General features: G+C 37.0%; 1 protein-coding gene across 1 annotated transcript; it reads right to left on the bottom strand.

Moving 5' to 3' along the window:
- Nucleotides 1-58,412: 58,412 nt before the first annotated feature.
- Nucleotides 58,413-111,716, bottom strand: LOC131073909 (potassium transporter 7). Its single transcript, XM_058010416.2, has 9 exons — nucleotides 111,151-111,716; nucleotides 105,843-106,086; nucleotides 105,495-105,743; nucleotides 105,225-105,275; nucleotides 60,681-60,941; nucleotides 60,475-60,527; nucleotides 60,277-60,385; nucleotides 59,902-60,156; nucleotides 58,413-59,661 (listed from the first exon to the last, which is right to left on the bottom strand). Exons 1-9 carry the CDS (start codon nucleotides 111,196-111,198, stop codon nucleotides 58,583-58,585), a joined length of 2,349 nt encoding a protein of 782 aa, XP_057866399.1. The 5' UTR covers nucleotides 111,199-111,716; the 3' UTR covers nucleotides 58,413-58,582.
- Nucleotides 111,717-144,179: the final 32,463 nt, after the last annotated feature.

Here is a 144,179-nt window from a genome sequence, read left to right as displayed (position 1 = left end):
CGTTCTGTTACAATAGCGCTAGTCTACGTTTGAACAGAGATGCTATTTAACACAAACGCACTAAAAGAAAGGGAAAGACAGAGAAGGGAAAAGCGCTGAAACAAGGTGAATAGCACCAAAACAATGTCAAACGCGCCAAAACAATGTCAAAAGTGCAACCTGTGTGACATTTTCAACATTCAAACATGTTATTGGTTAAAAAAAAAAAAGTTGATCTTTGTGGTGTTTGGATTCACGTCGGGTTCACCAAATGATGCTCTGCAAAAAGGATTAGAAAATTTGTTTGATGGCAACACACACAAGAGCACAAGAAACAAACGTTAGTGTTAGCAACAAAAGATTATCCTAAACAGGCATATCAAGAGAGATATTAAGCATGAAATAGAAAGCATATAAACATAGAATAAAATAGCTAATCAAGATGCTCATAGTTGCTCCTCCCTTGTTCCTCTCCTCTCCAAGTCCCAAATGAGTGTAGCTCTCAGCTTTTAGCACTAGCCATGGATGCCATATGGAGATTCAAGATAGTTGAATATGATAAGCAAATGCTATGCAAGTGTAGATAGTGATGCTATGAGAAAGCTCTATGCTAATGCCAGTATAACAACAATACTCTAATGCTTCTCCCTTCTTTGCTTGAGGAGAAGGGTTCTATTTATAGAAGAAATGGGGAAATGAAGGGTTAAGATTGAATGGTTTAATCAAGGGCCAAGTTTGAAAGTTGGGGATCCATGTGCACAATTGGCACCAATAAAATGGTGACAAGTGTCAACATAGGATTGGGTTGAGAGAAGAGGTTGGAGTCATTAAAGGCCTGAGAAGACCTCATGGTTATCTAGAGGCTAAGGGTCAAGTCCAAATTAAGATTACCCACTGGATTAAGAGTTAATCCAAGGATAAACCTTTGTGCAAATGTTTAAGAGATAATCATGCTCAAATCATTAATGGCCTGATGAGACCTTTGAGTTGGGTAGAGGTTGAGTCAAAACAAATGTTTTAACCATGTGGGAGGGTTTGAGGTAACCATTAATGATTATTGGAGACTTTGGGGATTAAGTGGTTGAAGGTTGAAAGCCTTCAATGGTTATCAAAGACTTTGAGCCATTTAGTGGTTGAAGGTTGAAAGCCTTTAATGGTTATCAAAGACTTTGAGGGTTTGAGAAGTGACTTCCCTTTTGCTTAGGAATGTGACAAAGTTTAGAGAAGGGGTTAGGTTATTTAGAAGTGACTAGAAAATTCTAGAAGGGGTTTAGGCATGCAAGTGGATTTTGTAGGAAAATGCAAGTGGGAGAAATTTTGGTATTTTCAATTAAAATAAAATCATTTATTTCAATTAAATGGTGTAATTTGCATTTGGATAAATATTCAAATAAATATTAATTTATTTAAATGAGAAAAATGAAGATAAAGCATTAAAATGCTTGAAGACTTTCAGGGAAACCATTAAAGGCTTGAAGACTTTAATGGAAGCAATTAAAGTCTTAAGAAGACTTTAAGGGAAGCCATCAAGTTTGAATACTTTAAGGGAAACCATTAAAGGTTTCAAGTGGGTGAGGATAAATAGGATTTTAAACAAATAATTTATTTAAAATAGTTGTGCAACTTGCATTTGTAGGAAAATGCAAGTGGGTGAGGATAAATAGGATTTTAAATAAATAATTTATTTAAAATAGTTGTGCAACTTGCATTTGTAGGAAAATGCAAGTGGGTGGAGGATAAAGGTGATTTAAATAAATGATTTATTTAAAATAGTTGTGCAACTTGCATTTGTAGGAAAATGCAAGTGGGTAGAGGATAAAGGTGATTTAAATAAATTATTTATTTAAAACAATTGTGCAACTTGCATTTGTAGGAAAATACAAGTGGATAGAGAATAAAGGTGATTTAAATAAATGTTAATTTATTTAAATGTGAGAGGTGGGATTTTGGGGGATTTAAATAAATATTAATTTATTTAAATGTGAGAGAAGATTTAATTAAACAAATATGATTTATTTATTTAATTAATGGTCTGAATTTGGTTAAGTGAATTAAATCAAATAAATTGAATAATTTATTTAATTAATAGGAGAAGAGGGTTAAGATGAATTAATTAAATATTAATTTAATTAATTATTAATTGATGGTTAAATAATCAAATAAATACTAAGTATTCATTTAATTAAGTGGACAGATTTATGTGACTACATTTGCCCCTCTTTGAGACGGTGCAGTTTATCGCGTCGTTTCAAAGAAAGAAAAATAGGTGTGAAGAAATGCCCCATAAAATGTAAATTTAATGGGTGGTATGCCCCCTCGAGAGATGGGCCAAATTTTTTTTTTGAAAAATCGGATGATCTCTCGAAAAAGAATGAAAAGTGGAGGGGAGGTAGAATAGAAGAATTTAGAACTAATGATGAAAGAATGGGAGAAAATGGAGTGAATATGAAGAAATAACAAGCCAGCGAGTACCCTGAGGTCATGCAAGAGATACATAGCAGATGTAGTGTGGGGTTTGGATTGATGCTATACAATTGATCAAAATTGGTTGGACAATCTGGTGCAATCGGTTTAATTGCCCCAGTCAAGTCAAAGCGTGACAGTTGATGTCAGTTGGTCGCTTGGACATGATAAAGTCTAAGTAAGTGAATCAAAGTGACCTGATGTGACTTAGACAATTGATGTAATTGTCCGATGAAGTCAAGGTATATGAAGCAAAATACTCGTTGAGACGTAGACAATTGATGTAATTGTCCATTGGATTGTGTTTGATTGGTTGATCAATTGATAGTGTGTGTGTGTGAAAGATGGTTGTGGTGAATCATAGCAGCCCCGTTGAGACTAGGTCATTATGATAAATGCCTGATGTAGTCTAGGATTACCATGATCGATTACCTGTTGAGACCTGAAGATACTTGATCAGAGTATCTGTTGATAGTCTAGGTGTGTGGGAGTCGATGTATCTGTGTAGACAGAGTAACTGGCTTAATTTTGTGGATGAGTGAGGATGGGAAGTGATGAAGGGATTAGGATGATGTTGACGATCAAGATAGGGAGGGTGAGGGGGGATTTGATGTTAAATAGAAGATATGGAGGACTAGGACCGAGTCCTATGGAAGAAGATGAGTAAAATAGAGTATGCATTATTATGACTATGTATGCATGATATGCAGCTATTATGAATGTATGGATGGGTGGAATGCAATGAAATGCAATATATACAGATGAGATGGAATGACGATCCATGGTGCTTTATTTTTCATCATTGAGCTTTAAAATGTTGTAAGAAAATACAAGCAACTTGACATAAAGATTCAAGATGACCAGAGTATTTCTTACATGGATTTTGATATAGCAAGTTAATACAAGCAACTTGATATAATGGATCAAGTTGACCTGAGTATTGCTTGCGGAACAGATAAGGATTATCTCCTTTCATGCATGACTTGGATCGTCCTCCTTGATCTTAGGCTGATCATATCCTGAGACAAGTGCATACCATAATAAGAGATAAAACCTTTATCCAGTTTGGATGAGGTAGGAGGAACCAAAGAAAGAGAATTGTACCTGCAAACAAACAATATATACATAAAGAATAAAAAATATGGATCCTTGGTAATAGTTCATGCTCAAATGGTCGAGGTATACGCTGTAGTCAGCAAGCCGTAGTGATCTATGATTGTATTTTTGCCTATGATCACATAGCTTAGTGAACTTCCCACGTAGACACCATTAGTACATGCCCCAGAACTTCATCGGAATAATGTGCAAACGATACAAAATAATGCTGAAAGATCCCGATATAAATTACTAGACCATAAATCAACCAAGTATTTGATAGCGTAAACAGAATTTTCTTGTCAAAGAAAATGTCATCTTGTCTTTGTTTTGGTAAGGAAGGATACATCCTTGTTGAAGACAGTTTGCATGTTTGAAATTGACTGTTTCGTTTGATTGATAAGTGGTCATGTGTTTGGAGTATGTCGCAATGTTTGTTGGGATCTGCTCAGATGGGTATGTACAATGTGTTGTCATGTTTTTGTGTGAATTTTCAATGGTTTTGTCGATGTTTTTGGATTTTGAATTGTTTTGAATGTTTTTGGTATTTTTGCGAGATATTTTTGAATGTTTTTGGATTTTTGATGATTGTTTGAATGAAGAACTTAATGAATCATAAGACAATGTAGAATCCACTTCCATCAATAGGTTAAAGGCATTGCCCCCAGTTTTAGACATGACTATGAAAAAGCGGAATGCTTAGACGCATGAAGTATTTATCATAATTGCAGAGAAATAACAAGCCATGGTTTTCGGATGGATGGATGTATGTATGAAGTAGATGTGATCGCAACAAGTCTGAAAGACAATGGAGCCATAGCCTTTACGAGTGGCGCCTGTTTGCCAGGTTTTCACCACCGTACTTACCCAAGGTGCCACCGGAGTGGTTGTTCACTGTTTGGATGCATGATTTTTCTTTACTTTTTTTGAATGTTTTTGTATTTTCTTCAGGACATTTTTCTGAATGTTTTTGGTATTTTCTGGTATGTAGGGGAGCCTGATGCTCTATACAGCTTAGGTATAAAACCGTTTGAGGTGCATGTTGTTAATTGGATCTGCGAGCGGTTCTCCTTCTGATGTAGCCAACTGATATGCCCCGGACCCGAACACAGCAGTGACAACATATGGGCCCAGCCAGTTTGATTCAAACTTGCCCTGATGTTCTCGGTTTGGTTGGTTGCGAGGATTCTCTCGTAGAACAAGATCACCTACCTCAAATGTACGAGGTCTAACTCAGTGATTGTAGCTTCTGCTCATGCGCTGTTGATAGGCTTTGAGGTGATTGTATGCAGCTTGTCGTTCTCATCAAGTAACTCTAAGTCCTAAAGACGTGAGACTCTGTAAGCTTCATCATCAATGAGATTGTGCAAGGAAACCCGTAATGATGGTATCTCAACCTCAATAGGCAAGATAGCTTCTGCACCATAGACCAATGAATAAGGAGTTGCACCTGTAGGGGTTTGAATGCTAGTTCGATATGCCCATAGCGCTGGATTTAGTTGAACATGCCAATCACGGCCGGCATCATTGACTGTCTTTTTGAGGATTCTTAATATGTTTTTATTGGATGCTTCAGCCTGACCATTGCCTTGTGGGTAATAGGGAGTGGAAAAGCGGTGTTGGATATGAAATTTCTCACAAAGTTCATGGACATCCTGATTTTTGAAAGGAAGACCGTTATCTGTGATGATGGACATGGGCACACCATATCGGCAGATGATGTAATTGAGGATGAATGAGGCGATCTACTTGCCGGTGACTTGGGTAAGTGGAACAGCTTCGATCCACTTTGTGAAATATTCGGTGGTGGTAATAATGAATTTATGGCCACTGGACGAAGATGGATGAATCTTACCCACAAGGTCAAGGCCCCATTGACAGAAAGGCCATGGTGTTGTGATTGGTTGCAGTTCCTGGGTTGGTGCATGTATCGGGTCGCCATGAACTTGACATTTCTTGCATTTTCTGACAAAGTAGTAGGAATCCTTTTCCATAGATGGCCAATAATATCCAGCTCGCAGGAGTTTCTTGGCGAGTGATGGACCACTTGAATGAGTCCCGCAAATTCCTTCATGTACCTCTTCCAAAGCCTTTGTTATCTCACCTTATTCTAGACATCGAAGGAGAGTACCATCAAGACCGCGTCGGTATAGGGTTTCGGCAATAATGGTATATCGAGCAGTTTGGCGAATGAAGGTTTTACGTTGGTTATTTGATTGGTTGGGAGGAAGGGTGTGATCACGGAGATAGGTGTAGAACTCACCGTACCATGGGGATTCAGAACCGACAAGGTGACATATCATCTCGGATTCAGGGATATCATAAGCGGGGATCCAAAGCTGTTCGACCAAGAACTCATAACGTGTTGAATTCTGTGGAAGATCTAGGAGAGATGCGATGGTAGCCATAGCGTCAGCATCTCGATTCTGATCTCTTGGTATCTGCTCAAAAGTGATAGTAGTAAATGATGTCTTTAGAGTGTCCACCATTTGCTTATATGGCATGAGTTTATCATCTTTGGTCTGATATTCATCAGTTGCTTGTCGAATGACTAGTTGGGAATCGTCATATACTTGCAGTTCTTGTAATTTCCATTGGATGGCTAACCTGAGTCCTGTGATCAAGGCCTCATACTCTGCTATGTTGTTTGTGCATGGAAATGTGAGCCTGTAAGACTTTGGGATGCTATCACCTTGAGGTGTGATAAACAGAATACCTGCCCCCGAGCCATGCCTAGTGTATGAACCATCAAAGTATAGTTTCCATGGTTGTGATGTTGTGATCATGAATATCTCTTCATCTAGAAAATTGGAAATAAGAGGATGATCGCCTGTGAGTGGTGCATCGGCCAACTGATCTGCAATAACTTGACCTTTGATAGCTTTACGGTCCACGTACTCGATGTCAAATTCACTTAGAATCATCACCCATTTGGCCAAGCGACCTGTCAATGCTGCTTTACTGAGTAAATACTTGAGTGGATCAATCTTTGCAATGAGTTGTACTTTGTGTGTTAACAGATAGTGCCTCAGTTTAGTGGCTGCTAAGATCACTGCTAGGCAAGCTCGCTCAATAGGTGTGTAATTGAGTTCATAGCCCACCAGTGTGCGAGAGATGTAGTATACAGCACACTCTTTGCCTTCTGCATTATGTTGTGCCAGTAGTACACCCAATGCTGTACTGGTTGCTGAGATATAGAGTAACAACAGTCTACTTGGATCTGGTGGGATCAGCAATGGTGGATTCATGAGATAGTTTTTAAGTGTCTGAAATGCTTGCTGGCATCGGGCATCCCACTGAAAGCGGATGTTCTTGTGTAGCAGGTGTGTAAATGGGTGACACTTATCAGCCAGTTGTGCAATGAATCTTTGGATGGATTGAAGTCGTCCTTGTAGTGTCCTTAGCTGACTGATATTCTTTGGAGGTGGCATGTCCATGATTGCTTTAACCTTTGTTGGATCGACCTTAATGCCTTTGCTTGAGATAATGTATCCTAGAAGTTTCCCGGAGGTTACTCCAAAGACACATTTCTTTGGGTTGAGTCGAACATGGTATTGTTCCAGTCTATCAAAGATTTTATCTAAGATGTGGAGATGTCCTTTTCTGGTGAGTGATTTTTCTAGTAAGTCATCCACATAATCTTCCATCATGGTATGCATCATATCATGAAAGATAGTAGTCATTGCTCGTTGATAGGTCGCTCCTGCATTCTTTAGACCAAAAGGCATTACATTCTAGCAGTATGTGCCCCATGGACATGTGAAGGCTATCTTATGTTGATCTTCTGGTGCGATCTTTATCTGATTGTATCCTGAAAAGCCATCCATGAGTGAAAGCATGGCATGTCCTGCTGTCAGGTCTACTATGATGTCGATATTTGGTAGGGGGAAGTCATCCTTAGGACAGGCCTTATTTAGATCTCTGAAGTTAGTACAAATGCGGATGCCCCCTTTTGGTTTGCCAACTGGCACAATATTGGAGATCCATTCTGCATAATCAATTGGTCTAATGAAACCAACATCTAGGAGTTTCTTGAGTTCTATTTTGACTAGCACTGCAATCTGGGGATGCATCTTATGAAGCTTCTGCTTGACAGGTTTGGCTCCTTCTGCGATGGTGAGGTGATGCATGACTAAATCAAGATCAAGCCCAGGCATGTCTGCATATGACCATGCAAAGTTGATCTGACGCTTCTGGAAGAACTCTATAAATTTAGGCTGTTCCTCTGGAGTGAGAAGAGATGCCAGATGTATGATATGAGGATTTTCAGGAGTCCCCACATTGTACTCTTTGGTTTCCTCGATGAGAATTGTTGATCGTTCCTGTTGTGTATTATCAGGGAGAATGTCAAACCCTTCATCCTCAGGCACCTCAGAGAGGTTTTCACCATTGGATACACTCTTTCTTTTTACTTTTGTCGGATCAAACAGTGCCACAGTGTGGTTTTCACTAGAAGATCCATGTTTTATTGTTATATTTTTGCAGCTAAAAGGTTTGGCATCCACCCCGAAGTATGTTGCGCTATTAAGTTCAATGGCGAATCCAGCTTTGTGATCCCCGCTTGGTAGGTTATCCCTTAATTCCAAAAAGTCAATGATAGCCTCATCGTTTTGGAAGAAGTCAAGACATGGGGGATTTGGTTGGTTCCATTCGATGAGTTCAGGGTGGATAATGGGCATTACTTCATCGATTAGGTTAAGTGTGTTAGATGTATCAGTGAGGGTTAAGACATTATGGTGAAGGTCATTAATGGTACTCTCCCTATCAGAATCAGGCGTAGGATGAAACGTAGGGTCTGTGGAAGACGTTTCCAGCTCAGGAACCCAAGTGGTCTTTATCTGTGCTTCTTCGTAAACAGGGATATCTTTGCGTGGTGGAGGTGGTGATGTGTCTTCCTCATCTGAAGTGTTAAGCTGTACAGAATCAAATTCCCACTCATGTGAGTCAGTCTCTAAATCACTTTCCAACATCCGATTACTATACCATACTGGGATGTCCTTTGAGTTAAATACCGCAGGTGTGATTGGTTGACGTACCTTTGTAATGATTGGTGCTGCAGGGCGATTGAGGGGGATCAAGGAATCTGTTATAGGGAGTATTGGTAATATTGATTCCGTTGCTTCTGCTGGGACTGCTGGTGTTATAGATGTTGCTGCGGGTGCTGATACAGTTACTGCTGCTAATGGTGTGACTGATGAGATGACGAGTTCGTTTGATTGGATGAGTGGCATTGGTGATAGTTGTGTTGGGGTTTTGAGCCTCAGTGGGGCTGTTGGGATGGTGTTTGAGGGTGCTTTGATTATGAAAGGTGCCCGCTTTGCAGTAGGTGGACAAAATGGTTTGTTGGGTTTTCCTTTGAACTTGAGTTTAGGAAAGATCTCTTTTTCAAAGTCGAGGCCTTTATTACCTTTGGGCTTGAATTCCGGTAGCAGGGGTTCATGTCGTCCTTGTTTGCAATATCCCAAAGCACTTTGACCATCATACCCCATTCTTTGCATAATGAGGAGACCTTTTCCATACTGTTCTATAGGAAGTGTAACTCATGCTTTATCAGTGGTGATGGGATCTTTATAGATCCATTCCACCAGGTCCTCATCTTGTGTTTCTTCCTCTTGACTCTTTCCAAGAACGAAAGGTGTCAAAGCACATGCTGATATGTTTAGTGGTTGTTGGAGTACCTGTTGTGGTTTACCATGAGTTCTAGGAGAAGTGGGCATTTGTCCCACACAAAAGAGTTGACTCAAGTTGTATTCCCCAGGACCTTCCTCTGCTATCTTCATCTTAATCTTTTCTTGCTTGGGTATAATGGTGTTTGAACGGGCAAGAGAGGTGGGACTTATATATGATGTGGAGGAAATGGCTTCTCTATTATTAGGAACGGTAATCTCTGGTTGATGGTTGATATTATGGCAATATGCAAAGGGATTTGCGTCACCCAGAATTGTGATCTCTACACCGTTATGTGGGAACTTGATACATTGATGGTAGGTAGATGGAACGGCTTGCATGGCATGTATCCAAGGTCTTCCTAACAATAGATTGTATGGCAGAGGAAGGTCCAAAACCTGACAAATGATGTGCTTTACCACGGGGCCCACTCGGATTGGTAGTACCACAGCTCCTTTGGATGAACGCTCCGCATCGTCATAAGCTTTGATTGTGATCTTCTGACTAGGATCCACTGATTCGACCGCATATCCCAATGCTGTGACCAACTGCAGTGTGCAAATATTCAGGCCTGCTCCATTATCGATCAAGACTCGCTTGATCCTATGCTGGTTAATAAATCCTTCGATGTGGAGTGAGGCATTATGTGGTTGTTGGAAGGAAGAGTTGTCACTTTCGGAAAAAGTGAGACAAGGTGATGACTTTAGACTTCCAACCATGGCTTGAAATTGGTCTGTATTCAGATTTGCAGGGACTGACGCCTCTTGGAGTGCTTGATCCAAGATAGTTTTATGAGATGGCGATAAACGCAAAAGCTCTAAAATGGATATAAGCGCAGGGGTTTTGTCTAATTGTTCCACAAGATTGTACTGCTTTGGGATGGAGGTGGTGCCTTGTGGAACTGCCTTGATGGTAACTTTGCCACGACGCGTAACAACATTGCAATTTGAGTTGGGATTTTTTAAGGTTATGGTTGCAACTTGTTCATTGGCATCATACAGATGATTTACAGTGTAATTATACGCAGCCTGTGTATAATCAGTGGTATCAGTGCCTCGTCTGGAAGTGGAAGGATCCCTTTGATCTTGTGATGGAAGTGGATTTTTGAACATCAGATGATCATTATTGGTTGTTTTTGGGTTATGTCCTTCAATTTCAATTTCTCCTCGATCAATAAGATCCTGAATGAGATCTTTCAATCGGTGACAATTACTTGTCTTGTGTCCTCTTCCTTGATGGAATTCACAGTGTTCAATATCTCTCCACCATGCCGGTTTGACCTGAGGCTCATAGTTTGATAGCTTAGGTAGAGTGACCAAATTTTGAGAAATGAGTTGTCGCAACACTGTTTCAATGGGTTCCCCTAAGGGAGCGTATGTGCGTTTCTGTTTTTGCTGATGAGGTCTAGGTTCATCATGAGATGTGATGCGACCTTGATTAGAAGGAACATTTGTGTTGTTTTGAGGCGGAGGATTTTGTCCTGCAAACCAAACCACAGGTTGTCCATTTTGGATAGTCTGGGCATCCACAACCCCATCGTTGACGATATTCTTGTTTTTATTCCAGAAGCTTGGTTTATCACTATTGAAGCGCAGGTGAGGACCATCTTTTGGTTCATTAAAGATTTTGATGAGTCCTTTCTTGATGAGTGCCCGTTCACATTTTAAACCCTTGGTGATCATATCATTAAAAGAGTCTATGTCTTTGCATCTAGGTGAAATTCCATTTCTTTGTTTAAGTTGGAAATGAATATTTCCACTAGTTCTCGTTCAGGTAACTGAAGAGAACGTCTGCTAGACATTTGACGCCATCGTTGCAGGAATACTGAGAATTGCTCACCTGGTTTTTGTTTGGTGTTGCATAGATCAGCCATGGTGACATCGCGTTCAATATTATGAGAGTAATGAGCTAGGAACTTCTGGATGAGTTCCTCAAATGTTCTAATGCCACCTGGTAGTCAGGAAAACCATGATGTGATTGTTCCTCCCAAGCTTTGGGGAAAAAGGCGCATTAGGTAGGTGTCTTCATATGCCACTTCAAGACAAGCGGAATGAAATTCTCTGACATGATCACGAGGATCTCCCTTTCCTCTATATTTTTCAAATTTGGGTGTTTCAAATCCTCGTGGAAATGGTGGCATGTAAAGATTCCTATCAAAAGGATAGGGACAAATGTCATTGAGTGAGAATTGGTTAATCTTGACACCACTATGAAGCTGTTGGGCGAGAGTCTCGACTTGTTGCCGTAACATTTCCATTTCATTTGGAGGAGGAGGTGGTGGGTTGCCTCGAGGAATGTTATATCTGATGGGATCTCTACCTCTTTCCTCTTCATGATGACTTTCTCTTTCTGATGCTTGTCTTAATTGGGCAAGATCAAAGTCAGAGGGGAGTTTTGCTCCTTCTTGAGCGATTCTTAAGAAGTGAGCATCCGCATTGCTCCTGAGTATTTCGTCAAACAATCTGTTAAAGAGAGGGTTATGCTGAGCCCTTTCTATTATTGCAGGAGTGGGAGTACTTGGGTTTTCATCATTTGCATTTCCTCCAAGTGCTTCTTGAAATTCATTGAGATTTTCCTCTTCTTCTTCTTCCCTTTCTATTTCTCGTTGCCTGGACTGTGATCGGGTTTGAGCCATTTTGCTTGCAAGCTGTTGTTGAAGTTGTGTGAAAATAATGATGAGTTTTTGATGAAATGAAAGGTTGATGGTTGGTGAATTGTGTTGCACGTGGATCTCTAGCACTTTTAAGGTGGATGTAACCAAAATTCCTTCTTTGAATTGCTTGTTTGTTTGATAAGTTTTGATGTGATAAGGTGTAGAGAAATCTGAGATGTGTTACAGATTTAACTACCTAGTAATGAGAGGATTCACTCATGAACTAGTTTTAACCTGCGTAGATGTGTCTCTTAGGATGAGCGTATCCTAGATGTAGAAACAATCTAAAAAGTGATGTGATGTGTTTAATTTCAAGCAATATCTAAAAGAGAACTTGGGACAAGAACCTCTTAATGTTTTGAGAGTTGGGACGGATTAATGATGAAGTGATGATGTATGAGTGAGATGATGGATGAAAATGTTTTCAGCTTCAATAAAAACTTTGTGTTATAAATGGGACAAACTCTATCTCTTCCCTTTCGGGTGTTGGTGGTATTTCTCGAGCTGTGTTGTATGTGATACAAATGTTTGGGAAGAAGTTGGGATTAATCTTTCCTCCTTGGTTTTTGTGATAACTCAGAGCTCTATATTGCATAAAAGCTTTGCGGTCAATGATTCCGAATCAAATTCGTTTGTTTTTCCTTGAAGGTAGAGACGCATGTGATGCAGAAAGACTCCATGTGAGACAAAGATTTGTCTATTTATATAGAAGAATTTCCTCCTTTTGATCAAAGCCTTTGAGCTCAATGGTCTTCTTTTCAAGTTGATATTCTGATGACGCTTCTTCTTTCGTAAGATGTGAAGAATGGTCATAAAAATTTTGACTCTTTTGTTGTTTGCACTTTGTTTTTGATGTTTTTGGTTGTTTTTGAAAGATGTTTGGTTGGATGAATACTTTGTTTTTGGGATTGATTTTCTGATTTGATGTTTCTTTGACAAGAAAACAAAGCAAGCACACAAACACCAGAACCGAAGGCGAGCCCATCGGGAAAAAGAATCGTATCGTATTAGTGCAAAAATAACTAGACTGGTCCCCGATGACATGGAGAATCGGAAGGTGGAGCTATCGGTATTACCTATTCTGGTAAAACAAACTTGGAAGCATGAAACACAAAAGAGCATCAGGAACTCATCAGGACTTCAAGAGGAGTAGAAAAAGGCTATTCCAATCCCTGATGAAGATAGAATCACTTGCAGGGGCATCAGTGTGAGTTAAACCGATAAAGGAAGCATCTAATGAGGTTTCATCTGGACATCGAAAGAAGAACTTTTTTGTTATTGCGAGACCCGATAGAACCATTTGGGCAAGTGGTAAGTGTGAGGAGTTCCACGGGATAAGTTATACAAATAACACAGTGGTCTTAGTTAGAATGTGGATTGGTATATTGATATCATCGGGGCATCGGAAAGACATGAAATAAACTATGCCGACACCTGATGAGCTAAGTAAAAGGAAACCAAAGGCGAATGCATCGGGGAGAGTTGTCCCGATGGAGCGTTGGAACAAAAGGCAAAGTTGAGACTAAAGTGATGCCCATTGTCATGAAATGAATGATCGGGATAAAGAAAAAATTGATACCCCGAGACCCAATAAATGGGTCAGGATAGCTTGTGCTGATCAAAAAGCAAAAAGCAGTATAGTCATAATAACCGGCGTCAAACATTTGAATCGTCGAGAGGAGTCTCGTCGATTAGCCGTTGGACATCTTGATGAAGAAGAACTGACAAAGTGGTTTCCATTAAATGCATCAATTGAGTAGATCCATTGTCGCACGAAGAAAATCCATCAATATTTGAAATAATCAATTACAAGATTGGACTTCTGGGGACATATAACCAGTATCGCAGAGCAGCTTTTCTCATGAAATTATTGCAGAAAGATATCAAGTGCCTATTGAGAAAATTTCTGAGTTGTTGAGCATAGAGTGAAGAAATTTTCAAAGATGGATGGGTCAAGCTCAAAGGGGAAGCGAAAGGTTGCCAAAATATCCAGTAGCATGGCAAAGAAATCAAAAGGTGAGGTCAATGAGGTCTGAAGAAAGCTAAATTAGGACATGATAGACCAAATGGGATCTCTAGGAGCTAGGTAACGTAGAGATAAGGTCAATTTGCCTATCCACGACCAGTTGGAGGATAGATACAGAGAGATTGGGGATGTATTCACCACAGTGTGAGGGAACGAATTGTTCCTATTCCATTACTTCCATAGGGATGAGCCCATGCCAATTTCAAACCCATGGAAAATTGGTCTAGATAAACTTGTAGTACCCAATGTGTTTGTGAATATTGATTTGTTGAAGCTTTTAGTAAGACATTATGATGCAAACAAGCGATGCATTATGTTGCCTAATGGGACTGCTCTAGTGTACTTTGCAAAGGCTACAATTCAGGAAGTTTTTGTAGTAGATTTGGAGGCAGATGTGCCTTTATCTTTTATAGATTTGGAAGAGGAATAAAGGAAGATGGACACTACAGACCAAGGTTGGAACCTCATTGTTCACAAAGAAGAGAAGGGGAGACTAACAGAGGAAGATGGTCCTCCTTATGACATGACTATTTTCAAGAAGTATTTGCAATATACTTATATGGCGTGTGGTCAGGTGGGAGGAGTTGAAGCTCCTGATGTGGCAAACATAGGTCCGCTGGCTCTAGCAGCAGAAGTTCGGAGGCATGAGCCTAGGGCTTTTGACTTCACCTCATACCTGGTAGACAAGTTGCATGAAGGTTTCTTGAACCTGCTGGATAATCCAGAATAATTCAAGCACTATTTATTGTTGATGCATATTGTTTTATTTTATGGGAAAATTAGAGGGTTATGACCAGAAGAATTAAATGTAAATACAGTTGGGAAGGATGGAAAGGAGCAACCAGTGTAATTATGGGTTTCCCTTTGGGATTACAGATTTGTGAATTCCCATTACCTCAAATTTGAGGAATTCTTTGTCAAACTAATCTTCTTGCTTTTTGGTGAGCCTCAGCAAGGATCATTTTCTAAGGAGGTCAAGAAATTTCTTAGGCCTCATGAGCACCAAAATCCAAAGGTCAATCACAACTAGGGTGATTGGTACTCGTGCCAAAATTTCACTTTTTGTTTGATGTTATGGATTTGAGGGTTATCCATATGTGCTACCAAAGCCTGCACCAAATAGGATTGCCTTCTTGGAAATTATACGGCAGTTAAGTTTGTCAAATGCCAAACATTTCGGAGGAGCACACAAACAAGTTTTCCTCCCTGGCACACTTCACTTTCATGATTTCAAAATTGTATCAACCAGGGCATATGAGGCCATTGATAGGAAATTGGTGGATGAATACAACTTGTTTCAGTATACATCCAGAACACACTATGATCCTGAAGGTTACATCCATTCAAGTAGGAAAGATAGGAGTTGGGAGATTACTTCCATTAGGAAGATGAATTTGAAGACATGTGCAAAAATAAGGAGGTGGAAGAGCATGCAGAAGTTATGGGGACCCTAGAGAATAAGCTAGAGGAAAGAAGACAGAGACTAGAAATGATGGAGGGAGAACCAACCCAAAGTTATTCAGGGTAAAATGAAGTAGTCTCCAAGCTCCGTGCACCTGAGAAGGAGAAGGACTCAGAAGCAGAGAATAGACTTATTGTTGCCCTGAATGCATAAATAGATGAAAGAATGGCAGAGCATGTTTCTTTTGTATCTGATGATTAATTCATTAAGTCCAAGGAGTTCAAATAATTCTTGTACCACTTCAAGGGTAAGAAATTAAGGGAAGTAGTGCCAAATGTTACCCCTAAGAATGAAGCAATAATGATGAAGAGGTTCAAGAAAGACATTGACATAGAGGTTGAGACTATGACCCCGCAAAATGGCAGGCAATTGCTAGTAGAGGCAGGAATAATTGTGTTTCCAGGATGGGACCTGAGTGCTTCGTTCATTTTTTATTCTTTGTTACATTCAGACAATAAGGATATGAAATTGAATATCCAAGGAGTGCAAGATATTTTTATTGGATCAAGATATGATCCAAAGGAGGAAGAAATGTTATTGTGGGCTTTATATCCTCCTAACAAAAGGTCAAAAATTATTGATGTAGATAAAGCTTTTGGTCATATGATGACTTTGAAATTCGGAGAAGTAGATCCTATGGTCACAGATGACATGGGTATTAATATTTAAAAATTCAATAAGGCCCAAATGAAACATGAGATAGCAGAGAAGAATAAGTATAAGGCTTTATATGAAGAGACCCTTAAGAGGAGTGGGCACCTGGTTCCCCAAATTATAGATTCTAGAGGCCAATGGAAGAAAAAAATTGAAAAGCTTTCTTATGAACACAATAATTTGAAAAAGGAGGTGAGGAGCATTAGGGCTGATACCACTTGTGTGTTGCTAAGAGATATGACAATATGGAGAAAGCATTGGATGAATTCTGTGGTGAATATCAGAGGAACATGGACAATATGGTTTCTCACACTAGAATTCGAGATAGACTCAACATGTTGCTATAGGATGCGTCGACCAAAGAGAAAGTGAAGAAGAAGGTGCAGGGCCTGCTTGTTACACATAAGGAAATTACAAAGGAATTGAAGTCTGAATTTGATGAATGCTAGCAAATTGTTCAGCATGGGGTTCCCAGTCTGGTGGATGATACAGGTGTGATCAAAGACAAAATCATGTGGATCTCTGAGTGCAAGTCTATGCTTAGTGCAGCCCAAGTCATTGCTAGAGAAGATGTCCTTGACATGAATGACATGGCCAATCAGTTGGAGAATTTTTATGTGATCAAGAATGCAGCCAAAGATGTGATCTTCAATGCTACAACATATAAGGAACCGGGCTACTTGCGGCATATTCAAAAATATGGACAACGGTTGGATCGAAAGTCTTAGTGTTATGTTTTAGTTTGTAATTGACATCTTAGTTAGGCTTTTAAATTATGTTCAGTTAGTTGTTAAGATAATGAAAGGGTGTGTCCTTTCATTCATGTCTTTCAGCATATGTATTTGTATTAAGTCATTTTGTATCAAATAGGGACAGGTTTTTTAGGGAAATCATCATACTGTTGTAGGGACTGAAAGTCATATGTATTAGGAAATTTTATAGGAAGATGAAGTACCATTTTTGTGCAAGCAAATTGTAATGAATTATCTCTAAGTGTAGCTTTTGTGTACTTTCATTTCTCATAAATTAATATACAAGATTCATTGTTTCTACTTCAAATACACTGTCTACTTTATGTGTTGATGAAACATCTTTGTCCTCTTGATAAATCTGCTTAAGGATTTATTGTAATGTGAATCACATTTTGCTACATTAAATGTGAGATTGGGTTCTTATTGTTTATGTGACACATATTGAACCATTATAGTGATTATTAATATTGTCTCTTGAGTTGATAAAGTTGTTTGTCCACAAAGTATCTTATGTATTTTGAGATAGAGGCACTGGTCTATTATTCATTCTCTGAGATTCTGATTTGATATGCATAAGGTCCTTGAGAGAAAAATAGTCTTCTGAAACCTTTTTTGAACTATTCTATTGCATATTTCTTGAATGTCGTGAAAGCATTTTATTTCTAAAATACAACAATCCTTATACACAATTATATTTACATTCAATTTTCAATTTCAAAAGCATTCGAATAAAAGAACTCAGTAGTAGTAGGAAATTATTGTCATTCTTGCAAAGAGTTGCCTTACCAAAGTTTAAATCCACTTTAAATAACTCTTTTTGTGCTTGAGAGGGAGAGGTATACCCGCCTAGGTTCAGTGGAGCCATAAGTGAAAAGGCTAGTTGGATCAGTTAAGGGCTTGGCAAATCCTTAAGTTTTCCAATCTATGGTTTTGGGCACCAACACTATCCAAAGTAAAATAGACATAATACCAAACATCCTTTTAACAAAGGATCCCTTATAAAAACTAATGTCTTCAACTAATACCTCACTAAAGACTCCAAGTGTCCTCCATGATAAATCAAATGTCAATAACCATCACCTATCAATAAAACTCAAGATGTAAGAGTACTCTAAATTTATAAAAAAATGGCTCTAATGGGTACAATTAAACCATCTAAGTCACATGCCTTGGTTGTGAATCAAGGCACAAAAGAACAAAATGTAGGATAAGAAACAAAAGATCAAAAGGGAGAAGAAAAATCAAAAACTTTCTACTTGAAAAGAAAATAATCAAACCTCTTCATCAAAAGGTGATAAACCTTAGAAGGAGAACGTCAAGTCTTCCTACTTAAAAGGAATAGCCATGATGAATACAAGTATATATAGAATCAAATTAATCACCTAACATATTTTTCTAAAATGAATAATAAATAAGGTGTTTGACTCGGTCAAAGAAAGTTCATCTAAAGGGTCTCCTAAGGAAAGAGAAAAGTAAGGGGAAACGAAAGGTCAAGGCCCTAGTTGTTTTTTTTTTTCACAACCAAATTCTTAGATCATTGACTTGGGTGCTTTGAACCATATTTTTTCATTAGAGGATAATTTTATCTCTTTGAAGCCATATTTTATGCCTACCGTGCTAATGGGTAATGACACTCCTACTGAAGTGCATGGGAGAGAATCTATTGACATGGGTGAAGGAACATTTGAGGATGTCCTTTGTGTTCCATATTTGTCAATTTACCTCCTATCTGTTAGCAACAACAAAGAAGGAAGATTGAGAGGGGGGTGGGTGAATCAGTCTTCACCGGATCAACAAAATTAACTACAAAAATGGATCGGATAAACTATGGCAATAAGACAGATAAGAAAATTGAAGGCGCAACACACAACACCAATATTTTGATGTGGAAAACCCAATTAAGGGAAAAACAACGGTGGGAACCAACCCACAATAAGATGACACTATGCAGTAGTATGTGAAAATATTACAATGAGGAATACACATGCATTTAGGCACACTACCTAGAGCTCACTGCTCAAATATAATGGCCCAAAAGGCTACAACCCATAGGGAAATCTCACTGACTTACAACAAGATTTGCACTACAATCCAAAAGAAATGAACTAAAAGAATAGCATCTCCAAATGCCTAATTACAGTTTTGATTAAGCACAATTGTCTGCTTTGCAACACCAAACTCTCCTCAACACTTTGTCGAAGGAAAAATCTCTTGTTCACACATAAACCTCTCTCTAATAATGCAAACACAACATTGACACCTAAATTACATGAATTTATTGCCTATATAAACAATTCATCAACCTTGATAACAAGATCGGTTAAACCCTCAACCCTCAATTACAAAATTACATCACATGATACAAAGCTCGACCACCGAACCAATACAATGATTTAGATGGCATAACATGGACCTAAATCAAATTCCCAAATGCACAACTCCATCGAAAATCACGCCAAGATCAACTGCAACACGCTACACCACCAAGAAAAACTGCATAACACGAAAATCATCACTGGTTGATAGAAACCACCAAAAACTCACACAATGATCAATGTGGATCGACAAAGCAAATAGGACACGACTAGGAAACACCAGCAAGCACATTAGAATCATCAGGAATAGCTGCACCAACAAGACATCAAATCTTCATCGATCAACATCTAAAAGTTTAAGAACACAACCAATCAACAACTACCATGAATAAAGATAACTTGTGGAGTACCAAATCACGATCCATCTGCAATGAAGATACACAAGACCATCCCAAGCAATATCCCAAAATCTCAGCACAAGATCTGATCACACCATACCAGAGGATATACCGATCTCTGTAAAACAGTGATCAGTAAAATAGTACTACAAACCGGATCATAAGATCTTCCCAATCTACACACACCGGAGCAATGCACAGGAATATGTTGACATCAATGACAACAACATATCCTAGCAGTAGCAATGACCAACAATCTCTCCCTTTGGCATTGATGGCAAAATATAAATGTGAAGAATAGCCAATGCAAAGCAACAAGATATCTCCAACAAACTCCCCCTAAAATCAAGACATATAAAGTAGTTTTTCACATGATCTCTCTCCCCCTTTGACAGCAATGCCAAAGATCTCAAAACAGAAAACTCTCTCCGCAAAATAGAAACATAAATCTTAGGAATCTCTCCCCCTAAAATATAGATTACTCCACCAAAGGAGTAGCACCAACTCATCAATCCGGATAAAATGATAAGACTATGAAGTCCATCAGATTGATGCAACTCAATGCATCTAATTCTCAACAAGAGGGGTATATACCCCTAACTTGTCTCTCAAATAAACAAATTTATCTATAGGCAAAGGCTTAGTGAAAATATCAGCTATTTGTTCCTTTGTAGATACATACTCTAGCTTTACTCTCTCTTCACTGACTTGCTCTCTCAAGTAATGATATTTGATTGACACATGCTTAGTCTTTGAATGTTGCACAAGATTCTTTAACATGTTAATAGCACTGGAATTATCATAGTATATAATAGTAGGCTCATCATAAATAACTCTGATATCCTTCAGCATTTGATTCATCCAAACTACTTGAGTGCAATTATTAGCAGCAGCAATGTACTCAGCTTTAGCAGTAGATAAGGACATTGAATATTGTTTCTTACTTGCCCATGGAACTAGTTTCTTACCCAAAAATAATGCTCCACCAGTAGTGCTATTTCGGTCATCAACATCACAAGCCCAATCTACATCAGTGTAGACACGCAGCATGAAATCATCATTCCTCGGATACCACAAACTATAATCTATAGTTCCCTTCAGGTATTCAAATATCCTCTTAATAGTAGTGACATGACTCTCTTTTGAATCAGCTTGATATCTAGCAGCCATGCACACAGCATGCATAATGTTTGGCCTAGTCTGAGTAAGATATAACAGTCCACCAACCATAGATATGTACAAACTCTGATTAGATTTCGGGGATTCATCATTCTTAGACAATTTACAACCAGTCATCATAGGAGTTCCAACTAGTTTGGAGTCATCTAACCCAAACTTATTTAACAATTCCTTCACATACTTAGTTTGAGATATAAATATACATATTCCATTATGTGAAATCTGCAAACCTAAGAAAAATTTAATCTCACAAATCATAGACATCTCAAATTCTTTCTGCATATCATCGACAAACTTTATACTCAGGTTATCATCACCACCAAAGATAATATCATCATCAAAGACTTCAACAATCAAGATGTTATCATTTTCTATCTTAAAATATAGATTACTGTCAGCAGCACCTTTAGTGAATCCCAATTTCAACAAATACTTATCTAGTCTATCATACCAGGCTCTAGGGGCTTGCTTCAATCCATAAAGAGATTTCTTCAACTTACATACCATGTCCCCATCATCTAACAATAAAAATCAATCAGGTTCCTCAATGTAGACTTCTTCCTCTAGATCACCATTCAAAAAGGCAGATTTGACATCCATCTGATATACCTTGAAATCTATGTAAGTAGCATATGCAAGCAATAGTCTAACAGCTTCAATTCTGGCCATCGAAGCAAAAGTCTCCTCATAATCAATCCCTTCTTTCTGAGAGTATCCTTTGCAAACTAGTCTAGCTTTATTTCTAACAACTTCACCAGCTTCATTCAATTTATTTCTGAATACCAATTTAGTACCAATAACAATCTTATCCTTAAGTTTAGGCACAAGTTCCCAAGTATTATTCTTTTCAATTTGGTCTAATTCTTCTTCCATAGCTCTCATCCAATTTTCATCTTTACAAGCTTCAGCAACATCTTTAGGTTCAACTTTAGAAATCAAACATAATTCTTCAGCAATTAACCTTCTTCTAGTCATCACACCTTTATTCTTATCACCAATAATCTTATTTTCAAAATGATTCAGTTTTACATACCTTGGATTCCTCTGATTGTTTTGATTATCAATTTCCTGCACCTCTTCACCAGTAGCAGCAACATCCAGGTTAACTATCTCTACTGGATCATTTTGCTTAGGCTCTTCAATCTAAAAAGGGGCTAAAAAAATATGTTGTCCATCATCATAACCATATGCTCTAATCTCTTTCCCAAGGTTCTCATCCACTTTCACATTTTCACTTTCCACTATCTTTCTTAGCCTCTTATTGTAGCACTAGTAGTCTTTTCTCTTTGTAGAATATCCCAAGAAAATTCCTTCATCACTTCTAGCATCAAACTTTCCTATATCCTCATCTCTCTTGATATAAAATTTGCTACCAAATACTCTAACATATCTCATAGTAGGAACATGACCAAACAAAATCTCATAAGGGGTCTTACCTTTATCACCTTTAATGTGTACTTTGTTGAATGTGTAGACAACAGTGCTAATAGCTTCTCTCCAGTAGATCTTCGGAACATTCCCTTCAATCAACATAGTCCTTACAGCATCCAAGATAGTTCTATTCTTATTTTCAACAACCCCATTTTGTTGAGGCGTTCTAAGAGAAAATAATTATCTTCTAATCCCATTCTTCTCACAGAATGAATTGAACTCACCAGAATAGAATTCTCCACCTCTATCAGATCTCAGACATTTCACCTTCAGTCTAGACTCAATCTCAACCTTTGCTTTGAATTACTTGAATTTGGTCAATGCTTCTGATTTCTCCTTAAAAAGACAACCCACATCATCTTGGAATAATCATCAATTAGAAGCATAAAATATCTATCACCCTCCACACTTATTACATTTGTAGGTCCACATAGGTCAGTATGCACAAGATCTAGTAGTCCATCTGATGTATATTGTTTTCTCTTTACATAAATTCATGTTTTCTTACCCAACTAACATTCCTTACATACCGAATTATCAAGCTTAACAATTTTAGGCAAATCTCTAACATCTTGGGTAGAACTGATCTTAATAATTGAATCAAAGTTTACATGACACATTCTCCTATGCCACAACTAGCTCTCATCAATCTGAGAAATCAAACAGCTTTTCTCACCAGCATTCAAATGAAAAATGTTACCATCATTCTTAGTTCCAGATGCAATTTCTATAGCAGAGGCATTTAGGATCTTGCATTTTCCATCCTTAAATTGTAGATCATAACCTTTATCAACCATCTATCCAACACTCAAAATATTATGCTTCAAACCTTCAACAAACAAGATATCATCGGTGTTATGCTTACCATCAAAACAAATAGAACCTCTCCCATAGATTACATAGGCTTTGTCATATCCAAATCTTACTTTTCCACCATCATACCTTTCCATACTCGCAAATTTTATTTTATCACTGGTCATATGCTGTGAACAACCACTATCAATTACCCATTCATCTTTCTCTTCAACTTTAGCAACTAAAGCTTTTTCCTCAATAGTACAGCTTGTGGAATCAACAAGTACAGGTCTATCTTCTTTAATGGAAATAAACACAACTTCATCTCTTTCTAATTCTTCATCTGTAACATCTTCATCAGCAGCATAATAACAGTTCTTCTGATTCCTATTCTTTCGGTTAGGCTTGTAAGGCTTATCATACTTCTCATGCTTTTCATATCTATCATTCCTATCATGCTTATCAAACTTATCATGCTTGTCATATTTAGCCATTTTCTCTGGGCATCTATAAGAATAATGTCCTATCTTATTACAAGAGAAACGTGTCAAAGGAAACTTTCCATCATACTTACTGGCTCCTTTAGGCAATCTCTAGGCAATCAATGCTTCAAGCTCATCTAGCTCTCTTTGTTTCTCTTCCATCTCTCTTCTCTCTCTTTCTTATTTGGATATTTTGCACTCATCAGGATCATACTTCTACTTACCAGATAAAGATGTAGATGCTCTAAATGTTGTCTCATGTTTTCCATGTGATTCTCCAAATTTGCTTAGCTCAAATACGGCAATCTTTCCAACCAGCATATGTCATCATTGTAATCACACTTCGGATCTCATCAATAGAAGCAACCTTGTGTTTATAATCAAAAAGCAAAGATCTCGGCACCTTAGCAACAAATTCATCTTCCTCAATGGTTCCACCAGTACATCTAATACCTAGGACAAGATCATTCACCTTATCCATGAAAGAGTGTGTGTTCTCATCATCTCCCATCTTCAATGTCTCATACTTTCCTTTCAAACTCTGCATCTTAGAAACATTCACTTGTTTATCACCTTCATATAGGATCTCAATCTTCTCCCAGATATCATGTGGGATCTGAAGTCCCATTACATTTTTCATCTCGGAATCAGTTAGGGCACTAAGTAATGCTTCCTTTGCTCTAATATTATGTTCAACTTCCTTGATCTCATCAAGAGTAGTCAATCCATTCGGAGGAATAGTATAGGCATTCTTTGTAATCTTCGAGTAATCTTCTCCAAGACATTTCAAGTGCACTTCCATCAGGTTCTTCCATATATCATAGTTACTCCCATCAAATCTCAAATTGTCCTTCTTAAAGATAACACTTTGAGCTGCCTTCCTAGAACTCCTCAAGCGATCAAGCTTCTACCAGAGGATCTAGCTCTGATACCAATTTTTAACAGCAATAAAGAAGGAAGACTGGGAGAGGGGGAATGAATCAGTCTTCACCGGATCAGCAAAACTAACTACAAAAATAGATCTGATAAACTTCAGCAATAAGATAGATAAGCAAATTGAAGGCACAAAACCAAGATTTTGACATGGAAAATCCAGTTGATGGAAAAACAATGGTGGGAACCTACCCATAGTAAGATGATACTCTACAGTATTATGTGAAAATATTACAATGGAGAATGCACATGCATTCAGGCACACTGCCTAGAGATCACTACTCAAATATAATGGTCTAAAAGGCTACAACCCACAGGGAAGTCTCACTGACTTACAACAAGATTCAGACTACAATCCAAAAGAAATGAACTAAAAGAATAGCATCTCCAAATGCCTGATTACAGTTCCAGTTAAGCATGGTTGTCTACTCTACAACACCAAACTCTCCTCAACACTTCACTGAATGATAAATCTCTTGTTCACACATAAACCTCTCTCTAATAATGCAGACATGACATCGACACCTAAATTACATGAATATATCGCCTATATATACAATTCATCAACCTTGATAACAAGGTCCGCTAAACCCTCAACCCTCAATTACAAAATTACATCACACAATACAAAGATCGACCACTGGACCAATACAATGATTTGCATAGCATAGCATATACCTAAATCAAATTCTCAAACGCACAACTCCACCAAAAATCACGCCAAGATCAACCGCAACACGCTACACCACCAAGAAAAACTGCATAACACAAAAAATTATCACCAATTGATAGAAACCACCAAAAAATTGCACAACAATCAATGCGGATCAACAAAGAAAATAGGACATGACTAGGAAACACCAACAAGAACATTAGAATCATCAGGAATAGCTGCACCAACACCACTTATCAAATCTTCATTGATCGATATCGGAAAGCTCAAGAGCACAACCAATCAGCAACTGTCACAAAGAAAGATAATTTGTGGAGCACCAAATCATGATCCATATGAAAGGAATATACACAAGACCATCCCAAGCAATATCCCAAAATCTCAGCACAAGATCTGATCACACCAGAATATACCAGAGGATAAACTGAGCTCTGCAAAACAGTGATCAGCAAAACAATACTGCAAACCAGATCATAAGATCTTCCCAATCTGCACACACCAGAGCAATACACAGGAATATGTTGACATAAATGACAACAACATATCCTAGTAGCAGCAATGACCAACACTATCTATTTATCACATCACTCATACAGGTTATGACAAACAATTTGAGTTCACACCAAACATATTTGTAATCAATGAAATGTATTTTGGGTCTACAGTTGTCATAGGAAAATAATATCATCACTCCAAACAAGATCAGTTTTCTCACTTTGATCTTGAATCTATTTCAACAATATTACTCATGCAAATGAGATGGATTCTTTGTGGCATCAACAATTTGGTCACTTTAACTATTGTTACTTATAACTCAGTCAATAAAACATGATTACCAAGTTACCTTCTATTTGTTTTTTTAATGGAGTTTTCCAAATAAGCATTCTTTGTAAGCATATTGAGGAGAAATATGATAAAGGCAAATCATGGAGGGATACATAGCTATTGGGTTTAACACACATTGCCTTGGTAGGACCACTTTCACAACTATGTTTTAACAAGGCTAGATATTTCTTGACTTTGATTAATTGATTTTACATACACACTTGGGTGGTTTACTTTCTTGAACAAAATTCTAGTGTCCTTGATAATTTTAAAGATTTCAAAGCTTTTGCAAGGAAACAATCAAGGAAGTTCATCAAGATTTTGTGTATATGTAATGGAGGTGAATATGTTAACAATCAATGTAAACAATTTTGTGCTTCAAAGGGCATTAACATGCAATACACAATTCCATACAATCCTCAACAAAATGATGTCATAGAATGCAAGAATAGGTCTTTGAAGGAGATGCAAAATTGAATGATACTCCAAATATTTGGAACCTCAATACAAGGCAAAGGCCATTAACTATGTGTGTTACAACTAGAACCGAGTTCCTCATAAATCTATGAAGGGGGTAACACCATTTCAAGCTTAGACAAGTCAAAAACCCATAGTTAAGAACTTTTTAGTGTTTGGTTCTCTTGTATGGGCCCACATTCCAAGAGAAACATAAGGGTGTGGATCAGAAAAGAAAGCCTTTCATTTTTGTTAGATATCCAAATGATATCAGAGGTTATAGGCTTCTCCATTTCACCACTCATTATTTGTTCATAGAGAGAAATGTTTGGTTTGAAGAGAGCCCTTCCAGTTCTTCTCTTACCACTTCTCCACCCACCATTAAATTGGATACATTACATCATGATGATAGATCTTCAAAGAATATTAATCCTCCTAATCTTAATGAGGAGTCTTCTTCCTCCACTTTATATGGAAATAATTATGATGAGGATTCACATGGTCATCATTTAGATGTTAATGATTCTCCTCCAAACTCTCTAGCCTCGACACCTCTTTGGGCTCATCGAGAATTGAAGTCAGTAGAAAATCAAATTGGTGATCCATCATATATTATAAGAACAAGTTTATAATTTCAATAGGCTACACGTCTCTTCATTACTTCAGTTTCTGATCCACGATCTTTTTGAGAAGCTTCGAGTATTCCAAAGTAAGGATGCTACAGTCCAGGAAGATTTTGATTTATTAAAGAGTAATCACACATGGGATTTAATCCCTCTTCCTAATGGAAATAAATTTGTTTGATACAATTGGATCTATCAGACAAAATTTGTAGCAAATGGCTTGTTTAACAAGCATAAAGCTCACTTGGTAACAAAAGGATTCGTCTAGGTTCTTGGGATTGACTACTTTGTTTTCTTAACGCCAATTGATAAAATGAATTCCACCTTACTTATCCATTATATGGTTGTATCCCATCCTTAGGAAGTTTATTAAGTGGATGTCAAGAGTGTCTTTCGACATGATGAACTTTGGGAAGAAATCTACATCGAGAAGCCACAGGAATTCATACAAGATACTTCACTTGTTTGACATTTTTTAAGTCTCTCTATGGCCTAAACAGTCCCCTTGGTCTTAGTATTCCAAGATGGACTCCCTATTTCTAACATTTGGGTTCACTTGATGCCATTTATGATACAAATGTATACATTCTATAGTAGGATGATGCTTTCACATTTCTAGTTCTCTATGTGGATGACTTGTTGATCACAAGGAGTCACTCATCCATCATCAAATTGGTAGAAATTTATTTACATGTGATATGTTTATGATGTCAAACCTGGGTATTTTGCATTAGTTATTGGGGATAGAGATCACTTAGTCATCTTCAGATATCTTCCTTGCACAACCCGTATGTACTTGATATGCTCTTCATATTCAATACAGTTGACTATAAGCCTACATCAACTCCATTTTTATTAGGGGCCAAAATTGAGGCTAAATTTTCTTCACCCTTGGTTGATGGTACTTTATACCAACAGTCTGTTGGGAGTCTCATCTACTTGACTCAAATGACATATGACAATTCATATGATGTGAGCATGTGGAGGAGCCACATAAATCACACCGGAAAGCAACTAAGTGGATTCTCCACTATATTCAAGGAACTCATAGTTATAGGATTCGGTATGCAATAGAGTGGATATCGACTTGGTGAGACACATAATCAAATTGGGCAAGAGATTCTCAAGATCGCAAGTCTACTTCATAGTATTGCTTTTCACTTGGTTTTGGTCCATCTTGTTTATCAAGAAAGAAGTAATCTACAATTTCTCTTTCACCTATAGAGGCTAAGTATTAAGGGTCCCATTACTGAGGCTATTTGGCTTCTTAATATTCTCATTGAGTTTGGCATTCTACTCAAAAAGCCTACAATCATATTTGATGATAATCAAAGTGTGATATAGATCTCAAGGAATCCAATTCATCATCAAAGAATGAAGCACATTGAGATACATATGCACTACATTTGACAATTGATTTAGGAAGGCATAATTGATCTTAAGCATTATTCTGTATCGAAGCAAACTGTAGAATTCTTCACCAAACCCTTCACAGAAAAACAAGTTCACATGTGAGCTTTATTGGAGGTGCAATCAGTATTTACTTTAGGAGGGTCTTCTTAGTCCATTTCTCTCTCTATTTTTTGAGGGAAAGAAGGGAAATATTATTCCTCTTATTGAGGGATTCTTCTTTTTGGGGATATCACTTTGTACATGGGAACCTCGTCAAGTTTCATTTGATAGGACACATCTTTTCACCCACCTAAGCTATGCGTAAGGGGGTTGTTAGTATAGGTTTTTTATTTTCCCTATGGTAAGGGTATTTACTTTTCCTTTCATGCATTATTAAGATTTCTTAGGTTATATTAGACATGGTTAATATGAGTACACATGACAAAATACATTGGCTACATGTGTCACTCTCTCCCCCACATGGATATTTGAGTTCATGCACCCTTTTTTGTCTACCACCTCTCATAATCATATTTACTTGAGGAGGTTATGCCACATGTTTTGGTATTTACAAAGTACGTAAGACTTCCCACCTTTTATGGGTAGTTGGAGTTAGTGCAAATATTTAATGTATATGCTCTTATTTTTCTATATATACAACACTCTCCTCTCGCCTTCACTAGTTTGATAACTCGTTCAGTGAGAGTGATAAAGAGTATTGTCAATATTCTCTTTTTGTTGTCTCTTTTTTTTCTATTTTAGATTCTCTCTCAATTTTTTTTGTTTTGATCTTTGATCATCTGTAGATTGGATTTGTATGTCATCTACACTCGACATCAAATCTTGTCTTGGTTCTCACTTCTATGTAATCTAACAATACATGCTACAAGAGAACTCGCTACAAATGATAACCAACCTCGAGCACTAAAATGTGTTTGTTGTTATAGATTCAAGATCACAAAACCCCCTAAAGTGGTATTGAATAAATCATGTATCTCAATACAATGAGAGCACAAAACTATTGACACTAATATTTGGTTTTTGATACTAAGTTTTTTCAATATCCAATATTTTTTCCATGTGCAACCCACACATAAAATATCTAATCAATGTTATAATACAATTTACAAGTGGACCCAAATAATTTTACTAAACACATCTCCAAAGATGCATCACAGCTAACTACTTATTTTACATAATTAAAATACGTATTTTCATTTGCAAGGTTTACAACACCCTTTTTCTTAATAGCCATGATTTGTTCAGTGCCTAAGGAGTGAAAACTTCAAGTTGGATGTCATAGCTAAAAGGTATATTTATGCCGAAGACATTCCCTATGACAAAAAAGAACCTCAGTTGAAAATCCAACGGTCTCAAATTCTATAGAGGCGTGCAAGACCATGAAATGGATCTCGTCCGTTCATCGCTTTTACCCTTTTGGAAAACCTAAATGGTGGACACCCAAGATTTTCTCTTGATTATGGTCGAGAAATTGGGTAGGGCAGGTTTAATGGCAGACCTCTGTAAATGGTTTCGTTCATTGGTGGATCCACAATGGGATTAAGCAAATATTTGGACGGGCAGGTGAATGGCTATCGACGAGTGCCTTGCTAACAACTGGCACTTATATCGAGTCTCAATCTTAATATGCCTACCTAAGCTACCCTATCTTTGCTACTAGAGGGTGTGGATTTGTATTCGAAGATAAAATGGGATCGAAAACCCTAACTTCAGGGTCAAATGATTATGTTTCTAACTTGTATACTGGTGTTGTCGTATCTGTATCCGCCTTTGCCCTGATCATCATTGAAAGTCTAAGGATAAATTTTGTTGTTTTAGGCATGGAATCTTTGATAGATTCAGAAATACAAGCAATGGCGCAGGAAGGAGATTTGGATGGTGATGGAGCCCTAAATGAGCACGAATTTTGCATTATGGTGAGTCCTCTTAGCCCTTCTTTCATGGCGGAGGCCGACAAGTGGTTGCAGAAATATTGTTTAAATTTTTTCTTTTTTATTAGCAATATTTTTCTTTCTAGATTCCATGGCATTGGCTAACACTATCTAGATTTCAAATGCATTTTTTTTATTATTATATTATTTAAATTTAATAATATTTGATCTTTTGATATTCTATAATCTATCATTTAAAAAAAGTTAAAAAAGACAATGATTATGTTAAATAGTATTGAATGATATATTTAATTTTTGAAAAGCAGCAGCAGAGCAAAGCATAGATATTATGTGATAGAATGCATAAAAACAAAACATAACTAGCATACATATATTAAATAATAATAATATATATAATATGTTGAGTGATACCATTCTTGAGATGTCTATTATCTATTTAACTTGTGTTAGTAAAATACCAAATTGATATCACACCATCGATCTATGCAAATATGAACTCTATAATGTCCATTTTTGGGATTTACTTGAATTTAGTCTTGAAACATTAATTCTAAATTAAAAAGAGAAATTCATTATATTTATAAATATAACTTTATAATAAAATTGTCAATTTAATGCCCTTAATAGTATAATCTTACTTTAGGTCCTACAAACAATATTAATCACTAGAAATTGACATTAAAAATCATAAAGTATTAATAATCAATGATAGCATATAAATCCATATAAATATCATTAAAATCCATATCAATACACCATAATATCATTAATATTTGGTTCAAGGCATATTCCTTATAATGAACCACATTAGGAATTTATTGGAAATGCTTGCAAACTGCAATCTCAAGAGTGGTCATCCTTGTATTGTGAGAATATTGAAGTATAATTAGATCCATTCCATCCTTTAGTTCACCTCGGAGGCTAGCCACCCTCCTCAGCCCATATCTCCTTCCCTCACTCCCTCCCTATCCCCCTATCTATTTTTCTACCTTCATGTCTTATTTCCTTTATCTTCCCATATATCTCTATTTATCTTTCTCTTCATAGATATATCTACCTCTATCTTCCTCTGTCCCCATTTATCTCTTGACATATTTCTCTCAATCCTTCCTTCTGTATAGATCTCCCTCTTTCTAGACCTTTATATTTGTATCTCTTTGTCTTTCCGTATAGATCTCTCTCTCTCTCTCTCTCTCTCTCTCTCTCTCTCTCTCTCTCTCTCTCTCTCTCTCTCTCTCTCTCTCTCTCTCTCTCTCTCTCTCTCTCTCTCTCTCTCTCTCTCTCTCCATATCCTTACCCCATTTCTCTCTCTCCCTTCCCCCCTCTATCTCTCCCTCATTTTGTCCCTATGTATCTCTCTCCCTCCCACTTTCTATATTGAAAACAGAATATAAGCCTATTGGTAATAGATCTTGATTATGTTATTATTTCAAAGGTCCTATTGGTAATAGATCTTGATTATGTTATTATTTCAAAGTTCCTATTGGTAATAGATCTTGATTATGTTATTATTTCAAAGGTTTTCTTTTCGTTGTCCAGATCTTTGTAATTGGATGCATAATTCACATGAAGCTATCTCTTATCTGTTGTAACCTTTGTTGCATAAACAACATCATTTTTCAATTGTATAACCTAAGTTGGCCTAGTGGTGGAGAACTTGTGCTCTTGAAAAAAAACACATTTTTCAATTGACTTCATGTATTGCACAAATGGATTCTAAAAATAGACCATTTTTTTTTTTGTAATTTACCTTCCACACATCTTCGGCATGCCCATTGCACACTAAGGTGCAATTGCTAGTTTATTGGATATAGAGAAAATGTCAAGGATTACAAGCTTTGTAATCAAGAAACCTTAAAGATTCTCTACTCAAGGGATGTCACATATAAGGACTTGGTGTAAAGCCTAAATTGAGGTTACATTTTGAAATTGAGAGGGTACATTTTGACAAAAAAAGGAATAGAACATATGAAATTTAAAACATATAGTGGACATTATAGTTTGGTAAAAAAGAAAAGCACATCTAGTGAAAACTCTACACAAAAATAGGTTGGAGATGTAACAAGAAGTTTATGATTGCAAAGTGAGAAGGTTTACTAGGCAGCAAAGATCACCTAAAAGTAGGCACACTAGATTTTTGTTGTTTTTGCTCTAACTTGGACTAACATTGAACCAAGTTATATGGAAGAGGCTTTCACTTCTAAAGAGGAAGTCTTAAAAAATTACCATGGTTTATGAGATGATGGAATTAAAGTAGTATTAGACTTGGAATTCAGTTGATCTACCTAAGGATAGAAAACATGGGCTACAATTGAATGTTCAAGAAAAAAAATTAAAGTAGATGGATCACTTAAGTACTACAAGCCATGGTTGGCAAGTAGGGTTATTCCCAAGTTGAGGGATTAGACTTTGGTGAGACACTTTTCACTGCCATCAAATTGATTTCTATTAGAGTAATATTATCAATGATTGTGAAAATCTGAAAATTTGGAAATTAAGTAGTTGGATGTCAAAATAGTATTCTTGTATAGAGACTTGTAGCAAAAAACATTTATGGAACAACTTAAAGAATACAAAGTGAAAGGTAACTAAAAATTGGTTTGTAAGCTAAATATGTCTTTGTATGGATTAAGGTAATACTCGTGGATGTACAAAAAATATATGCAAATAAGTTTTATTTGGTTTTTGTATTTTCTATTTGGTTTGCTTGTGTGTCTTAATAGTGACCATGTGCAAATGAGTAAGCATACCCAATGGCAGTGTTTGTCTATGGCGGGAGAAAATTCAAACCACATGACTCGACAGAAGGAAGCTAACAGATGGAAAGATGACAAGGCTAAGACCCCAAGGGATAAAATGATGTGGCCTAAGGTTTATAAAAAGCATCATAAAGCCAATCATGCTACGATGGTGCCATCCAAAGGACAGAGATAAGAGGATGATTAGACACTTAATTGGCGAACAGATTTGGCAAGATCGTGCTAGCTAGTTTGTTCGCACTTTACCGATGAGAATGGCCTATTGGCACGTGCTGAGTGTTATTACAGGAAAAGGGGGATTTAATAACATGCAAAATAATGATGCCCCCGAATTTCACATTGATTTTACAGGTTTCCCAAAGGGTTATTTTTTCCCTCAAAAAGAATAGTGTCAATAGTGAAAATTTGAAGTGTGCAAAGTATATTGTTGTTGAGAGGGAAAAAATGGGGGGTGATAGAGTGAGAACAGAGCTTGATAAGCATGAAGAATTCAAGAACAACGCTATTATTTGGCATATTTGTAAGGAGGGAGGAGTGGCCCAGTATATTGAAAGTATGAATGGATATGATAAGACTATCCATTCAATTTGTCTCATCATGGGTTGATCACAAAGTGACTATGGGAGGGATTTTGTTTGAAATCAATGAAAAGGTGATAGCTAAGGCTGCGTGACTCCCTACCAAGGGGAGAAAATAGAAGAAAATGAGTCGGGTCATAGACAATCGGAGCCTTAATCAATTTTTAAGGGAGGATGAGAACCCGATCAAACTCCATTGCAGCTTCGATAGAGAAGAACTACCTGAACACTAGGACCAAGTATGCCTCATGATAATGAAGTATTTTATTCTTGAGGGAAAATTCAAAGTTTATACTTTTAACATTTCCCCTTGTTCAATCACTTCCGCAACCACTCTTTGGTTTCCTTTCTGTTTTTCCTTTTACATTCTCTAGAAAATTTTGTGTTGGAGGTTGTCAAAGGTGCTAGGTCCCAGGGTAGAAAACCCATCCCCATACACCAAGGCCTTATTTTCCACCTCTACCATTTTCATTTAGCCCTCTACCTATCGAGACCAATGGTGGTCCAGGAAGCCCCTAATTCGCCTACCCCCCTCTCTTAGCATTCTTGACATCCCAAGACCTAGCCGAAAAAAATGTATCAAGAAGCCTAGCTCTGCCCAAAACTCCAAAAATCCCTACACATAAAGCCACAAAGTTTGATATGGTGGAAGGGAAGTGGAAGACTCCCTCACCCAACAAGAAGGGGAAACTCACAACTAAGACGGATAAACTCACTTTCCATGAAGTGGGTTCTGAGGATGAAGTGGCTAAGGAAACCAGTACCCCAAGGATATCTAACAAGCTAGGTTCTAGGCCTATTGCGAAGGGAAAGAAAAGAATAATTGAAAATTCGGGGTCGAAAGAGGAGGAAGATCATGGAAGTGAGGAGATGATCAATAAGTGTAAAAATGTGTCAAAAAAGAAAGAGGAGAAAGATGGGGAGGACATGGAGACTGCCAATAGCTCAACACATATTTCTGACTCTAGCAATGATGGACCTATTGATCTTTCCCAGGAAATGATGCCAAACGAGCTAGAAGAGACTACAAATCCACTAGGTACTTGTGCAAAGATTCAACTGGGGACCTACTTGAAAAGTGCAAAGTTGGAAGTGGAGCTAAAAAATACCAATTGAAGGCTAAGCAAACTGGAAAGAAAAATGGCAAGTCTCTCAGGGTTTGGTCTGAGAGTGATGCATAGCTCAACCACCACCCTATGTCTTCTTCAGCAAGAGATGACTGGATAGGAAGACAAAGAGGATGAGAAATGCAAGGAACTCTTAAAGTTCCTAACTGAAGACTAGTCTAATGTGCTACAACAGGCAGGATGCAAGATTGGAAAGAACCACTAGGGATATGATCTCTTATGTTTTCTACTTTACTGTTTTATGCCAAAATTGGCTTGACTTTAAAGACTCTTTTATAGTAATTTGGTTTAAATTACTAAGACTGGTTTTAATTATGTTAATATGTTGTAGAAGCACGGTTATGGTTAGTTTCTTTTTGTTGTAGATGTTGTTTTGGTTTTCTTTAATCCTCGTAGTTTGCAATTAATATGTTGTTAATGTGTTGTTACTAGACTTTTGGTTTATTGTGCGCCCTTTGGGCTGTTGTATTTTGGGACAACACCCATGTTTTGTTTCCTTTAATATCAAAAACAAAAAGTTTGACACGTGCTAGAAGTGGGTTTTGGAAGAAGTGATGTTGATCATTGTGTATACTTTAAGAAGGTAAATGATCATATTCTCACTATTTTTGCGTTGATGATATACTTTATTAGAAACAATAAATCGTCAATTCAAGAACTTAAAACTCAATTGTTAAGTAAGTTTGATATGAAAGACTTGAGTTGCTAGATATATTCTTGGAGATATTGAGGGGTAGAAGTAAAAATAAATCATGACAAAACTACAGGAAGTATCTTGTAATGTCCCCTTCTCATTGACGACCTTCCAGTGGTCCATTAGCCTATTCCTAAGAGCTGGAGGCTAGGTGGAATGAAGAATAAGGGTCCAGTATTGATGAAGCGGGGACTTACTATTTTTAGTAAGTCATGGAATGGCTATTTTGGTGATACTAGCCTACTGAACTCTCCATGCTCTATCACTGGGCGCGAAGATCATGCTTTTCGGAGCATGAGTTCTTGACTTACTATTTTTAGTAAGTGGCAGTGTGGCATAATTCTATTTCTGACAGTGGACAGGGTCCTGATCCTACAGCAGTTCAGTGGTCTTCTTGGTTCAGTTTCATCTTGGTTCTGACAGTAATCAATACGGGAGTCATATGTGACAATTAAATATTATTTCCTTATCCTAAGGTTTAATATTTAATTAATCTGATTAATTGCTATTGATTTATTGAATTTGGGATTAATGCCTATTATATCCTAAGTATTTGGCGAAATTCATGTGTAATGAGGGATGTCGAAATTATTTAGAGGAATATTATTTTATATTGCATCTCTAATATTTGCCAAGTGATTAACGTGGGTCCATGCCTTTTTGGCGTGAGGTTTGACTTATGAGAATGGCGCTACACTTGGGTCCACGTGAGGTGAAATGAAATGCAAATGAAGGAAGTGAAGTTTGGAGGAATTTGCATTTAAATTTTGATGGTGAGAAGTTATAAATAAGAGCCCTGGGCTCCCATTTCAGACATCTTGAAAATTTGTAATGTTATGTTGTTGGTTTGGCGACAGAACTTGAGGCTTCGGAGTGCATCTCCCTAGTGCTTCCTAGTTTCGTACTTGAAACATAGTACCTAGTTGCGTGTTGTATTCTACTACATTTTCAAAGCTTGCCATGGTCATTTTTGGTGTTGAAGTGATTCTGGAGACTTGTTGGTTTTGCCTATGGCTGAAGTACATTTTCGATCACATCTCTGTGTTGAAGTGACTGACGGTTATGGGTATCAGCTCTATCCTCCTTCCCAACAATGACGATACATTTTGTGAGTTTATAGCAATTTTAACTAAGCTTTGAATTTCCTAGACCAAATCAAAATTCTTAGGCTAGGCGTGGGTTTTTTGTTTGCATTGGGATGTGTGCCAATTTAATGAGGGGTTTTTGGTAACATGGTTTTGGTTGGTTGTTGTTGCACTTGATATATTGTGGGTTTGGGACTAGTTTGAAGTGATTTGGATGTATATTGAGGAAGTTATGAGATTTTTAGCATTTTCATAGGCTGTTGATTTGTAATTCCAACCTGCAAATTGGTTTTAGCAAAAATTCATGTTCTTATTGTGATAATCTGCATTACTCTCCTTCTCTTATTGCTATTTTTGTAAGGTTAAGTAGTAGTACTACTAACCAGTTCTGCTTTGTAATCCTCATCCCACTAAAAAAGTGGAAGAGGTCGATTTGCCGCCTACTATCAAGCAAATTTGTAATTTCAGTCCTCCCACTACATAAGTGGTCGAGTGATAGTTATATGTAATGGTCCTCCCGCTGCATAAGCAGTCGCGTTGAGGTTGTTATGTAATTGCAGTCCTCCCACTGAAATATTGTGGTTGAGTAATTCTTATTTTGTGTATCTTACTTGGCTGGTTCACCGCCAAGTTTCCTTGTTTTCCCGTTGGATAAGCGAAAGGGGCTAGCTTGCCGCCCAAGCATTGCATTGTATTTCAGTTTCTTAAGCTAATGATCCCCTCAACACCGTATGCTCTCACCTTCCCACATTGGGCACTTGGTGATCAAAAAGTGAAGGGTTCCTTTCCCAGCATGTTTCAATTTATGATTTCTAACCTTAACGGGTTAATTTCTTGTTGATGTTTATTGTTCGTCTTAAAAATAAAAATAAAATAACTGGGATATTACATATCTTGAGACAATCTTGGAAAGGTTTGGAATGTAGGACAATGAGCTAGGAAGTTCACCTCTTCCAAAGATAAATGTCTTACAAAGACCTTTTTATATTGAACGTGTTGATTCTAAATGATACACTTATAAATGTCTTTTGGTGGTGAGTTTTCTTCCCTAAGTGTTTCCCACATAAAAATTTGCTTTGTGTAACCTTGCGACAACATGATGTGTGTTGATATTTAGATGTGATACCTATTAACTATTAATTAGACACAATGGTCCAAAATGTCAGCCCTCTATAACAAGAACAAAATATGTAAGAGAAAAATACCTTGATAGATAGCAAACTCCAACATGCAAATGAATTCTAAAATAATTGCTAGGTGATTGACATATGCTAGGATGAGTATGATTAGATAGCTAGATTTCTTCATTGACTTGAGTGCAAACATAAATGAATAGATTCCAAGTTAATGTGGTATCATGCAATGATCAAAATGAGTGTACATGAACGTCCTATTATACCCCAAAAAAACAAAAAACAGAATATTGAAGTTTGAAGGCTTGTGTAAAGTCAACTTTGGACCCAAGTGTACGGGCCAATTGGCTGAATTCTTGGTTATGATTTCTACATTTAAGTACATAATTTTGTGAAAGAGAGAATGAATTTTGATTTCTACATTTAACTAAATCAATTTTGTGAAATAGAGAATTACCTTACACTAGTGGGTATGACCTAGGTCAAACAACTAAGTTCAATGTATGGTCCATAGGAGTAGATTATAGATAAAGATAAGATTAATGATCCCAATCAAATATGTATGTCTAGAATTGCATGTATGCATAGGAATACGCAATGAGCATAGGGATCAATACAAGAAAAGTTAAGTACGCAAACCCACATATGCACAAAAACATGGCATTTGGACACTACATAAATGTATTAAGACATTGCCCCCAATTAGGAACAAAACTAATGGAAAGATTCATTTTTCACCATTACAATCATGTGTAAAATTATTCTTTGAACTTCACCATAAGATTTTAAAAATAAATAATTACTAAGGCAAACCCTTCAACATCATCCTATCAAACATATGATGTGACAGCTAACAAGTTTAGTCACTACAGAGATTTAAGTACTGGATGAAGTACCCAATACAATGTTGCATATTGTACCTAGTCATCTTGAGGCATGGGTAGTATTTACTTTTGGGCTACGTAAGTGTAAATGATCATTCTCTTGGCCATTATATTGTAGAACTTAGCCAAGAAAGAATCATCTAACCATAACAGAGGTTAAAATATTGTATGCGTACCTATCAATCTGAAAATGTTTATGTCATAATTATTTTGTGGTGTCGAATGGAATAGTTTAGATCGGGAAACAAAATTTGACAAAGATTTCTTTGGTGATCGGAGTTGTTTCTTCCTTAGGGGAAAGGACCCACTAGTTAAACGCATTTCAATTGTTGTGATAGAAATTGTTGATTTAATACTCATACTTGTTGATTTGATAACCATAGTTGTTGATTTAATGTCCAAATTTTTTGACAACACTACACCAATAGTTGTGACTTTAAAGTTGTTATTGTTGATGATGACTACTGTAACTAGGAATCAGGAAATCATCAAAGCAAATCAATATTAATCTAGCTCAATCACGAAAGCTCAAATGCAATGATCAATCCTAAAAACACTCAATAATGACATGAAAACAAGACATCAATTCAAGATTGAAAACTAAGCCAACCAAATGCAAACTTGGATGTCTCCTTCATGTGGCTCCATTGTCCTTCTTTCTCCTTCAAACAGATTTGTTTGTGGCTTTCACCTACTAGTGCATAAGCATGATGTGAAAGCAAGTAGACAAGATTGTAGCGCAAGAATACTCAAAGCGTGATTGATTCGACCGAGTAGTAGTCTTGATTGAAGAAATTCATCCAATTTATAGACAAATTGGAGAAAAGATCAGATTAGCATGAAATTGATATTAGAGGCAATTGATTTCAAAAATGGCACAATTGAGTGGAAAGAAGAAGGTTATGACACCTTTTATGTCATGAATTATGACATATTGCCAATGCAAAGGTTAGAGGACTGAAAGCTTATGACATCTTGCTATGCCAAAAGTATGACGCATGAGAAATTCACGCTTCCACCGAAGCACAAAAATAGGGAGAACTAGAGAGAAATTAATTAGGTGGAAATTGAATTTGACAAATTAGAAAATAGGTGGAAATTAGGAATTAGGAAAATTAGAAAATTAGGAAATTAGAAAATTAGAAATGATGAAATTAGAAAATTAGGAATTAGGAGAAATTAGAAATTAAGTGAATTAATTAACAAGTTTTCATTCATTAATTAATTCACACAAAGAGAGGGAATTAATTAGCCAATTAAATAAACATTTAATTGTGACAAGAAAACTTAGGATAAATAAATAAATCATTTATCCTAAAGAGAAAATGGAGAGAAAATGACAAACAAGGTTAAATGAAATAAATCATGAAACCCTAGAAGGTAAATTAGAAATGCAAGAACGACAATTAGGTCTTGATGTAAGATTGATTTGATGTCGATTTGATCATGATTTTGAATTGATAAATGACCAATGCTGATAAGTGATTTGATTGACAAATGCACCAATTGACGAGGAATAATGACAAATTGATCCAAATTGACATGATTGAGAAGGACGACGATCGATGACAAATTGATCGCAAAATGACAAGATTAAAAATGACCACGATCGATGACAAATCGATCGCAAAATGACAAGATTAATAAGAGGACAACGATTGATGACAAATCGATCGCAAAACGACAAGATTGATAAGAGGACAACGATTGATGAAAAATCAATCACAAAACGACAAGATTGATAAGAGGACAAAACCTTGATTAGGATTGACGATGTCCAAAATGATGACAAATGAGCACGCACATTTATGCGATAGGATAAGATTGACTAAAATCATGACTGAAGATTGTTATCGACAAGACCAAATTTGAAAGCGAGACAACTAAAGAATGCAGAAGGACTCGATGCTCACAAATGATAAAAACCAAGTGCGTGACATAGGAGAAATGTTAATGCGATGCAAAAAACCCTAAAATAAGGCAATGCGTAAATGTTAAAGTACGATTCCGCAAGCGTTGACCATTTTTAGATGTCTACATTTTGCCCCTCTTTAAGACAATGCGATTTTAAGCGTTGTTTCAAAGAATAATAATGAAAAGGCCCCAGACACTGACAATGACATATGCATGCCCCCTCGAGGAATTGGCCGGAAACATCCAGAAAATAGGCCAATTGATCGATAAGAATGATAGAACATGATAGGAGCAAACAGACTGAAAATCGGAGATCAAATATACGAATGAAAAGCAATTGAAGGTGCAAAAGACCACGACCGACATGAGATGGAGAGAGTGCACGTCCATCTATGCACTGACAAAGATCTATAAATGAGGCAAAGAGAGTGAAAATTGCTCATTTGCACTAGCCCAAGAAGAGGATTTGTTGCTCTGGAAACAGACACTTGCAGAGAGATGGCGAACGTTCCAATGGCAGATCACCTCGGAGAACATGTATGCACCTACAAACGATCGGATGATGCGGGAGTAGCGGTATGTATCTCAAAAACTCATATTGTCAATTTTATGAATTTGACTTGCTTGCGGGACATTGCGGGGCCCACAAGGAATGCAGAAAGTGACTCCTGCGCTTGTGTAGGGCGAATCCTGCACTTGTGTAGGGTCTTCTGCGCTTGTGTAGGGTACACAGGCGTAGTTTGTTGCTACACAAGCACAGGAGTTAGCACATAGGCGCAGTTGTGCTCTGGCAACCCTAATTTAGTCAAAAATGGCATGCGAATGATCCGAAAAGGGGGGATAAGAATAAGATAGGTCAAAATAGATGAAAAACGCCCTGATTTGGACATGAAACAAGGAAATGCAGCCCATAGGAGCAAAACCTAAAACTGACAAGATGTGCCCCAATTGTGATGCAGAGTCGACAATATCCATTGATCACGCGGGAGAACCGACCTGACTGCATCATGTTATGGCATAGACTCAGGAGCACAGACAGAGATACACTAGCAGGACTTGGGATATACTATATCACATTCATGCCCGAGATTAGGGCAAACACAGGACTGCTTACCGCATTGGCAGAGCAATGGCATTCGGAGACCTCCTCATTCCATCTGGCGACTGGAGAGGCGACTATGACACTAGAGGATGTATGGCGTATCCTCCGCATTTCGATTCATGGAGAGATGGTAGAGTATGACCCAGTGACAGGGAGAGACGCATTGTGCAGATTATTTGAGTGCGACACAGATGATCTAGATATCGTAGAGAGGGAGATTGGCTGGGAGACCATGGCATCAGAGTATGATCTACGATATGTGGTGATAGCAGTGGTGATAGCATGCCTACTAGCAGGGGACAGATGAGGACATGGATTCCCTATTAGATGGGGAAGAGTGCTAGAGCAGATGGCGATAGAGGTACGGTGTACGCATGGGGACCATGAGTGCTTGCTATGCTATATTTTCAGTTGCATCAGATAGCATATCAGGGAGTGCAAACTTTGAGCTGTGGAGTCACACTGTTACAGGTATGGGCATTTGAGCACATAGCCATATGTCGACCGATTGTAGAGAGACAGGTAGTACCACACTGACCATATGTGTATTGCTATGGAGGAGCACTGAGACAAGGTCCTTTTGGATACATATTGTATTGGCGACATGAGCTAGACAGATTGAGAGAGTTCACATGGAGGCCATATCTTGATTGCCCTGGATGGTCAGATGATAGTGATGAGTTACCATATTGCAGACAAGAGAGGTACCTGATTGGGTGACCAGTGAATCACCAGAGAGTGATTGAGATGTACCTGCCAGAGAGAGCCAGACGACAGTTTGGAGAGAGGCAAGACGTACCTAGAGGGACTGCACACTTTGGCCAATCTCACAGAGAGACGAGTCAGTGGGGGAGGATGATCCAGCCACACATAGCATTTGCCAACTTCACATAGCTACAGTAGAGACAGTGGGATTGGAGATCAGATGTGGTGGACGTCAGGACGACAGAGGAGTATGAGAGATGGTTTGCACGACGACAGCTAGTGCCATTGACAGATCCTAACATTCCAGTACCTAGGAGATAGGAGGACTTCCCACTCGCTGGAGAGGAGGGAGATGATGAGGACGAGGAGGATGAGGGCGGGGATGAGGATGAGGGGGACGATGAGGACGGAGATGATGAGGGGGATGACGATTATGAGCCAGACTCAGCCGATCAGGAGTCATTGCAGGATATACCCATAGAGCCGGAGACAGCTAGCATAGAGGAGATGGAGATGTGTAGGGCTACCATAGCGAGTCAGCATGATCACATTGCAACATTAGAGAGACAGAATGCCATCTTGAGGACAGAGTAGGATCAGTTCAGAGTAGAGATAGCCAGACTTACAGCAGCTCGAGATACAGCAATAGCCCAGGCACAGCGAGAAGAACAGAGAGTCACTGAGTATATTGGGTCGATTAGGGATGCCAATGCACGTGAGATGGCACAAATGTTGGTAGAGACCGGAGAGGAGATACGCCATTGGAGGACACTATATGAGAGTGTAGTTCCACCAGAGCAGAGAGCAACATCATATCGAGCATGATCGAGGACAGAGAGTAGGGCACGCTCTCGGAGGTCAGTGAGCAGCATGGGGGTGAGTGGACCTATGAGACCACCACAGCTAGGACCAGGAGGGACATCATCTGTGAGACATGGCAGGGATGAGGAGGACAGAGGGAGAACCCAGTGATAGAGGCACGTGCTCCTTAGGATAGAGACAGATGACATTAGGTAGTGTGATATTATGTAGTCAACCTGCAGGCCATACTGAGGACAGACAGTCCAATTTTGTACTCCAATATTATTTTGATATATGATATGATATGCATCGATATGATGGGATGCAATGTGTTATGACTTATAGTTGTTTTCCATGTATGGATGACTTATGCATTGTTGATGTACCATTGTGGAACATGTATGGATATATATTTTTATGTGTTTTTGATGCATTCATAATATGAAATGGATAAAATGCTTGATGTGATGTTTGATATAATGCAAATGTACTAATCAATGCATGTAGGATGCAACTTATGTTTTTGGAGATCGGAGCACTAGACCGAACTGACTGCCCAAACTGATGGAAGAAATGTTAGTAAAAAGAAATGAGACAGAGGACAGTTAGAGACGAAGAAAAACTTGCTTTCACTAATGCACTTTGTAGGTGAGAACCTTTATTTAATGTAGCAAAACGGATGTATAGCATCATGGCATTGAAGGCCAGAGCTGAAATGCAACCCTTTTTACAAAAGACAGACACATTGCAGACAAACAGCAATCACAACAACAAAAAAGAAAGGGACCATGAACCATCCCGGTCACTCTAAATCACTCAGTGACATCATCAAGCAACATAGGAACATGATCGAAAATAAATCAATAAATGATAAGACTCGCTAATTTCAACAAGTCAAACAAACATCTTGATCTTCATTGTCAAAAGTTGAAAGTGTTGATAGGACGATCATGCTGTCAGGTTTCAGGACATGCAGTACCCCGTCTAACATAGGACACAGTCTGGTTTCGAGTACACCACACCCTGTATAAGACCCATGATAATGTGCCAAGGACGAATGATATTGATGTTCGATTGAGAAGACAATTGTGATCAGTTTGAATATCTGGTTTGATTGAAAAAGTTCATCTGTGAATACGTGATTGCATTAAAGCACAATGTGTGATTGTGTGTTGTTGGAGGGATGCTCAGTGATCTGTCTATGCACAAAGGGGATTTTTTTGTTATGCTTTTTGAATTTTTACAATTTTTTTGTTCATTTTTTCAGGACTTTATTTGACTTTTTAGGGATTTTTTCAGGACATTTTTTTATTTTTAGAGATTTTTTCAGGACCTTATTTGATTTTTTAGGGATTTTTTTCAAGACATTTTTCAATTTTATTTTTTTTGATTATTTCAGGACGTTTTTCAATTTTTATGATTTGTTCAGGACATTTTTCCATTTTTTTGGATTTATTTCAAGACATTTTAAAATTCAAAAGCTCCAGTGATTGATCATGACAAAGGGAATGCACCTAATGCACATCGGAAAGACATATATAGAGGCCAGGACCAAAATGTATGCACAAGAAACGGAGTATGCAAGACAATGATGTTGACCAATCACAAGCCTGAAACAGAACATTGGGTCAGGACAAGGGTAGACATGATACATCTTTAGAGAGAAAGCATAGCTAGAGGTCATGACAAATGACGGAGCAATGATCTCGTTACACATGGCGCTTGATTGCCAGGTTTTCACCATGGTACTTGCCCAAAGCGCCTGTTTGCCAGGTTTTCACTAGAGGGCGAATCATTTTTCTTTACTTTTTTGCTCTTTTTTCTCTTTTGTTTCTTTTTCTTTGTTTTTCACTTTTTTTGTAATTTTTTTTTTTTTTTTTTTTCAAGATCATACTTGAAGAAGTGATGATAGAAAATTATGCCCAGTACTTGCGAAGGTGCATGCTATTTACAAGATGGGACAAAGGTTCACCTTCTGGGGTGGCAAGCTGGTATGCCCCCGAGCCATAAGCTGCAGTCACTATGAAAGGCCCAACCCAATTAGGTTCAAACTTGCCTTTGATGATGTCAATAGACTGTACATTCTTGGGGTTTGCCTTTAAAACCAGATCTCCCACTTCGAAGTGTCGCCCTTTGACTTTCTTATTATAAGAGCGACAGAGACGATTTTGATATGCTTGCAAATGTGTCAGAGCTGTCTGACGTTTCTCATCTAACATCTCAAGTTGATGCAACCGAGAGACTCTATGCGTCTCATCATCAATCAGATGTTGCAAGGAAACACGCAAAGAAGGAATCTCCACTTCCAAGGGTAAAATGGCCTCCACACCATACACCAAGGAATAAGGTGTTGTGCCAGTAGGTGTGCGGATAGAAGTGTGATAAGCCCATAGTGTTGGATTCAACTGTACATGTCAATCTCGACCAGCATCATTTACAACCTTTTTCAGGATCTTGATAATGGTTTTATTTGATGCTTCGGCTTGACCATTACCCTGTGGATAGTATGGACTGGAGAAACGATGTTGGATATGAAACTTTTCACAGAGTTCCTTGACATCTTTATTCTTGAAGGGACGACCATTATCTGTGACTATGGCAAAGGGAACCCCATATCTGCATATGATATAGTTCAATAGGAATTTTGAAATTTGTACACCAGTGATATAGGTCATGGGGATAGCCTCGATCCATTTTGTAAAATACTCTGTGGCTGTAATGATGAACTTGTGTCCATTTGCAGATGTCGGGTGAATCTTGCCAATAAGATCCAATCCCCATTGAGAAAAGGGCCACAGAGATATGACAGAATGAAGCTCTTGGGCTGGTGCATGAATGTAGTTTCCATGGATTTGGCATTTATAGCACTTTTTAACAAAATCGTGAACATCTTTTTCCAGAGTGGGCCAATAATACCCAGCACGAATCAACTTTTTGGTTAAGCTCGGACCATTGAAATGGCCCCCACATATACCATCGTGAACCTCATGTAAAGTCGTTTGTGCTTTGTCAGAATCCAAACACCTGAGGAGGGTATGGTCAAAGGAATGATGGTAAAGGGTGTCGGCAATGATGACATATTTGGTCGTCTGTCGGATGAAGGCTCGGCATTGGTTAGCGGAAAGGTTAGGTGGTAAGGTTTGGGATTTCAAATATTGATACCACGGGGAGTTAGGACCAACAAGAACGCACATCACATCTGCTGTCGGAATGTCAAAAGAAGGAACAAGCAACTGTTCGACCAAAAATTCACATTTGTCCATATTGTGGGGCATATTCAACATGGAAGCGATCGTAGCCATCGCATCTACCGACTTGTTTTGCATTCTTGGAACTTGACTAAAATGGATAGCCATGAATTTTGTCTTGAAGAAATCTACCATATGCTTATAGGGAATAAGCTTTTCATCTTTTGTTTCGTAGTCATCATTCACTTGTCGGATGACTAACTGAGAATCTCCATAGACTTGTAAATGGGTGATGTTCCAGTGGACCGCTACTCGAAGTCCTATGACCAGTGCTTCATACTCTGCAATGTTATTGGTACAATGAAAATTTATTCTATAGGACTTGGGAATAGCATCACCTTGAGGGGTGACAAACAATATGCCTGCTCCGGATCCAAACTTGGTATGGGACCCATCAAAGTATAACTTCCATTCATTAGAAGATGTAAGAGCAAAGACTGATTCATCCGGAAAATCTGTCAACATGGGATGATCATCATAAATAGGAGCCTATGCAAGGTGATCCGCTATGACTTGCCCTTTTATTGCCTTTCGCTCCATGTACTCAATATCAAATTCACTGAGGATCATAACCCACTTTGCTAGGCGACCCGTCAAAGCTGCTCTGCTAAGCAAGTATTTCAAGGGATCAATTTTTGCAACCAGCAATGTTTGATGATTTAACATATAGTGTCAGAGTTTTTGTGTTGCAAAGACCACTGCTAAGCATGCCCGTTCAATAGTTGAATAATTCAGCTCATAGCCTACTAGTGTCCGGCTGATATAATAAATAGCTCTCTCTTTGTCGTTCTCATCCTGTTGGGCCAAGAGAACTCCTAGTGTCGTTTCAGGTGCAGAAATATACAATATAAATGGCTTTTCTTCTATAGGAGGCATTAGAATAGGTGGCGACAGCAAATAGTCCTTAAGAGCTTGAAATGTTGATTGGCATTGCTCAGTCCATTTAAAAGTGACTCCTTTATGCAATAGATGTTGGAATGGATGACATTTGTCTGCCAATTGAGCTATGAAGCAGCAGATTGACTGTAGCTTTCCTTGCAGACTTCTTAATTGTCGGAGATTGGAAGGAGGAGGCATATCCATTATTGCTTTAACCTTGGCAGAGCGACTTCAATGCCTCTGTGAGAAACAATGTACCCTAGTAATATGTTAGCGGTGACACCAAAGACACACTTCTTTGGATTGAGTCTGAGCTTGTAGGTCGCCATTCGGTCAAAAAGTGGGCCCAGGATGGCTAGATGACTATCTCTAGTGATAGATTTGCATAATAAGTCATCAACATAGTCCTCCATCAAAGTATGCATGAAATCATGGAAAATTGTCGTCATTGCTCTTTGATATGTTGCGCCAGCATTTTTGAGACCAAAGGGCATCACATTCGAACAATAGGTACCCCAAGCACAGGTGAATGCAGTCTTATGTTGATCTTCAGGAGCAATGCAAATTTGGTTATAGCCAGAGAAACCATCCATTAATGAGAGCATCTCATATCCAGTAGTCATGTCAACTATGATGTCGATATTTGGCAATGGAAAATCATCTTTAGGGCATGCTTTATTAAGATCCTGAAAATCCATACAGATTCGGATGCCCCCAGTTACCTTGCTAACTGGTACTAAATTTGAAATCCAGTCTACATAATCAATGGGTCTAATAAAGCCCACATCTAGTAATTTTTTCAGTTCTACCTTGACCAAAAGAGCCACCTAGGGATGCATCTTTCTAAGTTTCTATTTGACAGGCTTGGCATCTGCTTTTAACGGCAAGTGATGAAGGACTAATTCTGGATCAAGGCCAAGCATATCTGCATAGGACCATGCAAAGCTGATCTTCTTCTCAAGAAAGAAATTGACAAAATCTATCTTTTCCTATTTTGATAAAGAAGCAGCAAAATGAATGACCTTAGGGTTGTCAGGCATACCCAAATTTATCTCTTCGGTCATTTCCACAAGCAATGTTGATTTATCCTGACTTGATATGGGTATGTCCACTCTTCCACCTTTGGGCGCCTCAGAGAGGTTTTCACCCGCAGGTACGTCTTTTATTTTTACTTTTGTATGATCAGAGAGTGCCTTACGGTTTTCACTCAGAGACCTATTCTTTTGATTTTGTATTTTTTCTTTTCTTTTTTCATTTTGATGACTGGAAGATGGAGTTGACTCCCCAAAATATGCTGTGGAATCCAGATCAATAGCAAATCCTGCCTTATGATCACCTTGTGGTATGCCTTCCCGTAGTCCAAGGAATTCTGCAATTGCTTCGTCATTTTGAAAACAGTCCAATGTAAGTGGTTCTTGTTGGTCATGTTGGATAAGCTGGGGATAGACGAGGGGCATGTCATCATCAGTTTTAAGGAGGGAGAGGGCCGAAATGGTAAAGATGTGAACATCTGTAGTATGACTATCCGAACTGCTCGTGTCTGATTCAGAGCTTGGGTCCCAGAATGACTCTATCCAAGCATTAGGACATGTCTTTGGAGGGGGAGTTATTTCATGTTTGTCTTCCATGGGCAAATCATCAGGGTCAAGGAAAACATTTTCAAGGGCATAGGAGCTAGAAGAAAAAGAACTCCACTCCCATTCATTGGAATCAATTTCGGGTCGGGTATCCTCAGGTGTTGTTTCATCATCAGAGTCACGCCCTTTTCTACACGTGGTCACTTTGGTAGACGAGGGTCCAATTCGCAATGGTACAAAACCTAACCCTAAAGTTGGAGGTCGCATCTTGGGTATAATAGGTTCTAGCCTTCCTTTCTTGTCATGACCTAAGCCACTGCAACCGTCATATCCTTTCTTTTGCAGCATAGTAAATCCTTTGCCATATCGCTCCACCGGCAACCTGATAGGTGGGGTCTCAGTTGGATCCTTATAAAGCCAATCTATGACATCATCATCTAAAGTTTCTTTGTCAAGTTCACCCCATCTTATAAATGTAGTGGGGGGCTGATACTGAATGACCATTTTAGGTTCCTTTTGCAACAAATGTGGCTTGCCATGTGATTTTGGAGATATCGGTAAATTCCCAATAAGGAATGTTTGAGTCATTGAATACTCTCCGCATCTTTGGTCCTGTATCTTCAATTTTCCTTTGACAGCATCTAACAATTCATTAGGATCCACATAACTATGTGATTTGGCCTCTCTATTGACTGGCACTTGCTGCTGCAGAGAATCCTTTAGGGCAGCACAAAATTGAAATGGATTAGGATCTCCTGGAATTGTTATCTCAGTTCCATTGTAAGGATATTTTAAACATTGATGATAAGTGGATGGAACTGCTTTCATTGCATGGATCCACGGACGGCCAAGAATCATATTGTAAGGGAGATCAAGGTCTAGGACCTGCAGGAAAGTGTTTTCTGTCACTGGACCGACTCTGATAGGCAATGTAATTATCCCTTTGGATGGGCGCTCAACATCATCATATGCTTTGATTGTTATTCTTCTGGAAGAATCAATATCCTTTTCTGTATAACCAAGACCAATGACCACTCTCAAGGTACATATGTTAAGACCAGCTCCGCCATCTATCAAGACTCGTCGGATTTTGCAATTATGGACAAAGACTTCAAGATGTAAAGGATCATTATGAGGGAGCTTATCAGGTGAAATATCATTATCAGAAAATGCAACGTGTTGGGAAACAGCTAGATGTCCTATTCGGGCTTGAAACTGGTCAACATCAATGTCTGTTGGGACAGTGGACTCAATTAAAGCTTTATCCAGGACTGCACGATGCATAGGGGACATTTTCAACAACTCAAGGATCGATATTTGTGCAGGTGTCTTTCCCAGATGATCTAGGAGATTATACTGACTCGCAGGAGTTGGTTTGGGAGGAACGGCAGGAGCTCCTTTCAGGACTATTTTGGATCGATGAGTGGTGACTGCACAAGAAGGATCTTGTCCCTTTATTCTTAAGGTGGAAACATACTCATTTGACACTCGAAAACAATTGATGACATTGTTATAACCAGTATTTGCATAATTTTTTGTTTGGGTAGAGTTTGAAGAAGATGCTTTACCCTTGTCATGATCAAGCAAAGGAGTTTTGAAAATTGTATGATCAGTGTTAGAGGTCGCATTGGGCGGATCTACCTCAATTACTCCTTGTTCTAACAGGTCTTGAATCATATATTTCAATTGAAAACATGATGCAGTTTTATGCCCTTTTGACCGATGGTATTCACAATAGGCATTATCATTCCACCAATGCGGCTTTACCAATGGTTCTGCCTTGATATCTGGTAACTTGATAAATTTTGCTTGTATTAATTGTTTCATTACTGACTCAATGGGCTCTCCCAATGGCGTAAATTGTCGAGGAGGCCCATCCCTTGATCGGAAAGGTCTTCGTTGCTGGTTTTGTTGCTAACCTTGTTGTTGATTATATTGTTGAGTATATTGTTGAGGATGTTGTTGGTATTGCGGTTGTTGAGTAACATTGCTCGCTGGTGTTTGATTTTGTTCCATAGTTGACATATTAGGAGCACTCAATTTCTTTATTGTGAACGGGGGTTGGTTTGCATTCACCACTCTTGCGTCAACAACTCCATCATTAGTGACATTCTTGTTTTTGTACCAAAATCTATTTCGGTCCCCAGAATTGTTTGTGTTATCACTGTCTTTGTTGAGCTTAATGATTCCTTTAGCTACAAGAGCAGTTTCAATGTTCATCCCTTTCTTAATGAGTTTCTCAATAGTACTGGGACTTTTCAATTTGAGTTCATACATCATTTCTGGGACCAAATTTTGGATAAACAAGTTCACTTGTTGTTCTTCAGGTATATCTAGGGAAGAACGACTATACAAGCTTCGCCATCGTTGCAAGAAAGTCACTAATGGTTCACCTTGCTTTTGCTTGGTGTTGCATAAATCTGACATGGTCACGTCACTGTCGATGTTGAATGCGAAGTGAGATATAAACTTTTGAGCCAGTTCCGACCAAGTCTTTATGTTTCCTGGCAGATGCGAATACCAATCCATGGCTTGTCCCGTGAGACTTCGTGCAAATAAGCGCATTAAATATGTTTCCTCATAACTCACTTCAGTGCATGCCGTGAAAAATGCTCGAATGTGATCTTTTGGATTGCCATTCCCTTTATATTTTTCAAAATTAGGTGCCTCAAAATGTTTAGGGAAGGGAGGCATGTATAAGCTCTTGTCAAATGGATTAGGACATAAATCTTGATCTGTGTACAACTTCTTTGTTCCTTTGGTTTCTAATGCGTCGACTTGTCGTTGCAACTTATCAAGCTGTTACGCAATTGTATCAGATTTTGGAGGTCCATCATTAATCCTGGTGGGTACTCTTTGTCGATACATCGTGTTTCCGATTGGTTGTTGATGCTCTGAAATTGCCGTCTTTGGTGTCTCCGGCATATAATGTTCTTGGTAGACCTCTTGTTGTTGTGGTTGTGCCATGCCTTGATATTGACCTTGTTGTTGTGCTTCTTGTGGTTGAATTATCGTTTGTAGTCTAGGTTGATATTGCAATTGAGGGTGTTGTTGATAGTGCACAGACGTCAATTACGGTTGTGAAGTATGATAGCTTGTTTGTCTTGGCACATATTGGGGCACATGTTGTTGTTGGTGCTGACGAATCGGAATTTGTTGACTTTGTGCCAATTGTTGTCATACTGTAAATCCCATCATTTGCAAAAAACTTTGTTTGGGTGGTTTTTGTTGTTTCTCCTTAAGATGGGGTATGGCACTTGCATTAATTTGTTGTGTTGTTTGTCCAATCCATTGTGGTGGTTGCAAGTTTGCATTAACTTGTAATGAGGCAGAAGGCGCTGCGATTTTTTGTCGAATGCAATATTGTTGTTGTTGTACATTGTTTGTTTGCACATTTGATTGTACCTTTTGTGTATTACTCAATTGTTGCAACAGTTGTTGTTGGTGCAAACCACTATCCGTAGCTCTTTGTGTCGCCATTATCGAAGGATCTGTCACAATAGTCTGCATAACAGGTACGTGAGTGTTTGGCAAATATATTGAGCTTAATGGGACATAGGAACTTTGTTGCATTGTGGAATTGTTTTGGACATTGGTGAGATCAGACATTCCAATCGTGAAGCTTTCTTGCATCTTAGATTTTGATCCAATTTTATGCATGTGAGGAACCACTTCTTGTTGAGGGACAGTTGTCAATATTTGTGTGGTCCTTGTTTGATCTTGTATTACAGGTGTTGTGTTAAATAATGGATTATTTATTGTCTCAAATGGTGACTTTTGAGGAATAGTCACTATCAATGCCTTTGAAGCACGTTTACTCATCAAGGTAGGTTGAGTTTCTTGTTGCACATGTTCTTCATTTGGATGCGAAGAGAAACTTAACAGCTCACCGCCTTGTTGTTTTTGCACATTGATTTGCTCACTTGAGGAGGTTACATTACTCATCATGTCAAGATATTTCTGTGGGAACATCTTAAAGACCTTGTTTAAGAATTTATCCATCTTTTTTGTCAATTTTGGATCTTGAAGGAACATATCAACATCATCGGAAGCATCCGAATCTGATGAAGAATCTGGTAAAACATTTGGATTTGTCTCATGTTGAATGCCTTGATCTGAACCAAATCCTTGCGAAAGAGTTTGTTCCTCATATAATGTTTGAGTTTGAATGTCATGTTGTAGGTTTGGTTGATTCCAATCGAAAGGTATATTTCCTCTTGGTGTTGGTGGAACACTCCCATGTCTTGGTTTCATGGGTACAAATACTGGTTCATATAATGGAGGTGGTCCAAGTTGAACCATTCCATATGGTGGTAATGATGTGTTTGATGAACCTTCAATTTGTACTGTTTGACTAGTTTGAAACCGTGAATTTGATATGTTGTCAATGGGTTGATACGTTGGTTCACCCATCTTTTTAGATTTTGATCTTGTCTCAACAGGCATGTCACTTATGCAAATGCAATATTTTTGGAATTTTTCAAAGATAATGTATGATATGCAACTAAATGCAAACTAAATAGATGAAAATGCAATCTATGGCAAGCATGCAATCTATGTTTTTGGTTGTTTTTCAAGATTTTGACAAACTTTTGAAATGCAAATCTAAAAAGAGACCCTTAGGAAATTGAAATGATGACTAGACCTCAAAAGGACAAAAGGACCAAGTGACAAAAGGACAAAATGACAATGTCTCCCCTATATGCTTGGATACTAAGCTAGGTTTGACCAAATGACAATAATGACATAAAGAGAAAAGGTTTGATAAGGTCTAGACTTCCTAACAATGACTTAGGGTTTATCAAAGATTTGGTTTACTCAAGTATAACAAAACCTAGTTTTAACACTATATGCAAAGGGACAATTACTATGCAAATGACCCTAATATGATATGATAATGACCTAAGCTTAATGAAGAAACCTAGGGTATGCAAATGCAAATGTATGACAATGTCAACCTAAGTTTGAATTATGAAATGGTATTACTCTAATGCAAGAGGATACATGCAAAATGGATGACCCTTATTGATATGCAAAGGAGTATGACCTAGGTGAAACTTAACCTTGGTAATTGACAATGAATTTGCAAAATGCAAACCTAAGATGAACCTAAATCTAAGTGACATGAATGTTGAGACAAGACTTTGAAAAATATTTGACAACCATGTTTGAAGGTGTTTTGAATTTTGTTGGATGAAATGTTCTTGTGTTTAACCTTGTTTTGAATTAATTTGCCTTGCTTTTGAAATGAGATACAATTCAACTTTTGACAAACAAAGAAGACAAGATATTTCAACTTAGACTCAAAACAATCATGCTCATTCACACATTTCTTATGGTAGGCAAGGACATTAGATACTTGAGAGGTAGACTTGTTATGGGATTCAAGGAGAATACATAGATGCTTGACCCCACGGGCTCCCCTCCACGGCACTCACTTCTCAGGGCAGCCAAGCATCAGTCCCCATGGAAAGCTCCCCATGGTGAACTTAGTATCTCTTCCAAGTATCTGAACTTGTCCTTCTCAAGCAACTAGAATGATTTTTGGCCTCTAAATACAAGGTGTTTAATAAGGATTTATGTTAAGTGTTACTCCTTAGTGTCACGCAAGCATGATTGAGACATTAAGCCCACCAAGATACCAAACAAATGTAGTCGCGCAAACACGATTTAGACCGTGAGGCCCTACTTAGATGCTGATATGAGAAAGAGTTCAAGGGTCATCACTTCCCAACTAACTGCAATTCCCGCATAACCCTTCCTTCAAAGCTTTCGCTCATCAGGTATTTATTTATAGTGAGTTAGAATGCCAAGGTATTCTATCCGTACTCACTTTAGGTCGTTCCCTTCTCACGATTGTCACTTGCTTGCAAAAGCAAATGGTCGGGAAGGTATGCCCTCTAAAGGTAACACACAATCAAGACATGAGAATGGTATTGAAGATCTGGATTTCTGATCACCCTAAGAAGGATGAGAGCATACTCTCCTACTCCAATGTCAAACTCAACAATCAAAGCAAACATACATTCATTCCAACCTATTTAGAAATCATACTAGGTGCCTAAATATGAATTTCAAACACAAAGTTTAGTTGTAATCCAAGGCAACCTGCAAAACCACCAAGTTAGATGTTTGATATGTTTGATCTTTGACTATCGAACCTGCATAAAACTCGTTAGTAGTTTCATCTTTGTCTTTGCCATGCATAATGCCAAGATGTTGCACAAAGAATTAGTACCATAAAACCAAAAAGCAGAAACAGAATGCAAAACAAATCAATTTGCAAGTAAGAAAAACAGCCTTTTTACCTCTGTTTCTGGCCTTACATAGGCGCAGAATGCTTGACACAAGCGCAGAATGATGCAACACAGGCGCAGATCCCTTTGACACAGGCGCAGAAGTCTTTGACACAGGCGCAGAATGCTTGACACAGGTGCAGATTGCTCCTACACAGGCGCAGAAGTGCCCAAAAAGGCCTGCATTACCCTGTTTCTTGGGTTTTTCACCTGCAAATCATCTCAAAAGCACTCAAAAGCATGGTTAGGGGGTTAGTTCACGTCGGGTTCACCAATTAATGTAACTAGGAATCTGGAAATCATCAAAGCAAATCAATATTAATCTAGCTCAATCACGAAAGCTCAAATGCAATGATCAATCCTAAAAACACTCAATAAAGACATGAAAACAAGACATCAATTCAAGATTGAAAACTAAGCCAACCAAATGCAAACTTGGATGTCTCCTTCATGTGGCTCATTGTCCTTCTTTCTCCTTCAAATAGATTTGTTTGTGGCTCTCACCTACTAGTGCATAAGCATGATGTGAAAGCAAGTAGACAAGATTGTAGCGCAAGAATACTCGAAGCGTGATTGATTCAACCAAGTAGTAGTCTTGATTGAAGAAATTCATCCAATTTATAGACAAATTGGAGAAAAGATCAGATTAGCATGAAATTGATATTAGAGGCAATTGATTTCAAAAATGGCACAATTGAGTGGAAAGAAGAAGGTTATGACACCACCTATGTCATGAATTATGACATATTGCCAATGCAAAGGTTAGAGGACTGAAAGCTTATGACATCTTGCTATGCCAAAAGTATGACGCATGAGAAATTCATGTTTCCACCGAAGCACAAAAATAGGAAGAACTAGAGAGAAATTAATTAGGTGGAAATTGAATTTGACAAATTAGAAAATAGGTGGAAATTAGGAATTAGGAAAATTAGAAAATTAGGAAATTAGAAAATTAGAAATGATGAAATTAGAAAATTAGGAATTAGGAGAAATTAGAAATTTAGTGAATTAATTAACAAGTTTTCATTCATTAATTAATTCACACAAAGAGAGGGAATTAATTAGCCAATTAAATAAACATTTAATTGCGACAAGAAGAATTAAGATAAATAAATAAATCATTTATCCTAAAGAGAAAATGGAGAGAAAATGACAAACAAGGTTAAATGAAATAAATCATGAAACCCTAGAAGATAAATTAAAAATGCAAGAACGACAATTAGGTCTTGATGTAAGATTGATTTGATGTCGATTTGATCATGATTTTGAATTGATAAATGACCAATGCTGATAAGTGATTTGATTGACAAATGCACCAATTGACGAGGAATAATGACAAATTGATCCAAATTGACATGATTGAGAAAGACGACGATTGATGACAAATTGATCGCAAAATGACAAGATTAAAAATGACCACGATCAATGACAAATCGATCGCAAAACGACAAGATTAATAAGAGGACAACAATTGATGACAAATCGATCGCAAAACGACAAGATTGATAAGAGGACAACGATTGATGACAAATCGATCGCAAAATGACAAGATTGATAAGAGGACAAAACCCTAATTAGGATTGACGATGTCCAAAATGATGACAAATGAGCACGCACATTTATGCGACAGGATAAGATTGACTAAAATCATGACTGAAGATTGTTATCGACAAGACCAAATTCGAAAGCGAAACAACTGAAGAATGCAGCAGAAGGACTCGATGCTCGCAAATGATAAAGACCAAGTGCGTGACATAGGAGAAATGTTAATGCGACGCAAAAAAACCCTAAAATAAGGCAATGCGCAAATGATAAAGTATGATTCCGCAAGCGTTGACCATTTCAATTGTTGTGATAGAACTTGTTGATTTAATACTCATACTTGTTGATTTGATAACCATAGTTGTTGATTTAATGTCCAAATTTTTTGACAACACTACACCAATAGTTGCGACTTTAAAGTTGTTATTGTTGATGATGACTACCAATAACTGAATGAAATGTACCATTAGTTGTAAAAAGCAACCAATCATGTGATGCCACATCAGCTGCACAAGTATTGGGGCACTTTTTGCACGACTATTGGTCTCACCTTTTTTGGGGTTGTTTTGGACACCTTGGCAAAAAGCATGCTGATGTGACATCATATTTGATGATGGTGCCCTCAAACCTTAATTATAAGCAGGGCACTTGCCAAATAAGCTGTTGTAAACAATTGGGAGTGATTTGAAATTTCCACATAAGATTTTGCGAAGTGCGAACTTAGGGTGCATAACTACTGGGTCCTCTCCCCTATAAACTAAGTTGTCAACTAATTAAAAAATAAACTTTTGGCCCACCACATGACATTACCAACATTTCTCTAAGAAAAAACATGAATGTAATGAAAAATGGGCAAAATTTGGCTGGAATTTTATTTTTAATATGACAATGAGCTAACTTTTGTTGAATGCTATTAGCTCTCAAGTGGATAAACATGCCCTGATTTGCATTTCTCTATTTTGATTGAAAAAAATACACAGTGAAAACCACAAGCTCTCGTACATCATCTTCATGGGCAGTGGAAATCTCATGCCAACTATTCACGATAGTTTTAATAGAATGATACAAAGTTATTTTACATTTAATCATGTTTCTAGATGCAAGATTTGTTCTCCCACTGAGCAAGCCCTTCTCATGCATCAGGAACATAAATCGCCAAGAACCTACCCAGAAATTTGAATCAGGCAAGGTTTAAATGCCCCAAATAATGTAGAATATGTTTGCAGTAAAGAGGTTATTGATGTTTACAGGATCTAATTTGAGGCTGGCATGTGTTATAGTCCCTTTCAAAAGAATGCCAATTGAACTTAAGCTTGAACAAGGTGTCAGGAAAAGAAAATGAATTAGATTTTCCCTGTCATGGCTACACTCCTGCAGTTTAGTTCATTGATATTGTTATTGTTATATGCAGCAATAAATACGTAGACCCACACAGAAAAAAGGCCCAAACAGGTTAAAAGAAGCCAAGAGTGGGATTTTGCCAAACTACTCGGTAGTCCCACACATTTATTTTTTACAATTTTCTAGTATCTTGTATCAAAATTGTAAACCTACTAGGAAAAATTATGTACAACAGAACTGAAATTTATTATTCACACTTAACAGAACCTAAAGAAGAATCAGGCAAGCATATCCAATGTTCCTATCTTTCAGTGTTTTGCCAAACTACTGAGCAGTCACAAATTTATCTTTTCAACTTCTAACATCTTGTGTCCAAATTGTACAAGTAAAATTTATGTACATCAGTACTTCAATTTATTTCACACTTTACAGAACATAAAAAAGAATCAAGCAAGCATATTCAATGTTAATATCTTTCAGTGTTTTGCCAATGCTGTAAACCATTTGCAAGCTATATAATGACTCCAAATGCATGGCAACATTCCAGGTCAATGTAGACATTTGTAAGTGCAGGAAACAACTAATTTTAATGTCTTTCTAATCACAATTACTTAGAGATCTGTTTTTAAATGAAAGCATAATATACAAAAACTGCCATTGCATATGCATAAGTTTAAAAGCATCTCATCTCACTGAGGAAAACACAATTTCTTGCAATATTCTCGCGTACAGAATAAGTTGCACAAAATATCTACACATAATAGATCATACCCACCTCAATAAGGCTAATATGTGGAATATTCAAGGCTACAGCAGGACCCCTGCAATTCTTTCTAAGAAATGAATACCCTACATCAATTGCGAATTTCTTTAGAAATGTTGATGACTTCCTAGCCTTGATGTATGAGTGACCTAATATGTAAGCAATTCCTGCATCCTTTGCCTCAATTAAATCCGATAGCTCCTCCATTACCGAGGGATCTATCGCAGGATTCCTAGGCACTTCAAATCTTATTCTTCGTCGCCTTTCTGATCGAGGGGACTCTATCTCATACATTGACTGAAGAGATTGTAGAGTTGGAGATTTACTGCTAGGAATACTGCCCACCATATCACTAGAAAGATCTGAAACTACCATCCTTACAGCAGATCTAACTGGAGTGCTAATTACTGCCATCCTTCCATCCAATGACTCACAGCTTGAAGTTTGTGATCCTTCTGCTTCCATCTGAATGAATTCAGCGATACTGAGAATAAGCCGATTCTCAAAATCATTATCATCTTTCTGAACATCCTTGTATCCATACCTCACAATGCATCTATACATCCGGTATACTTTTGGGCCAATGCGGCCAATAAGATAGCGTTCTTCATGAGGGACATAAGGAACGGGAACTGATTTTATGCACACAAACACAAGTACCTGATGAAATGCAGGGAGATTTGTTACAAAATGTGAGAATATGGCAGGAACCCCTGTAACCAGTTCAGTATATATCAGGCCAATCCCAGGAACACGGACAATTCCAAGGCTTGGCCCAAGTGTGAGAATCCACTTCATAGAAACTTTGTTCTGCAAGTCAAACATATATTTTCTTCTTGTACCATAATGCCATACATACATGACAATCATAAATACCATTGCCAAAACAAGAGGAGCCCAACCTCCCTGAGGTACTTTTGTAAAAGAGGCTGATAAGTAAACTCCTTCAATGGATCCAAAAAACAGAAGAAAAACTATAGCCAGTATAACATTCTTTTGCCACACAATGACTATAACAAGAGTCATAAGGCATGTTGTCACAAACATAACAGTGATGGCAGCAATGCCTGTGAAACAAAACAAATACAATTTGAAAACATGAGCCCAAAAAATATGCACCAAAATCCCTACCATGAGAATAATATGACTGATTATAACAAGTAACATCAGGCACTTTGTTACATTATGATGACAGCAATGCTTCAAGCAAAAGAGAAAATTATTTAAAACATGAACCTAGATAAATATACTCAATCTTGTTAATCACTAAAGCTAGAAAGCACAGATAAAATTCCCAATGCACATACCATAAGCATTGCCAATAATGGTGGTATCCCGGAATCCTATTGTGACAGCCAAGCAGAGAATCATGAGAATCCAATTTATTTCTGGTATGTAGATCTGTCCATTAATATGCTTTGAAGTATGAACAATTTTAACACGTGGGAAGCAACCCAAAGCATGGCATTGCTTGACAATAGAAAACGTTGCCGAAATAACAGCTTGGCTCCCAACAATTGCAGCAAGAGTAGCTACCACAAACACAGGCCAATAAACAGCCTCTGCAAAACAATATTGTGAGATAACAACCTTCAAAAACACAAATTTAAATAAATACTAGATGAGAAATCCATACTATAAATATATGAATATATATAAAATCAAATATCTCTAAATCATACCAGGGATAGATTTATAAAAACTTTCGGTAACCTTATTCTTCGAAAGAAAAGCAGCTTGTCCCAAATAAGATAATATCAAACAAGGATAGACAAATCCTGCAAAGGCAATCTACATGAAAAGGGATGAAACATTTAGAATGAATTTGTGAGTCTCTCATAAGCATTTTCAAAGAATGTATTTTCAGAAATTTCACAGACCCGGATTGACAAAGGAGTGAAGTGTCCAAGGTCTGCAAACATGGCTTCTGTACCTGTAGCAAGAGCAAAAACGAGTGATTGACCACCATATTCATGACAAAAACATTTAAGTATTCGGCTTCTAGTCATGTTCAATCGGACCATTTTCCATGAATCAATAGAGTGACAAAAATGCCTTCTAACAAAACATGATTCATTCCACAAACCTGTAATTGAAAGGAGTACCCCTCCAAGAGAAATCCAACCATCTTTACCAGTCCGCCTAAAAAACTTGTATACATAATAAGGAGAGAAAGCACGCAATATGCTAGGATTCCAATGAACAACATTATATATGCCAACTGCACTGATGCACAACAGCCAAGTGATCACAATAGGTGCAAACATAAAGGCTACCTTCTGGGTACCAAAATGCTGCAGAGCAAACAGGCCAACCAATATGATGCAAGAAATCAACACCACCTCCCCTGCAATTGAAAAAAATCCAAAAATGTTAAAATTGTAATTAAACTAATATTAATAAACAGTTTGTATAAAAGACTAAACAGGTCCCTTCCTAAGCATCAGATTTTGCTTGTTTAGATCATTCCTAATACAAAATGTTTCTATTGATAAAAAGATTTTATCAAAGCATCCCCAGCTAGGCAATATAACCAGACTCCTTCCGTGGACACCATAATAACTTAATAAAATTCACCATAGATGTTATTTTCAGTGTGTAAAATTATGATGCTTTAACAGGATTCAAGTGCATAGATTTTAGTCAAATACATTGAACAATACTTCATGAGTAGTGGTTCACATGACCCCATCCCTCATGAGCATGAACGATCCACTTAGCATTCATTGCATCTAGATAATATGCTCACAAGGGGGAAGCATCGGGACTTCCTAGGAGGTCACCCATCCCAATACTACTACAACTAATGTACACCTAACAATAGAGTTTCCCCATACATCAGACCCGCTTAGCAAATGTGGTGGAAAGCAAAGTAGGCTTGAAGCTGAGTAGACCTAACATGGGGGAAAACTTCATGGTTAAGCACACTCGAGTTGGAATAGGACTAGGAGAGGTGACCTCCCACAAAGTTCTTCCCTCCTATTGGCATCTCCTAGGAGCAATAAGTACTAAGGTGACCATTCATGCTCATGAGAGATGGGTTGAACCACTACTCATGAAATATGAATCAATGAATTTGACAAGAAAACTATACAGTTGAATCTTGATAAAGTATCATAACTTAGTGAAAAAAATTAGGTGTCAACACTTACTACAAATTTTTCTAATGCCTTCTGCTTCCACAAAAATCTCCACCTATAGTACTCCAGAAAATCATTAGATTTTACCAGACATCTCAAAGAACGATGAATAAGGGTATTTCAAGGTATTTACCAAATTTATAAATATCTGTATCCCAGAAAATCCAAGGTTCTTGCAGAACCGATAATTACTTGTTTGCAACTTTTGCTCTCACATTTGAACTTAAATGTCTCACCAGTATAGTTTCTAGAAAGGAACAGACTGCAGGGCAAGTTTACTTTCAATTTTTGCAGAGCCTACATTTCTATCATAATTTTATACCCAGGAAATTCCAAATTTTCTAAAGAGCTCTTTTTGCATAAGCTCAAACCAGAGCTGATTATGCCTCTGTTTTGGCACAACAGTGTTAAAATGAGACAACTATTATGCATTTGGACACATTCTGAAGAGAATTTAAAGCTAAATTATGGGTCAGGTTTGAGTTCAAGTTTGGGTTTGGGTATGGATACAGGTTTCTCATTACAGCAAAAAACAATTGGGGTTTGGGTTCATACATTCAAAAAAGCATAGTCAAATTATATGTACACAGCAATGGCACAACAATCCAAAAGTTCAAATGGAATTTAATTTTACACAGGTTTGAAATGGGAAAAATACTGCAAATTAAAAGACACTAAAATACTCATTAAAACACAGAAAACAAACTGCAAATTTTATTTCAAACCAAATATAGTGCGTAGAAACAGTAACAAAGTCCAAACTTCAATTATAAGACAAATTCCAGAGAGGATCTTATTTCATTGCTGGGGGAGGAGAGGGCTGACTACAAGTGGCTAGTATTGAGTCCAGCTAGCTCAGGGTCTTCCTTCCACACAGAGGGAACAGTACTTCTGCATGGAATGCAGTCATAAAGGGCCCTGACAAATGGATTATTTTACCTACTAATGCGGTTCCTCCTGGTGTACACCCCAGCCCAGATGGTACGTGGCCTCACCAGTTTCTATAATTGAGTGGTTCATTAATCTCTATGGAGATACAAAACAATGGAAAAACGAGACCCATTGAATGCATTTGCAGGGCTGGGGAGGTTCTCTTTCTGCCCAGTGGATGGTTGCATTTAGTTATTAATCTGAATGACCCGATTGCTATCACAAAAAATTCTATAGGCAGATTAGTAATAAATTAATAATTAAATGTATTAGGATTTCAGAATTTTAGTTTTTAATTTTTTTATAGCTTGCTTATGCAATCGCTGTGTGATGGTACTACTTTGATTCATATTAAATGCACTCCAATAGAAAAAGAGCCTATAAAAGCAATGCTGTCCTCCAGTAAAATTGGAACTAAGAAAATTGAAAGAATCACAGATGCTGTTTTTGACTTTATGTGCTAAAATGGTATATCAATGAAAGATGTCACCATTATCAGTATTTAAATGGGAATATGGATATCAGCTGCACCCTATTCAACATTTTCCGTACCTGCAAGCATGCAAAACTATGCATACAATATTCCATAGTAACAGAAAATAAACAAACGTCTAATAGCTTTCAGCGGACATTTTTAAAAGAAAGTAAATCATAAAGAATAAAGCTTGAACCATAAATAATCCTAAAAGTATCATGAATTTTCTTGATCTGTTACAGAAGGTTCACCCTCGAGTGTTACAAACTTTATAGAAAAAAACTCATGGGCTGAATGAAAAAAAAAGGATGTTTTTTTTTCAATTGCGGGGTATCAATTGAGTTTTTTTCATTTACCCACATTTTTTTAATGTTTTGACTTGCATTGATCGAATTTTGACGGGGTTTTTGAATTACCCAAGCATAGCAGTTTGGAACATCACAATTTTGGTGTCAAGTATGTTTTAAAATGCAGGTAAACACTTTTTCTGTGACTAATAAGCAAAAACGTATAAAATAATAAATTTAGACATATTTGCACATTAAACAGGAAGCAAGTTCAGAATACTGTGTTGAATCGTATAACAAACAAAACCACCATAAAAATCAAAAATATATTTAAATATAGTATTTAAATTTAAATACATTAAAAATACTTAAATTTGAATAAATATTAAATTTTAAATAAATGTAAAAATATCCCTCTCTAGTGCTTCTAATGCTATCAATGGCTGCCAATTCTTATTTGTTGCATGATAATATCAACAACGTGGCAAATCAAGCTATAACAGTGTGAAAATGGGGGTCACTAATCTAAGCATGCAAACTAGGAATCAAACCCATTCACAACGACACATTTGGGAAAAATGTACCAACGCCCAACTTCATCCTATTGAAAGAGCTGAGCACAAAATTGATCACTTCCGTTTTGTTGAATTCTTGCAATTGGATAGGATAAAATGATTAAATGTCAGAATTAGGGCTAAAGATACTAATATGAGGGTAATCAGCATAAACAAAAAGTATAGACTCTGAGTATAAAATCGGATTATAAGTCCGACATTACACTTGAGTGATAGTCAGTGAGTGCAAATCGGACTTACAAGTCTAATTTGCACTATTTTGGTAATTTATATGCAATTCGGACCTACAAGTCTGAATTACACTTTAATTATGCACAACTTGTCCTTAATATTTTGAAGTTTGTTTTCAACTGGGTCTCTTTATCCTTTTACACTTTGATTAATGCCCTAATCCTTCATTATTGACTGATTTGTGGATTGGAGAATTCGAGTTTTCAAGCTTCCTTATTTTCTTTCAGGTATGTATATTGTTCTACCTGATTTATTTTAAGATTTTTTGTGTGCCCTAGCTGTAAATCGAACTTGCAATTCAATACATCTTTGATGTATCGGATTGTACATCCGATTTTCGTTTTTGCAATGATCTTATTGGTTCTGGTATGGCGGACTGCGTGTCCGTCGCACACCATAAACTCGTATGGCATGGGGCGGGCATACACCCCACCATACCCGTTTTTCCCTTTTGTATGCAATGCTTTTTATTTACAGTGGCGCGAGAATAACCCTCGACATCCACCACAGTATTAACCAAAGTCACAAGGTTCGAATTCGAATTCGAAATCGACAGCCATGAAATTCGGATGAAATTCGACAAGGGAAAAATTCGAAAAAAAAAATTCGGATAAAATTCACCTTATATAATTTTGTTTATTTTTAAATATATGTATACTTCTAATAAATTATTAAAATAGCTTAACATTGCTAAAATCAATGTAATAAAATATATAATAAAATGCATTATAATAAAAATCATTAAATCATCATAATAAAATATATACAAGTATTATAAGCTTTATTATAATGCTTGCATATATTTTTTTATAATAATGAAAAAATCACTATAATAAAATATTAAATTATATTAAAAAATAAAAAAATTCTTAAAAACAATTATTACACTAAAAAATAAATTATAACACTATAAAAATAAATCAAATTGAATCGGGCAAAATAAATCACTGAGTCAGGCAAAATAAAAATTATAAAACTATAAAATATTTCTTGTATCTATGGACTATGACTATCGAATGCAGCCAAAAAAGGCACCTTCCTGAATACGCTATCATTGGAGCTTGGTAAAGTGGAGTCGTGGCGACATGGACTGTAGTGCAGGGCCCAGGCTGCACCTATGGCTGTCAACAGCAGCAACGGTAGTGTTCAGAACAGGCTCTGAGAATGACGGGAAGCCTTGCAGCGACGGGAACGCACAACGCACTGCAATTCTTCCAGCAATGGCGACCCAACAGACAACGCACTGCAACTTCTTGCAGCAACAGTGACCCACGCACTGCAACTTAAAAATCCGCCGAATTTATGGCCGAATTTGAACGTATTTTTTTTTTAAGTTAGAAATTCGAAAAAATTTGAACTTCATGCTTGAAAATCGCCGATTTCTATGACTTAGGTATTAACTGTGGTGGTGGTGGTCGGGGATTTATCCCCGTGTTCCATTCTTTTCACAGCCGTTGTCGAAGTATATGTGGTGGGCAGGTTTTACCCCCCGATCCCCACCACAGTGTATGAGAGTGGTCGGGGTACCTCGACCACCCTTTCCTTAACATTTGCCCTTCCCGTAAGTGTTGAGTGGGGGATTAAAGCCGCTCGACAATGTCATATATGCTATGAAGTGTCGGGCGGAGTTTTAACCCCGCCCAACACTCCTTATCATTATTTTTACATTGAAGTGTCGGTCGGGGTTTAAACCCCGCCCGACACCTGATAATGGTTTTCGGCCCTTCCTAAATAGATGTCGGTCGGACTTTGAATCCCACCCGACACTTGACTCAAATGATTTACAAATATGTTAAGCGGACTTCTAAGTCCGAATTACATATCTTTTAGATATAAATTGGAGTTATAACTCCGATTTACACTGAACTTAGTTTTTTCTAAAAGTGCAAATCAGAGTTGTAACTCCGATTTATACCTTTTTTCCTTCCCTTTGTAAAATATGCAAATCAGACTTATAAGTCCGATATACATTATTTTTGGTCTTTGATTTACACTAAGTGTAGATTGGACTTATAAGTCTGATTTGCGTTTTGAGCACACACTTGTAAATTGATTAATTTTTGATCAATTTATAATGGATCAATGAACTTTTTTTTATCAAATGGAGATTTCTATGGTGGCTTATTCGATCAAATGATGAAATTTTCATGTTGCAGTTGATCTTTTGCAAATGATAGAGACTTCTTCTCATAAGAAAACAATGAAGTTTAAAAAGCAAGATATTTCTCCAGTGTTTCCTCCTTTTGTATCCTCTAATATTGATAACAGTAGAGACACAAAAATTGGTCATGTGGATCTTGAAGAATTTCTCAAAAGAGTTAAAAAGCCACCAATATCATACCTAATGGATCCTACAATTCATAGTGAGATAGACAAGGTGGCCGCATTTCCCATGTCCACACTGAATCCAAAATTTGTGTTGTCTCTTGCCAACCAATATGATTCCACCACAAGATCAGTGAAGGATGCAGATGGGAAAACACTCATCAAGCTTGATGAGGACTTCTTTGATACCATTTTTAAATGTTCACCTATTGATCAATATGCAGATATTGATATGCAATCAGCTATTACATACTTTGACAGAAACTCAGAGAAATGCAGAAAGAACATAAATGATAATTGGTTAAAAAAACCTAGGCCTACAATTTCAAGATGGCCTGAGATTCTTCCTCGTAGTGACTTCATTGAGATCAACAATCTCATTACTCTACTCAGTAGAGTAAAAGGCCTCCCAACTTCAAATACCTACCACAAGTGGATGTATCAATATATCCCTGTCATAAGGCAGAATAAGAAGAAGATCTTCTGGAATAAACAAATTGTGGATGCCCTTTGTGTGAGAAATTGACCAAGGTGCCCACCACCTTGAAATTTTATGACTTCTTATCTAGTCTATGCAGCTGCCTCTATGAGGCATTTTCCAAGGTTATCTACTACAGGTGACAGGAGCAAGGTTCCTATTTATGAATATTTTACCCAATTGACTCTCAAGGAGAGTATTTTTCATTTCAGAAGGGTGAATGATGCTTACTTTGCTCAATATATGTGTTTATTTGATAAAGACCTTCACAACAAAAGGGTGTCAGATGAAGCATGGAAAGTTGTAAGTGAATATGGATGCATTTTTCTACAATTTCCTACTTTCACTTATATCAGAATTGGTTGCTTTGATGGAGAGCCCTTCGTGTTACCAAGGTATCCATCTGATTAGATTGTTCTCATGGAGATGGCTCGCCAGATGATTTCTATTCATGAATGACAGTCAGGTGCTCATAAAACGGGTCTTAAATTCTCTATTGCCATAGGGAGGTACTCTATCAACTCAATTTACAAGGCCCGTGCCATGAAAGAAGAGATGAGAAGAGTCACCATGCGGTTCTTCAAGGCCAAGAAATATTTTGATTACCGGGGCATGAAGAATAAGATCAAGAAGAATTACACTCATGTGCACCGAATTGAAGATGTGTGGATAGATTGTCGGACAGAGGAGGACATCTGAAGGATGGATTATTGTCGACTCACTGTGGAGCAAATTGAGAGTTTTGATCTTGTGAGACATGGACCAGCTCTGATACCATGTGAGATTTTGCCAAGATCAAGAGGCAATGGAAAGCACAAATAAGAGAAAACAAAATAGATGATAGAAATAAACTGTATTCTATCAAGATGGAAAATATGATCAATTGGATCATTAAGCATTTCATTACATACAATGAATATGAGCATGCTTATATAGGCAAGGCTATATGGATATGTGAGCACACAAACATGACATGTGGCTCAATAAGAAACAAGGGTAGGTAGGAAATAGGTGTGGGTAGGTAGGAGAAACAATATAATATTCCACATGAGGTGGATCACCCACTGAATGTGGAGTGTAACAACAAGATCAACACCATAAAAGGTGGAAATTCTCCTACACACACTATCCCAATGTGGCACAAACACCCAAGTGTCTCATACCCAAACTACTATGAAATGCATTTCCTAAGTAAACTTAAGGTGTAATAATATCCAAGATGAATAATTATTTACACCAACACCCCCCCTTAAGTGCAACTTAGGGGAATGTACTTAAGTCTACAATGCAACTAAGCAATGCAACATGGGTCCCGGCTACGAGGCCATGTTAGGTACCCATGTACAAATGCAAATGCATGAAAACCAATGCAAGGAAATCTCTCACAAAGCGGGGAAAGAGAGAAAAACCCAATGGGAAACAACCCTCCTCCAAAAGAGAGATAAAAACTAGATACAAAGAACTCTCATAGAAGTATGTGAAAGACAAAACCTCATGTAAGGAAAAAGTCCCCCCCATATGAGAGAAGAAGAAGACAGACTAGGAATCCCCCCCTCAATTTGGAATCTGCACCAATGATATAAGCTTGAAGATGAATGAAGAAACTGCTACATGAACGTCTAACAACATTCCTCCCCTTAGGAAGAAACAAAACCAAACGTGTATCCATGAAGTCTCCCCGACCATGAAGGGAAGATGAAGCAAAAATACTCATGATGAAAGGAATCTCTGAAAACTGCTCAAGTGTCCCCATGTCGATGCTAAAAGGTACCCCCTCCAAAGGTGGTAAACTGTGCCACACTGCTGAAAAAGGCACTCTAAGATCTAGTGGAGATGAATGTAGAACAATATCCAAAGACTCATATGTCTCCTCAAAAGATAAAGAGACCTCCTCCAAGTGTTGTATAAAAGTATCCACAATCATGTCAACCTCTAAAGATTGATCATGTAGAGAATGCACAAGAGGGTCAGAGTGATCTCTCGCAACAATCAAAGAAGGATCATCTTCATCAAAGAGAAGATGAATGTCATGAATGGTATCTCCCAAATCTGCAATGTAGGAGTCCACAAACAAACCTGCAATGTCTGTTAAGTAGGCATCCCAATCAACTGAAGCTGGAAGACATGAAATATCCTGCTGCACTGAATCATAAGAAGGCAAAACTGTCGCACTAACTGCATCATCAAGTGCAATAGGTGGTGTGATATCAATAGAAGGAGATGAAATGCAAGGCTCAAGAACAGGGTCACATGTGAGAATCCCCAAGTTCAAATGCCCAAAGTTCTCCTCAAAATGTGAATCATCAACATAGGAAGAATCAACCTCATCAATAGGACCAAAATGTGAAAAAGAGTACAACCGAGATGCATGATCAACCACCCCAGTCGCAATGATAGCTCCACTCTCCAAGTCTCTAATGATAACTGAATCAGGTGTGAACTCCATAGTTTTCCTAGTTGCCCCATGTGTGATTTGATAGATGGAAAGAAGATTATTTGTCAAGTGGGGTACACACAACACATCATTGAAGGAGTTATCCCCAATGGCAATAGATCCTTTCCCAATCACATCCATGTATGTATGATTGCCCATCAAAATCTGTGGCATGTGGCAAGGCTCAAATGTAGAAAACATAGACTGTGAAGATGCCATATGATGAGAAGCCCCTGAATCTAGAAGCCATCTCCCAGAATTATGACTTGTAGTAGCACAAAGAGCTTGTCCCTTTCCTTTATCTGTCCCAAAAGAGTGATCCTTTCCTTTATCCTTAGAAGAAGAAGCCAATGTAGACATTCTAGAAGGTAGGTTGATTCTATTCTTCTCAAGAAGATTCTTCAACTCATCAATATCCTTCTTATAACAATGATGTTCATCATGTCCCGACTTCTTGCAATATCCACAAAAAAGATTTTCCTTATATGATTTCCTCTTAGGTGAGAATGGTGAATCACCTTGTTGTGGAGAGGAAGATTGTGCTCCACCTTCTTGTGGTTTTGACTTAGGTTGCTTTTGATTCTTGCCTTTTCCTTGATTACTTTGATTCCCTTTGTTAGCCACCAAAGCTTGTGACTTTGAAGATTTCAAAATCCCCATCGTAGTCAACTTAGATTGCTCAAGTATCAACATCTCCGTGAATGAATCAAATGAGGGAGAAGTGTATAAGGAACCTTGAGCTAACCTATGGGTGTGAAAGCTAGATACAAAGGCTGCATACTCTGAAGGAAGCTTGTCCAACAAGTTATAAACCAATTGAGCATCCTTTTTGTCAATTCCACAATCCTTTAGCTTTGCTCTTAACTCAGTTGCTTTTGTGACATAATCTTGGATTGTATCAAAATCCTTGGGATCCAAAGTTGTGAGTTCACTATCAAGCTTGTAGCCCTTAATCTCATCAACTTGACCATACAATTTTTGAAAAATATCCCAAGCCTCTTTAATTGTTGTACACTTATCAATGTGAAAAATGAGGTCATCTGATACATACTTTCTAAGAGTTCCAAGTGCCATAGCATTCTTAGTAAGCCATTCAATTTGAGCATTAGGATCAGCCTTAGGATCAGGTGGTGCTGTTATAGTTTCATTTACATAATGAATGAGTCCTTTTTCCATTAGTTTACTCCATGCCTTAAATCTTCCATGATGCATAATTATGAGGAGTTAAAAGTGGAAATTTAGGAGAACCCATAGCACCAAAATGAAAAAACACAAGATAGAGAGAGGCACAATCACACAAGACACCCCCCCCAAATACTCAATCAAGAAATCCCCCCAAAATGGTGATTTTGGCACTTTATGCTTAGTGCGTATACAATGGGCCACTTGCCAAACAAGGCAAAGTAGACTTCTGATTTCAATTTACAACTTCTCAAAAAGAGATCTAAGAGACTTCAACAAATACTGCTAGTGATCTAAACTGAGATCCAAACAAAATGCAAATACCAAATATGCCAAAAATGGCCAAATACTGAAAGTACAATTTCTACTTAAACTCACTGCAAACAGATAGCATATTATGAAAGTAGATGAAAAAATATGCACTTTCAAAAAAAACGGCACCTGAAAAGGAGTCCATATGAGCCCAAACGAAGCCTCCAAAATTGTAAAAATCGAGATTTCACAATTTCTGAAAAACCTGTATCCGAAAATCAGAAAAAATCTACACCACTATACAAATCACGAAATTCTACCCCAAAACAAAAAAAATTGCTCGAAAAAACGAGTCCGGATGAGTGAGATATCGCTATTTGAAAATTGCCTGCAAAATTATAATTTCTGGAAAATTTCCGCCGCAACGTCAAACTTCAAATGCCTCTAGATTTGGCCTCCAAAGTCCGATTTGGATGAAACAAAAGGCAAAAATGGCTTTCTTGGACCTCCTCAATCCAATGGTGACCTCAGATTTGATCCATCAAGCTTCAAAAAAAACCTGCAATAGAAATCTCCAAAATGCAAACCCCAAATAACATCAAATTTCTCTCAATTGGCAAACCAATGATACTCTAATGGCTCTGATACCATGTGAGACATGGACCAGCTCTGATACCATGTGAGATTTTGCCAAGATCAAGAGGCAATGGAAAGCACAAATAAGAGAGAACAAAATAGATAATAGAAATAAACTGTATTCTATCAAGATGAAAAATATGATCAACTGGATCATTAAGCATTTCATTACATACAATGAATATGAGCATGCTTATATAGGCAAGGCTATATGGATATGTGAGCACACAAACATGACATGTGGCTCAATAAGAAACAAGGGTAGGTAGGAAATAGGTGTGGGTAGGTAGGAGAAACAATATAATATTCCACATGAGGTGGATCACCCACTAAATGTGGAGTGTAACAACAAGATCAACACCATAAAAGGTGGAAATTCTCCTACACACACTATCCCAATGTGGCACAAACACCCAAATGTCTCATACCCAAACTACTATGAAATGCATTTCCTAAATAAACTTAAGTAAAGGTGTAATAATATCCAAGATGAATAATTATTTACACCAACAGATCTTGCTCACGTTCCAGAAGACCTTGAAGAAGATGGGGATATTCTTGATCCTGCATATGAAAGAAATAAAGTTGTTGGATTACCTCTGCCTCTTATACAATGGTTCCAAAAGGAGAATACTTCTATAAGGATCAGATGTCAGAAGATTCTTGATAATTCCACTGCATGGTTGAACCTACATCGGTGTGCAATTGAAGCCATTCCAAACTGAGTTATTTGAAGAAGATGTTGCAAGTTCCAAGGGGAAAAAATTCTGAATTAAGGACCAAGAATAGGCAAGAATTTATGACTTCCAAGGGTCCTAAATTCAAGTTTACCGTAGGAAAAGGTAGAACTCAAGGTGAGTCTTCAACACAAAATACTCAAGTTCCTGATGAAGTTGGAGAAGGAGAATTGAATGAAGATGAACAATTTCAAGAAGAAGATGAGCCAGACAATGAACAAGAGCAAGAAGAAGAAGAGTTTGATGAAGAGGGATTTCTTGTAATCCCAAGAACTTCCTTGTCTCAAAGAGACACAAGAAAGCATTCCTCCTTCATCATGTGATGTCACAGGTACTAGTTCGGTCACTATCTCTGATATAATTCCTATGAATACTACTATATCAATTTCCTCACAAGTTCTTGAAATGCATATTATTCCCTCCACTTCCACAAGTGAAACAGCTCTTGATACACCTCATGACAACCTAGATACCGTGTTCCTTCCTAATCTATTTGAGGTCACATCTTCTATGTTTGAAGATTTTGATAAGTTTATGTCAAAAACCCAAGTTCCTCCTCAAGTTTCAAATGTTTCTAATCCATCTACTGTTGTCACCTCAACTCCACCCATTGTTACTACCAATATGCAATCTCGGCAGTTGGCAACTCAAGTTCTAACTTCTAGAGTAGATGAAGACGCTTCTTTGCCACCCTGGGTAGTGTCTAATGCTCCTAAAAGGAAGAAACAAGCCATCTCTCCTGATGAGTTTGATTTCAGCCAACTTGTACCAGTCAAGCCTAAGGGTAAGAAGAAGGCTAAAACTCTGTCTAGAGTTAGAGTGGATGAATCAAAGAACAAGTATGTGGAGATGGCTATTCCTCCTCCAAAGACTGATCTTGATAAAGTTCAGCCTTCCGATTAAGAAGATTGACTTGGGCAAGCAAACACATGAGGGTACTGTTGAGGATGTGGAAGCTTCTTTCCGGCATCTCATAACAATGTACAATGAGGAGAAGGTTAAGAAAGATAGATTAAAGAAACAAGTTAATCAGTTGACAGAGATCTTGGTTAAAATCACCAAGTCTTCTGAGGTAATTCAGCCAGTCACTTCTTCCGTGGATGAGCAGGTTGTGAAGCAAGCTGAGCAGATAAGTTCTCGCGGAAAGACGGTAGGAGAATGGATGGACATGCTTTTGAGTCAAGGGACTCATCTTTTATGTTCAATTGTCACCTTGGTTAATGAATTGGAGGAAGCTAAAAATGAAATTGAAAATACTTTGAAAGTGTTTTCAATTGAGTTAGATACACTTGAAAAGGACTTCGACACTTGGTTGAAGTTAGAAGATTTTCGGTTGGATGTACATGTTGATAACGGTGTCATTTTAGTATTTAGTTTTTGCATGTAGGATATGCATGAGTCCAAAGTCAATTAGGACTCTTCTTTGAATTAGTCATAGTAATTTCCTAGTTTTTTGCTACACCTCTCTTCTATAAATATGAGGTTGCTCATTGTAATTATGGATCTATTATCTTTAATATATATGTCGAAACTCTGCCGAAGTCGAGCAAAAGTGAAACTTTGTGTTCCTCTTGAGAATTTGAAAATTTGATGAAATAAGAAGAAAGCTTTTGGCATCCAGACTTTGTGCTGGATTCATTTGTGTTTATGGTGAGAGTGTTCTTATGTCGTTTTCATTATAAAGTCTTATTTATTCAAATAAAGGTGTGTGGAAAGAATATTATTAAAGTGTAGAAGCAATTGTTAACTTGTGAACTTTGTGTCATAGCTTGACTATTGTTGTTAGAATTAGGAATTGGTGATCATATTATCATTTTGAAGACTTTGTGCTTAATTTTGAAATTTTAAATAGAAATAGCTGATAACATATGTATTAAGGTTTCACTTTGAAGACTTTGGGCTTGATTGTGTTATCTCGGAAAAGAAACAGTAACTTGAAGACTTTGAGCTTCATATTACTACTTCAACAAAAGTTTTATCAAAGGTAAAGTTAAGAATCATTTTGAAGACTTTGAGCTTTATTTTGGTTTCCTTAGTTAACTCTTTGGGTTACAGAAGAAATTATACAGAAGGTTGATAGGACAGCAGTGAATTCAAGACTTTGAACTTGAGCATTCTTTCCCGTCCCGGAGAAGCAACGGAGGACTTTGCGCCTTTACAGAAACTTTGCTTCTTTTCTCATTATATTATATCATTCTTACTTTCCAAGTTAATTTGTAACAAACAAGTTGTAAGAATCATTGCTACTCTATGTTGTAAATTCTTTCCTGAAAAAAGAGAAAGAGAATAACATTTGTCCTGAAAAAAGAGGATAAGATGATGTACCACCCATGTTACAATAGGAGATAGAAATTTGCATCTTATTTTAGTGGATTAGAGTAGTGAATCACAGGGGGAGCCTTCCCTTAATAAATGGGAGAGTTAATCTCGTGTTGTTGTGGTTGAAACCACAATTTTGTAGGCTCTTTTCGAGTTGACCCTACAAAATTTTCAACCAACAAGACGAAAAATGGTGTTGGGTTGTTAGGGGTTTGCCTAGGTCAAACATTGGGTTTGGAATTAACCCTATAGAATGAAATTGAAAAAAGAGATTACCCTTGTAGGGCAATGGTTAGATCTAGAATTAAATGTTGAATTAAAATGTTATACCTTCTTTATGAATCTCCTTTTCCTTGAAGTCTTCATAAAAAGGTTGATGATGTCATGTAGAACTCATGCATGTCTTCATATAAACTTGATCATGGATGCCATCTTGAATGCTTGAAATCTGAATACTTAACCTCTCTTTCATTGCCTCAATGATGCTTGATTGCTTACTCGCTTGAATGCTTGATGTAGAGTGAATTCCTTAATGAGAGATGTTTCAAATGAGGGGATAAAACTTGCTGTTATACCTATCCTCATGAAACCTGTTGAAAATTAGGAAGAAGGCCGACATCAAAAATCATTTCCCATTCAACATTTTCCGACCGTTGGATGGTTCAAATTTGGGCCCTTTTGGCCTGGACTATGGTGCTTAGTGCTCTAGTCCAGGAGGACAAAGACACTGGGTGCCTTAGTCCAATCCATCTAGGCTGAAACAAAGCAGAGAGCAGAGATAACAAATTTGGCACTTGCAAAGATAACAAATTTGGCACTAGTGTGAACAGAATCAGGCATAATCAGAGATAACAAATTTGGTACTAGTGTCAACAGAATCAGGCATAATCAGGGCATAGAAGGCAGAAACACTAAAGTGTGGCCCACATGAGTATGACATTGTGAGGTTACAATTTACGACACTACACAGACAAAACTCCATTTCGACTGCTTCTTGGAACATCTCCATGAAATTAAACGACAATAAAATTTGTCTCCTATAGACTGTGAAGATCACTCTACAAGTGAAAGTGATGCTGCCGAAGAATGTGATTCCACTGTTTTCAGACAACTAAGATGATGAGGAAGTGGAGGAAGGTGTGGAGTAAAGGCTTTGGTTCTTAATGTTTTGTGTTAATTGTAACTTAATAACCAAGAGTTCTATGAGGCCTATGTAATTTATCTCGGCCCTTCCTTTGATATTGACTTTTATAAGTTAGCTTTATAGTCTACTAGTAGCGGGGTGGTAGTATTCTATGGCTAGGGCCTTTTTTGTAGGGTTTCAATATGGATTAATACTTTAGATGGATAGGTCTCGTCAAACTTTTGACTCTAAAATAGTTTTAAGACTCAAAATCTAACCTATAAATAAATGTATTAATATTAATAATGCAACTCTAAACTTGATTCAATCCTTAATATTCATTTCATGACAATCATTTCAACTTTGTTTTTCAATATTCGTGGATTGAAGAAAACATAGTTTGAGAAGGAGAATACTCATTCATTTGAAAGTCGGTGCTTCCCTAAAGTAGAGATTGGTGTCTCTTGCTAAGTTGGTGCTTTGTTGTGGGGGTTGATCCCTGCAAATTGTGGAGTTGATGCCTCCAATAGGTTGGTGCCTATGAATTGTGGGTGTTGGTGCCTATGAATTGTGGGTTGGTGCCTACAAAATTTCTAAAAGAAGTTTTATATAAGCACTATTTTGTCGTGGTTTTTTCTCGTAAGAGTTTCCACATAAATCTTGTGTACTTCTTCTGTTGTGTATTTGTTGCATCTTACGTGAATTATTAGAGTTAGTAATTTCTATTTAATGGTCATTTAATATTACATTTAGGAATCTTTAGTTTTCTTAGTTAGTTTCTAATTTCAGTTTTGTTTCTGATTGTTTCTTTTAGAAACATCGTTTTGTAATCTCTTTGTATGTACATTTAATGTTCACAATTAATTCAATCAACTACCAAAACATGGTATCAAAGAGGCTCTAAATTTTTGCAAAATTTGTTTGCAAATCTAAAAATATTCTTTGTAGGTTTTTTTTTAAGTGATAAAAATTCCCATGGTTTTTCTAAGGTAGAAAATCGCGTGCTAATTTTTTGTGGATGCATTAAGTTTTTTTCAGGCTGCTTTCTAATAAATTTGAAGGTTTTTGTTGCATCCCATATCTGAAAATCGTGAAGCTACTTTTAAGAATCGCAGATTTTTTGAAGATGAAATTGCTTGATCTAGACGATCTCTACTCACGTCGTTTGTGTTCGTGAAAGTTTTTTGCGGGTTCGGATGTTTGTGTTCGTGGTTTTCTACTTCATAAACCTTCTCTACATTTCGCGTCGGCTTCCCACATTCTATAACCAGTCATGTTTCTTCTCTGTAATGTTTTTTTCTGTGCCCAATGGGAGATTCTTCTACATCTTTTTCGTCTTTGTCAGGAGTTTTTGCAGCCATGTCTATGAGATTTTTTTGGGTCTACAAATTGTGCGTTGGGTCTAAGTTTTTGCCGTCGTTTTTTATTTAAATACAACCCACACGTCATCTTCATCTCTGCCCACGCGATTTTCTTTGGACCTACGTGAGATCTCCCTGCTAAGTCACCTGCATGACCTCTATCTTTCACCCATGCACCAACTAAGAGTTTTGTTTTGCTCATGACCCATCATAGGGTTTTTTTTGCTTTGACACAATTTTCATAAATTTCTGCTCTTCTGGGTACCTACGCACTAGGGGTTTATTTTGACTGTTTTTTTGGTATAAAAATCAGGATTTTTTTACAATCGTCATTGCCTTGGGATTTGTGCAACTATTTCTATGATTTGATCATCAAGTTTTGCCTCATTTTTTGAGCCCTCACAATGTTGACTCACTTTGACCTCGATGCTCACGATAGCGTCTTTGACCAACATTATGTTGGAAAATAGTCAGAAGTTCAATGGTCGCAACTACAACACGAAGAAACAATGCATGTTGACTATTTTTGAATATCGGTGTCTTGATGGGGTGGTTCTAGGTACAACAATTGGTCCTCCGGCAGCAAGAAAAGACCAAGACAAGTTCAATGAACGCAATCGGGAAGCAGTGATGCTCATCAAATTATTTGTTACCAACGATCAGCTACCTCAAGTACTGTCTAGAAAAGCAGTTGCAAAGATCTACACTCATCTAAAGGATCTCCATGAAACCTCAAATAAGAGCCAATCATTATTTCTGAAGAACATGTTTTCTATTATGATGAACGATAAGATAACACTACAAGAGCATCTTACAAAGATCAAAAGCATCCATGATGAGCTGGAGGCATTTGGTTGCAAAATGGAGGAGATATAGTGGTCTTAACTCTGAAGAGCGTACCCAAATCTTATGAAAATTTTATTGAGACGCTCAACATTACTTCAACGAATGTTGATCTCAAGTTTTCTGATCTCTGCAACAAGCTTATGCAGCATGATAGATGGAAACAGCAGTTTGGTAGCAGCACCGGCACATCCTCCACTGAACAAGGATTCACTGCCTAAGCTTTGGATAAGGACAAGGGCAAAGGCAAGTCCTTCCAGCAAAAAGGCAAAGGCAAACCTCAGGAGAATCCTAAGAAGAATATTCAATGCAACTATTGTCATAAGTATGGCCATATGAAGAAATATTGCAAGAAATAACTGGTGTCTGAGCAATCTAGATAGGGAGGGTTTCAATAGAAAGCCCATGTTGCCACACATTCTAACCAGGAGTCTGCCTTCTATGCATTCATGGCCAAACGCCCATCTAATCATGTGAAATCATCTGCCTGGTACATTGACTCTAGCGCCTCTCAACACTTCACACATGGTCGGGATTGGTTTACAGAATACACGCCTTTCAAAGATTCAGTAATCTTTGGAGGAGGCGAAGAGTATACTATTGTCAGAAAGGGTAACGTTCAGAGAACGTTTGGAGGGAGAAATCTAATATTTCTCAATGTATACTTTGTCCCAAGTATGGAGCTCAATCTGTTGTCCATCAGTCAGATCATGCGTCATTCTCCACAACTAGATGTCATCTTTAGTTCACACAAGTGCAGCATTATTAATAGAGAGACTTGCACTACTATTGTTGTTGGCCTTGAGGATCATGGTCTTTATAGACTTGTTGATACTAGTGATTCTCAAGAGCACAACATGGCAGCCAAAAGTTCTTCCATTAGCAATCTCTGGCATCAACGATATGGGCACCTAAATGTTCACTATCTCTCTCAGTTACTTCAGGAGGGTCTGGTTGTTGGGTTACCTAAGATTCAAACTCAGAATCATGGACTTTGCAGAGCTTGTTAGGCTAGAAAGCAACATTGGATGCTAGATCCAAGTACTTTTTGTTATTTGTCGATGATTTTAGTAGAAGAATGTGGGTGTATTTTCTTCAAAACAAATCAAAGGTGTTTAACATGTTTCAAGAAGTTTAAGGCCTTGGTGGAAAAATAGTCAGGATGTTAGGTAGACAGCCTTAGGCCAGACAATGGGGGGGAATTTTGTTCTTCTGATGTCTCCAACTTTTGTGCAACACATGGGATTAAGCATCAGCTTACCACACCTTACACCCTTCAACAGAACAGTGTTGTTGAACAGAGAAATCGTAAAATCACCAAGATGGCCTGATCTATGTTGGAGCACACAAATGTTCCAAAGAAATTTTGGGCTAAAGGAATTTACATTGCAATCTATCTTTTGAACCTGTCTCCCACGCAGGCCATTAAGAAGATGACCCTAGAGGAAGCTTGGTCTAGAAGGAAGCCCAAAATCAATCATTTGAAGGTCTTTGGCTCTATTGTTTATGTTTGCATTCCAGATGCCAACCACATGAAACTGGATTCCAAGAGCCAAAAATTAATGTTCACGAGCTACAATGATAACCACAAAGCTTATCGGTTGATTGATGAGACACTGATTGTCTCATATTCAATCATAATGTTGTATTTGATGAAGAACGAGGGCCCGTTCAGCTCTGTTCTCGTTTTGAGCCCTAATGATCAGCCTTTGAAGGCTAAGGATTTGGGTGTTCATCTTCCCTTACATCCACCTGATGGGAGGGTTTCAGATGACTCGACTCTGAAGTTGAGGAGTCTCCCAAATATGATATTGCACCACCCGACATTCCTCAAGAAAATACCGATCCACAATCAAATGACTTTGTTCCAAGCACCTCAGGTGAAGTTGATCCTCCTGACTTGTATGTTAGTGCTTCTACTCTCCAACCTAAGTGGTGGGCCAAGACCATTAATGTGTATGGGCCTCAGACATATTCAGCGGCTAAAGGAATCCCTGAGTGGAAACAGGCTATGGAAGCTGAACACCATAGTCTTCTGAAGAACACTTGGGTCCTGTCTGATCTTCCACCTAGGACAAAACCCATTGGTTGCAAATGGGTGTATAAAGTCAAATATAAGGCTGATGAAACTCTTGATAAGTACAAGGCTCAATTAGTAGCCAAAGGGTTCTCGCAGAAAGAGGGCATCGACTATGAGGAGACATTTGCTCCCATAGCCAAAATGGGCACCATTCGGCTTGTCCTCGCTCTTTTAGCCCAGTTTGGATGGAAACTCCATCAAATGGAAATCAAGAGTGCATTCCTTAGTGGTGAGTTATAGGAAGAAGCCTATATGACGTAGCCTTCTGGTTTCAAGGTTGTCGGTAAAGAACACCAGGTATGCAAACTACTAAAAGCACTCTCTAGCCTCAAACAAGCTCCTCGAGCATGGTACATAAAAATTGATAAGTACTTAGTTGATCAAGGCTTTCAAAGCAGTCCTTCCAATCCTAGTTTGATGTCAAGAATACTGGTGGTGATGTCCTTGTCATCTATGCTGATGACCTAATCATTATTGGTAGTGCAGCACATTTGATCGAGCAGATGAAACAGAATTTGTGTCAATCCTTTGACATGAGAGACTTGGGACTTCTGCATTATTGTCTCGATGTAGAGGTTTGGCAAACAGATGGCAACATTATTATTTCTCAATCCAAGTATGCCAAGAGTCTGATGGATAAATTTCGGATGCATGATTACAAACCTACATCTACACCTATAGAGCAAGGGCTGAAACTATCAACTAAATCGAACTCACCTGTAGTGAATGAATCAGCAGCGTTCAAGCAACTAGTGGGCAGCCTCATCTATCTCACCGCCACTAGACCTGACCTCAATTATGTTGTGAGCTACATATCTCACTTCATGACAGCACATAAAGCTGAACATTGGGTTGCAGCAAAGCGTGTGCTAAGATATGTGAAGGGAACTCCTGACTTTGGCAATTTGTACAACAGAAGCAAAAGATCCTAGGCTCATTGGTTTTACAGACTCAGATTAGGTAGATTTTGTTGATGACAAAAAGTCTACTTTTGGGTATGTCTTCAGTTTGGGCACAAGTGCAATCACATGGACCAGCAAGAAGCAGCAGGCAATAGCTCTTTCCTCGACCGAAGCAAAATATCGAAGAACTGTTAAGGCAGCTTGTGAGGCAGTTTGGCTTCAAAGGATGCTTTCTAACATGCAAATGTATCAAGCAGGTAGTTCTCCCTTGTTCTATGATAATCAAGGAGTGCTGAAACTTGCCGAAAATCCAGTCTTCCACGAGCAGACCAAGCATGTTGAGCTTCATTGTAATTTCATTTGCAAGCTTGTAGAAGATGGATCTATTCAATTGCAGTATTTTCCAACTGAGGATCAAACTGTAGACATCCTCACCAAGTCTCTGAGCCCGGACGTGTTTGTAAAATTTAGGGGGCAACTTGGTGTGGTTGATAGAATGACCATTAAGGGAGGGTATTAGAGTTAGTAATTTCTATTTACGGTCATTTAATGTTACATTTAGGAATCTTTAGTTTTCTTAGTTAGATTCTAATTTCAGTTCCGTTTACATTGTTTCTTTTAGAAACATCATTTTGTAATCTCTTTATATGTATATTTCATGTTCATAGTTAATTCAATCAATTACCAAAACATCAATGATATTGTGCAATTGATGTTGTTATGGTTGTTAAAGTTTGAAAAAGTAAAAGATTTTACTATACTGATTCACCTCCCCCCCCATTCAATATAATTATGTGCTCATCATTTTATTGATGAACCAGTAACTTAGTTTTAAAGGTATTTTAACTTAGTTTTAAAAGTATTTAATGGATGCATTTTCAAAAGTAAAGAATTTCTTTTTCTTTTCTCAAATTCCCATCACTTTCTTTCAAGCTTAGTTGGGTTAAACAATATTTAGCCAATAGGCTTTTTAAGTGGACTATGAAATCCACAATTAATTAGTAAACCTATCTTACAATCTGAAAATATTTTTTACTCACTATTAAACTATCTTCAATTCACTGACAACCAATATTTTTGTTTCAAAGGATGCAATTATCTTGTCTCAAGCACCCATTCACGCAACCTCTTCATCTTTGCCTACAAGGATTCACACCTCGACTACAAAAAAACTAGGTGCTCAAAACTTTCCCTACCATTCCTAACAATGGTCTACAAAACTATGATTCATCTAGCCCATTTGTCAATTCCACTAAGGGTGGAGATTCTCATTTGCATAGGAGTGTCTAATGAAGCCTTAAAAAAGCCACATTTAACCCAACATTCATGGAGGCACTCAAGAGTTGCAAGAGAATGAATATCACATCTTCAAATCCAATGTGGCTAATAAAGGACATGCCCAACCCCAAGGTGATGAACGACATGCTCATGCTCCCCATCATTGAAGTCCCAAGAATCAACAATGCCAAGAAAGGAACCACTGGTAGGCAATTTGTGAGAAATTGCCTTCTCTAAGCACATTCCTCTACAAAGACCCACGTAAACCATGGAAAGTAAATTCCGAGTTCTGGCTCTTGCAAGAGTAGCAAGAATGTACTGCTCTGTGGCAAATATTCTTCCAGACATACAGATCTAGGAAGGCGGAAGCAACTATAATTTTGGATACCAATTCTCTGGCGTTGCATTCCCCACTAACCTTTGACTCGAAGTGTACATTCCTTAGTACCTCCATTCCAAGTACGACCCAAAAAGGCGACCATTACTTCCATTTCAACAAGAGAAATCAAGAACAGCTACAAATTCATCATGCACTTCACTTCCAAGATGACTGACATGTCCCTAACTCAGATTGCAGCCCTTATAAATAATAATGATAATGGTTTGCAAGGAAATGGTGGCTGACCTAGGTTAAAACAAGGTTTAGGGCTGACTAGAAAAATAAATAAATAAATAAACAAACAAACAAATTAATAAATAAATAATAATATATTTATTTATGTGGCCGGCCCCCCTTGGTTGGTCGCCCACTTTTGCAAAACAAATAAAAATTAAATAAAACTTTTTGTTGGGCCGACCTCATAGGGATAGGCGCCCAATTTAGAAGAGAAATTTAATTTAGACAAAATTACTTCCTACTTGGCCAACTTGCATAAAGAGGTGCACCTTTTTGGTGAAGGGGTGTCTTTGGAAGATATAAATAAGAATCCCTTTGAGGACTTTAAGAAGGTTATCATATTTTCCTTTCCTATCTCAAGAGCAGACCTTGTGAGCAGAATTCTGAGGGTCGCTTTCAGAATTTAAAAACAGCCTTGTTAAGTAAGATTGTGTCCATAGAGATAGGAATATAGATATATTTAGAGATAATCTGAGACAGAAAATTAAGACATATATCCATCAGTCCTAAAAGCAGAGCACAAACATAATATATATTAATGAGCTAGACCCTAAAGGGGAAATATGTGCAGAATTCTGGAAGGGAGTGTATGTATGAGCACACCGTAAGAATTCTAATCTGGACTGAAGAGGTCTAATACTGATTACAACAGCAATCAAATCAGAAAATCAGAATTACATCTGAATGAAGGAGAATTACATCTGCATCGAATATCAACAGAGATATTTCATTGCCAGCGGATCTGATGGAATACTTGTGGTATGAGGGCAGGATATATTATTCATACAGGTGTAAATGCATATATGTTTATATCTGACTGTATGCAGAATTTATATCTATATACTTAATAGATTGATTGAGAGTAAATATATAATTAAATCTATACACTTGATAACCTAATATTCAATACTATTAAGGAAGTAGAGGAAATGCAAGGAGGGGGAATGGTGAAAGACTCCTCACTAGGTATGGCACCTCGTAAATATGGTTTGAGGACCATTGGTTAAGTACCGCAAGGCCACCTCGTGATGATGTTTGAAGACCATCAGTTACAGACCACATGAGGCCAAGGAGGATAAGGTCCTAACCTTGGGCCTAAAGTCAAGTCAAAGGCACCCTATTGCAATCTTCCCTCCAAGCCCTGTATGGAGTGGTTATTGAAGTAGACAAGAAAGGCATCCTCAATCATAAGGGGAGAGGAGGATTACAAGTAGGGGAACTGTGTAAGTAGGGGTACAAAGGGTACTGCCTTTGGGCTTAGAAAGGATAGACTTCCAAGGCACCCTATTGTGAATGCTCCTCATGCTCTCCCTCATGCTCTCTACCATGGTAAACGAGTGCATTAAGTATGCTCAATCATGAGAAGTAGGATAGAGGTGGCAAGATTGAGGGAAACGGTTATAGGATGTTACATCCCACTTGTGCCCTAGTTGTTAATATGCTGTGATTACGCTATGATATGTGTGCCCTAGCGTATCTATGCTATACTTGCAAGATGTTTAATGTGCCCTAGTTTTTCATGTTTAAATTGAATGAATGTGCCCTAATTTTTCATGTTTAAATTGAATGGATGTGCCTAGATGTTCATGCATATTTGAATGATGCCAACTATGCTTAGAATGATGATTTGATGAATCATAATTGATAAATTGATGACTTGATAGTTAACATTATGACATGATGTTTTACCTTTGTCAATGATTTATGAAATGTCAGAATAGGACAAGATTTTGATCTAACTTGTTGAATTGGCCAAGTGTGTGCTGGAGATCGTCGTTCTCCACGAAGGGAGGCAAAGTATCAGGACGAGAAGTAAAGAGAAGAAAGAACTAATGCCATCTAAAACCCTAACCCTGAGTCAGGTAATCTCATGATTGACCTTGTCAAACCTCGTCAGTCGTCGCATTAGGTAACCCTAGTTTGTCTGTGCAGAGATTTTAGGGTTCGCAACTGTAGGTTATTGATTGCGTTTTCGAGGTAATTCACTACTATTATGATTAATGAATTTTTAATTAACTATTCAATTAATTATGAATTAATTTCGCAGTGGCTCATATATATGTATATGTATATATATGTATATGTATATATATGTATATGTATATGTATATACATATACCTTATGCAATTACATGTATATAAGAGTACGTATACACGACCGTATACGTGCTCCCATAGGCATGCATACATAAAGCATATATATTCATATATATAAATATATGAATATTTTATACAAAAACTCTAGCAAAAAGGTAAAGTTCTTTTAAAAGAAATAATAATAAAAACCTTAGGTCAACTCTATTGGCAATATTATCAACTAAGTGGATGGGGGGGCGGGGGGGAACCTTGTTATTTTAAATCAAATTTAAATCATCCTATAAGCCGCTAAAGTGTGCTCGGCATAGCAAGTTTTTAAAATAAATATTTAACCCTCCTTAGCGCAATAAAAATAAAGCTTCTTATATTTCATGGTCATGTTATATTTTATTGAGCAAAATGGATATGAATGCTTTGCATATCATCGACATCTCTTTATTATTTAATATTGGAATAAGAAGCTTTGAAGGGAGAGACGACCTTTTGGCGTGAAATATCGAATCTTCTCCAGGAAGCATGAGGCTACTCCCAAAGGGTAGAACAAGGGCTTTCACCTCAAACTTCTCTCTCACAGAGAAGAATGCATTAACAAGGGTTTGCACCTCAAACTTCTATCACAAAGAAGAAAGCATTAACATGGGCTTGCACCTCAAACTTCTCTCACAAAGAAGAATGCATTAAAGTACATCTCAAGAAATCATTGATGTTCAAACTCCCTCTCAGCAAGGGCTTCATTCTCCACAACTCCAAGCTTGTCTCAAAAATGCACAAACTTCACTTTGGCAAGAGGCTTGGTGAGAATGTCAGCCATATGCTCCTCAATACAAATGTATCTCAATTGAACAGCATTCCTCTATACCATATCTCCGATGTAGTGGTACTAGATCTCAACATGTTTTGTTCTGTCATAGAACACTGGATTAACCAATAGCTTTGCACAGCTTTGGTTATCACAATGAATAATAGTAGGCTCCAATGATTGTCCAAACACTCCTGCAAGGAGCTTCCGAAGCCACACTACTTCGCGAGTTGCCACACATGCTGCAATGTATCCTGCCTCTGCGGTGCTCAATGCCACTGAAGCTGCTTCCTGCTACACCAAGAAATCATAGCAGATCCCAAACTGAAGCAACAACCAGAGGTGCTCTTCCGATCAATAACACTCCCTACCCAATCAAAATTACAATAGCCTTCTAGATTTAGGTGCACACTGGAAGAATGGGAGAATATTTCAAGCCATATCCAACCGTGCCATGTAAGTATCTCAAGATATGTTGGCTGCAACTAGATGTATCTGCCTTGGTTCACACATGAACTAAGTGCACTCACTGCATAGCAAATATCTGGTCTAGTGTTAACTAGATACATCAAGGATCCAATCAACTGTCTATACATAGTAGGATCCACAAGATCAGAAATAGCTGCAAATTCCCTCAATTTCTTCAAGTTAGTTTCCATTGGTGTAGACATAGACTTGCAATCTAACATTCCAAATCTCTTCAGGTGTCAATGGTGTATTTTCCTCGACTCAAGATAATCTCATTAGGCCTCTACCATACTTCCAAACCTAGAAAGAAATGCACGAGTCCTAGGTCCTTCATCTCAAATTTTGAAGTCAACTCCTCCTTGCATCTAAGGATGAGATGATCTTCCCCGGTAACAAATAAGTCATCAACATATTGCACTAAGATTAGAATTTCACCATTGAATACCTTGAAGTAAAGATTTGGATCAGCATCATTCTTGCAGAAACCCAAACCCACCAAGTATTTGTCAATTATTTCATACCATGCATGAGGAGCCTACTTAAGACCATATAAAGCTTTCTTCAATTTGCATACATGAGACTCTTTCCCATGAATCACGAAACCCTCAGATTGCTCAATGTAAACCTCTTCCTCAATCACACCATTGAGAAAAGTTGTCTTCACATCCATCTGGTGTAGCTTCCATCCCTTAGTTGTTGCAATGGCAATGATAGTCTTGATAGAAGTATAGTGAGCAACTGGAGCAAATGTTTCTTCATAGTCTATTCCTTCTTTTTGAGAGAAACCACAAGCCACAAATCTAGCCTTGTATTTCTCAATGCTTCCATCAACTGCATGCTTAATCTTATATAGCCACTTGGAAGATATAACTGACTTCCCCTTAGGTCTAGGAACAATATCCCAAACATCATTCTTGATAATGGATTGATACTCTTCATCCATAGCATCTTTCCATACTTGTTGTTTTGAGGCTTCCTCAACATTGGAAGGTTCAATCTCAATAAGATTACACATCAATGCAACATAGCTAGAGAATCTTTGTAGTTTTTTACTTTCTCTGAATGTGCCTCTAGGATCCCCGAACTTTTCTGCCTCCTGCATAGTGATTATTGCCCAAAGAGGTCTCTTTCGATTCATAACAATATCCCTAGGCCCATCAGTAGGATCCAAAGGTTCAATTGGATCATCATCTGCTACAGGTTCAATGGACTCCTTTTGAGTCCCAGAGGTATGATCAATGTCCATGTCATGAGAAGTCTCATGATCTCCATCAACTATCTCCATGCATGAACCTTTAGATTTTTCGAATGCAACATCTTCTTCAAATATGACATCTCTGCTCACTTCTATCTGCTTCTAACGGGGAATGTAAATTCAGCAAGCTTTAGAGGTTTCACTGTAGCCCACAAATATCCCTTTCTTGCCAGAAGGTTCCAACTTGGTTCTTTTGTCTTTAGGTATATGAACATATACTGGACAACCAAATATCCTTAAGTGGCTGACATCAGGCTTAGTCCCTGAAAAGGCTTCTTCTGGAGTCATATTCTGCAATATCCGGTGAGGACATCTGTTTTGAACATGCACTGTTGTTCTAGAAGCTTCTGCCCAAAGAAATGTTTTAAGGTCTTGATCATGAATCATGGCTTTTGCAACTTCAACAATGGATCTATTCTTTCTTTCTGCAACCCCATTTTGCTGAGGGTTGTAAGGGACACCAAACTCCCTCTTGATCCCTGCCTCAATACAGAAATCACGAAAGCTGCTAGAGGTGTACTCACCTCCATTATCAGACCTTAAAACTTTAATTCTTTTCCCAGATAAGTTTTCTACTTGAGCCTTAAACTCTTTAAATCTCCTGGGACTTCATCAAACTCTTTAGACCTTAAGAAATAAATCCAAGTCTTCCTAAAGTAGTCATCTATGAAAGTTACATAATACAAAAATCCGCTTAGGGATGGTAATGACAGTAGACCACATAAATCAGAATGTACAAGATCTAAGATTTCTTTTGACCTACTTTCACTGCTATGAAATGGACTCTTAATATTTTTACCCATAGCACAACCTTTACAAGTACCATCATGCACATGACTAAGTTTAGGAATACCTTTAACCATCTTCTCCAATGTTGGAAGAGCCCTGAAATGAAGATGTCCAAGTCTTCTATGCCATAGTTTGCTGGAATTGAAAGAGTCATGTAGAAGAGCTTGAACTGGATGGGTGGAGAGCTTGTACAAACTCTCATGTTGATTCCCGATCACACGAGCAGTCTTCATGCTAGAGTTCTTTGGGAAAGCAAGAACTCTCCCTTTTGAAAATGCTATTTGATAACCTTTATCCTCCAAGGCTGAAACGGACACAAGATTTCTCTTGATTCTCGGCATGAAGAAGACATCACTTAGGTGAAGAGAGATTCCAGATTCTAGGTTGAGTGATGTAGCACCAAATCCTCAAACTGAATAGCGTGCATCGTCGCCAATGATCACTTAGAGATTAGACTCCCTTTCCACCAAATCTGAAAGATGTTCTCGATAGCCTTTGATGTGTCGAGAAGCTCCACTATCAATTAGCCAAGTGTCACTATCCATGGGAACATTACTTGGTAAGGCAGATATGAAGAGGAATCCATTGGAGTTATCTTTAGCTTCCTTCTGAGTTGAGCCTTCATTAATGTTTGCCATCTGTTGCTTAGGCCTTGTCAAACAATCCCTTGCATAGTGACCAAACTTGTCACACCTAAAGCACTGTATGCGAGAGAGACATTTCTTCTTCTTCTTTGAATCAAGTGCGGAATCTGATCTTTGATCTCTATTCCTTTTGAAGTTTCCTTTCTTCCAATGTCTTCCTTTCTTGGTGGATTGAGTGGCAAGAACATGAGCATCTTCATTTTGAGAGCCTTTGACAATTCCCCTGGCAGCCAATCTAGATTTTTCTTGAATGCAATCCGCACGAAGACGATCAAACTTAGGCAATTCAGATCTCCCACTTATACTTTGAATAAATGGCTCCCATGAATGAGGAAGACCATTCAATGCCAACATGACAAGATCTTTATCAATCACTAAATCTCCAATGGCGCTTAGTTGATCCCTCAGTTATGAAATCTTCATGAAGAATGACATGACAAATTCTCCTTTCGCCATCTTGACTAGATGAAGTTGTTGTCTCAATGCAAGAACCCTACTTGTGTTGTTAATCTCATATAGGCCTTCCAAGGTCTTGAACATGTCTCTCACATTTGTCATTTTAGAAATGAGAGGCACTAAATGATCTCTCACGGAGTCAATCAAGATCGTTTACTCTTTTATAGTATTCTTCTTGAATTTAAGTTTCTCCTCTTGATCTTCTGGCTCAAATAAGTCCTTTTCCTCCACAAACTGAAGATCATTTTCTTCAAGTGCAATAAGCACTCTAAACTTCCATGAAGTGAAGTTTGAAGCACCTTCAAATCTATCCTTGACTTTAAGACCGTTCACCATTTTTGAGGCTTTGTTGATTCCTCTTGAAGGAGAGAGATGAAAGAGAACTTCGCTGTTATAGGAAAATCTGATCATGATCTACTTCACCGTGGCTCTGATACCATGTTAAATTTTATGATCAGATTAGATAGATAGTAAATCAAACACAATTGCACAGAATGTACCCTGGGAAAATCTTCCTCTTGAAGGTGAAAAAACCAAGCAATGAAGTATGTCTTTATTATCTCAAATATGCCAAATAACTTTAGAAAGAATTGCTTCACACTTTGAAGCTATATAATGGTGTAGATTCACCCTAGACTGCTGTATGCAATCCGAACTGCTGTAGGAATGTGAACCATTATATGATGATCTATTCTTGTTTGATCTGACTTCTATAAGATGAGAGCACACTGCTAAAGAATGGAATCAATCTGCTGGAGAAGAACACGGACTGCTAATAATCGAACTGCTGTAGGATGATATATATTCGATCTGCTTATTGTATGAATGATTTGATGCAACTGGAGGGAGGAAGACGGATTATATGTATGCATCCAACCAACACGTCCATCCAAGACTCAGCTTCTTTATTAAAACATGTCACTTCATTAAGAATGGGTTATATTGTGATCAACACATCTCAAGGGTGGCAGGTTAATATATTGTTTAACTTGCAAATACAAAGTCGGCACATTACATTATTAATATAAGCAAATCGTAATTGTCTCTATTATTAAATCGGTATATGAAATTGTCTAAGGCCGATAGGCCAATAAGACAATTTAAGTTATCTATGTCGGCCCTGAAGGAGTCCGATCGTAGCTATAATATTATCAACATTTTGAACTAGTCTTTAAGGTGAACTATTGGTCTTTGAGCAAATGATGTGCCAACTTTGGATTGTAGGCATGAAAAGTACAATCAAGTCTATCTCTCCCTCTATATTTCTTATGTTTATTTGTCTCCTGCTCTCTCTCTCTCTTTCTCTAGTCCCCTCTATCAATATCCCTCTCTCTAGATATCTATCTCTCCTCTATATCTTATCTCTTCCTCTATCTCTTTTTTCTATCTCTCTTTCCCTCTATATCTCTTATTTTTATCTCACCTACTCTATCTCTCTTTCTACATTCCGATCTTTATCAATCAGCCCCTCTTTATATATCTCTCCCCCTTTGTATCTCTCTCTCTCTCTTTGTCCCCCTCTAAATCTATCTATCTTTATCTCTCCCTCCCTCCCTCTCTCCCTACATCCCCCCTCTCAATACAAATAATAATACATTGTAATGAACCATTATTTACTAGACCATATTCCCTCTTTTACATTACTACAATATTAAGTCATTCTATGGATGAAATAAGTGTAGAGGATATAAGTCATTTATGCATATATTTTTTTAATTGCCCTAGTTGGTGTGAACATGATATATAACCTAGCTAGTTTCTTATTAGGTCCATTAATCTATTCATTCTTACATACTTAAGCTTAATTAAATCCTTGGCTTTTTGTGTCTAATATAATAGGATTAAAACACTTGTCATGATCTTAATATGTAATATGGTTTTGTCTTCATCTTTATAACAAGGTTTTCATTATTGTACATTCAATATTGTACTACTTCCATTTTCATATAACGAGTTCTCTAGCTTCATAGAATTTCCATTAATTCTCTCTTTTGTAGAGGATTATTTTGGTTGCCAGTGATCCTTGAGCTACTAAACCCACAACTCTTATACATGGTACCAAAATTTCAGATTTGCAATCCCATCCCTCTTTTTGAAGAGTTTCATCCAAGAACATTTATACGATGTATCTTGGTGCAAAACAAACCTCAAATGAACTCAAAAGGCTCCATAACTTGTAAATCCATATAGGGCATGATAGGATTTTGAATTGAAAAAATTTAGAACTTTTTTTGGGGGATTTGTGAAAACAAAGTCAAAATTTTGTACAATCATATGGATTTATACAATTTTGGACAATTGTATAGTCCTCGTTTATTACCAACTACCACTGTGTATAAATCAAAATCTAATAGAGAATAGTCCTCTATACTTTGCCTGCATAATGTTTGGCATAGCTCTAAAATACATATTTTTAAACAATAATAAAAGGACTTAGTATGGCTGATAGCATAGGGCAAATGTCATCAAAATGCCAACCCTTAGTCCTAAGCACCTAGTGTAATATCCCAGTAATTTTTTTTTCAATTTTTAACAATAAGAGATACAAGCAATCACCACAATCCGTTAAGATTAGAGAAATAAACCAAACTGCTGAAAGGGAACCCTTCCACATTTTGTTCACCGAGAGCCCAGTCTGGGAGGGTGAGAGCATACGGTGTTCCGAGGATCGTTAGCAACAATAATCAAACTGAAATTACAATGTCTGGGCGGCAAGCCAACCCCTTCTGCTTATCCAATAGAAACCAAACTCTTGGCGGTAAACCGACCAAGGGAAAATGATAAGAAACTGAAATTCAATCACTCTACCGCATATTTCAGTGGGAGGACATTCCATTAAACTATCACTCTACCGCATATTTCAGCGGGAGGACAATTGAATTAAACTTATCACTCGACCACTTATTCAGTGGGAGGACTGAGTACATAAACTGAATTTCAATGTAAGAAGGCAGCTAAGCCAGCCTCTTCCACTTATGCAGTGGGAATTACAAAATAAGGACAGCAAGAATGATTGATCAGTACTACTGAAACAACAACCCAGAATGGCTAGGAAGGAAGGATGAGCCAGTACCCAAAACGATGGAGTCGTCTGGTTAAGAGGTGTGAGCAAAATATACTTTCAGCAGTCCTGCAACAAGCAACCAGAAAACACTCAAATCCCACATAGAACACTCCACAATCTGCAACTCATTCACCCACAGCACTGGGAATACAAGGACACAGCTAGGTACTATCTTGTAAGTACGAAACTGAGACTTAGCTAGGAGGCCATACTTCGAAGCTCAGATTTTCAATAGCCAAACCGGCAACATAATGATGCAATTTTCAAAGATGTCTCAAATGAGAGCCCAAGGCTCTTATTTATAACTCTTCAGCAACCAAAATCAAATGCAAATTCCTCCAAACGCCACTCCATTTGCATTTCATTTCACCCAAGTGTAGCGCCACTTTTCATAAGTCAAACTTCATGCCAAAAGGGAAGGGACCCACATTAATTACTCGGCAAATAATGGAGATGCAATATAACATAATATTCCTCTAAAATATTTCGCCATCCCATAGTACACATGAGTTTCGCCAAACAATTAGGATAAAATAGGCATTAATCACAATTTTAATAAATCAGTCGCAAATAATCAGATTAATTAAATATTAAACCTTAGGATAAGGAAATAATATTTAATTATGTCGCATATGACTCTCGTACTGATTATTAACACAACTAGGATGAAACTGAGCCAGGACGACCACAAAACTGTTGCAGAATCAGAACCCTGTCTACTGCCAAAAAAATAGAATTGTGCCACACTGCCACTTACTAAAAATAGTAAGTCAAGAACTAATGCTCAAAAAAGCATGATCATCGTGTCCAGAGGCAAAACATGGAGAGCTCAATAGGAGAGTAACACCACAATGGCCATTCCTTGACTTACTAAAAATAGTAAATCCTCGTTTCATCAATGCTGGACCCCTCATTCTTCATTCCACCTAGCCTACGGGTCTCAGGAATAGGCTAATGGACCACTGGAAGGTCATCAGTGAGAAGGGGACATTACAGTCTGCCCTCCCCAAAATTGCTTGTCCTCAAGCAACTGTAAGGCTGGATGCAATAAAATCTCTTCATTTTCCCACGTAGCATCCTATGCTGGTAGATTCTTCCATTTGATCAAGTATTCTCTGATCACTCTTCTCCTCAAAGATCGTTCCCTGAATTCAAGGATAGCTTCCGGAACCAAAACCAACTCTCCCTCCTCATCAAGCGGAGGTAACTCAGTTGAAGCAACAACATTAAGTCCCAGAGCCTTCTTAAGGCGAGACACGTGAAATACATTATGGATCCTACTGCTTGCTGGTAATTCCAACTCCTAAGCCATTTCTCCAACCCTTCTGCTAACTCTTAAAGGTCCATAGAATCGAAGCTTCAATTTCTCAACCCCACTCTTCTTGAGAGTAGACTGTCTGTAGGGCTAGAGCCTCAAATAAACCATGTCGCCCACCTCAAAGGTGCGCTCAATTCGCTATTGATCAGCATATAACTTCTACTGATTCTGTGCATGCTGGAGATTGTCCCTCAAAATCCTCAGAATATCTTGACTTTGATTCATCATATCCTTTGCCTGAGGGGTTCTGCTATCACCAAATGCCAAGTCCGCGAAGCTAGGAGCTTCATAACCATTTAGTGCCATCAATGGTGACATCTGAATGGACATGTGATAGGAAGAATTGTAACAATATTCCCCTAGGTGAAGCCATCTCACTCAAGTATTCTGCTGCTCTGAGACATAGTTTCTGAGATAACCTTCCAACCACTTATTCACTATCTCGGTCTGCCCATCAATTTGAGGGTGATAACTAGTGCTTGGAGTGAGCACAATACCACACAATCTGAAAATCTCTTGCCAGAAAGCACTTAGGAACTTGTTGTCCCTATCACTCACAATGTTCTTCGGTAAACCATGTAATCTGAACACCTCCCGGAAGAACACTTCAGCAACTTGTGCTGCTGTAAAAAAGTTGGTGATGGCAAAGAAATGAGCAAACTTTGTAAGTCTGTCCACCACCACATAGATACTATCTTTCCCTTGAGCCCGAGGCAGCCTCGTGATGAAATCCATGGAGATACTCTCCCATTTTTGATCGGGAATAAGCAAGGGTTGTAACAAACCAGCTGGTAGAGTGTGCTCATCTTTGTTCTTCTGACATGTAAGACACTCCTTAATGTACTTCAAAACATCACTTTTAAGTCCCTTCCAAGAGAATCTCTCCCGGATCTGCCTGTATGTTTTGAAATAACCTTGGTGACCAGCAAGGGGGATGTCATGGAAAGTCTTCAAGATCTTCTCTTTTAACTTAGATTCAGCTACTATGAAGATTCTTCCCTTGTATAGTATCAATCCCTCAACCAGTTTGTACCTTTCATCATGAAAAGTACCTTCTATAAGGCTGGTTGCAAACTGATTTTTGGCATAATCAGCAAGCAACAGCTTCCTCCAATCAGCAGTAAGCTCGCAAAGTGAACTTAAATGGGGCCTTCTGGACAAAGCATCTGCCACAACATTGTTTTTCCGCCTGCAGCTTACTCACCCATTTCTGTTGTCTCTCATTTAAATCCTTCTGATGATGAAGTGTTTAAGACTATTGTGATCAGTCTTAACAATGAATTTACTCCCCACCAGATACTGTCTGAATTTTGCAAGGGCATGCATTATGGCAAGCATTTCCTTGTCATAAATGGAATACAGTCTCTCCGGACCTCTCAACTTTCTGCTCTCAAAGACTATAGGATGTTTATCCTGCATGAGGACCGCACCAACACCTTCTCCAGATGCGTCACACTGTAGCTCAAATGGCTTGGTGAAATCCGGTAATGCTAAAACAAGGCAAGAACTCATGATCCCTTTAAACTGCTCAAATGTTCTTTGTGCCTTTTCGGACCATTCAAAAGCTCCTTTCTTTGTAAGATCTGTAAGGGGGGCAGCCAACTGAGAATATCCCTTCACAAACCTCCAATAGAAACCACACAACCCCAAAAATCCCCTCAAATGTGTTATGTTTTCGGAAGTAGGCCAATCAATGATGGCTCTAACCTTTTCGAGATCCACCTTCACACCACCAGCACTGATAATGTGACCGAGATAGAGCAACTCTTCCATCCCAAGCTCACATTTGGACTCCTTGGCAAACAGGGACTCAGATTCTAATATGCCCAACACTTCATCCAACTGTTGTAAATGTTCTTTCCAAGATTTGTTGAATATTAGGATGTCATCAAAAAATATCAAAACAAACTTCCTTAATTGTTCTTGGAAGATTTTGTTCATGCATGACTGAAATGTAGCAGGAGCATTAGTCAACCCAAAGGGCATGACTAGGAACTCAAAATGCCCAAAGTGACATCTGAAAGCAGTCTTCTCCACATCTAAAGCTCTCATTCTAATCTGATGGTACCCCGATCTAAGGTCAATCTTGGAAAAGAACACTACCCCATGTAGCTCGTCAATGAGCTCATCAATTCTCGGAATAGGATACCGATTCTTGATGGTCTTCTGATTCAAAGCTCTGTAATCCACACACATGCGCATGGTCCCATCCTTCTTTCTCACCAAAACAACAGTCAAAGCAAAGGGGTTTTTGCTAGGCCGTACGTAACCCATGTCAAGCAATTCCTAAATTGCTTTCTCAATCTCATCCTTCTGCTTCTTCGGATATTGGTAAGGAGTAGTCATGACTAGCTTAGCTCCTTCCTCAAGCTCAATAATGTGTTCGGCACCTCTTTCAGGAGGCTTGCCAGGAGGTGGATTTTCGAACACCTTGCTTCTCTTGGTTATCAAAGCTTGAATGTCTTCAGGATAATCTTTGTGCTCCTTTTGTGGTTCTGAAGGCATGACCATGATCTTGCTTCTATCCTTGATCATTGCTGAAATATCTGAGGAATAGCTGCCCTTATCTACCAATGGATTGGAAGGCATTATCAAACACTCTATTGCCCACTCCACCTGATTATGGCAGATCAGCCTTTCCATTCTTTTCAAGGATACAACTTTAAGTCCCCCATGCGACATTCCTCTCAAAACTACCTTCTTCCCTTCAGACATGAATTTCAGCTCCATAGTTTGTAGGTATAGTGTGATCTCACCGAGAGATCTCAGCCATTGAATCCCGAGGACTGCATCATCAGTCCCTCCAATACTCACCACAAAGAAATCATCTCTAATTTCATGATTTCCCAACTTCAAAGACATGTTGGAAATCATTCGATTACAAGATATAGTAGGAGCCATCTGCTACCATGACTTTGAAGCCCTCAACTTCCTCTGCCACTAGTCCCTTTTTTGCAACAATCCTTTCATCAATGAAGCTGTGTGTTGCACCTGTGTCAATGAGAGCTATGACACGATGCTCTCCAATCACACCCCGAACTCTGAAGGACTCATTTTTGTGAATGCTCGAGAGTTGAGCAATCACTCCTCTATCTTCTGACCCAAATTCAGGCCCTTCAGGAGCCTCTTCATACTCGCTGTCCTCAACTTCAGTTTGTTGTTCTGAAATTTCAGAATCTGATCCATCTTCTGAATAACATTCCATTTGATGCAAATTCCCTTTTCCATGGTACCTATGTCCCGGAACCCAAGGTTCTCTGCAAGAATAACATAGATTCTTTCTCCGGAGCTCTTGACGGAGCCCATCATCCACACGCGGAGGGAACCTCTTGGTCTGATTCGTGAACTTCTTCTTGTCCTTTCTGAAAGGGAAAGGCTTAGACTAAGTTTTACTCTTTGGGGCAGCCAACTCCATGTTTCGAGATTTTTTGATAGCTTCTGCCAGGGTGGACGGATCAAAAGCTTTGACCCATCCTCTCAATGGTTCTTAAGTCCTTCAATGAAAAGGACAACCAACCACGTCTCTGAGATGCTACTCACCATGACTGACAAGTTTTGGAATTCAGTCACGTAAGTGTCCAATGAACCTTGCTGCCTAAGTTGTGCAAGTTCTCTAAACTTCACCTCTGGGTCCCTGGTGTCAAATCTCTCAATCAGCTTGTTGGTGAAATCAGAGTAGGTGGTGACTAAGTTGTGACCAAGGGTGACCAACCCATGGTACCACCATTCGTGGGCCACTCCATCCAAGTGCAAGGTAGCAAACTTGATGGCGTCCTCCTCAGGCATCGGTCTCAAGGACAAGTAATTGTCCAACTTCTGTACCCATGCTCTAGCTGTACTCTTAGCGCTTCCATCAAAGTGTGCTAAGGTCACTCTTCCAAGAGCTTGCTGGAAATCTCTTGGGGCAGCAGACTTGTAGTCATTCCTCCTTCCTCTCTTCATTTTCTGATTCATGAATTGATCCAGAGTTAGGATATCTCGGATCTCACCAGGAAGGGAAGCATACTCCATTGTAATGTCCCTACTAGTTAGAGATTACTGTCCTGCAAAACAAATTGTTAGAAAACAACATATAAATATATATATATATATATACCATTTTTTAATTTGCAATCTATCTTTAATACTTAATTAACATGATCATAATTTTCATCAAATAAAAGGATACGAATGTCATACGAAAGTATGTCCTTAGGCGGTCGTGAAGCTCGCCTTCTCGGAACCCCTTGGTTCCAAGCCCTTCAGGAAATCGAAGATGAGTTCGAATCCTGTCTTGGGTGTAACCTCTTACACCCAAGCCATCCAAGGAAGACCCTTGTCTATTCCTTGCCTTGGGTGATGCCTTCATCATCCAAGTCCTCAGAGGGGACCTGCCAAATCCGTCTCTTCTTGGTTGAGTTTAATCAACCAAGCCATACATATGCATATCAGTTTTCAATATACATACTGCCCTAGGGATTATCATAATCCCTCCTTTAGACTAAGGGAGTTTCCTCCCTCTAGCCTCCAACATGTAATCACATTTATAATACATTTTTGCATTTTATTACTATTTTCCATTCCACAATCTACATTTACATATTCCTGATTTACATGTATTTCCTAACATATATTCATAAAAATGTTCATTAACCAATATTCACATTTATTTCTTAACATATATTCTTACTATTCATTGATATGCATTTATTACTTATGTTCATACATATTCATTAACATCTAAAAATCATTCATTACATATGTATTAAACTGTTAATTACTACATTCCTTAACATATGTATTAAGCTGTCCATTACTATACTAACATGTGTATTAAAGTATTTATTTTATATTCATTAACATATGTATTAAAATATTCATTAATATATATATTAAAATATTCATTATTAATATTCATTTATATATATATATATATATATATATATATATATATATATATATATTAAGTATATTCATTTGCATATACATTTGTGGCATCCCTTACCTATTTATTAATTTACCAATTATTAATATATTTGCTAATTACCTTTTTGTATACATCACTAATACCACTACTGCCTAAAAAATATGAGTTGGTAGTATAACTTTGGCTATAAAGGCAGACAGATCTGACATGGGTCAGATCTGGTCTGCCACTATATTAAGTATGACTGTCGTACTTATTGTAGTTTATATCGATAATACTATTAAAGTCTGCATAAACATTATCAGGCTTCATATATAAGCATGCGTATTAAGCCATCCTCATGCATACCACCGATAATAAGAATGGTTGCTGCCTATGGCTTGCCTAGTAGGTCCGATTTTCCTCTCCTATGTGCCCCCCACCTCCTCCACATTGCACGTTCTTTATATACTTTTTATATGTCCATTGAATAGGATCACATCTTCTCATGACAACGGTTATGACTTTTTATAATTCCCTTTCCTTACGTAATAGTCTTAATCTCTTAGTATGATCGAATATAATTAACTAATAACCATATTTTTATTAGCACCGTTTGAAGTCACTTTTCATGGTACGTGGTATTTGACTATTCCACGTCTCTTAAGGACAAATACTCATGCCTATCAGATATCGTTTCACCTACTGGATATAGATCACCGACTATCGACCCTCCATCCATTACAATAACCTCTGTCTTTAACCAATACGTAATACATAGGAATATAACTTTATCATTCTTCCTTTCCCGATATCCATCTTTCTTTGATTGTCGCCGGCTATGACTCTTTAATAGTAGATTATACAATATCGTTAGAGCATGATGAGTTGTAATTATCGATGATGATGTGGCTACTGGTGTTTAGAAGTGGTCGATGACTTTGACCACCAATTGTAATTTTTAATGATATGGAGCCAGATGTATGTTCATAATAATCGACTAATCATACCCAAAGTTGAACACCAACCCATGCCCCTCTACCCCTTACGGGTTCATTGTTATTTAATTGAGTAATATAAGCTAAATTATATATTTATCATTTTAGATATATAAATCATGTTTACATTTAAGAATAAGTAAATTATGTTTATATAATTTATTTTGATAAGAATATTATTAATAATAATGTTTAATAAATTCCAAATAGAAATTCGTTGTTTATTATAATATTAATTAATAATAATAATTACTTCATTTAGGATGTATATAACGATCAAGGAGGGGACATGGCATCCATGTAGCTGTTTTTTATTTCATCAATTGTGGGTATCTTTGTTCCAGCTTGTTGTACTTCTTTTGGCAAAAAGACAAGTTGCAAAGGTCTTGGGGCTGAACCTCAATTGTTACTCTCGTTCCCATTGCCTACAGAAGCGTTAGAAGTGCTGGCTTCCGGACCATTGTTGGGTTGATTAGGGGTCCCAACAACGTTCTGGTTGAGCTTGGCCAGCAGTAGAGACATCATGTCCATCATGGCAGCAAATTGTCTCTCTGCCTTCTTATTAGGTGCCTCATTCGAGTCTGTGGCCCTATCTGCCATTGAATCCACTAAATCTGGAGTATCTATATCCTTTCCTCTATTTCTCAGTACTTCTGAGAAAGTGTCCTCTTCCGACACTATCGGAACCTGAAACTGTTGTCTCTTCTGCTCTCTGTTGTAGTATCTGACGTCTCTGTCACTCATGGAGACTTCTAAACCCACTGACTCTCACAGGCTGGCAGGAAAACCAGCTCTGATACCACTGTAATATCCCAGTAATTTTTTTTTGAATTTTTAACAATAAGAGATACAAGCAATCACCTCAACCCGTTAAGGTTAGAGAAATAAACCAAATTGCTGAAAGGGAACCCTTCCACCTTTTGTTCACCGAGAGCCCAGTCTGGGAGGGTGAGAGCATACGGTGTTCTGGGGATCGTTAGCAACAATAATCAAACTAAAATTACAATATCTGGGCGGCAAGCCAGCCCCTTCTGCTTATCCAACAGGATAGAAACCAAACTCTTGGCCGTAAACCGACCAAGGGAAAATGATAAGAAACTGAAATTCAATCACTCTACCGCATATTTCAGTGGGAGGACATTACATTAAACTATCACTCTACCGCATATTTCAGCGGGAGGACAATTGAATTAAACTTATCACTCGACCACTTATTCAGTGGGAGGACTGAGTACATAAACTGAATTTCAAAGTAAGAAGGCGGCTAAGCCAGCCTTTTCCACTTATGCAGTGGGAATTACAAAATAAGGACAGCAAGAATGATTGATCAGTACTACTGAAACAACCTTACAAAATTAGAGATGAAAGGAGGTGAGTAATGCAGATTTCTACAGCAAGAATATAATTTTCTGTTACAATAAATCTGCAAGCTGAAAGTACAAACAGCAGCCCATGGAAACACCCAAATGCTCATAACTCTTTCATTTTTCATCCAATTTAACTCAAACTAGTCCCAAACCCACCGTAATTCACTCACAACAGCAACCAATCAAAACCACAACCCAAACAACCCAACAATTATTTGGCACGCATCCCAATGCAAGCACAAAACGCAACGCTAGACCTAGGAAGTTTGATTTTGTCTAGAAAAATCATTGCTGAATTAAACTTGCTAAAAACTTACACAATGTATCGCCATGGCTAGGAAGGAAGGATGAGCCGGTACCCAGAATGATGGAGTTGCCTGGTTAAGAGGTGTGAGCAAAATATACTTTCAGCAGTCCCACGACCAGCAACCAGAAAACACTCAAATCCCACATAGAACACTCCACAATCTGCAACTCATTCACCCACAGCACTGGGAATACAAGGACACAGCTAGGTACTATCTTGCAAGTACGAAACTGAGACTTAGCTAGGAAGCCATACTTCGAAGCTCAGATTTTCAGTAACCAAACCGGCAACATAACGATGCAATTTTCAAAGATGCTCAAATGAGAGCCCAAGGCTCTTATTTATAACTCTTCAGCAACCAAAATCAAATGCAAATTCCTCCGAACGCCACTCCATTTGCATTTCATTTCACCCAAGTATAGCGCCACTTTTCATAAGTCAAACCTCACGCCAAAAGGGAAGGGACCCACGTTAATTACTCGGCAAATAATGGAGATGCAATATAACATGATATTCCTCTAAAATATTTCACCATCCCATAGTACACGAGTTTCGCCAAACAATTAGGATAAAATAGGCATTAATCCCAATTTTAATAAATCAGTCGCAAATAATCAAATTAATTAAATATTAAACCTTAGGATAAGGAAATAATATTTAATTATGTCATATATGACTCCCGTACTGATTATTAACACAACTAGGATGAAACTGAGCCACGACGACCACAAAACTGTTGCAGAATCAAAACCCTGTCTACTGCCAAAAATAGAATTGTGCCACACTACCACTTACTAAAAATAGTAAGTCAAGAACTAATGCTCAGAAAAGCATGATCATCGCGTCCAGAGGCAAAACATGGAGAGCTCAGTAGGACAGTAACACCACAATGGCCATTCCCTAACTTACTAAAAATAGTAAGTCCTCGTTTCATCAATGCTGGACCCCTCATTCTTCATTCCACCTAGCCTATGGGTCTCAGGAATAGGCTAATGGACCACTGGAAGGTCATCAGTGAGAAGGGGACATTACACCTAGTCATGTGGGTGACCAACACCCAAGATGCACCTTGTGTTTTTTAAAACCCTAAGGGAATAGTTATACAAGAAATGTCATAACTTGAGCATAAAATATTGAATTTCCACAAACAAGTAGGCATTGAAAAGATGGTTTCAAGAAGCAGCTATCCATTTCGTTTTTTTGCTATTTTTGTTCCAATTAAACACTAATTGAATCAACGAGATCCTTCACATATGTTGCTTGTCGTAAAAAATCCAAATGGCGAGATAGAAAAGAAAAAGCAATAGTGAAAGTCTTTTCGATGATTCCATAGCATTCCAAAAGATGACTGAATATTTTGTAAATTTATTGAGTTACTTCTATATAAACATTTCCAACAAATAGACATAGATATAGACCTCAACAAAGAAGAAATCATCAATAGTTACAAGCACATGAATACACAAAAATACATTTCAAGATAGAGAATTCATGGCAGATTGGAAAGCGTGGACAATTTGTGGGAGGATATGCACATCTATCAATACTTGACTATTCCACGTCTTGAGGCATTGATGGAAATCCCCAGCCAAGCATTTATAGATGGAGAAGTCATCAGAGAGAATGAAGCATATGACTTCCCTCAGTGGTTCTATGCAGTAAGTACTGGGAAGGAATTCTTCGAAAGATCAAATATGGAGTAAGCCCTATTGAAGACAACAATCAACAAAATTTAAGAGGAGATCCTCAATACTATCAAGGCGTTGTTTGCCAAAGGACTAATTGATGAGGAGCTAACAGTGGATAACCTGAAGGACAGATTGCATGAATTATTCTTTGTGGAATACCTCTCAAGATGTCATCTAGATAATGTTTCCTTGTTCTCGAACATAATGCGCAAGACCCAGGAGATTATGCCAAGATGGGAGAAGGTTTTCTCCAAGTGTGAAAAGGATACTACTATGTTAGACTATAAGTTGGAGACTGTGCAAAGTGTCTCCATAGGAGAGCTCGAGGCCGTCATGACCAAGTTCATCGCATTTACCGTCAAATAGAGAGATAATGGTCATCCTATTTTGGACGAAAATCTATTAAATGCATGATGTAGTGATGGGTCATTTAATGCATAGTGGACACCTTATTTGGGAGTGGTGGGCCATTTAATGCAAAATGGGTGTGATTCCTCATTTATTGCCATGCCCACTACTTGGCACCACATATGGTCATTTTTGGTCAAACCCTAATTAGGGTTTTGCATGGACAGATCTTAGTCATTCATCTCATTGTAATCTTGGTCGTCCATTTTCATTTTGGAGCCTATAAAAGGGGTTTGCCCCCTCATTTGTAAAGAGGGGAGAATCTGTATGAAATTGTTGCTATAGGCTGTCAAGATAATAAAGAGTGTTTCATTGATTTTGGTGATTACTTGAGTTATTTTGAAGTCGCATGGTTTCTCTTCCTCAAATAGATTAGATTTGTTTTCAAACAATTAGATGAATGAGATGGATAATATTTGTTTCGTGCTGAGATCATTCACTCATACCTTTTGCAAATAGATGATTTCTATTTGTAGTGCAAGGTTGGATTGAGCCTCTTGAATGTGTATATTTAACTTCGATTATCAAATGAATATTGTTCGCCTTGATGGTATTTGTTGGTGATATGAAAATCTTTTGCACAACCTTTGAAGATTGCACCTCCCTTTGCGTACTTGTCTGCAGTTGGTGAAACAAAGTGTGGTCGATTTCACCCAGGCCTTTGTTGTCATTTGAGTTCTTTAGATTTAGATTAGAATCTCTTGAAACCCTTTCCTATTTACTTTTTGCATATTTCATTGAGAAAACGTTCCAAAAAACACTTATCATTCCTAAATCCTTCGCCATTTTCCCTTAAAATCCAAATTTGTTCAAGTCTTCTTAAAGGATTGCTTCATTGCACGTAAGTCCCCTTGAATTACAGCAAACATCAAGCCAAACGAGCTCATATCCATCACAAAGTCGCAAGTTCGCTATCGGAACCTTGGAATCACGTGTATGATCTTCCACAATCTTAGCATACACAAGATTTTGCTCAAGAGAAGATAGAGTGACCATTGGAAACTTTATTCTGTGTTGGTGTGGTCATAAAACACCCATCAACATTACCCTTGTAGGGCTCTTTAATCATCAGTTGTAGCCATATGGCGTTCCTCAAAATGCTAAAAGATTTGGATAAATTACCATTGAGAAACCAAGGTGCAGTGTTCCTTAAGTTGTATAATAGTGTCCCCGATAGGTATAAATCCATAGTATGTTGGGATTCATTACTTATAGGGCCCACTCTAAGGTGTGATATAATTAAAGGAGGAAATAATAACCACCCATGATTAGAAAATTGTAAGTATAGAATAGATAGGAATCATATCTTATCTATCAATCATAAGTCAAGATGCTAAAATGATAATCAGTAAAGTGTGGATTGGTTTAGGAAATTATATGTATATAAATAAAAGGGCATTATCTCTTATCTACAATTCTCAAAATGGCACATTGTGTGTAGCGTGCATATCTCATGTCCTTCCATTTTTGCATATTGATTGTGCTCATGAATTGAATGCTATTAGTGCTAATGAAGTAGACTATCTATTGCATCTAATCACAATTATCTTAAAAGGAAAAAGTTTATCTTGAGAATAAAAAGGATCCAGAGCATCAATATTTCAGATTTTCTAGTAGAATTGGCCATTATTCTACTTCTATTCTTGTGGATTGTCTACAATTTGCAAAATAAATCACTGAGTTCCTGTGCAGATACAGAGTCAATTTGGGAGAAAGGGCAACTCTGAACATTAAACCACGCCTTCTATACCATATTGCCTGGATAAAACAAACATATATATGATTTTTGAAACTAAAAGGAAGCATGCAAATCAAGTAAGGATCCCATGACCATCTTTGAGCAGATACATTTGTCATAATTCTAAGTAGAAGAATGTACTTACTATCATTGAGCTTTGTAGTGCGTACTTGGAGACCAGACACTGATGAAAGAACTGCAAATAGATGTCCAAAATTAAATTAGCTAGCAATTTAATTGTCTTAATTCACCTCCTTTATTTTCAATATTTTTATAAATTTGTTGTCTTAATATGTTTGATGGCTGGCAAAAGCAGGGCCATTTCACATTTTCATACAAATTTATTAAAAAGTAAGCTTCTATTAGATATGCAGAATAAGAAGATAGAGGTTGACTTCAAATAAGACTATCATACCAGATATTGCAGGTGTCAGAACACCATCACCTATCACCATGCAAGTGCCTACCAAAACCACAATCAGTAAACCTGTACGCATTTTTTTATGCTTTTCAAAAAACTTTTTCAATGTAGATGTTCCTGAATTCTGAGCTGCCTGTCCAAATTTATGATATGTGGAGACCTCCTCATCGGCTGCTTGCTGATTTGGAAGCATACTCAGCTTTGCATGTCTACAAAGAAGTGAATATAATGCAAATGTCCCTCCTGTTCAAAAGAAAAAAGTAAAGTATTTAGTTCTAGTGGTAAAAGTAGATGTTATCTCGATACATTCATTAATGCAAAGAAACGTATTACTTTTGTTACCTTCTCCATTGTCATCTGCACTCAAAACAATGACAACATACTTAATTAAAGGAATCAAAGTGAACGTCCAAAAGATTGTTGAAAAGACCCCAAATACTGTCTCTTCATCCATATACCCATGCAACTTCCCTTCAAAGACACTTTTGTAGACATAAAGTGGAGATGTGCCCAAATCACCATAAACCACCCCAAAGCTTTGGTAAGCCAAGAACAAAGCTGATTTGTAGTAACTCTTCCACGAAACCTGTCAGATACTATCTTGGCTCAGATACCAAATTAAAACTCCAGATAATGCCATAGAAATTATCTATTGAAAACCATACAGAGAAAACGTGCATGATTATTGATAAAAACAGTGAAAGTTCATCAAGAAATCAAAAATATCATGTACACCTAATCTCAACACTATTATCAATAGATAAGTTCAAAAACTCAACACTATTATCAATATATAAGTTCGGTAACACAACACTATTAGCAATATATAAGTTCAAAAACTCAACACTATCATCAATATATATAGGTTCAACAAGTAAAAGCAACAAAATCACCTGATAGTGAGAATCATTACTCAAAGCCACACAGCTTATATTTAAAAAGCTCAACGCTATTATCAATATATAAGTTCAATAACTCAACACTATTATCAATATATAAGTTCAAAAACTCAACACTATTATCAATATATTAGTTCAACAAGAAGTAAAAGCAACAAAATCACCTGATAAAGAGAATCATTACTCAAAGCCACCCAGCTTATATTTAGATCAGTCACCATGTACAGAACGGATACAAAAGGATTAATAAAATGTAACCATTCCTTGTTTGAAAGGACTACATAAAACAGATACATAAGCAGAGAGCAGTAGATATGCAGTTAATAGCAAAGAATAATTATATTTTTGCTTGAAAAATTATTTATTGATGAGCTTCATCCATAGCATGTAGAAAGGCTTATCAGGTAATGTTAAAGCTTGCAAATACAGAAAATATTGAAATATTCTTGATCTAAAACAGATTTACTATACATCAGTGCCAAATGATCCTAGGTCATTTTCCTGAGTGACCAGTTCTATGCATCAATGCAAGTTAAATCAGCCACCAATAAAAGTTAAATCTATGCAGCATGTTTCTAACTATTCCTACTACAACAAGAAAGCAAAACTACTAAAAATGACAACTAATAGACCGGTTTTGCTATGCTCTTGAAAAAGAATTTGAAAATGCAATGTTTACAAAGAGGCTATAATATGCAGATGAATGCAAAACAGAGTTTACTTTCATTAAACCTAAATATATTTGCCTACCAGATAATGCCAAAACTTGCAAATATAGAAAGATTATAAGACTGAATCAGTTTAAGCTATCTACCAAAGCCTAAAGGAAATGACATTCGATTCAGTATCACGTCACTATTGAAATTTATATTACATTAAGAGCTAAGCTGTAATCTCTTAAGGTTTCATAGTTGCTGGTACTGTTAGTATAGTGTTATACCTATAGATGTACATAGTAAATGCAGTTTTGCTTTGCATGGAAAATTACTGATTTTGTTGGAACATATGGCATCTTACTGCTATAAAAGCCCAAACCAAATGCATAAAGAAAGACAGTCCCAGACAGGCTCTAACATCAAATATATTTTTTTTCTTTTATATTATCTTTATAAAAAACATACATTTAAATGAAAATCAACTTGTCTAATAAAACTCAGTGGATACACCCAGCATGCAGATCTGAATTTCTCTGATACATTCTGCAGTATGCATACTGATTGCCTTGATGATCCTAGACACCCCACATGATCCTGTTGTTACTCTGCAACAATAACTGCTTCCTCAGGCTTTCCATCCCCATGAAATAAAGCCGTCATACCTGATGGTTTTCATCCCCAAGTGCCAGAACTGCTGTAGGCAGCATCACTTTACTTCAAAAGGAATTGAATTCTCAGTTTTTCAGATGTAAATTTTGTTCTCTTTTCCTCCAGTGCTGCTTATATTCCATGTTTCCTGTGATCCTAAATCATAGGCAATCACACCTTAACTGCTGGCATCTAACTGGATTGTTCATACCCCAATCTTAATGGTGTTAACTGAAAGCAGCTGAAAGAACTAATGGATACTGAAAGACTTGACTGCTGCCTAACGGAAGAACACGAGACTTGCCACTTTATTCGAAAAAGCAACACTAACTGAAAGGAACTAGAGTGTTTCCCATCTAATTGCTACTCCTACACTACCAGTACCATCACTCTGCTAGCCGCCTTATTCCGTTGTTCCACTTTTATAACTGAAAGTGCTTACAGTCCTGTCTAACTACTAAAAATGACTACACTGAAAGTAACTCAATTCTACAGATTAGAAAGGGTACATTACAACTCGGCTGCTGAAACAGATATCATGTTAGAGTTAACAGTAATTTGGGCTGGAACAGGCATTTCACAGCCATTTTCAACTCCAACCAAAGATTTAGTTTTCAGCAATGCATATCTATCGTATAAAACTCTTCTGGATAAAGCTGTGTATATGTATTTATTTTAAATAGATTGCAGTGCGAGTAGGTTTTTAAAGGAATCCAGTAAATATGTTGTCATTCTGTATTGGAAAGGTTTCATATGCATACCTCTCATCCTTTTTTACCAGAAATATTCCTGACCCAAAAAATTGATTAATAAATTGTCTTACAGTTTTCAATTTTTATCCAAAAACCTTTTGCAACATTTATGCGCTGCAGACATTTAATCTCTGACTTCAACTCTAAACCTTCATCTAGAATAAAATATTTCAAAAATCTTTATTTGAAACATTAAAATATTGAAAATATAATTGAAAAATTATATATAGTTTCCATAGGCACAACAATTTAGGCATACACAGAAATATAGACTAAACCTCCCCTTAAGAGAAGCTGCAAAGTCAAATGATTTTTAGTGCCTCACCAGAAACCCTACTTTGCTTTTCTGCTGTGTTACAATTGCAAGCAAAAAAACACAATTTCTATGTGCCAATGTTGAAAACTAGTTCACATTAAGAACTATGGTTATGTTAAAAAATATGAATGGCCATTGAATGCAAGCATAGCTTAAGGACATGAAATGTTAAAAAATATGAATGGCCATAATCATCAATTTTTTTTGGTAATTGCCCATAATGTTCATAGTAGGATTATGGATGGATGCTAATTACAGTCTTTCTCACATGAGATGAATTTCTTGACAACCATGGCCAACTGATTTTATGTCTAGTACTTTACATTTAAGTAATGGAGAAAATATAGAAAGTTTATAGCCCGTTTCAACTTACTACAGATCTGGTTTACAGCAGTATTAGGTTTTGGCAGAGCCCCAAAGATCGTATTGACATTCTGTTTTGGAAAGGTTTCAACTTTCAAGTTTAAGGTATAGTTTAAACCCCAGAAATCTTTTCTTTTACTGCTAAAAATATAGTAGGTCACAAGACCCAACGCCAAACACTGATTCAAAAGTCTAGCCTCCCAATGTTTATCCTTTCAAATAATTTACGGACTGCAGAATAAACAAATATTATGTAGATTAAATATTTTATAACAAGATAAATAATACCTTATTTAAAACATTTTAATAATATATAAAACCAACAAAAAAAATCTAGATAGTATTCTATATTGAGAACATCTGTATTTTGTCATTGACACAAGATTAGACCCACACTTGCACACTTCAGACACAAACTCAAAGCCAAAGAAACGAAGCTATCTCACCAGAAACCTTTGTTTGATTTCTTGAAGGGTTTACATTTACAAGTAAAATGAGATAAATTCCATTCCATACAGTATGCTAATATTCAAAATTAGCTCACATCGAGAACTACAGTTATAATTTCCATTGATATATTACATTTAAACTCTGCTTAAGAGAGACTAAAAGAAATGTATATAACCTCTGCTTAAGATACATCACAAAATCAAATGAAAGTATGTGCCTCATCAAAAACTCTAGTTTTGTTCATTGCCGTGTATTACTATTTACATTTATAAGCAAAATGAACACAATGTTGATACAGTACTATATGCCATAGATCTAAAACTTGCACAAAGCTCATGAACCACAAGTGACTGGTGAGGACTCAAGTTACTCACTTCAAAATTCAGATGTATTTGGGAGTCTTTGCCACGGCTTAAAAATGCCCTTTTCGCCTCATTTTGTAACTTTTCTTCTTTATCATTATGGCACACATTTGACCACTTTTATGTTGAGTGCAAAGCTTCTGGAAAAAACTGTGTTTAGTTATCATTAAGTGATTAGTGTTAAATTTAAAGGATTTTTGGATGGGATATGAGAGGTAAATGATTGTTTTTGGTTTTTTGTTTTAGCTTTTTTAAACAATTCTTCCATTCTCGTTCTATTCTAGGGCTTGAAAACTTTGTTGTTTTTAGGTGAGAGGGTACTAATCACCTCAAATACAACATTGCATGAATCCCTAGCCAAGATGTGCAGTTCTTCATTGCAATCGAACTTAAAGTTACAAAAGGGATGAACACTCTCCTTGCTAGCTAAGAGGAAAAATTAGAAAAGAAGAAAGGGATACACCAACATAAACCATAATAGCAAAAATTAGCAGATGAATGCTCTCCTTGTAATATCCGTTTTCACGACACAAATAGGCAGGTTAGACCTCGAGTTATACACTACAAAGTCAAATGAATGTAAGTGCCTCGCTAAAAACCCTAGTTTGTTGACATGAATTTTATTCAGTACCCTGCCATGGTATAAGACATTTGAATATCAATTCAAGTTGGTGATAAATTTGGCAGAATGGATACCCAAACCAAGAATAATTGCATTATAAACAAGTACATTACAGATGTAACCAACTTATTTTACTTTACATGTAAATCCACACCGAAGTAGGGTTTTCACTAAAGCACAGACAACTTTTCAAATTCTTGTAGCCTTTGTCGAGTGCAGCGATTAAATTCGGTTGGCGTAGAACAGGGCAGCATAGGGTTTTCACTAAAGCGCAGACAACCTTTCAAATTCTTGTAGCCTTTCTCAAGAACAGCTTTTAAGTTCGGTTGGCGTAGAACAGGGCAGCATGCAACTTGAACTCAAATCATTTCTCTTATAAATGCAAATTACACAGAAAAAGACCAAACAGAGATCGTCTGAACTTCAAATTTGTAATCCATTCAAGCACAGTTCTAATCTTACTTAAAACCATTTTATTTATAGATATTTTTGTATAGGTCTAAATCTCAAAAAACATCCAACGAAAACTTCAGCATACGAAACCTTAAAACAAAAATACACGCAAAAAAGAAATACACTGACCTGCGGGGTTGTTGGTGGCGGAACATACACATTCACAGCGCTGTCCATCTTTTTCCCTCTGCTAAATTGCAAGCACGGATCTCGTAAACTGCTGTAATTTTAACTGTTAACGAGCTCCATTGAAGTATATAAAAATAATAGTCCAATATAGAAAAAACCCTCGAAATTTGAAAGCTCGGAACACACCGGACGAAATGTTAATACAATCTTCAACAAGACACAATTATAAAAGCAATCGATAGTGAATAGTGCAAGCGGCCCCCACGGACAAAATCTATATTAAGGATTATTAACTGTGAGTTACATATCTGACCACAGATCGAATCTCCTGAAGAGTAGGTTCTTCTCCCGATCTGTTAGGATCAAGACCGCGAACGATGAGAGCAAAACAGTGTTGCTGTGGTCATGGTGTCAAAAATTATTGACGTGGGCCATGCCAGCATGAGCTTATCAGCTGAGGAACTGAATTGACCTGTGACCAGCAGAATCCTGCCATCCAGGATAGATGATACGAAAAATATTGTTTTAATTTTAAGCATTTCCCTACCCGGGGAAAACACGGAATTTTAATTCATAAGTTTCGTGGAAGCATGGGATACCGTCTTATTCTGAGGGAAAATCTTTTTCGATCTTTTTTAAACATGTTTGTTGACGAAAAAAAAAATAGGTAATATAAAAAAAAAAATCAATTAAAAAATGTTTGTTCGCTTGGCTTTTGGGTTATTTTTAAATATTGGATCAATGGATTTTGAAAATATTTTAATTAGAGTTTACATATGTTAATGTCTTTGTTGTAATTTATAGTTGATTTAATAGTTTTTATTATTTAGTTAAGTAATGAATTAATAATTTAATATTTTAAATGATAAAAATCTAGTATTGTAATAATAATATTTGATGTAATTCTTAATTATTATAATTTTAAATTATTGTCATTTTAAAATTATATTATTTTTATTACATCTTATAAAAGAAATGTTTTTTATTTTAAAAATAAAAAAATAAAAAAATTATTATATTTTATGAAGACAATATTTTTAGATAACCAAAAGAAAAACTAATACAAAATAGATGTATTGATTTGATAAAAGGCAATGTTTATTTATTTTAAAAGTAGAAAAATAAAAATTCTAAGACTGTGTTTTTTGTTTTAAAAATAAAAATAAAAAATTCAATTGTCCAGTTAAAAGTCATTGTAAACCCAATTTTATTTTTTTATAAAACAAATATTTGAACAAACGCAAAATTCATTTGGTGTGTTACGAATATAATCTTAGAAAAATGAATGCATTGAGTTTTTCTTGTTATTTATCTTTTCTAGCCATAGTGGGTTGTCTCTATGCACTACATTATAGTTTTATTTCCTCAATGATAATGCAACTCCAATGATTGTCTAATCTATGTTTGATATGGGTTCAACATATAATTTAGGTGGTTTAAGAGAGTTCTATTATTGTGACCTTCAATTGATTGTGAATTGGTAGACGAGCTTGATGGAACGCTTTCTTTTATCTTAATTCTCAGAGTGATTTTGATTTTTTTTTCAAGAGTCAATTTTCTTATGTTTGTGTATGCTTATCCTTGAATTAAAGTTCAATAAATGTTGTAGGACCGTGTAAATAAATTAATGGGGATGGTTAAAAATATCAATAATAACAGTGAGGTAGAAGCAAAAAGGCCTTGAAGAATTCTTTTAGTGAACAATTCAAAAACTCAATTACCGGCTTTGTTTTCCCCAAAATAAAACTTTAATGAAAAAATTGTTTGAATGAAATTTTGGGATTGTAGAAAATTCAAATGGCATAGTTATAAGATGATGCCTCTAGAATGGTGGGACAATACCAAAAAGTCATAACAAAATTGGTAGCTACTTGTACCAAAAAAAAAAGTTAGTTGCACTATCCTATAAGAAATGAAAATGTCTATAATCTTAGATTAAGATATTATCTCATTTTGATTGATTATTATGTGTATATTATTTGACAAACAAAATGTCTATAATCTTAGATTAAGATATTATCTCATATTATTGTAATATTAACTACAACTCTAACTTCAATAAAATAATATTAATAATTATAATATAATATAAACATTATAATGAAAATATACATTTTTCTTAATAATATAATCTTAATTTAACTATAAAATCTATATAATTATAATTATAATTAAAATAATAAAATTAATCTTAAATTTAGTTATTAATTATTAGCTTAAGAATATATATTGTTTTAATTATATTTATGTACTATTGATTTTAATTCATCTTAATTAAATAATTACCAATAATTATTAAATTATATAATATAAACAATAAAGTGGAAATAAGTAATCTCTTAATGATTAAATGAAAAATATTTAAGTTTATGATTAAATATTATAAAATTATATTGTATATATTAAAATAATTTTAAAAAATTTATGGTTTTCAAAAAGTATTAATGAAAAATATAATGATTTCAAAAAAATATATACAGAATTATAATTATGAAAGATACATATTTGAGTTTTTTTTTTTAATAGAAATATTTGTTGTGTAATTCTTGTAATGAAATATTTTAATTATTTATTTAAATTTTTATTTTATTTTATTTTATTTAAATGGTGTGAATCAAATCCCTATAGAATAATTAATCGATTTTATTGTCTATATATTCAAAAATTTAAAATTTATATGTATTTATATATAGAAAATTCACTTTATTTACAAGATTATCAATAAAAAATAAATAAAGTTATTTAAAATAATTTTTTATTTTTTACATAGAAAGAAATTTTTAAAAAGCCTATAAATTTATTGTTCCTATAAATTTGCTCATATAACACCAATTTTTTCATCCAATCATATTGTAGATTAATAATTTATATTTTACTTGGCTCAATCTCGAAAGAAAGTAAGTTGGGTGCCACCTAATCCTAGGTGGATCAAAATAAATTTTGATGGTGCTTCTAAGAGCAACCCAAGCCCGAGTGGTATTGGATGTGTTGCTCGGAATGAACAGGGAATAGTGTTAGCAAAAAAATTTGAAGCAATTGGTGTTGCCACAAATAATATGGTTGAATTCAGGGCAACTGTGAGAACTTTAGAGTTGGGCAAGGAGCTTAGAGTCCAAAATATCCACCTTGAAGGCGATTCTCTCATCACTGTAAATGCCATTAAACAAAACTATACTCCAAACTAGAACCTAAGCAAATCGTTGGTATCAATAAAATAGTTAATTGATAGCTTTTCAAATTTCAAAATATACCACATGTATCGAGAAGGAAATGATTTGGTGGATGACTTGGCTAAAAAGGCTTTGGAAGCTAACAATAACTAATAACTTGAAGTGATGAAGAAGCATCAATTGACATGAGCATAAGGAAAATAAACCATCATTAATCAATATGCCAATTGTGGGAGGATTGAAGGAATTGAATTTGGCACAAGTGTGGTTGGTAGTATGATGCGGAAAGGATGGGATGACAACACCTAACCCAGCACGAACCATGAGAATTGTTGAATTCATCGAGAAGCATCGAACGGGAAATTATAAGTCGATTCATAGGCCAATGTAGGGAAATATGTGAAAAAGTGAAATTATCCTCTCTAAGCAAAATTTGCTGACTAGTGTTCTAGCAATATGGATACACCTGTGCTACTTAGGGCAACAAAAATGCAAATGGCTTTCATTGGAGAAGTCACAAATAAATGACTTCTCTTTATGTTGCGATCATGGCATCTACTTGTGCTTCACTCGGTAAAGGAGATTTTGGGTGAAGAATTATTGCGCGCATACCATCGTTGTAAGGTAAATATTGATGTCATCGTCATGTTTCTTGTATTACTGATGTTTTTTAGTGAGAAAAAAGGCAAAGCCAAGAAATTATGCCACATTCTCTTTGAACATGAATTTTTGGATGAGATTGACGAGGTACTAAACAATGTTGTTGGGCATGCATCTATCCCTCTACCTCAAAATTATTATATGTTGAGGGATGGGGACAAGGAGATCCGTAAGTTTCCTCTTATTATAACTTTACACGAGGAAAAATTCGAGAAGAGGTGGGTGAATATTAGGAGGAACATCATCTTTCTACTTAATCTAATAGGATTGGTGGATAATGGAGAGGTTGGTTGGTTTGGTGTGTATTTGAAAGAGGAAGGCTTGCCATGGAAGAAATCGGATGATTCCATGGACACATATAGTTTTGAAGAGGTGAAATCTGACAATGACTACATGGAGGATGAGTTGAATGCATTTATGGACAAAGCTCAAGAACCAGTCCATTTTGACTGGGGCCATGAATGCCATGTTTCATATCACGTTGCAATGGAGCAGCAAACACTGGAAAATAAATTGGGTGATGCCGAAACTGAGATGGAAGAGTCTGACGATGAGGACTAAGGGGTGACAAGATCAGGTTTTATATTTTGAGAATACACATAGGATATAGATGATATTGACTGAGGTAGTTTTTGCAGATATGCCATCTCCTAGTGTATGAAGATATGTAGTTTAAGTCATGGTCTATAGGTTAGTGGATGTAAAGATATTAAATGGATAGGGTTCAAATAGATCTGAAATACATAACAATTTGATGTAATTTTGAATATTTTAATATATAGGGAGCTAGCCCTCTCCGGCTATTTACCTACCAAAAAAATAAAATCTATTTTAAAAATATAAATCACAACTTTATAAAATAAGATTTATTTTGAAAATAAAATTAATAATCACTTTTGATTGGTGCAAAAAATTGATTAATTGGGCTTAAGTAATGCAAAATGAAAAAAGTTATTTAAAATTGACATTTATTTTTAAAATAGAAATAAATCTTAAAAAACCTATAAAATTTATCATTCCTATAAATTTTCTCCTATAACACCATTTTTTTTCATCCAATATAAATCACAACTTTATAAAAATCAAGTTTATTTAAAAAACAAAAATAATAATCACTTTTGATTGGTGCAAAAAATTGATTAATTGAATGCAATAGTATTGCATATGGCAAGTACTAATAAGTAGGGAGTGTGCAAGAATATTTAATTATAAATAAATTCAAAATAAAAATTAGTCTTTAATGTAGTTTTTTAAGAACTTTCATATTGAGTTAATTGTTGTGATTTATTTACGGAACTTCTGAAAAATAAATAAATGCAGAAAATTACATAACATCTACTTGTCATCCAAGAAGTTTAAAAAACGAAACTTCAAATGGATAAAGAACTGGAACATGGGCGTACATGCATGTCTAAATAATAAAAAATAAATAAAGACCTTTGTTATGGACAAATTATACAAGTGTGTATGGAAAAAGGTATTGTTAAAAGAAAGAGAAAATGCTATTTTGATGAATTTAACCTCCACATGGTTGAATTCACAAAAAATAAAGATAATTATCTATTGACAAGATATTATCTTGATGAATTTAAACCTAAATATAATATGAAATCACTTCAAAGTTCATGTACGAATGGGATAGCATGCTTACATGTGTGAGAAAGTTGTGGATAAGATTAGCATGCTCACACACGTGAGAGTATTTGAGAGATGAGATGGATAAGATTAGCATGCTTACAAGAGTGCATGTTCACACATGTGCGAGCAAGGAGTGGGATAAAGTAGTTTTTCAACACATGAGAGAGGATAGGAGGATTGGAGACACATGTAGATGATGGCAAGTTTGTATTTTAATATATGTGGATGGATTTAATGAATAGGATTCAATGGACGAGAATTAATGGAAATGTAGATTTAAATATTAGAAGAAACAGTGATAGGAATTAATTAGTCTTTCTTAATGAATTAGGGATTATGGCTAATTGATTTAAAATGTTTTTTTTTTCAATTTCTAAATGCTTTTGACTTGAATTATGAACTAGTAAGGGGAAATTTTTGAGGGACCTCATGTGCTCAAATGTGGCGATTAGCCCCAGGCCTGTTGTACCAATATTCGGTTTTCTCCTTATCACTCCATCTTTTATCTCTTCTCCTTATCTCTCCTTCAACCTTATCTCTCCTTTCACGGGTTATCATTCATTTCCACCTTATCACTCCTTCATCCTCCTACATGCTTTATGTCATGTCTATCTTTCACTGTGCAAAGCTAAGCCCTTAACAACTCAGATGTAATGACTATTTTGTGGCATCCTTATTCTGCAGATTGGCCTTCAACATCCAATTGTCATCCTTATGTTCGACTACCTATTTACTCCTTCTACTACGCTAGCCTACCACCATCGAGCTTTTGACCTTCCACATCGGCCTTCATTCATCAATATTCATTCCTAATCTATTACTGTCATTGAGCAATTACCATCCTCCACCTGTCATCGTTCAATCTCCAATCTTTGATTTCTATCAACTATTGAGGGTGAGAATCGAATCGATGACCTAGTGTTAACACTAGCTTGCAACAATCATTGCATTACGGGGTCAACCCTAATTGATTTAAAATGTTTTTATTTAGCCTCAAAAAAGAATTAATTAATGATGAACAGCGAAGACAACTAATTATATAATGACTCGTTTAATTAAATTATGCAAAAGTTGGTATGATGAATTAATTAGTCGATGGGATATTAATGTGGACATTGCCCATCAAAATTAAGTATTTCTCATGTCGGATTTCGTTCAACTTCTCAAAATAAAAACAAAAATCTGATCACTTTCTCCAATTTAGGAAAAATTCATTTACAAATATTTTTAGAAAATGGAACATTCCTTTAAAAATTCCATAAAAAATTATATTTTCGATAAATCCTTTAAAGTTGTCAACCAGAATGCAAGTTTCTATTTTCAAAAAATCTCGTAAAGTTGTCATTTGAATCGCAAGTTTCTAGTTTAAGATGGAATGATCTACATAAAAGATACTATGCTTTCCATCTACAAACTGTGTCGAGGCAACTTTCTATATCCATCCCAGTTTCTAAATGCATTGCTCCATGTGTGCATGTTTATGACGAGTTACATTAAGTTCATTTTGTTTATTTTTTAATCTTTATTTCCTACATCACGTAGTGTGTTGCATGTTTTGTTTCTTTACTTTTTTATACTTAATTTTCACTTGTCTCTTTCTTTCACTTCAATATTTTTGTTTGTGTGCTAAATAGATCGATGATTTTGAGTTTATGTCTCTTTTTGCAATTAAGTGATACATCCATTTGCACTAGTAATTATTTAATGTTAATACATTTACTATAAAGTTTCAAATGTCTTTTCAATAAATCTATTTTATATATATTGCAATCAACTTTTTGAAGGATCTATATTATATGCATGTTGATATGTCAAGCAAGACTTTAGGGGTTGATTAGATCAGTCAAGCAATCTTAAGAAAATTTTAATCATTTTTTTAAAAATAAAATTGAAAATATACATGACCCCTATGTATGCCACAACCTACAGGGCATTTCATTGCCCCCTATATGAAATGCAATATTCTATGTTTTCTAGAAAGGATCTTCAAATTACACTGATCCTTGACTTCTTTTAGTTTCCATCCATGGCCACCCCTTATATACCCTACATTTCATAAGAAAAATAGCAAAACAAGAATCTAACAAAACTAAGCTTTTCTTGTAATAAGAATGTAGGGTTTTCTTTATATTGACTTATAAAAGGCCTGCTTCCTCTTCAAATATTTTATTATATTTTTTGTTTCAACTTGACTTTGTTTCTTCTTTGTTTTATCTTAGATATATATATAAAGAACGAGGAGGAAAGGATAAAAAATATATAAAGAACTAGGAGGAAAGGATAAAAACAACTTAAAGAAATGTATTTTTTATCTTCTCCTCCTTGTTCTTTATATATTTTTTATCCTTTCCTCCTTGTTCTTTGTGCATCCTTCCAAAACCTCCCCCTTCAATTACTCCTTAAGTGAGCTTTCGTCTGCAATTTTTTTTACATCTCTTGACACTCTCTTTCATCCTGATGATGGATCACACAGTGTGATCCGAAACGTTGATGCAAAAAATATACACAATCAAATCTAGAAACAGCTCACTGATTAAGAGAGGTGGTTTGAATATATAAAATTTATTTTAAAAAATGGATTAACTATCATAATAGAAAATGTGTTATAATTTTCTAACTAGTTATGTATATTATAAATTGGAAATATATTTTTTATTTTATTTTATATGAAAATTATGAACAAATATCATATATTGTGATGGTAATTAGAATTTTTTATATTTTATATTTAATTAGAAATTTCTAGGGCTTAATTTGAGTGGTTATAGTAAATCATGTTGAAGAAATACATATAATTTAATTTCTTGGTTTTTTTTAATCCCTTTTTTCTTATTGTTAAAGCATGTAATCGCTTTTGATGGAATATACAAAATAAAAAATCATACTTGATCAATATTCCAAAACATCTATTTATACAACCTAAAACTCTTCAAGAGGAACTCAAAATTTTTGAATTACTTCTCAAATTGTTAGACAAAATAACTAGACTTTGAATCTTGATTTTCTATTATCATTTTTTTTTCAGATTAATTATTATTTTTTAATTTTTAATAAAAAAATTATAAATCATAAATTTATACATAAATTTCCATACTCCATTATAGACAAATCTTAGTTACATTTACCAACTAGAATACCTATATTTTATGAGAGATACCAATTTAAAAATAACTATTAAATTAAACTTGATTTTTTTGAACAATTTATAATAGAGAGATGTTACAATATTTTGGATTTTCAAAATTTAACAACTTTATAAAAAATAAATTCTAAAATTAAAATATTTTTATAGGAATAATAAAAATGAAAATATGTCTTAAATTAAATAAAAAATAAAATACTTATAAGTATTAGGGTTATGATTAAAGATTGATCTTGTGAGAATTTTCCAAGATCTAGAGGCAATGGAAAGAAAAAAATAAGAGAGAACAAAATGTGACAAGAATAAATTGTATTCCTATCAGTGTTGCAAAAGAGATCAACTGGATCATCAAGATTATTGTTACATATAATGTAGATGAGCTTGCTTATAAAGGCAAGGCTAAGAGACAAGAGAGCACACAATGATGACATGTGGCTCTTTGAGATGCAAGAGTAGGTAGGGGTAGGTAGGAGAAATAGTAAAATATTCCACATGAGATGGATAACCCACCGAATGTGGAATTATCACTCCACAATAAGTGGATATGATAGAGTAGTAACAAGATCACACCATAAAAGGTGGAAATTCACCTACATACACACTCCCAATGTAGCACATACCCCTAAGTGTCTCATATGCAAACTATAATGTTATGCATGTACCTAAGTAAACTTAAGTAAAGTGTAATTATATCCAAGATGAATAAATAATTACACCAACACCCCCCCTTAAGTGCAACTTAGGGGAATGCACTTAAGTCTACAATGCAACTAAGCAATGCAAGATGGGTCTCGGCTACAAGGCCATGTTAGGTACCCATGTACAAATACAAATGCAATCAAACTAATGCAATCTCTCACAAATGGAGAAAGAGAGAAAAACCACATGGGAAAAATCTACCCCCCAAAAGAGAGATGAAGAAGAGAGACCATGAAGCCCCCCCTCAATGTAAAATCTCCTACAAAGATGGTCCAATGATGTTGAACAAAATACCTCCCCATAAGGAAGAAAGAGAGCTAATGTTGCACCAATAATGTCAAAGTGTGACAAAACCAAGTACCAAGTTGATGACGATGAATCACTCGCTGCAACAAAATAAAGATTAGGCATGGAGACAACCTGCTTTGAGCATCAACTAGATGCTCGTAAATGGTAGAAATACTGGTACAATCAAAGTCTCACGAGAGCCATGTACACATGTGTACAATTTAAGTCTCAACTGGAGCCATGCACCAAGTCTCACAAGATATTTCCTAATCTACGTGTACAAGAGGATTACATCAAAATATGTCATCAAAGACAAGATACAAAGAGGTGTGGCACTTTATGATAGTGTGAGTACAACATTGCTCATGCAAGAGCATACAACATGAAATAGTGCAAATCTGGAAACGTGAAGATGATGCCACCAAAGAAGCCCCGTAGAATACTGCAAATGAAGATGCCTCTAATTGGGACGTCGCCAAGAAAAATATAGGAGCAATACCCCCCCCCGGCTGCTGGTTGGAAGCACTGCATACAGGTATGAAGTGACAAGAAAAAATAGTGGTCCCATTTTTGCTTATTACATGATATTTTTGTTTTTAAAAGATTTTTTTTAAATCCCATTAAAAACAATTATTAAAAACCATGCAAAAAAAACTTTATTAAAAATAAAGAAAAAAAACATCATGATTTTTTTTTGATTTTTTGAATTTTTTTAAAAAACTTTAATAAAAAAATCATTAAAAAGGCGTAAGTGATTTTTTTTTTTTTTTTGACATTTAAAAAAATTATTAAAACATTAATAAAGGAAAACATTTAAATACATTATTAAAAAAATTTAATTAAAAAACTTTTTTTTAAAATTAAAAAAGAGGGCCTCCCTTGGTAGCCCTGCGTGGCAGGTCTGCGGGGCCTGTCACGGCAGGTCCACAGACCCTGCCATGCAGCCCTGCGAGGTACCTTGTAGGTACACCCTACATAGGTGGTACCTGCATGGTACCACTGCGTAGGTGGTACCTGTGGGGTACCAAAAAATTTAAAACAAAATACCTTTTTTAAAAAAATGACCCCACAACCCGGTGAATTAATACAAATTCTTTTAAAAATTCTGATTTTAATAAAAATTTAATAAAAACCCAAAAATTGCGAAAACAAATACACAAAAAATAAAAATTTGATTTTTTTCAACCAAATTGTACCTACAACATTTGTACGACGCTTAGGGAGGGGAATTTTTTCAATTGGGGTGACGGAGGCCGATTTCGACAAATTGACAGTCAATCTTGGGGTTTTTGGGCCTTCTAAGCGCAATGGCAATGACAGTTTGGTCAAATATGCTCCAAAATTGTAGATCGTTGTCAAGACAAGTCACCACCCTCCACCTTCAAACAACTATAGATTTGGCCTCAGATGTTGGATTTGGATGAAACAAAAGGTGATTTTGACTTTCTTGAACCTCCTCAATTCAATGGTGACCTTAGATTTAACCCAAAAAGTACCAATAATAACCTGCAATAGAAATCTCCAAAATACAAAACTCCATATAGCATGAAATTTCTCTCAATTGGCAAACCAATGGCACTCTAATGGCTCTGATACCATGTTAGAATTTGCCAAGATCTAGAGGCAATGGAAAGCACAAATAAGAGAAAACAAAATGTGACAAGAATAAACTATATTCCTATCAATGATGCAAAAGAGATCAACTGGATCATCAAGATTATTGTTACATACAATGTAGATAAGCCTGCTTATAAAGGCAAGGCTAAGAGAAAAAAGAGCACATAATGATGACATGTGGTTGTATGAGATGCAAGGGTAGGTAGGGGTAGGTAGGAGAAATAGTAAAATATTCAACATGAGGTGGATCACCCACCGAAGGTGGAATAATCACTTCACAATAAGTGATGTGATAGAGTAGTAACAAGATCACACCATAAAAGGTGGAAATTCTCCTACATACACACTCCCAATGTAGCACATCTCCCTAAGTGTCTCATATGCAAACTACAATGTTATGCATGTACCTAAGTCAACTTAAGTAAAGTGTAATTATATCCAAGATGAATAAATAATTATACCAATAGAGCTAAATTAACTAAAAAAACACGAGGAAGATAATATTGACTCATTGCAATGAGGGTTAAATGTACTGTTCTTGGTTGTGAAAGATGAATTATTGTGAACCACTATTCTATAAAAATTAAAACAAAATAATGTAATTCGATTTTAATAAATCATCATATAAATTTTAGAGAGATTCAACAATTTGGTATTCATTTCATGCTCTTGGCCTTGATTGGAAAGGACAAGCTCTCGACGCCTTATATGAATTCTCGAGGGGCTCCATAATGTGCATTAGTTGTTAGGAAAGGTCTTCATTGAATCTCATGTGCACATCATGCAATTTGCAATGGTAATGTAAGGATTGGGATTCTCCTTATAATCAATTATATATTTTCCAATTTTTCATGGATATTACAAATGATAACTAACTTAGTTATAGGATAAACCAAGATTTAATGTTGGTAATTTTGCATTTCTTAAATATAATTTGTGATTCTAGGGCAAAATATAGGAAGATCCCAATGGGGACATTACAATTGGTATCAGAGCTTTAATCCTGCCAACCTACAAGACAAACCTACTTTGATATAGTCATTCACTTGGGTTCCAAGTAGGCGCACATTGCATTCTTATATGTGTGTGTCTTTAACTATTTTGTTTCTAATGAATGTGAGCATGCTTACTCCATGTGTATTTTATATGCATCATACTTTTCTCGTGTATGCCTTGTGTTTGTTTCATGATTGTTCAACTAGCATGGCTCAACTTATCCACAACATGGTCCAAGGTCTAACAATCTAAGGTGAACTTATACTCCACTTAGAGAACCATTTGAGTTGACACTTAAGAAACTAATCTAATCTCATGTAATAACACTACCAAAAATCAAACCATAGGATCTAGGTCCCTTCAAGCTGGCTTGGTGGAACAAAAATGATTTTTGCAATTACCATAGAATAAAAGGTCATAATACCTCAAATTGTTACAAGCTTAAGAATACCATCTAAGATTTGATCAACCAAGGTGAGATATCAATTGAAAATACTAAAGAAACATTTAATATTGAATTTTAATTCAAGTTTTAAAGACTAGGAAGACAAGGCTAAATTGAATTAAAAAAAACAAATAAGTGTATTCATTTTATTTAATAGAGGAAAGGGGGAATTAATCAATTAAATGATCAAAAAAATACATTAATTAGTTAAATGGGTGCGAAGTAAAAGTACAAAGCTATGTCACACTTTTATAAAGGAAATGGTCAATGTAAATTAATTCAACTTTTTAAATTAAATCAATAGAAAGTGTAATATATGTTTTGAATTTTCAAATGATGTAAACTAATCAAATTTATATTATTTTATCTATTTTATGTTTGTAATTTAAAATATAAATAAAAAATTAGTTGAATGTAGTTATTTATATAGTAAGCACTATAATTTAGTTGTTGATAAAATGTTGAAATTGAAGCTATGCAAGCCGCCACACTTTATTTAGTAAACTTTACCCTTTTTTTCTTCAATTATTTTGTGTATATTGATAACTTGAAACTTTAGTGCATGGATATATTTTTACTATATATATATATATATATTTGAAAAGTTTTGTGTGCTGAAATATAACTATTTCCAATTGCTGCCACCTTTTTTCTTAATTATTTATCCAAAATAGAAAATAATTATATCATCTTGACATATATTATTTTCTATACTGCATCATTTTTTTTTTTTTAATTAAATAAATTATAGTATCTTTCCTTGACAAGATAATCAACCTTATATTTTGGTGTTGATGACCTACTTTCAATAAAAATAAAATATAAAATATAAAAAACTAATTAAAATATGAAAATATGCATATTTTTTAAAATTCGCTTACGGATCTATAAAAAGGTATTTTTGCATTTCAAATAAAATATTATTTATAAGAGGAGTTGTTGAAACATCGAGTATTTTTTTTTTAATTTGGTAATTAGACCCAAAGTGGTATAAATATATGCATTTAGTTTACATTTCCAATTGGAAAATTTGTGGCCCATATATAACTTAGATATAATGAATCTATAGACCATATGTTTGACTAAAATTATTTTTTAGTTAGAATTACTTAAATTCACTTGCGCTGACTTGAAATGTGGCACGACTTAATTAATTAAACTAATTTAGCTAAAGGGGAGATTTATTTTTTTGATCGATAATAGTTATATTTTATTTATTTAAACTAAAAAGTACATTTGCATCAAACTTCCAAAAAATAAAACCACTCCCCCAAACCACCCCCAACCACCATCCAATCCTACTATCTAAAACCATGGTTTCCAAAAGGTTTATTGCTCAGACCCTATCCCACCGCCACATCATCTGAAACAACAATTCAAAATACATCATGCCAAAAGCTGGCCGAAGAGTTTATCGTTTAACAAAAACTAAAGTTTTAGGTTTATCAACTAAAAAGGAAACATCTAATAAAAAAGATATGCCCAGAGCTACCCTGAATCAATGAAATCTTCATCTTCTCGCAAATGCGTGTAAATCTCCAATTCTTCCTTCTGCATCTTCGGCCACTAGCCCTCGTGAAAATGGTCTTTTTGTCTCACCACCTCTCCCACTCGTCGCACAACCCACTACACCCTGTTTTGCCAATTTTGTTGGCATTTGCATGAAGATTGCATTAATGATATGTTATGTTGTCATTGATGTCAATTAACTAGTAATGATATTGTTGTTATTGTCTTGTAACTGGTAGGAAGAGCTTTGTGAAGGATATTGTAAACCGGTATGTAAGTTTTGTGAGTTGAACCGGTAATCGGTGTATAAGGTTAAAACCCTATCTATGTAATATAACTGGTAAACCCTATCAATTGTTTTTGTTAAACCCTAACCAATTAAGGTTGTTGAATTGGTTATGTTGGTTTATGATCTGATATTGAGCGGTAATGATGGTGACACATATGGCCATTGTATGAAGACAAGTTCAAAATGTTTTTGGCGCGTTTGTTTGTCTAGGGAAGGAGCAAAGTGTATTGCATCTAATGCAAAGCGCATGATGAGTTACTGAGCTCGATGAAGCAGTAATCAAGGAGCGATTGAGGTTTTCTTGATTGATGTGCAGATATTGCTATGTAATCCCACGGTCATACTTGAACCAACTTGTTTATAATCTCGATGAGAGAATTAGATTTTTGTTTTGTTACCAACCTAATTGATTTGTATTTAAGGTTGATGAAGTTGTTTTGTTTAGTGTTGGAAAAGCTAGCAGAAATCAGTTGAGTGTGTGGTTGCCTAATCGGAGAATGAGTCTGCAGTTTGAGTAAAGGCAGATAGAAGCTTAAATGGATCTGATCAAGCAAATATAGTGCTATTCAGACAGATCAAACAACTTCTGTTGTTCTCTAACAATTACAGCAGAATTGAAATCCCTTAACCGGGTAAGCTCTAACAAGCTTGGTTACTTATTAAATCTTATAACAAGGTAGTCCATTAGATTGGATTCTCAAATCCTCTACTGAGGTTACTCCTTACAGGGTACTTGCTTATAACAAGGCATTTGTAGTCAATCCCTTAACTGGGTGATTCCTAACAGGATCAATTATTAACAGGACTTTTGTAAAAGTTTTAACGGGCTTGGCTCCTAACAGGGCAAACTTCAGAAGAGTTCAAATATTTTCTTGTGAGTCACATCTCACCGTGGTTTTTACCTATTTGGGTTTTCCACGTATAAATACTTGCGTCATGTAGTGAATGTTTTTTGTGGTTATGATCTTATGGTTGATTTTATTAACTACTTAACTATTTTTGATAAGGCATGATAATCGGAAGCATTGAGTAATGAAGTATGTTGACACGTGATGAAGCATTTGGATGTTTACAAGTTGAATGTTGTTTACTGTTAAGTTGTTGTAACAGTCAACCGGTTTTCTTATGAATATTTATCATAACAGTGGTATTTCATTGATAGGTTTACTTTGTGTGATTGAGATTGAGTTTGGGAAAGTTTGTATCAGTTTTTCGATTTACTGATTCACCCCCCTCTCAGTAATCTGCCGCATACTTATTCTTTCATCGTACCATCAAATTCCACTGATACTTTTTGCGTAATCAGCCTCCTATAACTTATCTCCTCTACCAATCTTGCCTCCCCATCCTCCTACCGAATTACTTCTTCAATATCCATAATCTGGACGAAAATTGTCAACCCTTCCCATCCTCGCTTTGTGTCTTCTTTAAAGCGGACTTGGGCTTCCTCACGATGGTGAAGGAATTGAATTCGCAAGTGCCTTGCCCACAACTCCCCATTCTCCTCTGGGATTGCCTTCAACAAGATTGAAACCCCACCCCGATACAGCCCATTCTAGCAGGGCCTCCAGATTTACCAAGTACTCTTTTGGAATAATTTTCTTCAAAAAATTTCTCACATCCTCACAGGTGTAACCCAGCTCCAGTCCCCACGCCATGATAAGAGAGTAAATATCTTCTTTGCATCTATATTGGTGGCCGATAACCACCACCTCTTCACCCAAGACCAATTGAATTGCCATAAAAAACAATGGATCTTTTGCCAAAAACATGTTCTCAAGCTTCTTCAGGGGGATGGGACCTCGAAAGGCTGGCATTAGCTTGGAAGACTGTAGAGTGAATTTGGCTTCCATTTCAGTACTCACTGAAGAATTGCAGAGAAATCCAATGAAATCTGTCAAAAATTGTCTTCACCAACTTACTAACTCTTCTCATTTAATATGCGGGCATTCCTAAATTAGTATTCAATGCAAAACACTCCACCATCACCGTCATTTCAGAAAGCATTCCACAATAAATGCTCATTAACTCGACCCTCAGAAGAAAAGTCAGTTGTCTGACATGAAATCTGAATTTTGATGTACCAAACTTGGCAAATAGCCTTAACTCCATCTCACTATTTCTTTTTTGCAATCACGCCACCTCACTTCCCCTAGCGCAAGCTCACATGCTTCATTCAACAACCCATCCGTAATGACATTTCTACCTCTTTTCACATGCGATATGCAACAATTTTGGAAAGATTTCAACTTTTCACTTATATTGTGTACATATTTATTTAATTTCCAACACGGTGTATTGCCTTTGATCAAGGTTTGGATTATAATCTAGGAGTCACCCTCTAGGTGTACTTTCATCCCCTTCATATTTCCTGTCAGTTCAGTTGTTAGTAAGGTCACCCGAGCCTCCGCCTCATTATTAGTGCCATCTTGTAGCCTTCTTGCACCTGTAAAGAGGATCTTTCCTTCATCGTCACAAGCCACACAAGGCACACATCTCGCACCTTAAATCCCTGGATTACCTTTTGACGCCCCATCAAAATTTATTTTCAACCACCCCTTCTCTGGTTTTGACGATTTCACCATTTCCCCATCCAAAGGAACATTCAAAGGATTAACCCTGGGAAACCCATGAATGGGTGCTAAAGGGAAGATGTTAATCAATTAAATAATAGTGTTAGTGCAAAGAAAAACAAGATGCAAGCAACTTAAATAATACAGAGCAACAAAATGCCCCATATGGATTAAAAAACTAACAAATAGACAAAGGAAGAGTTAGTAATGACCCCTGAAGAGGGTGCATGGGAAATGGAGGACTGGGCAGCCTCTCAAAAGAAATGTCGCCCCAATGAACAAGAGGAAAGACAACACAAAACAAAGCAAATAGGCGAAACATCACTCAAACAGGAGGTCGTACAAAGAAATGGCACAAAAAATGATCTCAAATGGATTGAGACAGTAAGAATTAGCGCTTAAGAAGGCCCTATATTAGCAAATTCAAAATTTTACTATTCAATTTTATCGTGCTAAAGAGAAAAATGAGATATTTGGAGCATCCTAGCGCATTCTAGAGCTTTCTTGTGCACAAATGAGATGACAAAGAGGGATGCACTGAGGCACTGTGTGGATGTCATAGTAAGCATTTGATGTACCCGACGACTTGACCAACAAGTGAGTTCAAAAAATTGAAACTTTGCAATTGATTTTTTACATTTATTACTTAGATCTAGGTTAGAAATGAGCATTATCATTGGATTGTGTTTTGTGGGAATGCGCGTCCAAGCGACGAGAATGTGTTCCCACCAATGGTGCTAAGGGTTGAGCTTAGGACTATAAAATAATGGTTTTTTAGATGGTTGTAGGAGTGCAATCATGGAAATGTGGGAGTGCACATGGGGATAGCAGGAATGCATTCCCGTGGATTAAGAAGTTGTGGGAGCGCATACCCATGAGGGTAGATTGGGGTAGGTTAGGATGAGTGGTGGGAATGCAATCTCGTCGATTGGGGAGGGGAAATATGTGATGCACATATAGTCGGCTAAATGACTACAAAATCATGACAACAAGTGGTGGGAATGCCACAAAAGAAGGGAAACAATGGGAATTCCACCAAAAGTGGAGGGCTTGACACTTTGAAGAAAAAGGGAAGGTCTTAGAAGAAATGTTAGTTAGGAAAATGGAAAACATATCTTGTAGATTAGATGTAGTGGAGCATGGATATGTTGGTGAGTTGGGAGCGAAGATTTGTAGTACTATGGATAGAAAATCAGTTTAGTGCTACAAAGTGGGTGTAGATAGACGAAATTGGCTTGGGATACCTAGCGAGGATGCCCCACATTAGGGTACACACATGGCTATGGTGACTGCATTGGTTGAGCGGTGGAGGAGTGACACGATGGCGTTTCACTTGCCAATTGGAGAGATCACACTCACCACAGAGGATGTTTACAAGATCTTAAGGCTTCCCATCCTTGAAGTATGAGTTATTGCAGAGAGGAAAACACAGCAGGATGTAGTTGTAGAGGTGAGGGATGTCGTAGACCATGCACGATAGAGGACAGAGGAGAGGGTCACTCGCTAGCAAAGGGAGTGAGATGAGGCCAAGAGGACTACTGGAGGAGAAGAAAAGGGGGAACTAGATACAATCATAAAGTACCAATTAGAGGAGAAGCCTATGAGGTTGGATGGTATAGGGCCAGGTATGAGGCAGAAGTATCGGCTGGGGAGAGGGAGAGGTATACAACATCTCTAAGGGGTACATGGAGTAACTTCACTAAGAGCGAAGGATCTAGTAGGAGGATGAGAAGCTCAAATAGGAGAGACGGTGAGAGCTACCGTACACACTCCCATCTCAATGGGAACTCCTTAATTTCAACCATGGTACCAAAAGGATAGGGAGAGACAAGTTGGTGCACAACTCCCAAGGATTGTTGCCAATCAATGCAAACCAAGGGCTCAAGCCTTCACTCAACTCCTAACACAAGGTTTACCAACCACAAGGTATGGAATCCTCTAGGACATATATACACCTGACTCTTGGTGTCCATAAGCACTTTTGTCACCCAAACACTCTACAACTCCCTTGCAAGCACTCAATCCCACAATAGGACAACCTTTTTTCTCAAAACTCAATACACACATCATGGAAACATATGAGCATTTCATGAGAATAATGAAGTAGTGGTTTAGAGACTCCAAAACCTGCACAAGACAAAATCAACAAACCAATTTGTGACACCAAACTTGGTCTCCAACCCTTGTTTTACATGGAATGCAATACTAGCCTTCTAGGCCTAATAGCCCTTCCCCGGGTGAGAATTGTTACAACTCACAATCTCCTAGTTTCTGACATATACCCTAAATATTTTCTAGACCCCTTTTGGACAATCTAAAACATATCCCAAAACAACAATATGATGCTTTGGACTATTGTTGTCAACCCCCAATAGTCACCTAGACCTAATACGCCAATTAGGTCACTTTTGCAAAGCAAGTATTCTCCAAACTCTTCATCCAACCCAACCACCACATTTAGTACTTATGTCCAATCTCCAAACCACATGATCCAACTTTATTCAGTGTCTAAACCTCTTAAAATTACCTCGCATTCTCAATTTAGCAGTCAAAACACTCTTACACAGTCAGTCACATAGGGATGCCAAATTGATTATTGTCTCTCATGATTGGCCAATTTCCTTGCTCGCTCATCAACCACAAAAAATTCAAACCATACCCCTAACCCCATACTTTCACCAACTTTCATCATCTATCGTAGACGGAGAATGGAGTTATGGGCATATTTATGCCAAAACCCTAGGTGGGGATGGTTTCAAACCATCAATCACAAAAAATACAATAAATTTCATTGCACTAGATCAAATAAGATCTAACAAGGTTTAAATGAAAGGTTATTTATATGCCCATCCAACCATGCCAAGTTAGAGCATCCTTTGTCCGTACAATTCAGTATAAAATAGACTATTACAACAAAAATTGTGAAATTACAATGCAAAACTCACAATTCTTATTGCCAATCACCAAATATTACATCAACCAACCTTACCTCCATTTAAGAGAGGCATATATAGGCCTATTACAACAATTCAAATGGATATAACTAATTTCCAAATCAGTTAGTCATTGAACCAATGCTCTTTGCAACTTGATGACAAAATTTGCAAAAGTTGCTCATGCAACGTTTTGCAACTTTTGACTACAACCTATAAAACCTTGATAGACACATAAAAAAACATCATAAATAGGCCACATATGGCCTAAAAACATCAATTATATTGATCCCACCCACTTTTACACTTAGGTATTATATTTGACCCTGAGTTGACTAACTAGGTCCCGATTGATTACAATTGCTCAAGTGGCACTAAGCCCTTACAAACATGGATAAGACAATGTGAAATGGTCTACATGACCTTATTAAACAATAAAAATACTTGAAAACACACCCAGCTATGAAAATACCCCAATAGGTTTCAATGAACCCCTAATTGCTCTCACACCATACACCCGGGGGTAGAAAAAAACTCAAGCCCATTGAGGAACCAGGTTAGCTACGGAGGTACCATGCTTCTTGATGTCTTCTTCACTCATCCATGCGACATCTTCATCAGGGAGGCCACACCATTTGACAAGGTATTCCTTGTATTCCTTTCTCCTAGTTCTTTTCACTACCTTGGTGTCCAAGATGCATTCCAGTTTCAAGGGTTGATTAGGTGGCAAGTCCTTAATCCATTCGTCATACTCCTTTGCTACCATACTTGTATTAGAACCTACAACCATTGTACCTTTATATGGAAACAAATCAGAAACATTAAAGATTGGAGAGATTGCTAGACCCAAAGGTAATTCAATTTTTTAAGCATTATGACTAAATTTATGCACTATCCTGCAGGGTCCTATTTTCTTCATCATCAATTTGGTAGGTTGGCCTTTTGGAAGTATTTCCTTCTTCAAATGAGCCAGTACCACATCCCCTACCTAAAATTGTACATCTCTCCTCTTTTCATCTGCCCTTTCTTTGTACTTATTTGCATTCTTTTGGAAAGTTTCTCTTACCCTATCATGAATGTCCTTCATAGTTATAGCAAAGTACTCACCTTGTGCACTCCTTCTTTGAATCCCTGTCAGATCTCTGAGTTCCAAAATCCCCCTTGGATGCATACCATATACTATCTCAAAGGGATTTCTTCTGGTACTCCTATTTGTAGAATAATTATAGGCATACTCAACCTATGATATGATCATGAACCAAGGTTGTGCATGCTCTTTGGTTAGATACCTCAATAGGCTACCTAAGGATCTATTCACCACCTCAGTTTGACCATCTATTTGAGGATGGTATGCTGAACTGAATGAGAAATTGGTTCCAAGATTTCTCCACAAGGTTCTCCAAAAATGTCCCACAAACTTGGAGTCTCTATCTCTAATAATGGTGAGGGGTAAGCCATGAATCTGAACAACCTCCTTGAAGAACAAACTTGCTATATGGGAAGCATCACTAGTACATTTACATGGCAAGAAGTGAGCCATATTGCTAACCCTATCCACTACTACAAAGATACTATCAAATCCCATTTCAGTCCTAGGTAGACCCAACATAAAATCCATACTAATACTCTCCCATGGTCTACTAGGGATTGGGAGTGGTTGGTATAAACCTGCATTAGATGATGTTCCCTTAGCCCTTTGACAAATGTTACAATCCTCAACAAACTTTCTAACATCTTCTTGCAACCTAGGCCAATAGTAGAACCTTTTGACTTGATCTAAGGTCTTATCAAGACCAAAATGTCCACCCAAACTACCACTGTGCTTCTCCTTGATGATATTTTCTCTCATGGAGCACTTAGGAACACACAATTGACTCCCGTTAAATAGAAAACCATTCTCTAACAAATATTCAAAATATTCAGTATGACAAGAATCAGAAAATTGATGATAAACTTCATATACCTCCTTAAAATCAACATCATCTTTGTAGAGGTCCTTAAGGGCTTCAACCCCCATGCTTTGTAGTTGTACTTCTTGTACTACATGTGCCCTCCTACTAAGAGCATCAACCACTTTGTTGGCTTGACCTTTCTTATGCCTGATAGTGAAAGTCTTGAAGGTACTCTACCCATTGCATGTGTCGGTGGTTTAGCTTTTTCTGTCCATTCAGAAAACTCAATGCATGCTTATCAATCCAAACAACAAATTCTCTATGCAAAAAATAGTGCCTCCATTTCTTTAAAGCCTGAACCATACCATGTAATTCTAAGTCATATGAGGAATACTTCCTTTTTGTATCATTGAGCTTCTCTAAGAAGAATGCTATCGGCCTGCCTTCTTGGCTCAATACTGCCCTTATATCCTAATTACTAGCATCTCACTCAATTGTAAAAACATGCGACACCATTTTCTTCAGGTATTCAAAACCCCTATTCACCTCACTGGTCCAAGAAAACTTACATTTTCTCCCACCTTTAATGGTATCTATCATAGGTGCATAGATCTGACTAAAATTGCTTATGAACTTCCTATAAAAACAAAACTAGAAAGTCCATAAAAACTTCTATCATCACCTACTGACCTTGGCGTTGGCCAATTGAGAATGGCTTCTACCTTGGAGGGATCCATCTTCAAGTTGCCTTTGGAGATAACAAATTCAAGATAGATGAGTTCTTCTTTCATGAAATCCCACTTCTCCAAGTTAATCATGAGCCTTTCCTCATGCAGCCTCCTTAGCACCATATCCAAATACTTCATGTGCTCCTCTTTTGACCTACTAAACACAAGTATGTCATCAAGATAAACAACAACAAATTTACAAATAAAAGACTTCAATATCTCATTCATTAAGCACATAAAGGTACTAGGAGCATTTGATAGCCCAAAGGGCATCACCATCCATTCATAAAGATCTTCATTGATCTTAAAAGCAGTCTTCCACTCATCTCCCTCTCTGATCCTTATTTGATGATAACCACTCTTGAGATCAAACTTTGAAAAGTAACATGTGTCCCAAACAATCCATTAGGTCTTCAATCCTTGGCATTGGGAACCTATATCTGATTGTGATCCTATTAATTGCTCCCGAATCTATATAAAATCTCCATTTGTCATCCTTCTTTTGGGCTAGGACAGTGGGAACTGCACATGGGATCAAGCTTTTCCTCACCAAGCCTTTGTCTAACAACTCCTGCACCTACCTTGCAATCTCCTCATTTTGAGAGGGTGTCATCGTATATGTTGCTTTGTTAGGAAATGTAGCACTAGGTATAAGGTCTATGATGGCTTGTGTCTCTAATCGGGGGTAAGATTTTAGGTATCTCCTCAACCACTACGCCCTTGTTTTTCTCCAAGAAACCCAACACCTCTTTAGGAGTGTCCTTCTCCTTTCTTTCTAGCATATATGATTCATCTTTTGGATTCAAAACCAAGGCAAACCCTTCACCACCTCCTTCCTTCAAGGTATCCAAGAATTCCTTCTCCCCCACTATCATAACACTAGTACCCACTTGTTTGTCTACACCATCATCCGATAAAGGGTTCAAGGTAAAACATTCACCATTCTTTGTTATGGTATAGGTATTCTTCTTCCCATCATGTCGAGCATTGAGATCATACTACCATGGATGCCCTAGGATTAAGTGACAAGCATCCATTGGGATCACATCACATAAGATTATATCCCTATATCCTCCAATTTGGAAATATACCCATGATTGCTCATCTACAAGTACTTGTTGACCCCTATTCAACCATGACATCTTATAAGGGGTAAGATGGGGAATTATCTTCAATACTAACTTCTCAACCATTTCTAATGAGACTAAATTATCTATGGACCCTAAATCAACTATGACTCTACATACCTTCCCACCAGATTTACAAGAGGTTCTAAAGAGGGTCTTCCTTTGCGGTGGTTCCTTGGTACTTGGTACCTTCAAGAGAGTCATCCTCATCATTGAGCTTTCTCCATACTCTGGATCAGTAGGTTTAGGTGGTGTGTTGATACTCTAAAATTCCTACTCTTGAACCAATTGGTTTCCCCTCTCTCCTCCATGTGAACTAGAGCCTTGCTTCTCATGACACTTAAAGGTTGTATGTATGTTAGTGAACAGATTTGTCCATTTTTAAAATGATCAATTTTGAACTTTGTCACCTTATTTTAAGGACAATTGTTTCACTAAACAGTTGGGTAAGTGTTGTATAAACCACTTCCCTCTGAATTTTTCATAGGTACAACTCCCTATCTTAGTTTTTCAAGGAATGCTTTTAACTATGTTAATTTGAATAGTAGCTTTTAACTCGAAAGCATGTAATGCTGCCTACTTCATTCTTGGATGAGAGGCCGATATTTCACACATGTTTCCTAAAAAGGAGAAAGCAATTTTTCCTATCTTTTCAATATAAGAGATGACAGCAACTGAAACAAAGTTCAGTACACCATTTCCACAAGTTTAATAAAGAATGAATAGATTTAAGAAACCAAATCTATCCTCAAACACGAATCTTCTCTAAAAGAAAACAAACACTCAAAGGAAGGAATATCAGAAGAATAATAATTTTCTGCAATGGAAAGATCCTTACTATTATTTGATTAGATAAACATATGTAAAGACATGTATCTACACAGATTCAAAACCCACAGATTTTCCTTCTCCCAAGAACAGTATGATCATTCTATATATATTTATTCTTATACAACAAAGGCACGATAATACATGTATAAATCTTCTTCCATTCCAGATTTAGCAGTCTGATTCTTCCTTCTATAAAACAGAAAATACACAGAATAGAGGGAAAAACCAAAACCAACCAAAAATTGGTCACCAAATCTAACCCCTGTTCTATCTATCTTTCCTTAAGTTATAGTTTTAGAACAAGGGAGGTCTCCCTGAAAACTCGACCTCCCCCGTAAACAGTTGTGAAACCAACAACATGTATTTTGGGACAGATGTCCCGAAGTCTTTGCATAACCATGAGAAATTACAAAAATAAAGGGAACCGGGCCTGAATCGATGCATTATGCCGCTTTTCCATCATCATCATCCTCTCCGCTCTCGCGGGCGTCATGATCGGTTGTGAGTTCTTGAACAATGGATTGGTTCAGAACTTTCATCACGTTGAGCTTTGCTTTTGCCGCCTCCTTATTCCACCGGTGCTTCACCATCTTTTCGATATGTTTCAGCAGCTGATCATTTCCAATGAAAGTCATAGACTCAATCCTAGCCACCCTTGTTATATCTTTCGGAGTGAAATTACCCTTGGCCTTGATTTTCTCCATGTTCATCCGAAAAGACCTGATTGCATCTTGTGTGTTCAACCCGCAAATTCCCAACTGCCAATCATGGTCAGGGTTAACCACCTTGTTATCATTAACTATGCTACACTGAAGATCCTAGAGTTCGTAAATAGAGGTCTTAGCATCGGTGATCACAGACTTGAAGGTAAGCACTCACCACATTATGGTTTTCTTCAGCACAAAAAGCTGACATTCATCCGCCGCCAGCTTGATTGAGTGTTCCGTAAAAAACCTGGTAACTCCATATTCTTCTATTTTGGCAAACAAGGGCAAGATATTCTGCCATTTGTGCTCCTCCTTCTCCCATAGCACTAGTTGATTTTGAACCTTGGCAATAAGACTCTGTATCTCATTGCATAGCCTCTGGGAGTTGGCGATGTACTTCTCATCATCCTTGATTATTCCCTCAATCCATTTCTCCATGGCTTCAGCAATACTCTTGGCTCGTTGAACTTGGCTCATTAGCTTTTTATTTTCCGACGAAGTTGGGTCGAAGTTCTCTGTAGCATGAGATATTGGGAGTGCCCCAAGGCAATCAATACTATCGATGAACTGGGCCAGAACATTTATGTGTCGCTTTAGTTCTCTCTTTTCTCGCCCATCCTTCTCCGACCTGGTGAGCATTTTCTTTGCCAATACCTGGAAGAAATGATTGTCTATGTCTCTACTCATGTTTCCCAATTCCACCTTTGTGATCTCGAAATCATCAGGGCTAGCCTCTTTGTTTTCGTCCTTGGGTTTGTACGAGGTGATTTCAGCAACCCATTTTCTAGTTCCCTCATCATTGTCCAGTCAAGCGGCAATCTTGAACGTTTTCCGCTTTGGATTCTTCTCTATGTACTTAATGACCATTTCCTGAATCAGAATAGTCACGGGAAGAAAACTCCACTTTTTGTTCACCGAGGTGGTCAACCACTTAGGAGTTGCACTAGAACTAGTGGTTCCTTCGATCATTTTGGAAAGTGGTGTCATAGCCACAGTCACCATATGAGAATCCAGGGCACTAGCAACATCGCCATCAAAGTCTTCAATTTCAAATATATGGGCATCAAGAATGGTATCTTTCACCCCTGTATCCTTTGTCTGATCCATCTTTCTTTGAGCGGCACTTCGGGACCGGGTATGCCGAGGAGTACAAAAATCCAAAGCTGAATTAGACCTATGTCTAAGCTGGGGCGGCTTGTTATCCTTACCTGCACGAATAGGCATAGAAGCATTGTTAGAAAGACACTTTGGTGAAGGTAGAGGATCCTTATTACTTCTCGTAGAGTTAGACTTAACGCCTAATTTCGTTGCTTTCTTATTGGGCACCCACACCGCAATCCTTTCCAAAACTCCTTTGGTCCTTAATTGTATATCATCTTTCTCTTCCTCATCCCAGTCAATTGGATGCATTTCATCTTCTGCACGGGCTAAGTACCCTAGTTCAAATAGCTCTAGATAGTCCTCTTCGAGCCCCTTAGTATCCAACTTTATCTGCAATGAAATAACTTGTTGTAACACCAATCTCATGTTTCCCCTTTTGAATACCTCGAGTTCATTTGTACAATATTCCCAGAAATCCTCTAACTGTGGCATTGGGAGGTATGGCATTAGACCAAGACTTCAGGAAAATCCCTTATTATCAAAACCTTTCCTTTCAGGATACAGGGAAAAATTGAAATTCTTGAGATCTGCTCCAATACTCAAAGCGTTAGACATCGAACTACAGGACAACATGCCCAATTGGATGGGAAAATGACCCTCCCATTTGTCCCTGGGTTGTGCCTTTTTGATTACAGAGGTTAGTTGTCTGCATATCTCCGCCAGAACAAAGCAATCTGAATAGAAGTGAGGGAGCTTGAAGGGCTCCTCTTCAAAGCCGCCTACCCATATGTAACAGAAGCGTGGAAACTGGATATAAAAACTACCAAACCTCTTTATCAAAGTCTGTGCATCTTCGGAGATTCTTTTGGCTTTCATATTCTTCAATTCATGATACAAATCACCCAGAAAAGCATTATGCACCCTTCTGAAATCCTGTAAGGCTTTATCCTTTTGCAGCATGGGATAGAACTCATATACGGGAACATCCTCCTCAGTGAGTTGTTTCGGTATTCCAACCAACTCCTTAACACAAGCCAAACAATACAAGAGATATGAAGACATAAAGAAGTTCTGTTTGAACTGTTTAGCCATACTCAGTTGTTCTCTCATTGAATCAACAATCAATTCAACCTAATCCAAATATTGCTTTCCTTCTAAAACCAGTTGCACATAGCAATAAATCCAGTCGTTGAAGCTATAAGCTTCAGCGGATCCTCTGGCTCGGTGCAAAAAAAGCATTATGTCATGAATGTGAGGCAACATGTGATTCTTATTAGGATTCTTGGGTAACCTGGAACTACCTCTTTAAGGAACCTTCAACCAAAATTTTGCTACATTGTTACGGTGTCCGGTTATGTCTACATTGAACTCGGTGATTGAATGAGCAGGGGAAAAGTTGGAGAACTGGTAATCAGGTATCTTGAAGATTGAGGAAATCACTTCACGATTTATGGCAAGAAGGGTTTCACCATTGTCTCTCCTAATGGTTTCAGATACTAGGTCGTATTTAGCAATACATTCCCGAATCAATTCCGGGCAAGGAATGGCTGGGGGAAAAGTTGCGGCTTCTATGAGACTGCTACTCAAAATCTCCACACCAAAAGACTTGTCAATTCCCTTGAACACCCTCTCTTTCAGCACCTCAAGGTTTTCCCCTTTTAGGTCAGTATCACTAACTATGGGTTCAGTGGATGCCAGGCTAAAAATGTTCCCAAACAAATGTAGTGTGGACTTCATAATTTAAAACAATAAGCCTAAACTGGTTGCAGCAAAAATTTCTGTAAGAGAGAAAATGCAAGCAAAAACCACTAGAGAGAACAAGAAAAAGACTCATCTTCACAATCGAACAACCAGATGACGACTAGCAGCAAACAAGACTCCTATCCAGGAAAAACAAAAACGCAGCAGCGAGGAACAAATGCAGAGCACTAACAATCCTTCATACCTTATTAGTGAAGGCAATGATACAGAAACATTGAATGCAATAATTCCAATTTTCAGTCTGAGTGTGTTGAGTTTGTGGATTAGACATCGCACGCATGCATTGAATGCGTGGCGGCGTTTTTGAAGTAACCGCCAGTTCCTGAAATGATTACTTACTTCAAAAAACCAAGGACTGACATCACTTAAGACATGGTTCTTCTTCCTCATATTTGGCAATGAATGCACCATCAAATCATTAAAACCCACGGGACCCACCAACTTCGAACACATATGAACATCCTGAACAGACTTCATTAGCGTTCAAGTAGTTCAAGATGTACGTCGCGGTCAAGGAAAATCTTGCTGAGAAAATTAATTATATCAAGCTGCTGACCACTTGTGCTATTTTGAACATGTTGAACACATTTGAACCTCTTGAACTTGGTTCAATGAGTTCAAAACCCAGAGAGAAATAAAGTAACAAATCACCGAACAAGAAACTTTAGAGAGCCGCTACAAGACACTTAAAGAAAATATTAGTATGGAAAACCTCCCTGAACACCTATGAACCTATGGAACCTAAATGAACCTGTTGAACCCAGTTCAAGATGGTTCAACGTGTTCACAGAGTTCAACCAATTACCTAAACTTGACTTTTATGATTGAAGAAGGATTTACAGACGTACTAAGGACTTGAACCGAGGTGTCACAAGAAAGATTAGGACTTTGACTGAAAATTTTATAGGATGACTCGCTCTTATCATGAGGAATAAATGACATAGTAACAATGTCCTACTTGATTGCGATTGTAGAATCTGTCAGTGAGGGTGTTGGATCCTCTTCCTGATCCACCAAATCTCCCTCTACCATTGGGGCTTCTCCCTCTAAAACTCCATCTACTTCTTGATTCCCCACTTTGTTCATTGTGGTTAGACTCTCCTTGTGACTTTTCAAATTGATTTCTTCCTCCAAAGATGCCTCTACCTCTGAAGTTCCTTCATCCTTTACCCCTTCCATATTGCTCACCTTTCCTCTTCAATTTCTCCTCTACCCTGAAAGCCACTTGGAAGCATTAATCTACTATCCTCGATATCATCAAGTTGATCTCATCTTGGATGGTGAACTTAAGCCCATTAAGGTAGCTAGCCACCTTTTATTTCTCATTCTCCACATATCCACATCTAAGAGTGAGTTTGTGAAAATCCTCAGTGTAGGAAGCCACATCCAATTCCTTTTGTTTCAAATTTTGCACCCTTTTGTACACCTGCACTTCATGATCTGCAAGTAGGAATTTATCCTTGATCATCTTCATCATTCTTTCCCATGAATTAATCATGGGTTTTCTTGACTTCACACTTTCTCCTTAGGTGTAGTTCCACCAAATCAGGGCAGAACCTTTTAGTTTTGTCTTTGCAAACTTCACCTTTCTCCCTCATGCATCTCTTTATATTCAAAATAGTTATTGAGTCCATCAACCCACTCAAGTAATTCTTCTGAATCCATCTTGCCACCATAGACAGGGATCTTCATCTTCACATCAAAAGAATTGAACATTCCACAAACCTTCTATCCTCTGCAGGTAACTCTGACACCTAACTCTCCTCTGGAGGGTTCTCATCTTCATCCCCCCCTTCTTCCTCAATGTCATCTCCAACTATTCTCTTTCCTTTCTTCTTCTCTCCCCTAGCTTTGATGGCTGCCAATTCTTCTTCTAAACCTTGAAACTTCATGGCCACTTCTATAGTCATTCCCTTTGGAGCATGGTGTCAGCCTCTCCCTTACTTCCACATTCCAACTTACACTAAGTTCTTCTCTTCACTTGATCAGAATCAGATCTGATACCGATGTGATGCAGAGCTCCCAAGGATTATTGCCAATCAATGCAAACCAAGGATTCAAGCCTTCACTCACCTCCTAACACAAGGTTTCCCAACCACAAGGTATGGACTCCTCTAAGACATATATACACCCAAATCTTGGTGTCCTTAAGCACTTTTGTCATCCAAACACTCTACAACTCCCTTGCAACCACTCAATCCTACAATAAGACAACCATGTTCTCAAAACTTAATACATACATCATGGACACATATGAGCATTTCATGAGAACAATGAACTAGTGGTTCAGAGTCTTCAATAATTTCACAAGACAACATCAACAAACCAATTTGCGACACTAAACTTGGTCTCCAACCCTTGTTTCAAATAGACTGCAATATAGCCTTCTAGGCCTAGTAGCCCTTCCCTGGGTGAGAATGGTTGAAACTCAAAATCTCTTGGTTTCTGACACAGACCTTACCACTTTTATAGACCCCTTTTTGACATTCTAAAACATATACCAAAACCACTATATGATACTTTGGGCTACTGTTGTCAACCCCCAATAGTCACTTAGACCTAATACCCCAATTAGGTTAAATTTGTAAAGTAAGTGTTCTCAAAACTCTTCACCCAACCCAACCACCACACTCAGTACTTATGTCCAATATCCAAACCACACGATCCAACTTCATTCAATGTCTAAACCTCTTAAAACTCTCTCGCATTCTCAATTTAGCAGTCAAAACACTCTTACAAAGTCTGTCACATAGGGATGCCAGACTGATTATTGTCTCTCCTAATTGGCCAATGTCCTTGCTCGCTTTGCCACCACCAAAATGTCAAACCAGACCCCTAACCCCATACTTTAACCAACTTTCATCATCTATCATTGATGGAGTGTGGAGTTATGGGCATATTTGTGCCAAAGCCCTAGGTGGGAAGGCTTTCAGACCACTAGTCACAAAAAATACAATAACTTTCATTGTACTAGATGAAATAAGGTCTAACCTGGATTAAATGAAAGGTTATTCACATGCCCATATAACCATGCCAAGTCAGAGAATCTCCTATCCGTACAAAATAAACTATTACAATAAAAGCCATGAAATTACAGTGCAAAACTCATAATTCTTATTGGCAATCACCAAACATTACATCAAACAACCTTGTCTCAGTTTGAGAGAGGAATATATAGGCCTATTACAACCATTAAAATGATTATAACTGATTTCCAAATCAGTTAGCCATTGAACCAATGCTCTTTGCAACTTAACGATAAAATTTGCAAAAGTTGCTCATGCAACGTTTTGCAACTTTTACAACTTTTGACTCCAACCCATCAAACCTTCCTAGATAAATAAAAACCATCACACATAAGCCACATATGGCTTACAAGCATCAATTACATTTATCCCACCCACTTTCACACTTAGGTGTTACATTTGACCATGAGTTGACCAACTAGGTCCTGATTGATTACAATTGCTCAAGTGACACCAAGGCCTTATAAACATGGATAAAACAATGTGAAATGGTCTACATGACCTTATTACATACTCAAAATACTTGAAATCACACCCAACTAGGAAAAGACCCCAATAGGTCTCAATGAACCCCTAGGTGCTCCTCTACCACAAGTGGAGGACAGTGACAAGGACCCACTAAACATTGGGGCGAGGGACAAGATAGAGCCCAACCAAGTGACCCTCAAAACACTCTCCTATGTGTATTGTATGATGAGATACAACTTTTTTTATTGTTTGATGTACAAAATTGTGTAGTATGGACCTTTAATAGACTATATATATTTTTTGGAGACATTTGATGAGATATATATGATGGAGATTTGTCTGGTGAATCATATGTATGCGTATTTTTATGTTTTATGATTCATGTATGTATGGATGGATGCATATGATGTAATGGCTTAACGTGTTTGTCATGTAGGATGTGAGGTCTATATGATTATATGTGATGGTTATTTACATTAATGTGATGATATGATTATGCCTATATGGGATGCACTGACCTATTTATGATGCAAGATGCGATGTACTTATGTATGATTGTTATGTTGTATGGTCGCATCTATGACCATATGAATGTACAACAATGATTATGAGTGGATGCTTGTGATTGATGACTATGTGCATAATTATTATGATTTACTGATGCCTATGATGCAGGATGGGACATGGAGGCCTAGATGTTGGGATGCATATGTATGAATACAATGATATATGGACATATGGATAATGTACTAACCTATATGTGGTGTAAGATGAGATCTATACAGATGTGATGTAGATGGATAAAATGCATGACAACCATAAATTATGAATGCAAATGCTCCAAGGATCACCCATTGAAGACACTACCCACGGGGAGACAAAAGAATATGTGCACATTCCCAATCATGCTTGATTAAGAGAAAATAATTAAATGAATAAAATACAACGAATGATAGGTAAAAAATTATCATAGAGCTTGAGAGCCCTTCAAAATGGGTTTCCATGTAGTGGGCACTTATTTTGATTTAGCATTGTATATGAGGTGCCGAGGTATGAGGATCCAAGGTGATTTTGTAGCCAATGCGTGGACTAACGTAACAACCAAACAAAAAAGTTTAGTCTAGCCATCACATGGAGTTAAAGAGAACTTTGAAGGAATCGATGCTAGAAAAATCACAAATAGAAGATATGCCCAAGTGTAACATGAGATAGTAGATACATCATGGGGGAACAACATGGAACACATCAAGACAACACACACACACACAAAAAAAAAAAAAGGGAAAAAGATCATGCCCCTAGTTTCATCATTCATAGCGCACCATGATATAAAAGATTGTGGTGACTGTGAGGAGATAAAACAACTAAGCTCAAAAGAAAAAAAAAAGAATCAATTCCAAGACAAGTGCCCCAACCACCTTTTGCCAAA

The sequence above is a fragment of the Cryptomeria japonica genome, chromosome 9, assembly GCF_030272615.1.
Source record: "Cryptomeria japonica chromosome 9, Sugi_1.0, whole genome shotgun sequence".
In the NCBI taxonomy this organism is placed as follows: domain Eukaryota; kingdom Viridiplantae; phylum Streptophyta; class Pinopsida; order Cupressales; family Cupressaceae; genus Cryptomeria; species Cryptomeria japonica.
This window is presented reverse-complemented; position numbering and strand designations above follow the sequence as displayed.

Bases quoted from the DNA above. Each gene is read 5' to 3' on its own strand.
- LOC131073909 (XM_058010416.2), bottom strand. From the start codon at position 111,198: ATGGACAGCGCTGTGAATGTGTATGTTCCGCCACCAACAACCCCGCAG. The intron at 106,087-111,150 runs GTCAGTGTATTT...AGTATCTGACAG, and splicing joins CGCCACCAACAACCCCGCAG to GTTTCGTGGAAGAGTTACTA. The intron at 105,276-105,494 runs GTATGATAGTCT...ATCTATTTGCAG, and splicing joins TCTGACACCTGCAATATCTG to TTCTTTCATCAGTGTCTGGT.